At 54.6% G+C, this 139,090-nt stretch overlaps 4 protein-coding genes across 8 annotated transcripts; 2 read left to right on the plus strand and 2 right to left on the minus strand.

Annotated features, from left to right (window-relative positions):
• Positions 1 to 4,418: 4,418 nt before the first annotated feature.
• On the minus strand, positions 4,419 to 43,305 carry Prrx2 (paired related homeobox 2). The gene is made up of 4 exons (XM_074053017.1): positions 43,050 to 43,305; positions 6,568 to 6,755; positions 5,542 to 5,720; positions 4,419 to 4,888 (listed from the first exon to the last, which is right to left on the minus strand). The coding sequence occupies exons 1-4, from the start codon at positions 43,303 to 43,305 to the stop codon at positions 4,753 to 4,755; spliced, it is 759 nt and encodes a 252-aa protein (XP_073909118.1). The 3' UTR covers positions 4,419 to 4,752.
• A 14,712-nt stretch (positions 43,306 to 58,017) lies between these two features.
• Asb6 (ankyrin repeat and SOCS box containing 6) lies at positions 58,018 to 62,686 on the plus strand. 3 transcript variants are annotated; one of them, XM_020179801.2, is made up of 6 exons: positions 58,018 to 58,256; positions 59,500 to 59,681; positions 60,271 to 60,377; positions 60,482 to 60,590; positions 61,021 to 61,107; positions 61,233 to 62,686. In XM_020179801.2, the coding sequence occupies exons 1-6, from the start codon at positions 58,144 to 58,146 to the stop codon at positions 61,898 to 61,900; spliced, it is 1,266 nt and encodes a 421-aa protein (XP_020035390.1). In that variant the 5' UTR covers positions 58,018 to 58,143; the 3' UTR covers positions 61,901 to 62,686. The 3 variants fall into 3 exon arrangements, with proteins under 3 accessions (XP_020035390.1, XP_073909120.1, XP_073909119.1); XM_074053018.1 differs by lacking the exon at positions 58,018 to 58,256 and adding an exon at positions 58,765 to 58,813; XM_074053019.1 differs by lacking the exon at positions 60,482 to 60,590 and having other exon boundaries at positions 61,233 to 61,479.
• A 570-nt stretch (positions 62,687 to 63,256) lies between these two features.
• Positions 63,257 to 71,270, minus strand: Ntmt1 (N-terminal Xaa-Pro-Lys N-methyltransferase 1). Of its 3 annotated transcripts, none has more exons than XM_074053020.1 (4): positions 71,116 to 71,270; positions 65,437 to 65,634; positions 64,486 to 64,738; positions 63,257 to 63,601 (listed from the first exon to the last, which is right to left on the minus strand). In XM_074053020.1, exons 2-4 carry the CDS (start codon positions 65,596 to 65,598, stop codon positions 63,345 to 63,347), a joined length of 672 nt encoding a protein of 223 aa, XP_073909121.1. In that variant the 5' UTR covers positions 65,599 to 65,634; positions 71,116 to 71,270; the 3' UTR covers positions 63,257 to 63,344. The 3 variants fall into 3 exon arrangements, with proteins under 3 accessions (XP_073909121.1, XP_020035391.1, XP_073909122.1); XM_020179802.2 differs by having other exon boundaries at positions 65,437 to 65,651; XM_074053021.1 differs by lacking the exon at positions 65,437 to 65,634.
• A 2,937-nt stretch (positions 71,271 to 74,207) lies between these two features.
• C13H9orf50 (chromosome 13 C9orf50 homolog) lies at positions 74,208 to 80,368 on the plus strand. The gene is made up of 7 exons (XM_074052665.1): positions 74,208 to 74,682; positions 74,915 to 75,002; positions 75,107 to 75,211; positions 77,555 to 77,715; positions 79,492 to 79,657; positions 79,830 to 80,004; positions 80,261 to 80,368. The coding sequence occupies exons 1-7, from the start codon at positions 74,208 to 74,210 to the stop codon at positions 80,366 to 80,368; spliced, it is 1,278 nt and encodes a 425-aa protein (XP_073908766.1).
• The last annotated feature ends 58,722 nt before the right edge of the window (positions 80,369 to 139,090 follow it).

Consider the following 139,090-nt stretch of genomic DNA (forward strand, 5'->3'; position numbering starts at 1 on the left):
GCCAAGCAGTGGTGCAGGGCAGAGGAAGGAGGTCATCACACAGCCCCCTGTCCCGGAAGAGGCACATGGCTCTGGGGACAGGCGTGAGCTTTACGTTTAAACAGTGGAAGACTTAGAGCAGGGAGAGAGGTGCTTAACCAAGCCCTCCTGGGCACAGTGTGGCCTGGCTGGTCCTTGTCTCAGTCCTGTCCAGGAGGGGAGAAGTTGTCACTGCTGTCATCACTTGAGGAATGCAATCTGGTCCCCATGAGATGATTGCTCCTGCTCCAGGGTGCGGCCTCACTGTCATAGGTAATTAGGTGGGGGTGCTCTGTCCTGCCAGGCTCTGCTCCTTTCCTTGGGGGAATTTCCCATCCCTGGTCGTAAAGATGTTATCATCCTTCCTGGAACCCAAGGTGACTGCAGGAGAGAAAAAGACTCAGAGTAAAGGAGACATACAAAATGGAGGCAGGGATGCCAGGCTTTTCTTCTGCGTTGACTTAATGTAACTCTATTTCCTGTTACAGGATGTTTGTTCATCAGTCCTGTCCTTCCTAGATTCCAAGATGGCTGCAAAGTGACTGGAGGGGAAAATGGCTCAGAGCAAAGGACACAGACACAAATTGGAGGCCAGGATACCAAGTTTTTCTCCTGCTTTTAGTTAGTTCCTGGGACAAGTAAGAAGTTGGTGCTTTTCAGCAAAAGCAATTTTCTTTTTTTTTGGTGGGACGGGGGTTTGAACTCAGTTCTTCACACTTGCAAAGCAGGCCTCCTACTGCTTGAGCATTTTGTTCTGGTTATTTTTAGAGATGGGGTCTTGAAAACTGTTTGCCTGGGGCTGGCTTGAACTTCGATCCTTGTGATCCCAGCCTCCAAAGTAGCTTGGATTACAGGTGTGAGACACCAGCGCCTGGCTTGGGCTGTTTTTTTTCTTTCTTTCTTTTTTTCTTTTTTTATAAATTTATTACAAAAATATGGAGAGGCTTGGGTGAGCCACCATGTAACTTATGCTACTTATATTTTGGCTTGTGTCTTCACAGGTTTTTCATGTTGCATGTATAAAACACATGACAGACATCCCTGTGCACGCTGCTTTTCCCCTTTGGGGTTACTTCTGGGTTATTTCTCAAAGCGTCCTTCCAGATAGAATGACTTGGCAAGAGCCTGGTGGACATTTTCATGACTGATGGGACGTTTTCCAAATGCTGTGCGGTGACCCCTGCTGGTAGCTTGGGGTTTGCTTGTTTCTTTGTCTTCTGAGAGGAGGCTGGGTCAGGGGTTTGCTGCCAGCCCCTGAGATCTACAGGGAGAAAGGGACACTGGGTGGTCTGTGGTGTCCCAGGGAACCCATCGCAGGTGCCACGGTGACTCTGCAGCGCCTTCCAGGGGCGGGCAGGGGAAGTGCAGGATCCCGAGGCATCATTTTGGTTTTGGTTTACCCCTAGCTCAGGGACCAAGGGACAGGGGGAGTCACAGAATCACAAACTCTGGTCTTTTGTTTCTCTGGTTTTGGTCTTTCTGTCTCTTTCCTTTGTTTGTTAGGGGAAATAAAAACAGACACTCAGTGCCCTCTCCCAGGCTCCCTTGGCCAAACAGACATAGGCTGGCTGAGAGGCGTTCAGGTTCCCCAGGCCTGGGCTGGGGCCTCGAATACCTTGACCTTACAGAAAAATGACACCCTGGGAAGGGTACCCAGGAAGCTGCCCAGGCAACCTTGCGGCCAGGCCTACTATACCAGCAACGGTGTTTGAACCTTTTCTGTTTTACGGGGAGGGCGGCTCGGCCTCTCTCTCAGTTTCTGGGAGCAGCATGTGTAAACAATTAAGAGGGTTTATTTTCTCTACAGGGCTGGGAGGAAGTGACACTGACATCCTTGCAGTCTGATGGCTGGGCCAGTGCCTCCGTGGGAACAGGGCCCCCGGCATTTTCCAAAGCTGATGTTTCCTAGGACACACCTTCTAGGCCCCTACCCAGTAGGACCCCGTCTCTGCAGCAGGAGAACCCCACCTTCAGTTCTTCATGTCATGTTCTTATTTTCGGTACTGGGGCTTGAACTTAGGGCCTCCACCTTGAGCCACTCGCCAGCTTGTTTTGGTGAAGGGTTTTTTCGAGATAGGGTCTCGAGAACTGTTTGCCTGGGCCGGCTTCGAACTGTGATCCTCCCGATCTCTCTTCCTAAGTAGCTGGGATTACAGGTGTGAGCCACCAGCGCCCAGCACATGGCATCTTCTTTTGGGTTGAGAAGTACAGGGACATGATGGGTCTGGGGTGGGAGCTGTCCCCTCACTCATTCCCAGATTAGGGGCAACAGAGACTGTTGCTCCAGGCTGCCCGTGAGGATGACACTCTGGGCCTGGACCTGTCACTGGTGCCAATCCTCCAAGGGGGCCCTGCTCAGGCCGGGATGGCTCTCAGCTCTTGCCTGGGTAAGGTCTCTTCCTCTTGGGCACTCCTGTATATCCAGGCCTGCCTCTCTCCCTTGGTCCACCTTGTAGTCACTAGCTCCTGCCCTTCCTTCCTCCATCTGGTCCAGAGAGAGGCTGCTGTCTCTCTCTGGACACCTGCTCTGGCCTGGTAGGGACTTCTGTGCCTCCAATTTTTTTTGGCTTTTGAGCCAGGGCCTTACTCTGCTGGTGTTGAACTCATTGTCCTCCTGCCTCAGCCCTCCTTATAGGAGTGGGTCACCATACCTGGCTACTGCCTCCACTCTTCGCCCACAATCCCTTCTCCACAAGTAGGCTAGGGTGCATGTCCTTCCAGCAGCCCGCTCCATTTCTTCCCAAGGATAGGCTTGCTTGAGCCAGCTCCTATTTCTCTCTGCCAGCCTCTGGCACCAGGAGACTCTGTCCAGAAAATGCTCCCAGCAGCCCAGAGATGCTTCTGGCCTGCCCCAGGACCTTTGCACATGCTAAAACTGTCACCCTTCCCTCTTTAACTGATGAGCCCTATCCTTCCAGGCATACCCCCTCCAGAAGCCAGCCCAGGTGCCTTAGTCTAGATCTAGGACCCCTCTGTGCTTCCTGGGCCCCTATGCCACCCCCTCATAGTCTTAGAATTTTGGTTCAATTTCTCATGTAGTAAGAATTTTGCTTCCCACAAGATGGTGTGGCCAAGGACCAGGGACCTATACCTGTTCTCTGCTCTCTCCCCAGGGTTGGGGAGCACATGGCAGGTGTGTCGTATGCACAATTCTTCAAAGAAATAGCAAGTGGAGGCCCAGGAAGCCCCTACCAAGGCAGAGGACAAACAGAGCAAGGCGACACAGCTCTGAGGCCCCATGCCCTGGCCCAGGATATAGGCCTATCTGTGCTCTGGCCTGGTCCTCACGGGCAGGTGGGCCCGAGCCAGCTCAAGACATCAGCCTCACCCCCGTGGTGTCCACATGCTCCTGCTGTCAGATCCCTGGTGGTCACCCTCCCCAGGCACGTGCCCATCTGAGGGGTGAACCCACAAGAATGAAGTCCCCAAGCTGGGACTCCAGGTGAAGTACAGGGGGGACACAGGGACATACTGGGGGGCAGAGGGGCCAGGGCGGTCCTCACCTTACTCCTAGGTGTAGCCCAAATAGCTTCTAAATAAAAATGGGACATTCCTCATGGAAGGCTATCCATGCAGCTGGCACTTCGGGGACACTGTGACACTTTGCAACATGGCAGGCTGTGTGAAAGTCGCCCATCTTGTTGAGTCCCTGGGGATGATGGAGGAGCCACCCACCACTCCACGGGCTGGGGGCCTGAGCTGCGGCTCAGGGCCAGATCATCTCTGGGCCCTTGGAGCTGTCCTGTCTTTCCTGGGCTGGACCGGGCTCCCTTCAGCATAAAGGTCTGCAGCTTCCCTGGTGGGTTCAACCCATCACCAGGTGGCCGTGTGCCCTCTCCTCACCCCGCAGTTCTCCAGACCCTCCCAAGTGGTGGCGCTGTCTGTGGCGCGTGTCCTCTGTCATCCCATTTGTCTGTGAATGGGTCCTGTGGGGGGACTTTGGAGAAGGCCTTCTGGCCGCCTCAGCTGTCGGGAACCACTTGGTTGTGCTGTGAGCCTGACTGCTACCTTGAGGCTGAGCCTCTGTCCCTCCACGGTCAGATGCCCAGGGGATCCCATGCTCTGTGCCCAGCAACCAGGGTTGCGTTCCAGACCCTGCCCCACCTCTCTCTGGCCAGTCCTTGAAGCCATGGTCACCCATCCAGTCCCCACAGGATGGAGGAGACGAAGCCCAGAGCAGGTTCCTATCTCCTGCCTGCTTCCCACCCTGGTCCCTGAGGGGTGACACCTGAAGACCTGTGCAAGTGGGAGGGTGGCAGGCCTTGTCCAGGCTGCTGGTTTAAGCCAGGCCCAGGGCCCAGGAGGCTCCAGAAGGCTGTCCCACCCCATGGGGTCCCGGTTCCATCTTGGCAGTTAGGATGTTTGGCTTGTTTCCCCACCCTCCTGCAACCTGTGGGAATTTAAAAACAATGGTTTTATTTCTTTGAGACAAAAGCTCTTTGGCTTTAATACACAAAGTGAGCAAGGTCCTTGGTGGGCTCCTGAACCACCGCCTGGCCCAGCCCCTCCAGGGGTCACAGGCAGCAGTCTCGATCGCCGAGGACAGAGGTGCTGAGCTGCACACCAGGTGCCCCGTTGGCCTCTCGGGCTCAGGAGTCCGGGCTGGAGAGAGGGGCTGGGAGACCCCGCCCAGCCTGTCTGGGGACAGGGACAGGAGGAGGCCACTTCCTGTACATCTGCCCCCTTTTCTGCTGTTGTCACAGTGGGAGGTGGCCAGTCCCACTGCGCTGGCCGTCAGTTCACTGTGGGCACCTGGCTGTGGTGGAGGCTGAACTCCTTGGCCTTGAGACGCAGGCTGGCGATACTGTTGGCCATGTTGACCCCTGGGGTGGCAGGGCCTGAGCCTCCAGGGCTGTAGGGTGGCACAGAGCTGGAGGCAACAGGAAAAACAAGGACACATTGGTATGGCTGGCGGCCTCTGGCTGTCCTGGCTCCCCTCTGCAGCCTAGGTGAGGCTGAGCGGGGCTGCAGGACATGAAGTCAGAAGTGCTCAGAAGATCCTCTGAGAGCAGGGCCTGGATCCCATGTCCCCAGGATGGAGGAGGGACGAACACACCTGGTTTAAAGTGCACATTTGGCACTTCTCCTGCCCAGGTTGAGGGCAGGGAGGGCAGCCAGGAGAGCTGGGAGGACGGAGGCCACAGAAGCCCACCCACCATCTCTGCCCCCTGCAGCACAGCCATGTACACAGACTGAGGAGGGACAGCCCCTGGAGGAGACGTGTCCCAGCTCGCCGGCCGCCTCCTTTCTGCCTGGCCACCTCAGGCAGAAGTAGCTCTGGGCCCCAGTCTGGACAACGTCCTTCTGGGTTCCAGCTCAGCGTTCCTCTCCACACACCCACGCGTGCAGACCATGCTCGTGCACACACTCACAGGCAGGCACACTCACCCACACGCTGCTTGGTGGGTCCCTGGTCCAAGGACACTTGGACACCATCCAAGCTCTAATTAGCACCCCAGAGGAGTCCAAACACCCAGGGGATCCCAGCTGCCCCTTCCAATCCAAAGGGGTCCCTGCTCTCACCTGTAGGGGGACGACGATGGCCAGGAGAGATAGTCTGGACTCAGGGTGGTAGGCCGGGGAGCCACGGGCTGCTCGATGGCGGCCTCCTGGCTGTAGGACTTGAGCAGCGAGGCAGAGCGGTTGGCCAGCATGGCACGCTCGTTCCTGCGGAACTTGGCACGGCGGTTCTGGAACCAGACCTAGGGCAGCAGGTATGGTCAACAGGGTCCATTGGGCTGCAGGGGAACCCACACTTGGGTGTGTGCCTGCCCTGCACCCACCCGGGGCTGGCAGCCACACTGTTTGACCCTCAGCTCAGCTTCTCCTCTGTGAAATGGTGTGGTGGTGCCTACCTGTAATCCTACCTAGTCAGGAGGTGGAGGTAGAGAGGATGGGGGTGAGGCCAGCCTGGGCAAAAAGTTCGTAAGACTCCATCTCAACCATGCCATGGGGGGCACCTGTCATCCCAGCTATGCAGGCCAGGCATAAACCTGACATGCTGTTCGAAAAATATCTAAGGCAAAAAGGGCTGGTGGAGTGGCTGAAGCGACAGAGCACCTGCTTAGCAAGGGACAGGCCCTGAGTTCAAACCCCAGTACCCAAACTGGTGCCTGCTGCTAGGGAAGCATGGGTTGGAGAAGTGGTGAAGGAAGAAGAGAGGGAAGGAGGGAGGAAGGGAGGAAGGGAGGGAGGGAGGCCTCAGCCAGATGGACGCCAGCCAGGCTGGTGTGAGAGGTGCTGGAAACTCAGCTCAGAGCTGGCATTCAAAGAACAAGTGCTTAAAACGTTAAAATCCTCCACGCCAGGCTCTGTTCTGAGCACTTTGCAAAGTCATTCACCCCCTGCATGGTAATGGGCCCCGGCAACATAGACCCGTGTATTCATTTGGCCGGGAGGAATCTGAGCACAGAAAGGGTAACCTGCTCCATTCAGGTCACACAGCTAGTTTTGTGGCAAGGCTCAGATTTGAACTCCAGCCCTCCTGGCCTGCGATGCCCGTGTCAAGTGCATCAGCCTGGGTGAATGGCGTGGGCCCCACGGGCTGACCTGGACGCGCGCCTCGCTGAGGTTGACGCGCCGGGCCAGCTCCTCGCGCACGAAGGCGTCGGGGTAGTGCGTGCGCTCGAACACGCGCTCCAGCGCCTGCAGCTGGCTGCTGTTGAACGTGGTGCGGTTCCGCCGCTGCTTCTTCTTCCGCTTGGCGGCGCTGCCGCGGCCGGGACTGGGACACTCACCTGCGGAGAGGCAGGGGGTCAGCCCGCAGTGTCCCCGGGGGCAGCAGTGTCCAGGGACAGCTGCAGGATTGCCCTTCACTCAGCGTTTTGCACTGCGGCTGTCCTGTGTCTCCCTCTGCAGACTGAGCGAGAGCCAGGACGGTCATTCATTCGCCCCTCAAGGTGTAGCCACCCATGCTGCAGGCCAGGGGCAGGCCTGTGGGACAGAACTGTGAGCCCATCGTCTGAGAAAAGTGATCTGGGGGCCACAGCTAGAGCCCGGGGCACAGGAGTGGCTCTGTCAAGGACCTAGGGGACACAGGAGTGTTCCCAGCACCTGTTACTGAGTTATGATAAGACTCCATCCTCCGTGTTCTGGTGGCTCACGCCTGTAATCCCAGCTGCTCAGGAGGCAGAGGGGATCAGGAGGATGGAGTGTGAAGCCAGCCTGGGCAAATAGTTCTTGAGACCCCATCTCGAAAAACCCTTCACAGAAACAGTGCTGGAGGAGTGGCTCAAGTGGTGGAGTGCCTGCCTAGCAAGGGTGAGGCCCTGAGTTCAAACCCCAATACTGCCCCCCCCCAAAAAAAAAATCCCCCAGGGCAGCAGGGCAGGGCTGCCAGGCGGTCAGCGCCCAGGCTCCTTAGTGCCCACAGGCCACAGGTGCTCCCAGGACTGTGCCAGGGCCCTGCTGGGGGCCGGGGAGTCAGAGGACTCATCAGTGCTGGGGGTGCCAGCTCTGCTCTGGGAGAAGGAACCGGCCATTCGGCCCCTCTGCGAGCCTAGGCTTGAGCTGTGTTTGAGGGGCACCGTGAGCCGGTCAGTCAGGGAGGGAAGGTGTCCCAGGCAGGCACAGGAGGCCCAGGGACACAGAATGAGCGAAGCCCCAGAGCTGCAGGGAAGGTATGGTACCAGCACTTCCCAGTGGCCATCGCCACCTGGGTGATGTCCCTTGGAGGACGAGGTGAGGTTGTTCAACTAGTTTCCATATTGAGATTTATCCAGGGGAAAAGCCTCAGATGTGTTTGTCCCTCATGACTCAGCTCGTTGCCTCCTCTTCCAGGAAGTCTTCCCTAATTCCTGAGTCCCCATGGGACTCTCCTTCCCTCTGCTTGCTCACCCAGCACTTGGACCCAGTGCCACCCAGGCAGGCACTTCCTCGTGTCTCTGATTTTCTTATTAAAAATGTATGTCTTAATAGCAATGTAATATCACTGCTTCCACAGTGACACATTCAGCAGAGGGCTTCGCCTTCCCCAAATCCACACCCCACCGTGTACAAGATCCCAAGTATAAATTAAAAAAACAACCAGCATGAGGTCATGCTGCACACGCTGGGTATATTTTTTTATTTCATACCATTCTGGTACTTTCCATCTGGGTCCAATAAACCTAACTAACTTCTGTCTCTCTCTTTCTGAAATGCCAATATTGCAAGTATAATAAAATGTGTGTAATATTTTCTCTCCCTTTTCTATCAAAAGAACACATGACATCCCTATTCATTAACCCTCACACACACTTAATAATGCACCCTGGGCACCTTCACACACTGCATAGAAACAGCCGCTCCTTTTCCCAGCTGTATAATGCTCCACGTGTGACTGTGCTGTGAGTCATTCAACCAGGATTGTAGTGATAAGCGCTTGGCATGTTTCCAATCTTTCGAAACTGTGCAAACGGATTTTCTATTTTTGCCGGTGCCTATTTGGGGCAGATTCCTGCAAGTGGTATTTTTGGGCCGATGAATAAATGCTGAATGTGGTTGGATCCTCTTGGGTTTATCCTACTTCATGCTCCCAGCAGTGGTATGTGAGAGGCCTGTTTCCCCACCATTCCACCACAGAGCCTGTCACCCTTCTGGGTTTTAGTCAACACCTTTCATTATTTCCCCAGTCACACATTTCTCTCGGTCCTGACAATCAGAGGTGGCCATCGGGGGCCTGAGAGCGAGGCTCAATGGCAGAGGGCTTGCCTGGCGTGCGCAAAGCCCTGGCTTCTATCCCCAGCAGCACAGGAAAAAAAAAAAATCTTGTGCCCATTTAAAAAGTGCTGGCTAGGGGCTGGGGTCGTGGTTCAAGTGGCAGAGCACAAGGCCCTGAGTTCAAATCCTAGCACTGCCAAAAAAATGTGCTGGTTTTTATCCAGTTACCGCCTGAAGCTTCTGGACCAGGCCAGGCACACAGGGTGAATCCAGGGCTTCGCACGTGCTGGGCACGCACTGTCCCCGAGTCACATATCCAACCTTGGGGACATTTTTAATGACCAGGGCTGGAAAGGGGGTGCTACTGGGATTAATGGTGTGCTAACTGTCCCCCAATACACAGGACAGGTCTCCACATCAAGGAATTACCTGCTCCACGGGAACCCTGGCTAAGCAGGATGGCGAGGAGTTCGTGCAATTCTGTGTGTTCCCCTTTGAGAAATACTTGCAGGCATGGAGACAAATGTGGGGGTGGGGAAGACAGTGGGGAGGGGACTTGAGTGACCCATGCAAGCTGGCCTTGTCACCTGGACCAGCCTCCCTTGTCATTCCTCACTCCGTCCTCCAAGAAGAGGGGCAGATGGATGAGATGTCTGGTGCCTGGAAAACCCCTCCATCCATGGGGGAGAAACCCCAAACCCAGACAACTAGGGCCAGGTGCTGAAAACTAGGCTGGGGGGTGATGGAGAGCCAAAAAGCAGAGAAGGAAGCTTCCAGAACACCGGCCATGCCAGAGCTGACTTCTAACCTCCTTCAGGCAACACTGCTTGGGCACACGCCCAACTCAGGAGGCATTTCAGCCAAAAAAGGAGAGTTTTTTCGGGAAGTTTGTGAGCAATTCGAAACTGGGGGTGTTTAAATGAAAACCATTTTGCAACCTTGGCCTCCCAGAGGAAAGGCAGCACTTGGGGCTAGTTAAACTAGTGACTCAGAACCAAGACCCTCACACAAAGGATGGCATTTGCTCCCTCCACCCCACCCCGGCACCCCGACACCCACTGGTGTCCACAGAGGGACTCCAGTCAGCCCCCTCCCCAGGTCACTATCAGCAGCTGAGGCCCGAAGCACTCCACCTGAAGTGGTCTGGGCCGGAAGTGGTGCCCAACACCCTGTGTGCCTCACATCCACCTCAGCCCTGCACCTGCTCTACAAGTCCCTTATACCTGGGGAAACTGAGGCTCTGACAGTCCAGCTGGGATTGCAATCCACGTCTGCCAGGAGGCTCAGCTGGCCAGGCTGTGCCCATCTCGGAGGGTCTCAGTTTGGTGACACAAGGGCTCTGTCACTCTCTGGCTGTTCTCAGAGCCTCACTGGTTGGTGCAGAACTTCAAGTCCCCATCACACCCGTCACAAGTGCAGCACCCTTCTACATGGGAGCTTCAAAGACAGTGGCTTGCTGAAGGTCACGAGTAGCTGTGAGGGGCCGGGCATGGCTTGGTGCACCAGCATAGCCATCACTTCAGCCAGCCTGCACCCCTGTGGTGTTACTGCTGTGTGTGACAAGGACCTTCTTGCTACTCGGTCCTTCCGTCCACAGTAGAAGGACGGGGTGCGGCAGAGGGTGAAAGGGCTCTGGAGGGCAGCAGCTCCCAGGGGACACAGACCTTGAACCCACAGCCTTGGCCCAGTGGGGCCTCCTGTGTGGCCTTGGCCTCTGAACCATGCCTGTGTGGGCGCTGGTTCCTAACCCGCCTCCTGAGAAACGGGCAAGCGCATTCCTGTGGACGCCAAGCTTGGGCTTCAAGCATTTCAAAAAGAAATCAGACCTCTGGGAGCCCCAGGCCATTGGCACCACCTCTGCCTTTTCCCAGCATCCTCCCCGGTGTCAGCACTGCCCCAGTAGAGCTGTGCCCAGCATTTCCTTTTGTTCAGTAAAGTCTCTGCCTTTCCCAGGATTCAAAACAAAGGCTGAGCCTGCTTCCATCTGAACAGGCTGTTCAGACGCGAGGAGGGCTGGACGGAGGATGCAGGAGGTGTTCAGATGGCAGAGGCCTGCCGCGTGCTCTCTCCCCCTTAAAACCCAAATTACATTACAATGAAAAAAATGACTGGTCCACAGTTTTCTGCCATTAAATTATTTCACACGTACCATTTATTTGGCTGACCGCGGGCCAAAGACATTTAAAAGCTCTGTTCTGGGCCAACTGATCAAGATACCCGTCCCACCACACACACACACACACACACACACACACACACACACACACAGCCCTTGGTTTTTCTTATTCTGTGTAATTTAAGGGCCTAAATAGTCTGGAGGGAATTAACTGCAAATTCTTCCTAAGACAAATAAACTCAGCCTCTTCGATTGTTCCTTTCTCAAGCGGTGGAGAGACTCTCTGTTTGTTTTGCTTCAAATAGTCAGTTTGCACCCGACCCTGGGGCTGTAGCAAGCTCCAAGCCAAATAAATAACTTTTATTAATTAGCATTTATTCTGACCAAATAAGCAGCCCTCCCCCCCTCCTCCATGTGATCCCAGCCAACACGATCACAAAAATAAACAGTGGGTCCCTAGGACCTTGACATGGATTTCACAAATTAACACTGCAGCTTCGTAGGGAGGAGCAAGAGGCTGTAGAAACATTTATGGCCAGGGACATCGAAGGCAGCAAGTGGAGGTGACCTAGGGTGCGGGGGCTGGCAAAGGTTTCGGCTACCCCCAGGAGCCTTGGGAAGGAAGGGCTCAGACTGGAACTCCAAGTCACACCCTTGGTCCTGAGGTCTCCGGCAAGGGACTGCAGGGAGAACACCCCCTCCCCAGCTAAGAATGAGGACAGGGAGGCCCCGTGGGGGGACGGCCTGGTTTGGCTCCTAAGCCAGTCACTAGCAGAGTGGTGTGGCACCCTTTAACCAAGTCCAGCTTCAGAAGTCCTCTGGAAAATGGGAATACCCCCAAAGTCACGCCGTGTGGAGGCTCTTAACTCTGTCTAAACATCTGAGGAAACTGAGGCACGGGAGTTAAGCAAAGGACATAGGCACTGCTAGTGAAGACCAGAGCTGGGGTCTGCACTTAGAGACCAGCACACAGTCTGTGTCCAGGTGTCCTGCTTTGGGGTTCTGCGGGTCTCCCCAAGAGCGTTAGGGTATGAAAAGGAGGGGTACTGGGGACAGCTGGCATCTCAGCCCCAGGCCAGGGCTGTGAGGAGGGAGCTATGTGCAGTCCATTGGCTCTGACCCTGGGAGAGTCCATAGGGCCAGGCCTGGCACGAGTCAGCTCAACACCATCTGAAGGCAGAGGAGGAGGAAGGGGGAGGGAGAAGAAGAAGTGTGGCTCATGGAGCCCTGTGGAGAGGAGGCTGGCCTCCCGGGCCTCACTCCAGCCAGCATCCCACGCTGGGGATGCAGGAACTGGGTTTTATCTCAGGTCAAGCTGACCTCCGCTCTGACAGTCAGGGACAAGGGGTAAGGCCAGAAGGAGGGTCATGGGTCCACTGGTGGGACTTTCCATGAGCACACATAGAATTGGGTTGCTGGCCAAGCCCCCAGGCCATCACAGTGGGTAGAGCATGGCTGGTGGCCTTGGGTGGTCACAGGCTGCCAGTTCCTGACCCAGGTTGGTGGCCTCCTTGCCTCTCACTGGACATGTCATACCCTCTCCCTTGTAAACCCTGCCTGTGTCCTTAAGCTGGCAACCTTTCTTCCCATCCTGACTCACCATCTTCCAGACCATTTCCTCCAGGAAGTCTCCCAGGTTGGAGCTCCCATGGGCCCCTGCATGTCCCCCATTGTAGCTCTGTCTCACTGCAGAGCAAGCAGTGATCTGAACTACTGTTTTCTGTCTACTTGGAGCCCAACACAGGGCCTGGCACAAGTAAACTTAGTATTGAATGGATGGATGGATGGGTGATGGGTGAATGGATGAGGAATGGATGGGTGATGAAGGAATGATGGATGGGAGGATGGATGAATGGGAGGATGGATGGATGGATGGATGAGCAGCACTGAAAGGGCCTGGGAGGACTTCGGAGCCTGCCTCTTGTCCAGGTTCTGGGTTCCTCCTTAGGGAGCTATGAAAGTCTGGCTGTTGCAGAGTCCCATGAGAACACATCAACAGGGCACGAGGAGGGGTAGGCCACCTGTCTGCCACACCCCCAAAGACGTTTCACCTCATTGATGTCGACCAAACCCATTTTTCCAGCCCCCATCCTGCAGAAGGAGATAGACATCCCAGGAAGAAAGATGAGGTGGGAGCCCTGAAGGGCCCTGTCTGCCATCTCAGCCTCAAGCCAGCAGGCAAGAGCCCAGAGTCACAGGCCACCTCTGTCTGGACTGCTGTGCCCCACTTCTCCTACCTACTTGGGAGGCTGAAGTCAGGAGGATCATGGTCTGAGGTCAGCCCAAGCAGAAACAATTCAAGCGACCCCCACCTCCAAATTAACCAGAGCAAAATGAACTGGTGGTTTGATTCATGAAGCCATGAGTTCAAACCCCAGTCCCATCAAAAAAAAAGGGGGGGGGGCAAGAAATTGGACTTGCTCAATATCAAAAATTTTGTGAACACACAGAGAAAATGAAAAGACAACCCACAGAATAGGAAAATACATCTACACATCATATGTTTGGTAAGGGATGCAGATTTAGAAAATACCAAGAACTCTTACAACTCAACAGAAGAACCACAGTAACTGACTTTAAAATGAGCGAAGTTTGGAGGTATTTGGACAAAGAACCATTCTAATGACCCGTGAGCCTGTGAAATGATGCCACCAGCAGACACCGGGGAGGCACAAGGAAACCACATCCATGCCACTCCACACCCCGGGGGACGGCGATGATCAAATGACAGAGAATTTCAAGTGTTGGTGGGAGGCGGAACTTGTGGTGTTGTGTACAATAGCAGCCATCGGGGGAGTCAGGCTAAAACTCCTCCAAGTGCCACACACAGTCACCCTAGGCTCTAGCAATTCCACTCCCAGCCTGTCGTCCCCGAGAAAAATGAAGCTTACATCCACACAAACACATGCATCACTGTTTGCAGTGGCTCTATTGCTCCTAACAGTCGGGCAGTGGAAACAGCTCAAACATCCATAGTAGAATATTAGTCAACTGTAAAAAAGGACAAACATGGACTGACCTTGAAAACCTGTGTTGAATAAAGAAGCCAGTCACAAAAGATCACATACTGACGACTCCATTGCTATGAAATGTCCAGAAAAGTCAGAGACAGAAAGGAGATTGGTGGCTGCCAGTAGCTGTGTAGAGGAGGACAATGGCTGAAGGATACAGGGTTTCTTTTTGAGACGTGAAAATATTTTAAGATTGGTAGATCCCAGCTACTCAGGAGGCAGAGATAGGAGGATAGCCATTTGAGACCAGCCTGAGCAAAAGCTACTAATGAGACCCTATCTTAAAGAACAAGCCAAGTATGGTGGTCACACATGTAATCCCAGCTACTTGAGAGGCAGAAGTTAGAAGACTATGGTTTGAGGCAGGTCTGAGCCAACATGCAAGACCCTACCTGAAAAATAACTAAAACTGGAAGAATCGAGGTTCGAGGCCAGCCAGGGCAAATAGTTCAAGAGACCCAATCTCTAAAATAACCACAGCAAAATGGACTGGAGGTGTGGCTCAAGCGGTAGAGCACCTGCTTTGCAAGTGCAAGCCCTGAGTTCAAACCCCAGTGTCTTCAAAAGAAAAAAATAATAAAAAATAACTAAAGCCAAAGGGCTGAGGTTGTGATGAGCACATGCCTAACAAGCGAGGACCTGAGTTCAAGCCCATCGAGGCGACATGCTGGAAAGTCACTGGACATACCCTTCAAGCAGGTGACTTCCATTTCAGTAAGGTGGTCATCCAAATAGAACAGAAAGGGGGTCAGAAGAGAATCAAGCCAAGGGGATCCCCAAATCACCCTTGCTTGACGTGCAGCCGGGAGTGGGTGACAGAGTCCGGGGAAGTCATCAGAGGCGCAGCTGAGGGCTCGGCATGGCGGGGGAAGCCTGGGGCTGCTCTGGGTGAGAGTTTCTGGGACCCTCGGTAGGTCACAGGAGAAGAAATGTCCCCATGCAATCGGCCCCAGCAGACTCACTTGGGGAAGCCAGGCTGGGGACAGGTGAGGCCAAAACTGCTTCCCAGGCCCAAGAGCCGTGAGAAATGGGACCATTTTGCCCCAAAGGGGAGCAGGGACGAGGCCCCCAGGTGGAGGACTTTTGTGTCCTGTTCTCAGGCACAAGGAAAGGGCCAGGAAGGCAAAGGTCGACACCACTGACCACCTCAGTGCTCGGGCCCCGCAGTATAGCTCTGGTGGGAGCCACCCCTCCTGTGCCCAGGCCTCGGGGTTCCCAGGAGCTTGTGGCCACACTGTGGTCAGCTGTCTCTAGTCCTGAGACCCCCCCAACCCCAAGCTCCATGCTGGTGTTGGGGTGTCATGAGGAAGAAGAGGGGCTACCCTCTCCAAATGCGTCTGAGAGGGGGGTTCCCAACCGTATCATCTGGTGTTAACCTAAGGTTGATGACCAAGTGCTCGTTAATGGGGGGCTGGTACCCGTGGGGCAGCCCCCCATTAACCGCCAAGGTGGGCGTTCTCTCCCGTTTTAGGGCCCCCCCCGGGCCTCCAACAGGCTGCAGCCAGTTGGGAAGTAGGGGTGAGGGCTGGAGCTGGACACAAAAACAGCACCATTTCATTGTTTCCCTTTCTTTTTTTTTCTTGTTTTATTATTCATCTGTGCATACGAGGCTTGGGTCATTTCTCCCCCCTGCCCCCACCCCCTCATGGGTTCCCCTTGAAACAAGCCTGCAAACGGCTTTGGGGGCTCCAGTCTTGGCGTCATCCATCAAAGCCCTGCTTTGAAGACAGGGAAACTGAGGCATGGAGGGTCAGTGACTTGGCCAAGGGTCCCCAGTCAGGCAGTGAGGGCCCAGGTCTGTCCACTGCAGTAGGATGTCAGGGGACACAAGGTTCTCCCACTCTCACCTCAGAGCTGGGCTTCTGGGAAGCTGGGCTCTGACCCAGCACTGGGCCAAGGGGGCAGCCGGCTGTCACCCCAGCTGTCACCCCAGCACCTGGGTGTCCCGAGTCAAGAGACTTCCCCTCTCAGGTCCTGGGTCCCACCTGTCCATGGGACAGGAACAGCGTCACTCCTGCCTCTTGGCCACCAAGAACAGAGTCACCCAGGGCTTCCCCATAAACTCGATGAACACGGGGTGCTCCCCGGCCCCCACCCCTATGAGGTCCAGCTCGTTCCCCTATTACCACCCTGGACCCCTGGAGGACCCCGGGAATCCTCCTCCCAGCCAGGCCTCCATGGAGAGCAGCCTGGACCTGGGCAGAGCCACGACTCCCAAGACCGAGGGTGGGGGGCCAGCCATGAACCCAGCTGTGGACAGTGCTGCCCCCCCTCCACCCCCGAGGCTGAATTTTGAGGCGACGCTGGAGTTTCTGTGACCCAGTTGTAAGTTCTGGGCGAGTTGGAAAATGTGCATTTGAGGCTCAGCTCGGCGAGGCTCCAAGGCTGTCCGTCTGGAGGGCGCAGTCTCTGCGTCCCACCGCCCCCCCCCCAGCATGGGCCTGTGGCCGGGGAGGATTTCTTCCCCACCCTGGCTTTTTGGCTTCCATTTACAAAACTTTCATTATGTGCCTGGCACTTTTAAAAGGCAGGCGGCTCTGCAGTTAAGCTTGGTGCCAACGAGAATCAGAGAGGTAAATTAACTAAGCCAGGTCACACAGCCAGGCAGAGATTGGGCAGATATTTATGTTCAGTCTGTCTGTCCCCAAACTGGGTGATGCTAGAGGAGTTTCCCTTGGAAAAACTCACTGCTGGAACCCACCTAAGGGTTCCCAGGCCTGCAAAGTCCTCAAGACATCAGTCAGTGCTGGTGGCACAAGGACACATCTGATTCTTGTGGCACCATCATCGGTCACCCTCTCTACCTGAGTGAATTTGAGGGCTCTACCTATACCCAGGCTGGGTAGCTTGGGGCTGGCACTGGGTGGACGCCCATCCGTGTCCCAGTCTCCACCAGGCACCCCTAGTTGTTGCTGTCTGCTCAGGACAGCTGACCCACTATGTGGGGTACAGAGTCTGGGCACTGAGTCACCTTGCATATCTCTGACATGGTCCCCATCACAGCCTTGCAGGACGTCCCCCTTACAGTGAGTACTACCCCAACTCCCTGTGGCGCCCCAGTTGTGCTGGGTTTATACTTCGAGGGGGCCCTCCTTCCCAAGACCACTGTGCTAACTCTTGAAGCAGCTTTTCCAGCCCTGACTCTGCCCCTTGCCCTTGGGAGCCCCCAGTGGAGGGGCTGATAACAGATATTCTGGATTTTTCCGAGGGGCCCCAGTAACCATTTGTTTTGGAATTCTGCTTGCTAAAAAGAAGTGTTCTGTCAGGTGCCTGTGGCTCACACCTGTAATCCTAGCTACTCAGGAGGCAGAGATCAGGTGGATCAAGGTTCAAATCGAAAAAAACCCATCACAAAACAAAGGCTGGTGGAGTGGCTCGAGTGGCAGAGCACCTGCTTAGTGAGCAAGCATGAGTCCCTGAGTTCAAACCCCAGGCCACAAAAAAAAAGTGTTCCCAGGTCTGGGTATGGTGGTTCATGTCCGTAATCCCAGCTACTCAGGAGGTAGAGATCAGGAGGATGGAGGTTCAAGACCAGCTTGGGCAAAACAGTGAGACTCCATCTCAACAAATAAGCTGGGCATGGTGGTTCCTGCCTGTCATCTCAATGACAGGTGGGATGACACCTGTCATCCCGGGCAGAAAGTGAGATCCTATCTCCAAAATAACCAGAGCAAAAAGGTCTGGAGGCGTGGTTCAAGCAGTAGAGCACCTGCCTAGCAAAGCCCTGAGTTCAAATTCCAGTACTGATCAAAACAGAAAAGAATCCCGAAAATATGCTATCTAGTATCAGGTGTTTAATTGATTTGGTTAATAAGGGTGGTTTCCATTGGTACTGGTTAAGGACTTAGTGATGCAAACAGAGTAAATCATGTGGGAAGTGGGAAGTGGGCAGGAAGGTGAGTCCACCTGACTTCCCTCACCCACAAGTTCTTCACAGCCACCCAGGACGGACACGGCTCAGAGAGCTGCTGAGCTGCACTCTGGCTCCGTCCTGTCCGTACGGGAGCCACCTGAGATCGGCCTTTCCTTAATTAAAATTGAAGAAAGATGCAAACCCCATTCCACATGAGACGTTCCCTAGAGCCACACATCCCCCACCCGGCAGCACAGACAGGGAATGTGTCCCTGTTACAGAAAAACCCACCAGGGCTGACGAAGTGGCATTTGTCCTGTGTCCGTGTGTGTCCGGCTACCACAGACGTCACTCACAGGAATGGCATTTTCTTTGTTGAAGAGGTTCAGAATTAAGATCAGACACACCTGGGGTCCAGGTGCACGCTGCACAGCTCCAGGAGTGCCACTCCAATGACTGGAGAGCGCCTGGTGCCCCTACAGGTGCCCTGCAGGGACTTCCTCCTCCCCCAGCCCCTTCCTAGCAAGGCTGCGTTCAAGTAATGGCTTCAGGGTGGCCCTGCCAGCTCTGTGCAGAGGGGGCATCACCTTCTGAGCCCCAGATGATTCACTGTGAATGGGGAGGTGGCTCCAGGACGCATTCAGGTAGCACGAGCTGCGCTGTTGCTTGTTGTTACCTTACCATGGTTTGCAGTCGATTCAATGAGCCGAGGCGTCTGACGCTCACTCCATCGCCATCCACCCTCTGCCCTCTTCCTGTCTTGTCACGCTCATGGCGAGCCGCATGCCGACATCGCTTAACCGGCCATTCCCCTCTGGTTCCTTCCAGCTTTTCCCTACCATAAACATCTCTGGATTTGAAACCCCACCTGCTCCAGCGGAAGTCCTTCCCACACTGACCTCTGGCACTTCCTCACACCCGGGTGGTTGGAACAGGGTTGCCCCACAAAAGTCCGGAAGGGGATTCACCCAGAACAGGGGTGGATAGCTGCTGTGCCTCAGTTTCCCCATCTGGCAAGTGGGACAAACAACAATCTTGCCCTCACATGAGTGTAAGTAAAATTCTTAAAACAGCGCCTGTCACTTTGCCATCCCCAGGTTTACTTGGAGGCCAATGGAATGGTTCAAATCCCAAACTTAGACAACTCACCTCTCTAACACGTGTTGCTTCTGTTCTTTCTTTTTTTTGGCACTGGGGTTTGAAGGGCCTCACACTTGCTAGGCAGGCGCTCTACCACTTGAGCCATTCGCCAGCCCTTTCTTGTGATGGGTTTTTTTCAAGATAGGGTCTCGTGAACTATTTGCTTGCTTCAAACTGCAATCCTGACATACGGATCTGTTCGTGCCTGACACATAGAAGTGTCATTCCTAATGGCAGCTCTTAGTGCCTCAGAGACCGAGCTATCCGCCCCCAGGACACGGCCTGTCCAGAGCCAGGACACATACACACGCGCGCACACACAAGAGGCTGCAGGCTCGTCTACACACCTTCCTCTACTTCCTAAAGTTTGGGAAGAACCCTCTGTTCTCTGAAGCTCCACATTCAAAGAGAGTGGATCCCAAGCCCCAAGTCTCCTCTGTGGAGTTCAGCAGCGGAGCCAGACCCCCATCTCTGGCTCTCTGGGCCTCAGTTTTCTGGTGAAATGGGCCCACAAAGTGTCCATGCAGAATGCCCGTCAGCACTGACAAGTGACTGGAGCTCTGGTGGTCCTGTCTCAGCGCCTCAACTTCAGTCCTGGATGGTGCAGGCTTCCCCACACCACAGCACCTAGGGGGGTAAGCCTTGGCCTGTGTGTGTGGGGGTGGTGGCTGATGGCCCTCCCTTGCCAGCATCCCAATCAAAACAAGGCAGGCTGGTACCTACCAGGATTTTGCTCTTCCCCAAGCTCTGGCAGAACTGTAAACTAAGGGGCTCCCTGCCCTCCTCTGTGACCACACTGGGTTGGCCTCAATGTGGCCTCTGCTGAGGTGGGACCCCCCTCCATTCCACCTAATCCCTTCCTAACTTCTGCTGGGAGTGGTCACCCCAGGTCAGGGTAGGGGAGGCCACCAGGTTCCAGTGGGAGCCCTGGGGTCCCAGAGTCTTGAAGGGGCTGCATGGAAAAGCAGTGTGTCCCAAGGCTGGAGGCTCAGGTGGAGGTAGTGACCCACAGCCAGAGCTGGGGACGTCCTGTGATTGATGCAGGTCTGGGTAGTGCGGGGACAGGCCTCAAATGAACCCTGGTTGCCTGCCTGGTGGGAGAAGAGGCTCCTGGAATGCACCTTCTCCCCTCCCTCTACTTTGGCCTTTGTCAGTGTGGCCCCAACGCCTGTCTCAGGGGAAGCTCTGACTCAGAACCTTGAAAAATCTTACGCACAAACTTAAGAAAACAAACTTTGGGGGGGGCCAGGGAGGAGTCCCCAGGCCCGGAGGGGGCAGGGAGAGCCAGCAGGGGGCCGGGCTTTCTCGGCAACCTCCCTCCAGGGGGGACATCGGCGCCGGGGGTCACCTCTCCAGGGGCGGGGGCCGCCCGAGATGCAGGGGTGCGGGGCGAGCGCGCCAGCCGCCCGGCCATGTGCGCGCCAGCCCGTGCGTGCGAGCGCGCCGCGCCGGGGGCGGCCAGAGCGGCGCCGCGGCACATCTGGTTCCAGGCGAGCCCCTGGCGCCTGCCTCGCCGCAGACCCGCGGCCCAGACACACAGACGTTAATAGCCCGGCGCGCCCAGCCCGCGGGAGTCGCCGCGGCCGCCGCCCTCGCCACCCGCTGCCCAGCCCGCCAGGACACCGAGCGAGCGCGCGCGCAGGGGACGCCGACCCCCGGCCGGCAGCGCGCGCCCGCCAAGGCCAAGGCCAAGGCCAAGAGCTGGGCGCCGCAAGGCGCTCCGCACGCAGTACCAATGAGGCAGGAACCGCTCTTACCAGCCGCATCGCGCACGCCGGGAAACTGAGGCTGGGGAGGACGGGTCACAGCCCCAGGTCACATGGCCAGTAGGCAGCTGAGCATTCGCTCAGCTGGCCTCTTGAACCCCACTACCCAGCCGGCCCCCTCGCCTAACTACAAACCTGGGCCCAAGGTCAGCCAAAGCTGGCAACATTGCCGGCCCTCACCTGGGGTGCCCCTCCCCTGCCCCTCTTTCTCTAGGATCCTCTGGTCCCTCATCCCTTAGCAAAGGTTTTCCCGCTCAAGCACCTGGGGAGGGGAGTGAGGCTTCTTGGGGACACTCCAGGAATTGGGGTGACGTCTTTCCCTTGGTAAGTCTGCAAGACTGCTGTTAGTTGAGAATCCCACCGGCAGCAGTGGGGGAGGGGGCAAATTCCAGGGCCACCCTTGCCCTGTGTGTACAAATGCGTGTGTGTGTGTGGTGTTGGGCGTGGAACCGGAGCCTTGCACATGCTAAGCAAGCACTCTGCCACTGAGCCAGAGCTCCAGTTTTTGGCTTTTTGAGACAGGGCCTTGCTGTGTAGCTCGGGCTGGCCTCAAACTCACAATTCTCCTGTCTCAGTCTCCCCAGCACTGGGATTACAGACATGTACCACCACACCTGGCACAAGTGCCTTTCTATTCTTCAGAGGGCAGGACTAGTTTTGTTTTTTGAAAGGGGGCTATGATCTTTAGGAATTGTCCCTCATACTAGAGCAGATGGTAATAGATTTGAGTGAGCTGAAATGGGCTGGTGCCTGGGAGTGCAGCCCCGTCCTTCAGCCCCCAGAACTCAGCATATGTGCTTGCAAATTGCAAGTAATTTGTCGCCTCCAGGTTACACTTTAGCTCTCCCCCTCTGAGGAGGGGACTTTATAAGGAAGCAGGGCTACATCAAAGTGCCACACTGGCCCTTAAACTGGGAGAAGAGCCTTTTTTCTGAGCTGCTTACACGGCAGAGCAGAAGTTCGGTATAGGACTTTCCCATTAATGCCTTCTGAATTCACTTGGGGGCCTTGTTAACCCAGGCTGTAAGAAATTCTGGACTTTAGAACAAAACCACACTTTAAAGAGCTCCTGGTCTGCAGGTAATAAGCCCCATAGCAGGGGGTGGGGTGAATGTGCCCAGGAGTGGAGACCAGTGGGGGAGAAAGGCCTTTTTACATTCCAGCCAAGTCTCACGTTCAAATTCTGAGCGGTGGGGCCCTTGCTCCCTGCCACCACCCAAGGATGGTGGGGGGACTGGAGGGAGAGCGGCCAGAGCCAGGAATGGGGCTCCAGCTACTGGGGGGCTCCAACCAGCTCTCAGCCCTGCGCCATCTGTGGTCAGACTGGCTCTGTCCCAGCCTGCAGGGAGGGGACCAAACAAAGCTCTGTGTGTGTACGAACTCAGCCAAACAGCAGCGTAGTCAAGTGGAGCTTAGAGCAAGTGACAGTGATGGGGGGGGGGGGTGATTCTAGGAGGCACTGGCCACTTCTGCAACCTGTCTCTCCAAAAAGGCAGCTTCCTGTGCTACTAGAGGACTTGTGGCAATTTCTCTTCTTTTAACTCCGTCCCCTTAGCCAGCAATCTCTGGAGGAGGAGCTAAGGTAGATATCCTGTCAACCCTCAGGGGCTGAGGTGCAGGAGGGGTCCTCCTTGAAATTCCAGAATGATCCCTGGATCTTCATGAGCTCTGGCCTTCACCAGGTCCCATCACCTATCTACACGTTGCTGATTTCCTCCCCAGGTAGAATTAGGAGGACCACAGCTCCAGGCCAGCACAGGCCAAAAGCTAGTGAGAGCCCATCTCAAAAACAAGCTGAGTGTGGTGGTGCATGTCTGTAATCCCAGCTATGAGGGAGGTGGAGGTGGGAGGACTGCAGTCTGAGGCCAAAGCATGATACCCTATCCAAAAAACAAACTAAAAACAAAAAAAACAGGGCTGGTGGAGTGGCTCAAGTGGTAGAGCACCTGCCTACTAAACATGAGGCCTTGAGTTCAATTCCCAGTACTGTCAAAACAATATATAAATAAATAAGTAAAAATAGAACAACTGTTTTCTTGGGGTAAATTTTACCAACGTGACCTAGCAACATGGAGTTTCTGTGCAGAGCTGGATGTGGCCCCTATAGTAAGTATGTCGAACGGATAATCTGACTTCCCGGAAACGCAAATGTCTGCCAGTTATTTCCTTTAAAAAGTAAACAGAGCATAGTTCTCCAAATGGACTTCCCAAATGAACGTGCTGGGTGAGATGATGGCATGTGTGACATTGTTGGCTGTGTCCCCTCAGGTGGAAAGAGCCCTGGATGGGGAGTGAAGACCACTCTGGTTTTCTCTGGAATTCCTCCTGAATCCATGGCCGACGGAGCTAACCAGCCAGGGGGCCTCTGAATCCTCAACACAGAGCCCCTTAGGGCTGGAGGCATGGCTTATGTGGTGGAGTGTCTGCCTAGCAAGCCCGAGGCCCTGAGTTCAAACCCCAGGATTGCCAAAAAAGAAAAACACCAAAAGCCAAGCAAACAAACACAAAAACCAAGCAGGACCTCACACAGCCGCTTCCAGCGGTCAGGAGCTCCAGGAGTGACAACCCAAGGCCAAGCCTGCCTGGCGCTCTGCTCGGGCTGTGCCCAGGGCAGGTGGGCGCAGACCAGCCGGGCGCAGACCAGCCTGTGCTCAGCAGGGCTGTGGGGTCTCAGTGGCTGAGAGTGTGGGTGCAGGTGGCTGGTGCCTCAGTGTGCAGGTGAGTCCCAGTTTTCCCACTAACCGGCTGTGTGACTTTAGAGAAGCGAGTAGCCCTCTCTGCCCGGTTTTCTCTTTTGCATGATGGGCTTGATGGTGACACTTGCTTCTGGGGTGGCAGGTAGGAAGACTCCTTGAAGTCATGTTTATTGAGTGCCTGGCAGGGGTGGGTCCATGTAGGACAGCTGGGGACCCTCTGTCAGAGTCACAGCAACCACCGTGACATCTGCAGAGCACTCTGGGGTCCAGCAAAGGCCTCGTTCTGGTTCCAGCAAAGACCTTGGTCCTGGGATCTCAGTGCCCTCCCTCCCTTCCCAGCCTAGCACTCCTGCCTCTGCCTGCCCATAGCTGCCTGGTTAGGCTAGCCCAGAAGAGTCTAGAGGCAGGGCCACAGTATCAGCTGGCTAAGCTTTTGCGGTCACCCTGTTACCTCCCAACAAGTTGGGATTACAGGCATTTGCCCCATGGCCAAGAAAAGTGTTTTTACAAAACTAAATGGAACACAACCTGATGGCAAAAAGTGGGCAAAAGACCACCAAAGATCTTCAGATTGCAGATAAGTAGAAAAGCAGAGGCTCTACATCCGGTGTCACTAGGGCCATGCATGAGGGAACGAGAGGCACCAGCACACACCTGTTAGGATGGCCAAAATGCAGGACACCGCCTGCGCCCTACTGGGAGCAGCAGGGACAGTAGACAGTTACTTGCTTACAAGCTAAGCATCCTCTTCCCGTGGGATTCACTCATCACACTCGCTGTTGACCCAATGAGCTGAAAACTTGCATTCACACAAACACCTGCACACAGACCTTCACAGCAGCCTCAATCGTAATTACAAAGACCGGGAAGCAACCAGCCGTCCTTCAGTGGGAAACCGTGTCCAGCCTGACAGCGGGGTATTATTCAGCACGAAACAGAAGGCAGCCATGAATCCACGAGGAGCCTAATGGGAAGAGGTAGAAGCCAGTCTGAAAAGACCACATGCTGTGGGATGCCAGGCCTATGACATTCTGGAAAAGGCAAAACCACGCAGCAGCAAAACGGTTGCCAGGAGCTGGGGAGGAGAGATGAACAGGTGAGCACGGGGCTGTGACACCATGCTGTGCGATGCTGTAAAGGTGGACACGGGCCACTGTCTAAACACACAGAATGTCCCCCACAAGGGGAGACAGGAGTGAGGGACATTGTGGACTGCAGACTGTGGAATCTGGGTGATGACAATGAGGCCACGTTTGTTCGAGTTTAACAGATGTCGGCCTTGGTGGGCATGTTGACGGGATGCTGGTTGGAGCTGACATCATTTGGATATGAGAGCCGAGCTGCAGCTGTGGGACAGGCATGTCTGTCTGAAGACAGCACTGCTGCCCGTGGTGGATGTCACACAACCCCACAGCTAGGGAACCGGGGTCAGGGTTGGGATCAACCCATCAACCATGGAGTCTGACTGTACCATGTGGTTGGAGCAGTGGGCACCTCTGTAGAACGAGCAGAGCCTGGCCTGGTCCTCACTGGGCCGTTGCAAGAACCCAAGGACACAATGCAGTGGGTGTGGGGGTGTGGTCCCTAGTAAACACCCACGCACGACGCTGCCATTAGAGGTGCTGGCGCAGTTAAGCATCAAATTGGCACCAAAATAAATACAGAAAGCACATTTTCACCTTCAAAAGGGAGTCCCCGAGGGCTGAGAGGGTCACACTGGAGAAAAGACAGGCCTGCAGCTTTTGTGCAAACTCTCAGGACAAGAGTGACACGCTGCCCAGTCAGGCTGGGGAGGGGAGGGCAGGCGGAGTAAGGAGGGGGATGGGGACAGCAGGTGGACCTGAAGGCCTCACTGGGTCGGGGGTTGTGCCCAGACCAAGGGTTGGTTTGGCCATCAGCTCGCACCAAAAGCCTCCAGCCCTGGCACTATCCAGCCTGGGGTGAGGACTGCTTGCTGACAGTCAAGTGCAAGGTCTTTGGGCATCAGACTGGCCTCGAGTTGAGTCCTAGCCCTGTGGCCATGAGCCATTTACCCAAAATCAGCCTATTTCTCCATTTGTAAAATGCAGCTGTACCTACAGCGTTGTTCCAGGCAGTATCTCAAAAGGCCAGGAGGGAGAATGGGGACTAGGACAGGTTCTAGGGACGCAGGTGGAGTGACTCCTGCTGGCAGGAGTCCACACACCCCACACACCATGTCTGGCATTTATTCCCCTCCCACGGAGGAGGAGGTCACGCAGGGGGCCTGTGGCTGGCCAGGGTCTCCAGTTATGTAGGGAGGGGCAGGATTCAAATCAAAGCAGGCGGCCCCATACTGAAGACACCAGCACTCAGGGAGCTGAGGAGAGCAGTAGAGCGGGACAGAAAGGCCTGAAAGGGGAGAGCACACTGCTGTGCTGAGGGCCGCAGGACTCTCCCAGGGCTGGTGGAATGGCTCAGAGGTGGAGCGCCTGCCTTGCAAGCATGAGGCCCTGAGTTCAAACTCTAGTACTGCTCAAAAGAAAAAGAAAAATGCAGCAAGGACTGTCCCCCCGTGCCAGGACACCACCATCCCTATCTGAAGCCAACGTTGGGAACATTCCTGGCCTGGTGAGACGCACTCCAAAAGCACTACATACTGCACAAATCTAACAGCAGGGCAGGTGTGTCCCATTCCACTCCACGAGTGACCAGCCTGTGGTTACAGAGGTGAGGATGCCAGGCCACACAGTGGGAGTGGGCAGCATGAACTGGTGAAAAGAGAAAACAACGGGCTCCTACTCATCCTACAATACCCTACTTGCAAAGCCCTCCCCTGAGGCCTGTAACCTCTTGTGCACATCTGCATCAGCCTCCTCATACTGGTTTCTGGCCTTGGTCTTCTGTCTTGGGCCCTACTTTTCTGTGAGCTCCAGGTTTCAGAAGCCTCTTTGTGCGCCATGCCATCAAGTGTCAGTAGACAAGAGTGGCAGAGTGTGACACAATGAGACCTCCTGGGCTTTGTCCTGCTTTTCTTGATGTTGATGCCCACCCCGTGGAGCCCGGGTACAAGAAGCTCTTCAAACAAGCCTCCGTCCTCACAGGGCTCTGTCCCCATGGCTCTTTCTCATCCTCCCTTGGTAATGGTCATTAACTTGCACGAAAAGGGGGAACTGAGGTTTGGATTGTCCCCAGTTGGGGGCTGAGCCAAGTTGCCATCTGTTGTCTCTCCTGAGCCTCGCTCCCCTTCTTCTCCCCAGATCTCCTATAGGTGTCATCCCAACCAGCTGCAGCTCCCTGGACCCAGGCACAGTGACCAAAGGGACAGTGCCAGGTCCCCTCTTGTGCGCTGCTTCTCTCCTCCATGCCTCAGTTTTCTTGTCTCTACAGCACATCACTCTGAGGCTGTTCTGAGAATCCTGGGAGATGATGTACAGAACCCTCACCTAGCCACAGCCCCAAAGCCACTTCTACCCCTTTCCTTCCATGAGGCCTCACTGAATGTCAAGTGCGGACTCAACCAGGAGGACGTCAGCCTCACCGGAAGCAGATCTGTCCCTGCAGACTGACACTCCCACCCCTCTGCACTTCAGACCAGCAGCACCAGTCAAAGATGGACAGAGCCAGCACAGGTGAAGGCATTTGCATTGTGCATTGCACAACCCTGCCTTTGTGGCCTGCCCCCCATCCGGGCCTCTGATTCCATCCCCTTCACTGGACCCCTAAAACAACCTGTGCATTAGAGTTTTTCCCTGGAGTGGAGGGCAGGGAGGTTACCAAGTGGAGGAGGGCTGCCATCTGAGCAGGGACCTTGGTCTGAGCAGGCCCTGGCCTGGGGTGAGGAGACAGAGATGCTTTTGGGCAAAAGTCACACAGCCTAGCAGTGACCAAGCACCACCTCCCACTTGTGTGCTGATGTCTCCACAGTCTGGAGGACCTGCCCCCCCCAGTCTCACCAGGTGCCCCCGCTCTCACTGGCCCTTCCTGTGTTCCTGGGACACTCGTCTTTGCACATGCTGTTCCCTCTGGCTAGAAGACTTTCCCCAACCCTGTCTTCACCTCTCCCTGTTCAAGTCCTCCCCTCTCTGCCTGGGAATGGCTGGGGACCAGCCTGCCTCACCCAGCCACTTCACTGTCACCCATTAAACTGCATGCACTGCCCAGCCTGTTTCCCTCTGTCCCCCGAGGGTCACCTGTGTCTGTAGCGTTGCCTGACACAGGCAGGGTCCTCAGTAAACCCTGGTAGGTGAGTGGGTGGAAGCTCCTAAGACCACTTAGCCTTTAGGCAAATAATGCTTAATGCCTGGGGAAGGGGGCGTCCTAATCTAAATAGAGGTTTACGTTAGCTCCAGAGTGCAGTGCAGAAGGACATCAGCAACCCTTTTCAAGATACTCACTGCGCACTGTGGCCTGGCACCATCACTCTTAACCAGAGTGGCAGATGCAGCGTGAGGGGTGCTGCCACTGGAGGGGGGCCCTGGACCCAGCTACCCAGGCCTAGGCAACCTTTCCTGGGCCAGACACTGTTGCCTATCTTGGTCCAGGGGGCCAAGATGGAAAGAGTGGCCCCAGGGCCAGCTGTCAGGGCTTCTGGGCACACAGGGGTGGCTTTGAGAGGTCTTGAAGTGAGTTCCCGCTCCTCCACTCACAAGCTGGGGGGCCATGGGTGAGCAGGAGCTGCCTCACGTATAAAGCACGGCCAGGAGCCCCGCCCCCCCCCACGCCCAGCTCCCCCACGCCCCAGCGGCCTCCTTCTCTGCCCAAGGATCCAGAGAAGCCCCACCCCATACCCAGGCTTCAGCCAATCAGCACGCAGCTTCTCTGCGGCCACTGTGATTGGCTCAGAGGTAGGCAGCGACCCAATCTGGGTCAAATAAGACTTTCGCTGGGGCTTCTGGCTTCTTTTGGGCCCGTGTGGTGTGTGTCTGTGTGTGTGTCTGTGTGTCTGTCTGTCCGTGTGCCTCCTCTCTAGGAACAGGTGAAGTCAGTGACAGAGAATCCAGGCTCAGAGCCATTATTGAAGCCTGGATCCAGCCATGCCTGACTGCCCTGCAACCCTCAGTTGTTCCTCAGGGAGTCTTAGTTTTGCCTAAGCCCGTTGGCACTGGTTTTCTATCTGTCACAGGTGCCAGTCCCACTGGGTCCTTGTCTTCACCCTGGCAGAATTAGAACGGTGTGCTCCTTCATTCCAGGAACTCCCTTTCCAAATCTGCAGTGAGGACAGTGTCTGATGGGCCTGTGAGCCTGCCCGGAACGCCTTTCTGCTCTTCTCCTAGCCCCGCCCCTGTCACATGGGGGTCCTGGGTCCCTCTCCCAGCTAGGCTGGGAGTTAGGCATTGGCAGCCTGCTGGGGGGGCTCCCGTGCAAATGGGAGAGCTCTGATCCTGGGTGTGAACTCCACCTCCAGCTGGGCAGCCTTGGGTGACAAAGCCCCATCTCTGATGGCCAGCTGCCTAAGGATGAGTGGAGGGTGTCTGCCCAGTGCCTGCAGAGAGGGGCTAGAGAAACGGGCAGAGCGCAGCAACCTCTGCTTGTCCCTGTGAGATAGGGCCTTCCACAAGACCGAGGGACAGCCTTGTGTGGTGGCTGGGAGTGGGAGCCCCTGAGGGGGACACAATTCACTACTGTCACGAACGTGTCCAGGAGGAGTTCCTGTGGGCAGTAACTTCATTCCCCACACTAAGGGTGGCTCACGGGCTCTGTCACGAGCTCTGTCAGGCAATGTCTTGAGGTCTCCATGGTGGAGCCCCTCCCCTGGGCTGTCCCTGACCCAGCTCTCCACCCAGGCTTTTGTGTGTCTGCTGTGCCAAAGGCTGTGTGGGGCTGGAGACACCCGAGCTCTCCCCAGGGACAGGCAGAGCTTCGCTGAGAGGGGTGGAGACACTGCCCCCTTCATCTTGGCCCCGAACCTGCCAACAGACAGTGGTATAAACACCCCCCCCCACCCCGCCCCAGGGTGAGCTGGGGGCGGCGGGACAGAGTTTTGCCTTAATATGGAGCTAGTTTGGGTGGGGATACTTCCTCATTCCTATATTGGAAAGATGAGGGTCCCTGGGGACCAGCAGCTGCCAGGGGTGTGGCTGTGCCCTCGGCCCATATTCTCTCTCAGGGGCCCAGGCAGGAGCCCCTAACAATAGCAATGGCCGTAATAATAAGAAGAGCCTCGCTTAATAACAAGTCACATGTCCAGAGCTTCCTGTCTCCTGGCATCATGCCTCTGGGGTAGGTGTCGTCTTCACCCCACCTTCCAGAAGAAGAAACCAAGGCTCAGAGAGGGTAGCCCCTTACCCCTGGAGCCAAAGTGGGTCAGCCTGATTTTCTGGTCCTGTTCCAGACTTTCTGGGGGTGGACACCTCGGGTGTATAGAAGGACACTGGACATTTGCTCAACAACTCCCCAGAGCTGCTCTGGGCCAGCAGTCACACCTCGTCTTCAGAGACATGCTCATACCCATGGGAAAGAGGAGAGAGGAAAATCCGAGGTGCCAGGACAGCCCCCCACTGTCCCACCAGTGCTGTCATTCCTGTTTTTGAAGAAGACAGCAAAGGTTCACTAAGTGCTGAAGCTGCCAGCGAGCCCTCCAGGACCCCAGCCTTCTGCAGGGGCTCCTACCTGGCCCTCGAGTGCCCACAGGACACATCCCACCTCTGGCCACTCTGGAATGGGGCTTGCCGTGTGCCTCCCTCCCTGGCCAGGGCTCCCACCCGACCCAGTCTGCCTGGCCCACCCTCAGACCTGCTGTTCACTTCCAGTCCATCTGGTTCTGGTTTAGGGGTGGAGGGAGGGAGGAGGTTTACGGAGAAGCAGAGAGCTGGCACCAATGGAGGTGAACCCGATCCCTTTTCCTGGTGCCCCAGCTTTGTGTGTCCCCCTCCCTCTGCCATCTGCTCCACAAACTCCACAGCTGTTTTCCCACTGGGGAGCCTGCTTCTGACCCCTGCTTGGACATTGGGGTCCTGGGCAGAGAAGGAAGCCAGCACAGAGATCTGCCTTCCCGTGAGCACGAACACGCGTCTACACTAGCTTTGCCGGTGCTCGGCCCAGCCCTGAGGCTGCACATCTGAATCTCAGCCTTCCTTCCAAGTCATCTTATCCACAAATCTAGACATTGCAATTAATCCCTCATTTGAATTTTCAACCTCAAACACCACGTTATAAAAATAGTTGTGTTGTGTCTTAGTGATGGTGTTTGGTATGAAATCAGACTGGATTACATGGGTGCTGTGGAAAATAAAGCAAAATGGCTGTGTGAGCACAGGAACAGTGGCCAGGTTCAATGGCCACCAGGCTGGGCCAGGTGCTGGGACCTGGAGCTCTGTCCTAATCTCAGCTCCTCTTTGTTGGGCCCTGGAAACCCCTCATGCTCAGTTTTCCATCTCCCAAAGAAAATCCTCAACTGTGTGTCTGCCCTTTGTCCCAAGTTCCCGAGAGAGGGATCAAAGCAAGACAGTGTTTACTAAGCACCTGCTGGAACCAGGCAGGCACAGAGTGAGCCCTCACCCATGTGACCTCCACCACTCCTCCAGTGACTGTGGCGATGCCCATTTGCCAAAAAGGAGCTGGTGGCTCAGTGAGCTGAGTGCTGTCCCAGGGCCACTCTGCAAATGAGGCTAAATCCCACAGCACAGCCAGCACCCTGAGGGGACCCACGGGGACTGTCTGGGGTCAGCTCTCTGTCCTATGCCTGCATCACCATTGAGCTTCACGGGGATAACAGGGGGTCCTTTCTGGGGCCAGGATGAGCTTTGATTTTGTTCAGGTGGCCTCTGTACTGTGTGGAAACTTGTCACCTTGCCCTCCCTAAAGAAGCCTGGGGAGGGTGGGGGAAGTCAGAAGGGATGAGGGAGAAGACACTACAGACAAAGGTCCAAGGTCTGGTGACCCCACAGTATCACTGTGTAAGCTATCTCTCTGGGCCTCAGCTTCTCCATCTGGAAATGGGGGCCATAAGACTATCTACCTCCTGAGTTGGGAGGTTGGATCAAAATGGTCCAGGTGCAGGGTGAGGCACATAGCAGGTGCATAACAAATGGTTCTGTCAGACTCATGTCTACCTCTACCATCCTCAATGTCCCCTCTACCCCCCAAACACTCCTAGTCCTTCCTTTTTCTGGGGACATAGGATTTGCAGCTGGATAGCCTGGAATGACTTCCACCACTGGGCCATTGTGTACCTGTGACACACAGTCCTGATGTTGGATCCATGGCGTCATAAATTCATCACCAGCGATAGCTGCCCCAAACCCCTCTGTCCACACCCCTCTCTCGCCGTCCCTGATGGGTGCAGCAGCCTGCAGAGGTGGCTGGGACACAGGAGCCTGCCCTGCCTCTGGCTGAGGACATTCCAGGTTTCTCAGGTGGGCCAGACCTCAAAGCAGTGCAGGGCCAACCAGGGCTAGGTGACCAAGTAAGGGCTTGTGAGCCAAGGGCAACCAGGAAGCAGCTCCCCACATCAGGCACTGGCTTCCCATGTGACAGGGGGTGGGGTAACGGGGGATGGGGGACACAGGACACTAGCTTGTGGCAAGAATCTCTGGGGAGAGCCTGGTGACCCCCCTCTATAGATGCCCACAAATGCAGAAAAAGCATTCCCACTACTCTGAAAACAAAAAGGGAGACTCTTTAAAAATTTTTGTGGTGCTGAGGATGGAACCCAGGGCTTCACTCGCTAAGCAAGCTCTACACTGATCCACACCCACAGTCTCTGAAAATGACACATCTTGAACAAGACCTGGTAGTGCACATCTGCCAGTCCTTCCACCCTTGAACAGCCAACTGCTTCCTACCTCTGGGCCTTTGCATCTGTCATCCAGCCATGCAGAGCACCCTCCCTGACCTCCTCTTCTGGGCTCATTCCATTCGCCTTTTAGGTCCCTTCTGAAATTTTGCTTCCTCCAGGAAGCCTTCCCTAGCTCTCTGGGCAAGCAAGGGGGTCCCATTGCTCTCACAGCAGTCAGAATGGCTCCCTCACACAAGGACCCACCTGTTTGTCTCCTGCCCCCTGCAGGGACCCCAGTGCCCAGCCCAGGCCTGGCATGCAGTAGGCAGGCGCTCAACAAGTATTTGTAGAAGGTGAGAAGAGCCCTCATGATAACTTCCCCCACTTTCCAAGCCTTGACAGAGAAACTAGCCCCTTTGAAAGCAGCTCCCTGTCCCCCCACTCCACCTGGACACAGATTTGCTGGCAGCAATGGTTTCTTTTAAACAACAGGCCTGCTTTCGGCTGCTTTTAGATCTCTGCCTTTTCTTTTTGCCTTCCCAGTGAAACCAAAGTAGTCCGTTTTTACTTCTTGTCTCTGGCAATTTCCCGCTTGGAGCCCTGACACTCTCCTGGCTTGGTCCTGGTGGCTGGGAGCGGGCTCTGCAGGAGAGGCTGGCCTTTCAATTAACACAGTGTTGCTAGGAAGTGAGCTTCCTGAGGTGAGGGGGGCTCCCCGGCCCCCCCCCACCCCTGCCCCTCCAGCACAGCTCCACCTGGAGCCCCCTACCTGACCGAGCTCATGGGGGCCCAGAAAAGGGAAGTCCAGCTTGCAGCAAGAGGACCCTGCAGTTCCCTGGGTATCTGGGACAATCTGGGGTCACTGCATATTCCCTGGGTGACCTTGGGGCAGTCTTTACCTTTCAGAGCCTCTGCTTACTCAGCTGCCAGAGATGGGGATAAGGACGCTGAGAGAATTCAGCCAGAGGCCAGGTTAAGTGCAGAGCTGGGAGCCGGACACACTGCATGGCCATGTAGCTGGGAGCTGCCCTGCGTTCCAGCTTACTCCCTGCTGTGGGGATTGGGTCTGACCTGTCCACTGCTTCTCCCAGTGCTCTGCACATGGCACGACATACATGCACAGTGAATGAATGGGTGAGCGGATGAATTCATCCCACCCCACCTTCTCTGAGCCAGAGCAGAGATCTTGGCAGGGAGGGAAGGCACAGAGGTGAACATCAGTCTCTTGGGGAAGGCTAAGTCTGTATTCTGTGACCTCCTCACAAAGGGAAGGGAACAAAGTGCCACCTTGTCTCTAGCCCAACTTTGAGGTGTTTTCTTTGTTTTTATCCCCTGCTGTCTGGGATGCAGCCCTTCCTTCTCCAGGTTTGAGCTGTGGGTTCTGAGAAGCACCTGATCTCCTGATCCCCCAACCCAGAATGATGTCTGTGGCTAGAGGCGTCTCTAGCTTCCAAGGAACAGGGTTCATGCAAAGGGCTTTGTTTGGCCACCAGGCTTGAGAGAGGGCAGGGAGAGCTGCCTCTTTCTCATACAAGAGGCAGGGACCAAGTCAGAGCTCCCTCCTAGCTTTGTCTCAGGGTCCTGAAAAACGCATCCTAGGCTCTGGCTGCAAGCCTGGCTTCTCCACCTGCTGTGTGACCTTGAACAAGTCACCAAATCTCTCTGTGCAGTCTCTCTTTCTGAGCCCTTCTCACCTGTTTGGCTACCCGCTGAGCACTCTGCTTCTACCACTTCCTACACCTCAAAAACCTGCTTGCCAGGCCCGATCCCTCTCCTATGGCAAATGTGAAGCTCGGAGAGTAGGAGGATCAGGCTGAGGTCAGGCGCTGCTGGTCCAGGACCTCTGGTTCCCGTGCCATCCCTACAGTGGAGGACTGTGGTGACTGTCATCTAGGGGCACTGCCCCCTTGAACATGGACCTTCAGATTGCTCGTCCTCGTCAGCCAGAAGAGAGAGCGAAGAAAGACCCAGGTGGGGGAAGAAAGGGAGTAGGGGGAGGCTCCTGGGGCCCACGGGTGGAGGGGAGAGCAGAGGGGCTGCCCAAACCTGTGCCCTGCGTGCCTGGCTGCCCACTGGCTGGACATCTTGAGAGCATTAGGGCTGCTGTTAACAGATGTTTTCTGTTACGTGTTATTTGTTAGTCTAATGAAAGGAGGTGCGCTGGCTTTCAAGACCTTGCCGTTCCGAGGAGTTTTATATGGGAGGCCCGCGCAGAGCTCTGGCGGCGCGGAGGCCACGAGGCCCCTGCCAGGCGCGCCCGCCCGCCGGCGGCTCCTGCTTTGATTCCGACGTTTGCAGCCATCCGCGTGGTAATTCCAGCTCTGGTTAAATGTCATTTTTAATAACGCCATCTCTGGTGTGTGAACGTCTGTGCCCACAGCAAGAAGGGAGGCTGGAGAAGGGGGCCATGGGTGGGAGGATGGGCAGGGGGGTGGGGTCTTGGGGCCAAGAATAGTCTGGTAAGAGGTGGCCATCCCTTTGGGGGACAGTGAATGTCCACTTCTAGGGGAGCATGAGAAGTGAGACAGGCAAGGGCAGGGAGACAGAAAGGAGGAGCAGGCAGGAAGCCAGGAGGGGTCTCTTCCAGGAACCAGAGTGACAGAGACCCCTGGTGAGCAGTAAAGCTTCTGATTGCCCTGGTGCTACTCTGGCCCCCACAGATGCGGGGAGTCGGGAGGCCAGAGTGGGAGAGCCAGAACCCCCTGTTACAATCATCCCTTCCTCCCAACCCCTCGGGCCACTTACACTGGTGTCCCGTAGGTGCCCAGCGAACTCAGTGAGTGGTTGAGAGCAACTGAGCTCTTCCACACCCCACAACGGTGTTGTGGCCTCGGGATGCTGGGGCTCAGCCCTTTCCTCTCCTGTACATTCAGCCCTCCCGGCTCCTTCCAGCCTTTCATTTCCCATGGTGCCACTGCACAGAGAACTTTTCCCCACTCGGGTAAACTGAGGCAGATGATGGAGTGAGGAGTCGGTTCTAGAAGAAGCTTCAGCAGGGTATAAAAACTGCTGGGGTGGGGGGCTTGTTAAATGCAGACGCCCAGGCCCAGGGCCCATGAGCACCTGCACTGCATCCAGCTCCCTGGTGCTAACCCAGAGATTCCCAGAAGCTCATAAAACATGGCCAGAAATAGATGGTTCAACCTTCTCATTTTGCACAGGATAGGGCACAGAAGCTCCGCCCAGCAACAAGTCACATACCAACTTGGAGCACTGGGCCAGGCAAGGTGGGAGCCCCAATTTTTAACTCTGGTCTGGGGCCCCTCTTACTTGGGCAGCGATGTTACAAATGGACGTGCCCTCGCCTGCCACACCTCCAGCTGCTGAGGCATTGGGTCAGTTCTGGGGTGGCCCTTTGCTCAGCAGTCCCCTGCCCACTGCCCAGCCACTTGGGCCTGGGACCCAGCTTCTTGGCTTCTTCATAACTCATGGTCCCTCTTCTAGTGCCTCCCACTGGCCCCCAAACCGGAAGGTCCCTGCTGCTCATCCCACACGCAGGAAATAGAATCCAAAGAAAAACCAAAAAATAAGATCCCCTGGAGCCTGCTTCGTTTTTAGGACACAATAAGAGATATTACCCATAAAGGGCTCATGTGCTGTGTCCTGTCATCACCTCGGCCCCAAGAGCCAGGCTGGGAACCAACAGTTTCCCCTGTGGAAGGGACTCAGGCGCAGTGCAACCTGACAATCAGTGCTGTCTGATTCTCAGGACAGCTTGAGAATTAAGTGGCCAGGTCGGTGGCCAAAAAGAGCTCTCCTTGCTGTTTCTGGCAAGCCCACACACCGTGGTGGTCCCAGACATGTCCTGGTCAGCAGGGGCCAGCTCTGCCCCTGCAGTTTGAGGAGCGCTGTGCAAATGCCCCCGCTTTGTGTCACTCCCTTACCGCTGGATGCTAATGGCACCCTGACTCTGTGCCTCTGCTCAGCATAGGAGCCTGGCAAGATGGCTCCTAGGAGCTCCCTCTGAACAGGAAACCCCATGACCCTCTCCTACTCACCACCTTGCAAGAGCACTTGACCCTTGGCCCACACTGCTGGGTATGTCTGCTCGGCCACTTCACTGGGCTCCAAGAGCCTGGATGGGGTCTTCAGGGCCGGACTGGAGCCTCACAGTGGGGCGTGAGCACGTGTGTGCGTGTGCATGGTGTGGGGCGCGGGTGGGTCTGCGTGTGACTCTGAGTCCAGACAGTCAGCCCCATGTGGTTCCCAAATGCCAGCCCATAACAATGTTCTCTACCTACCGCAAAAGGGGGAAAGCTGGGACAACTCTGAGTTTGGGTATGATGATTTAAGTCAGCTCTGAGACCCTTCCTTCGTCTGAGATCACAATGCTAACAAGCTCTTTCTTGGATGAAAGGATGGGTCCCCAAGGTGAGAGCTGTTCTAAGTGGCTTTTCCTGGCCAGATTTTCACACCATCCACTCTCCCCCAGCCCCTGTGAGCCCAGGGTCCCCTGGAGCTTGATGTTGGAAGGTCTGGGAGCCTAGGCAGGCGGGGAGCATCAGGCCGGACGCAGCAGGTGTCCAGAAGACGATGTAGACAGATGAATGGGGAGCTGGGGGGGGGGTCTGTCCTGTCCCTGCTCTTATAAGAACCCCCCACAGCTCTCCGGTGTCTGCAGCTGGAGACAAGTCTGGGCAGGGGAGGGGAGGATTCCCTCACACTCACTCTCTCACCTCCAGTACCCCCAAAGCTAGGCAGTCCCCATCCCACCCTGCTAAGGACACTGAGGAGCTGTTCTCCCCTGCAACCCTCTCCAGCCACCTCATGGCCTTTGAGTCCAGCCCCCACCTGCCTGGGGTGGGTGGCCCTGGGTAGAGCCCGGTCCAGGGGTAGCTTCAGATGACAGGACAGAGCAGGGACTTTGGAATGGGAACAGTGTGACTTGGCATGTGGCCTGGCTTCTGAGCCTCAGTTTCCCTCTCTATAAAACAGGGATAATCAAAGGACCCACAGCACATGACCCATGGTGGAATGACGCAATACTCTGCAGGCATCTGCACGCATTCCCGGTCACCTTCCCCAGTCCCTCACGTGCTCCTTCAGTCCCATCTAGGTCATGTCCCCATGTTCCACTCACAGCCTCCCTTCAGGGTGGCTCCCCTTTGTGTCCAGGGTCACTCTAGCTCTCTTTTTGTTTTGTGTTTTTTTTGGTGGTACTGGGGTTTGAACTCAGGGCCTCATGCTTGATAGGTAGGTGGTCTACCACTTGAGCCACTCCACCAGCCTTTTAATTGTGATGGGTGTTTTTCAAGATTGGGCCTCATGAACTATTTGCCCGGTCTGGCTTAGAACCATGATCCTCCTGATTTCTGCTCCTGAGTGGCTAGGATTACAGGTGTGAGCCACCAGCACCCAGCTCTGGCTCCTCTTAAATTACCCTCAAGTCGGCTTCTGCCCTGGGTCAGCCACTGTCCTTTGGGGCCTGGAACACCACAAAATTGGCCAAGTGCTGCCTGTCTACATCCCTGCCCAGGAGAAGCCACCAAAGACCCTTCCTTACTGTCTCTACTACTCAGGAACCCCTGGTAGGCACACAGAGTCTATCCCAACCTTCCTACCTCCCATTTAGCTCCCAAACCCCAGCAGGGTCTCCCCATCATCAGCAAGACAGGGTACCTGCTCCTGCCTCCTCCCACATGAACATGGGGCTACGCAGGAGGGAGAGGCTTAGAGTTGGGATCCAAAAGCAAATCCCAGCCTCCCTTCCCAGCCACGAGGCTTTGGGCAGGTTGCCTTGCCTCTCTGGGCCTCCAAGAAGCAGGAAAGACAATAACTGGCTCAGCCTGGCTCACTGGGTCACTGTGAGCACCTCAAGGAGCTGTTTCAGACACGCTTTTTGGAGCTAGGCATTGTCCTGGTGCCCCAGATCTACTCAGGGCTTGCCACGCCCCTATAAGAGATGTTCCCATTTTACAGATGGTGACACTGAGCCTCAGGGTTCTCTTTAGGCCTCAAGGGTGTGGGCATGCAGGCGCTGTCACTGCTGTCCCAAGGGTTCTGGTCCCAAGTCCTCTGGGAGAGAGCAGGGGTAGCTCCAGCCTGCAGAGTGCCTGCCAGGCCTCCAGGCCACACCTGGAGGATCTGCTGCCCCAAGAGTTACACAGCAGGGACCTCCCAGCTGAGGGACAGGCAGAGACAACCATGACCCTGGGGACCACTGACATCCTGGCCTCTCCCATCTCACTCACTCCTCCTTCTCCCTGGGCCCTGCAGAGAGACGCCTCACCTGTGTGAGGCCCCAGGCTCAGTGACTCCTCATTTCCGGGAGGGCTGTCACCGGCTTTTCTAAGGCATGACTACGGTGAGGAAGGATTGCAGAGACGCCTGTGTGCCATTATCTAGAGTTTAGGGTATGACTTGATGAAGGTCACACACGGAAAGAGCATCAAAAGCCAGGACCTGGACCCAGGTATACTGACCCCTCGTCCAGTGTTCACGGAGTACACACGACTCTGTCCTCCAGAGAACTGGAGGGAGGGAAGGCTGGAAGGGGAGAAGGCAGAGGGAAGAACTTTGAAAGACCAGGTCCTGGAGAATTTCTTTTGTCCCCTCAGCCCTGCTCCTGACGTGAGATTGACTGGCTTTTGCTCGTGCCCCGTTTCTACTTTTTTTCTTTTTTTTGGTGGTACTGGGGTTCAAATTCAGGGCCTCATGCTTGCTAGGCAGGCACTCTACCACTTGAACCACTCCAACAGCCCATCAGTACCCTGTTTCTAAATCAGTTATAAGGAGCTAGAGTCAGGGCAGGGCATGGTGGTATACACCTGTAATCCCAGCTTCTCAGGAGGTGGAGACAGGACAAAGGCAAAGTTACTGCATGACTCTATGTTGTCAGGCCACAATTAGCACAGACCCTATCTGGCAAACAGACTAAAAGCAAAAATGCTGAGAGTATGGCTCAAGTGGTGGAGCAATTGCCTAGCAATTATGAGGCCCTGAGTTCAAGCCTCAGTACCGCTATGTCAAACAGCAGTATGGTTCCTTAATCACAGAATTCATATGACCCAGCAACTGCACTTCTGGAAACACCCCAAAGACAAAGCAGGGACTTGAACCGTTCTTTGCACAGTCATGTTGACAGCAGCACTACTTACAACTGACGGACACAACCCCACTGGTGAATGAACGGATAAAATGGTTTATCCACACAATGGAACATTACGCAGCCTTAAAAAGGAAAGACACTCAGACATATGCGCCACACGCGAACCTCTTAGATATTCTACCGAGTGAAATAAGCCAGAGCCCAAAGGACTGCATGATTCCACTTCCACAAAGGACCTAGTGTGCACAAATTCACGGACACAGAAAGCAGAATGGGACGACAGAGCTGGAGGGAGGGGGGATGGGAAGACAAAAAAACGCTCTGGAGGTGGGTGGTTCTACACGGTGTGAAAGGGCTTAACACCGCTGGCCTGTCCATTTACAAACGGTTACAATGGTGAATCTTATCCTAGGCACTTTTAATCTAATTTAATTTAATATTTTTGAGACAAGGTCTTGCTACGCAGCCCAGTCTTGTCTCAGACTTGCAAGCCTCCTGCCTCAACCTCCCGAGTACCGGGATTATAGGTCTGTACCTCCATGCCCTACTTTGGCATATTTTATCACAGTACAATACATTGAGCAGGCCCTGAGTTCAAATCCCAATCCTGCCAAAAGAAAGAAAGTCTCTCTTGCACTCAGTGGTCCCCCAGGTTCATGGTTGGCAGGGGAGGAGGACAGGCCCCCCATCTCAAACTGGAACTCACCCCGTTAGCTACCTTCTGCCTCTCGGCCCACCCCAGGGGCCCCGCTCACCAGGGCTCTCCCAGAGCCTCAGCCTCCATGTGCCCCATTCCAAAGTGTGTCCTGGGTTTTCCAAAGCAGGTACTGGCTGTGAGCAGTGGCGGCCAGCCTGCCCTGGCTCCAGGGGCTGTGTTTGTTTTCCCAGGGTGCCCCGTTCCGGTCTCCGCCCTGCCCACAGGAGGGAATGCTTTAAAGAGATGTGGTTTCTTTTGTTGAGAGTCGTCGCGAAGGCTGCAATCCAGGGTTTATTTTCCTAACGTGCTTGGCATAGCTCAGCGCCCCGAGCAGCTCTCAGCGTTTGATTTGGGGGGAACCCGAGCCCCTGGTTTGTTCTGAGTCACCAGTAAGCCACAGCGTCCTCAGCCAGTGCTGGGGGTGGGGGTGGGGGGAGGCTTGGAAAATCACTGGCAGAAATAGGCTAGAGGTACTGGTGGCTTTGCAAAAACAAAAGATTTTTAATTTTTAAAAAATTCTGAGACTGCTAAACTGGCGGGTTGAAAAGGCATCGATTTTCAGATTCATTAGTCTCCCCGTGGGCCCTCGTTTCTCTAACAGGAGGGCAGCCCCAGACCCCACACTTCCGAGACCTCAGTGAGGTGCAGGCCTCCTGAAGGCCGAGATCGTGCTGCCCTGGGGTCCTCAGAAATGGCACCCAAGGCCCACACACCCACTTTGTGTGTGTGTGTGTGTGTGTGTGTGTGTGTGTGTGTGTGGTGTGGGGATGGAACCCAGGGCCTCAGGCCTGCTAGGCAAGTACTTTGCTACTGAGCCACTGCCCCAGCCTTGGTTGCCCACTTTCTTTTCATTTTGGGGGGTTTAAACTCAGGGCTTCACATTTGCTAGGCAGGCGCTTTACTGCTTATGCCACACCTCTGGCTCTTTTTGCTTTAGTGATTTTTCAGACAAGGTCTTGTGTTTTTGTTCAGGCTGGCCTTGGACCTCAGTCCTCCAATCTCTGCCTCCCAAGTAGCTGGGATTACAGGCAGGAGCCACTGCACCCAGCTGGTGGTCCACTGTTGAATAGGTCCGGTGGTGTGGACTGGGCTCACCAGGAAGAGGGAAAAAGAGGTCCCTTCTTCCCCAGCTTTTTTGGAATCCCAATACTCAACAGTGGGAAGGGGCACTTGACCAAGGGAGAAAAAGGAAGTCTCTGGCAGCCTCCTCCCTCCACAGATGCAGAGAAGCCCAGAAATCTCACTGCCGGAGCACCATGGTCCCCGGCAGATCTGGGGGCCACTTCCAAGGCAGTGGTTCATTGGGTGAGCACCCAACTTTATTCCACCTGATCTTATGCCCAGTGTGTCATCTGTCCCCAAGTTTGTGGGAATACTTTTTCCCAAGGAAATGGCCTGGAGGCCTCATGAGCTCTCAGGAAGGGTGACTGGGCCCCATGCGGCTGCCAAGGGCACCCACTATCTGCTGAGCCATCTGGGTGCTCACATCCCCAGCCGACACTAGCCGTTCTGGGATTTCTCTGGGGAGACCCATTAATTGGAGACCTTGTAGCTGCATCTGGGAGAAGCCCGTTTTCCCCTGTCTGTCCCCACCAGGGCCAAGACCACCTGACTCCCTCTCGCCACACCTGGGTCCCAGTCCTCTCCTTCCTGTTCTTCTCTCTCCCCTCCTTCCTTCTTCAGTCTTTCTTTCCTTTCCTTTCACCTGCAATTTCTTCCTCCCCTGTCCCCACTCCACAGCCTCATTCACCAGGGGAAAACCAAGGCCTCCCTCCACCTGGAGGGGAGCGGCCCAGAGCCAGCTGAGGTCCTCAAGGAACAACGAGCCAGGGACACCCCCTTTACCCCTGGGTAAAACTGGACCCCTTCCTTCCACCTTGCATCAGGGATCTAAACTCCAGCTCCCAGGACACGTTGGCCTAATTGCTTTTACCCAAGGTAGAGAGAGTGACCAGGCCACTGCAGTGAGCCAGAGGTGGACACCAGGCGAGGGAGCTGAGCACCCAGCATGGCGTGCTCGATGCAGACTGGCAGTGGCGGGTGTTCTCGAAAATGGCTCTGTGGGGTCTCAGGTGTCCCCAGGATACACCTCCTCCAGCCTTGATTTCAGACTGGTCTCAGTCACCTCTGTCTTCCCAGGACCTCCTCTTGTTTGAGAAGCTAAGGCTCGCAGCCAACCTGAGCACCCCTGGGACCCTGAGGCTGGTGCAGTAAGTGGGGTCCCCAGGGATGCCAACCCTTCCTCTCTCACCTCTCCAGACACAGGTTGAGGGATTAAAACAGGTGCCAGAGCCCCCAGCAGGTCAACCTAGTCCCCCAAAGTGAGGGACAGGGCTGATGTCCTCAGATCACCCCACTCCCCTCTCAGGACTGGGCCAGCTGTGGGACATTGATTCTCCCCCTGCTCTGCTCCCCACTGAACCCGTGCAAGCCCTTGCCTTTTGCTTCATCCTCATCTTCTCCCCTCCCCCAGCCTTCTTTCTAAGGATTCAGGACTCTGTGATCCTGTGACTTTTTGAAAACAGCCACTTGGGTGGACTGTTTGTTTTTAAAGCCCCTTCCTGATGACCTTTGACTCCGCAGGGAAGTGAGGCCTCGCTGGCCCTTCAGGGATGGGCCACAGCACCTAGGAGGCTCCCCAGGCAGACTGCGGGGTAGGGGCCAGGCATCCTCACCCCAGGACCCCTCTGGAGACCCAGGCTGGGTGGTATGGGTGGAATGAGGGGCAGAATTTGAAACCCAGCTGTGAGACTCAGTCACTTTGCTCCTTCAAAGCCTCTGGTTCCCCAGCTTGTAACACAGCCACAGTCCGATGGCATCCACTTCCCAGGCGATGCAACGCAGGAGTGAGGAAGCCAGGGTTGCCTCCTGGGCTGGGCAAAAGGGCAGCGCACTTCCCCGAAGTCACAAGTTCCCCCACTCGAGGTAGCTCCGACCAGAAGAAGGTCCCCTCGGCAACCCACCCTGCCACCCGCACAGCCTCGACTCTGCTGTGGGCAAGAGGGTCCCTCCAGTGTCCCCGTGCCCATCGGTGGCCTCCCAGTACCCTAGAAGTGCGGTGGCAGCGTCTCTTCCAGCGGCACATGGGCATGCGGCCTCTGTGCTCCACATGAGATCGCCGGAAGTTCAAGGACCCCGCATCTGGGGGCCCCCCAGCCCAAGGCACCGCATCTGGGGGCCCCACAGCCCAAGGCACCGCATCTGGGGACCCCACAGCCCAAGGCACCGCACCTGGGGGCCCCACAGTCCAAGGCCCCGCATCTGGGGACCCCGCAGCCCGGAGACCCCGCACTCCGACCGCCCAGCGTCTCCGCCGACCCCGCGCGCTCCCCCGGCTGCCCCGGTTCCAGTCCCGCGCCCCCGGGCCGCCGCACTCACCGCACTCACCGTCCTGCGGCGCCGCCTCGCTGCCGCTGCTGCCCCCGGACGGCTCCCGCGCCGCGCCCGCCCGCGCCTCGGCCCTGGCCGCGGGCCGCCCCGCCAGCCGCCCGGCCGCCGCCACCTCCTCCAGGTCCAGGAGGTGGCTCACCGTGAAGTTCTTGCGCGCCTGGGCGCAGTCGCCGGGCCCCAGCGCGGGCGGCGGCGGCCCCGGGCCCAGCACCGGCTTGTCCAGCGCGAAGGCGGCGGCGGCCCCGCTGTCCATGCCCGCGGCGGCCCGGCCGCGGCTCCCGCGGGGTCCCGGCGCGGGCGGAGCGGCCCCCGCAGCCCCGCAGTCCCCGCCGTCCCCGCCGCCCCGCCGCCTCCTCGCTCGCTGCGCGGCCGCCGCCGCTCACGCACGTCGGGGGAAGAAAGTTTCCGCCGCCTCCCCGGCCTCGCTCGCGCCTGATCGCGCGCTCTCCCCGCTCGCTCTCCCCGCTCGCTCGCTCGCTCGCTCGGCCGCACGCCCCTCTTGAGGCGGACCTCGCCCCGGCCTCCCTCCCCGCCGCGGGGAGGGGTCCTCCGCCATCGGGCGGAAGGCGGGGCCGGGAGGGGGCGGGGGTCCTCCCCCTGCCCCCCACTTTAGGGAGTGAACAGGTCCGCGTGGTGGTTCTCCACTAAGTCCCCCAACGAGAGTCCCAGAGGTGAGGCGAGAGGGATTGGCAGACCCCCCCCCCAACTTTTACCAGTTCCTCCACAGGTGGTGGGGGCGCGACTCTGAAACAGTTGACAGGGAAGATGTGCAAAAACTCCTCACTGTCCCCAACGCCACCCCCGCAACCCTGATGGAAAGAATCGAGGACCACCTGGTCCACCTTGTTCCCTCCACCCTGTCCTGGGCTCCCTCCCCCATAAAGTAAGCTCTTGGGGTATATGCAAGGGTCATTTCACTCGCCCTCCCCAGCCATGACACCTCATTGCACACCCCAGTCCGACCCAAGGCCCCCCCCCCAAGGAAAATCAAGCTGGGAAGAGTGGGTTTTCCTCCAAAATTCACAGGGAGAGACAGCCAGACTGACAGATGGATGACAGGGAGAGAGGGACAGTTTTGCCCTTGTTTTGTTTTTCAAGGAAAGCCCAGAAAAAATATACAGGATGAGCAGACCCCAGACTCTGAGCCCTCCTGATGCCCCAGGTCTTAGCCTGTCCTCTGTCCCCCTGCTGTCACCAGAGAGGCATAAAATCATATCAACAAAAACAGCCCCACCAGGAGAAGGCCTTCCGAATGTCCCCCCGGGCATCCACTCCCACACCAGCAGCCTGGCCTCCATAGCAGTCATTTACTTGGGGGTTTTCTGCCAGAAGGAATCAGCCCCAAACAAAGCTGAGTGTCCTCTGAGTGACTTCAGCCACAACAAGCCATCGCACATCTGCAGTTAGGTTGAAGATCTGTAAATGACAGGGCTGTCCTTCCTTGGAAATCTGCTCCAAGCCATGTCCAGTGAGAAAGGCTGCAATGGTGCCTTCCCTCCTCCCAGGGGGCTGGAGAGGGCACAGTGTAGGCACTGAGGGTTCTCAGTGCTGCCCATAGTGTATGTGACTGACCAGTCTTCTGGAGGACAAGAGCCAAGCAGGACTCTGCAAAATGTGTGATGGAGCACCCAGCAAGTCCCTGGAGTAGAGACTGTCTCCGAGGGCTCAGAACAGCCTGAGCACGCCAGCCACTGCTGTGTAACTTCAAACATGGCACCACCCTACCCTGAGTCCAGCTCCTTCCCTCTAGATGGGGGTCAGAGCTAGGAAGTGCCATGTTGGGGTCTCTTGGTGGGCCTGGTGTCAGAATGACTTTCTTTCCCACTCACTCAGTCCACACGCCCTGTGCAAGTGGGAAGGTGATGTCCCTCATCTCTGTGGGATGGCGGTGCTCTGGCTGTGGGCTGCTGGATGGAGTCAAGACCTCACAGTGGCCTTAGGCAATCTACCAGCCTCTTGCCAGTCTTTTGCCTCAACTGTAAAATGAGCGGTTAGGCGGAATACATGAGTTGATATGTAGGATACCTGGTACCTGGTGTATTTAACAGTAAGTGTTAACAATTATTATTTTCTGGGGGGTTTGTTTCTTTGTTTTGTTGTGCTGGGGATGGAGCCCATGCTTAGGCAAGCATGCTTAGGCAAGCGCTCTACCACTGAGCTACATTCCCAGCCCCAAAATTATTAGGCTTTGAACAACTCCCCCAAGAGGTGGTGCAGGGTGGATGCTTAGGTTTGAGTCAGTTCAGCACCGCTGAAGAGCTGTGGCCTCGGGCGAGTCACTTGCTCTCCTTCCAGGCTCAGCGCCACCATCTGTAATAAAGGATTCAGTCTGAACGGTGCTGGCACTGAGTTGTTACCGACCTTGTCGGTCCTGGGAGGAAGGCTGGGCCTTACAAGATGGAAGAGACAGGCAAGGAGAGTTTCAGCCTGAAAATACAGCCGAGAACAAGACTTTACCCCAGGGAGGGCAGAACCCAGGGATTTGTGACCCAGAAGGGATGTAGCTATAAAATAATTTCTCTGTGGCTCAGATGAATCTAAGATTGTGACCCAGAGTAGGGCTTGAAGGGCAAGCAGGACCCTGGTTTGAACCTCAGTTTAACTAGTAGCTACTGACCTATGCATGCCTGTGGCAGAAGGGTGGGAAGGCTAAAGGAAGCAAGCGGGTCCCTGCTGTCCAGGAGCCCATGGAAAACAAGCCAACGGGGAGTTGGTGACTCCGTTGGAGGCTGGGTCCTGGACCTCACCTTATGTGAAAATGCTTATTTTCCCTCACCTCGAGACCTCATGGTATAAGAAAAAAATGTTAACTTTTCTTCTTTTTCTTTCTTTGCAGTACTGGAGTTTGAACTCAGGGCCTTCACCTTGAGCCACTCCACCAGCCCTTTTTTGTGATGGGTTTTTTCAAGTTAGGGTCTCTCAGAACTGTTTGCCCAGGCTGCTTTGAACTGCAATTCTCCTGATCTCTGCCTCCTGAGTAGCTAGGATTACAGGTGTGAGTCACTGGCCATGTATGTTGTTTTAACATAGGTGTGGGCTGGGGGTGTAGCTTGGTGATGGAGCGCTTGCCTTGCCCATGCAAGGCCCTGAGTTTAATCTCAAGCACTAGAAAGAAAAAAAAAAGTGTGTGGGAAGTTGTTATAACAACAAATAGAAAATTCACTCACTGAGTCAAAGATTCTGCAAAAATTAAGACTTTTGATAACATCACCCCCAAGAACTTTGTATCTTCTTACCACTGGCGTTCCCTGATTCATTGCTAGCACGAGCAATTATAATAACTTGCAAATAATAATAATCACATTTCAAAAGGCATTTTTGCTTTAATCTGCATATCTTGAATTGTTGATGAAGGCAAATATCTTTTTTTTTTTTTTGCTGGCACTGGGGTCTGAACTCAGGACCTCAGGCTTGCTAGGCAGGTGCTGTACCATTAGATCCACTCCACCAGTCCTTTTTTGTGTTGGGTTTTTTGAGGTAGGGTCTCACAGAAACTATTTGCCGGGGTTGGCTTTGAAACTTGATCCTCCTGATCTCTGCCTCTTGAGTAGCTAGGATTACAGTGAGCCACTGGCACCCGGTGGCAACTATCATTAGTATTTAATGGCACTTGTGCTTCTCATTGATGACCTGTCTGTTCATAGTCACTGATCTGCAATCAGATTGAGCTACATTTCTGTCAGTCTTTAGCCACCACAACTGCTCTGCAAGAAACTTGATCATCAATCAGTCAAGGACCAGACCCATTTCACAGATGGGAAAACAGAGGACAAGTAATGTCCTGCAGCTCTGTTCATCTGAGAGCCTGGTGGGCAGAAGACACCTGAGCAGGGAGCTCACGGGAGAAGTCCTGGGAGTCATAAACGCTTCAGGCCCATGGGACTCAGGTGTGACCAGGAGTGACTGTGACAGATCACAGTGCTTTGTAAATATTGTGTCAGGCTGCCATCACAGCGGGGTGCCCTTGTCATCCCATACCTGAGGGACCTGGAGCTGAGCCCTAGGGGCAGGGAAGCTGGCTGTCCCTCAGCTCACTGCTCGAACTTTCCAAGCCTTAGTTTCCTTCCTGACCATCTCCTGGATGGGATCCCCTGTGTAGACTGGGTCTCAATTCTCGGCCAGGGCCAAAGCCTGACACAGTCTGCCCTCCAGATGCACGGGTTCCTCATCCCTAGATTAAACCAACCTAGGATCAAAAATAGTTTTTTAAGCTGGCACCAGTGGCTCATGCCTGTAATCCTATTTACTCAGGAGGCAGAGATTAGGAGGATCGCTGTGCTATTCGAAGCCAGCCGGGCAAATAGTTCTTGAGACCCTATCTGGAAAAAAAACTTTCACAAAAAAGAACTGGCAGAGTGGCTCAAGCAGTAGAGCACCTGCCTAGCAAGCGTGAGGCCCTGAGTTTGAACCCCAGTACCACCCTTCCTCCAAAATACTATGCATTTATGCAAGGGACTTGAGCATCTGAGGTTTTGGTCTCCATGGGGTCCTGAAACCATCCCCTGTGATACTAGGGGACAACTGTGCCCTTTGGGAAGATGCTTCTGACCTACCTGCAGCTTCAAAAATGAAGCTGAGCTGCAGCGTGGCAGGGCTCACACTTACTGAACCTTATTAAAGCCAGGCAGCCCTCTCACAACTCTCATGCACAGAAGGTAAACTGAGGCTCAGAGAGCTTTAGTGTGCATCTCCATGAGCACCATGTCATCATGCCACCATGAAAGTTTCAGGCTAAAAAGTTATCTTTTCCTCTTGAAGAATTATTCTCTTAAAAAAAAAAAGGACCAAGTCATGAAGCCCATTGCCTTTTTTGGCTTGGCTACCAGGAAACCCAAAGCCAATGTATGACCTAATCACAGTAATTCTATCTGTCCAGGTGTGACTTGAAGGTTGATAAAGCCATGATAGCAGGGAGAACCTGTCCTGAGTGGGAAGGCCACCTGTAGGCTGACCCTGCTGTGTAGTTGCTGTGTGATCGCAGGTTGTGTTCTTTCCTCTCTTACAGGGAGAAAGGGAGAAGCTGGTATGAGGTCGGCCTCCATACATGGTGATAGAGAGAGATGGCCGGGGGACTGGCAGGCTGGGAGCCAGAATCCGCATCGCCCAATGGCAGGAGATGCCTGGCCAGTTTGGCAGGCCACCACTGCCAGGGTGACAAGGAGGCAGGTCCGGCTCCTGAGGACCCCCGCAGGGCTGAGGAAGGCTTGGACCTGGGTCAAGTCTCTCCTTGGTACAGGGTTCCGGGGGACAGAGCTTGGTGCCCATGCTGGGTTCTAGACCCTGGGTGACAGCCCCTCACCTTCCAATGGGAAAAGACCCTGAATGACCATTGCACAATGATTTATTGAGCACCCACTGCATACTGAGGCATCCAGGTGAGCACCGAGCCATGCCCTGGTGGAATACCCAAGGGCATGCCGAAGTCAGACAGGGGCAGCCTGAGCCCAGGGGCCAAGCTCAGAGGGGCTCAGCAGTTCTGTTCCAGCAAAGACGTCTTCCATGGTGCTCGTGGGACAGACACCACTCCAGGGCACCCGTCCATGGAGAACTCTCTCCAGTCACAGGTGGAGAAACTCAGGCTCAGAAGAGAAAGTACTCCCCAAACCTGGGAACCCCCCCACCTCAGTTCTTGGGCTCTCCTGACAAACTGCCCGCCTGCCCTGCTTCCCCAGGGTCCAGGGAAGGAAGCCTAGAGGAGGCCAGGGCCTTCCCAATGCTTCCAGACCCTTGGGCCCTGCCCTGCTCCCATTCTGGGCCCCAGGACTTCGTGCTGTGATGGCTGGGCAGAGGCCTTTACCTCCACTGCTCACAGACCAGGTGCAGAGGCCAGAAGGATGCGGACCAGACTCAGCTCGCCGGCTTAATTGGGGATGTAATAGTTATTATTTATAACTGACTCTTGAGCCCTCGCCAGGAGGGTGCGTCACAGCCCGCCCGATGCAGCAAGTGCTAAACAGTTAAACCAAGGCTCTAACTGACGGCAAAACTCCCTGTGGGCGCTCACTTCCTCAGTTCGCTGATTGCTGATATTTTGGGGTGAAATATGATCATTTTTGCGATCAAAGAGATCAGAGTTCCAAAGGGGGAAAAAAACGGAAAAAAGGAGGAAGGGGGGGTGGTCTCTTTTCCTCAGACTTACGGGTCTGCTAAAGTTTCTTTAGACGTGCAAAGATTTACACGCCTTTCTGCGGGGAGCCTTGACGGCTGCTGCTGGTCCCACCCTCCCCGGCAGGCGCGGAAGTCATTGAGAAATGAGCTGGCCTCCCGTAAGTAAGCGCTCTGGTGGCCTCTGAGAAGGGGAATGCCTAATGACTTTTTTTTGAAGTCGAGGTCAAGGTTTTTTAAATAAAACAATCTGTATTTATGCAATTTCCTTTTTAGCTGTAGCATTGGGTATTTTTCCCTTTCTTTCTTTTTTTTTTCTGGAAGCAGGAGGTGATGTGGGGGAGGGAGGACATCATTTTTCTCCCAGACAACGCATCCCCTAATGAGATACATTTATTTAAAAATCCGTCCATCATCACCTTGTCAGGCTCTCCGACTGGGACGGGGTCTCCCTCTTCATTTGTTTTGGATTAGCGTTGGCCCCCGCAGTCAGTCGGGCTGGCTCTCGCTGTCACAGGTCTCCCCTGTACCTCCTGGGGACCTCAGTGCAGCTTTGATGACTGCATCTTGTGCCCTCCCCACCCCTGCCTCGGCTGATCACTCACATCTTAGTATGGCTCCCTCCTTCAGGTCCTCACCCTCCCTGCCTACCCCACCTGGCTCCACTGCTCAATCCTGGTTCCCTGGACTCTTCGGGGCCCTCTCCTTGCCCCAGGAGGAGGTTTGGCTTTATGGTTGTGCCCGTGGCTCTGCCCTCTCAGATCTGAGTTCGAGTTCTGCTTTGGACTCCTTGATGCCTGGCAACTATGGGCCAGTTACCCAGATTCTCCAAACCTTCTTCACTTGGTAAATGGGGATTACAGGATTAGGGTGCACAGGGCCCCCGGAGGCCTGCTGTGTACGTCTCTGTCTGCCTGGTCTCTGGCCTGTGGTGCACATCCACTAAACCGGGACCTGGAGCAGAGCACGTGGGCATGACCTTGTCTGTTTCTCCTTTTTCCCCAGGAAGCTGCATCAAATCCAGGACTTAGTGACTCTGTCAACAGGGGTTTGCTGAGTGTACTCACTGCACAGGACCCAGGCTGGGCACTGGGGACAGAATGGGAGCAGATGGCAGTGAAGTCGCTAAGCCGATACTGACAGAATAAGGAGTGAGAAGATTGGAGCCCGTGAATAAGGGAGGACTTCCTTGGAGAAGGGGCAACAAGACCCCATCGAAGGACAAGCCACATTCAGCAGGCAAAACATGGCGGGATCTAGGGAGGCAAGGCAGGAGGCCTCGTGTGGAAGCGCCTGCCTCACCAGCTGCAGCCGCTGGCAGCTTTTTGTTTTTGTTTTTGTCTCACTGTGCCTCACTTTCCCCTCCATACCAGAGTTCAAAATACATTTTTAAACTGCTCTGGGGTTGAAGGCATGGCTCAAGTAGTAGAAAGCCTCAAATCCCAGTACTGCCAAAAAAAAAAAAAAAAAAAAAACCCAACTGCTCTGTATGCACCAAGGTCATGGGACAGCCATTCCTTTCTCTGCCCACTATGGGGTGGGCTGGGGCCACATCGGGAACCAGGTAGAGTGGCAGGGCTGGAGTTCAGCATGCCTGGCAGAGCAGGGGCACAGTAGGGCCCCCAGCTGTCCAGGACAGGTGCCCCTTTGGGAGAAGACCTCTTCAGATGCAAAGCCACTTTGAAGCAGGTCCCACGGGAAGGGACTGGACTGTCGAAGGAGTTGTTAGCTTGGGGGGGGGGGGCGGAGAGAATTGCCTCCCCCAGGACTGGGGCTGCTGGCTTGAGCCTGTGGGTCTGGGACCTGGGAGGGAATCAGGAAGCTTGGAGCCAGGATAAGATCAAGGCAAGGAACTGACAGGAAGAGTTCTAGGCCAACATCTCATGTCTTGACCTTGTGGGTCAAGGCCCGGCAACCATCCATCCATCCCAGAAATGGCCTGCCATGGAGGGTCTCTGCTCCACAGGAGCCAAGAGAGACCCCATCGCCTCTGCCCACCTCCTCTCCCCATCATCTCCTGACTAGTGCAGGACCCACTTCAACTTCCGCCACTGCTGGTGTGGAATCAGCTTGTCCTGGCCCTCCCAGAGCCTAGCACAGTGCCTGGCACCAGTGAGTGTGAATAGCTGTGAAGTCATTCCAGTCAAAGTGACCATGGCAGCTCATCTAGATAGCATCCAAATCCAGACAGGCTTAGACCAGATTCCACTCTGCCACCAGTGCTCTGTGGTCTTGGGCAGGTCCCTCCCTCTTGTGGCTATAAATGGAGGAACAGAATACATACCCAAGGGTGTCGGAAGGGTTCCCCGCATACGGAGCAGTTCAGGTGCTCAGGTCTGCCTTCCTGAGGAGCTGTTGGCCCTAGAATGCTCTGGGTCTCAATCTTTCCATGTGTAAAATGGACCTGTGCCTCTCAGCCACAACCAACCCTGGCCTGGCGGCCCTATCTGTCTCTGCCACTGTGGGTCTCTGTTCCCTGGCCTCTGTCTGTGTCTCCATCACAGTGTCACGCTGGGGTTGGGTTTCAGTCCCTGCCTGCCTTGTCTCTCTCCTTTTCAACTGCCAGGAATCCCATCTCCAGGGAGCCTGTTCTCCCCGGCTCTGCCATATTCCCTGTTGCAGCAGCGAGCTGGGAGAGAGAGAAGGAAAATAGCAAAGCCCGCATATTGGTTCCAGATGTGGCTCCTCTCCCAGCCTCTCCAGCAATTTAATTAAGTTCCCCAGACAGCCAGGAGGGGCTCTTAATGATCAGATTTCCCGCTCCCTCCTCGGGCGGCCACTCAGCCCACTCTGTCTCCCTGACGGATGGCCGGCCGGCAGCTTCTTCCTGCCCTGCCAGCAGTCTTGCCCAGCAGGGACAGAGGGTTTCGAGGAGGCTTCCCAGGAGCACAAAGGATCTGGGTCCCCCGCCTCTGTCCTCCCCCTCCCCACAGGGCTGAGTCCTCCTGACTGGCTCTTGGCAGAAGCTGGCTGGGCTGGGCTGCCATGGCAAAGGCTCCCAGAGGGCCCCTCCCCTGAGCTCTGTCCCCAGAGCTGGCCCGCCAAGGCCTGAGGCCAAGTGGGCGCCAGCATGGGTGTCTGGGATTGGGAATTTCTGAGTCCTGGACTCAGGGCCCACTCACCAGTTAGAAGTTGGGGAAGGCCCGGGCTTTGTGGGCACCTTCCCCCACTTTGCTTGTCAAGATGGCTAAAGCCCAGAGAGGGAAAAGGCCTGGGACAGGGTTAGATCCGCTTGCCGGGTTGGGAGAGGCAGAGGCAGGCTGCCCAGCTTTGGAAAGCAAAGCTCTCCCAGGACAGTGGCACCATGTTTCTTGGGTTTTTTCCCCCATGTGGGGATTGGGGTCCTAGGCAGGATCCTCTCAGAAGGATCCCTGGTCTCTGAGTGGGAGAGAAGCTAGGCCACCCTCAGCCCACCCCATTTTTGTACATATGGCCTGTGAGGCTGACTGAGGGCCTGGGCCCAGACTCCCTCCTGTCTCTCAGGGTGAGTGGCCTGAGGGGCTCCAAAGACTTTCTTCTCCTATTTTCCTGGGCTTTTGGGGACCTGGGGCCTCACCTTGCCTGGGAGTGACATGTACACTAGGGGGTGGCAGAGAATGGGAGGTGCCAGGTGTCACAACATCTTCCCAGGCTCCAAGCTGCTCCCTGGGTAGTGGCTTCCATAGCCCGGTGCCCAACCCAGCACCAAGGACCACAGGCAGGGAGGGCAGCTGGGGCTAGACTAGAGGGCTGCCCTTGGAGGGGGGGCTCTGGCCAGAAGGACTGCTGGAGACAGAAGGCAGGGTGGCTACTGTGAGGACAGAAGCCCCTAGAGGCCTCTCCCTGCCACCCAGCTCCTAATGCCTCAGTTTCCCCCTTGAGCCCACAGAGGGAGATAGAATTGGGGATCTGTCTATTCAGCATGAAGACTCTAAGTAAGCTGGACCTTTTGGTTAGTGAGGTCAGTGGTCAGGGTGTGAGGGGAGGAGGAAGGGAAAGGAAGGGGGGTTGGAGGCCAAAGAAATGCAGACAGGAGGGCAGTAGCTCGTGACCCCACTTCAGATATGTGCCCAGCTGGTCTGCTCTGCACCTCGGCACCCTGGACCCGCCCAGGGGCTGAGCTGGACCTGTCCACAGCAGGGAGAGAGAAGTAGTCCTGTGTGGTGTGGCGCTACATTGTCCAACTATCTCATGTGATAGAAAGGCCACCAAATTGAAAGCAAGAAAAGAGAGAGAGAATCCTGTGTGCTTGCATGTCTGAGCAAGTGGGTCGGTGTGTGCAGTGTGGGGGTGCTCGTGTTTGTGAGGGTGTGAGTGACCAGGGCGGCATCTGAGTGGGAATGCTTGTGTGCAGTGACAGCGCTCGTGTTTAGGAGCAAGGGTGAGAGGGTTTGTGAACCTGGGTTTGTGTGTTCCTGTGTGAGAGACAGACAAGAGGACGGAGGGATGAAGGCAGGCTGGGTGGTGGCGGCCTCCTAGGTTGGCCTCTAGGGAGGTCAGAGACAGACTCCAGGTCTGAATCCTGGCTTGCTGGCCTGCTGACTCTGGCATGGTACCTCTGTCTGAACTTCTGTCTCCTGCGCTGTGACACAGGTCCTGCTGTTCCTTATTTCTGGGTGTCAAGAGGAGTCAATAAGATGTGAGCTGAGCTTCCACTGTAGTTCAGGGCAACAGGACACCTTTAGGCAAAGGCCATGGTGGCTGTGGGTGACCCTCCCCCCGCAGGTGGGGATTGTGGAAGCCCTAGGAGCCCCTGCCTCTGGGGAGGGAAGTGAACTATGACTCAATCCAGCCTGGAGGGCTCCCAGGTGAGGTGAGGTCCCAGGTCCCCAGAAGCCCAGGAAAACAGGAGCAGAAAGTGCTTGCAGCCCCTTGGGCCACTCTCCCTGAGAGACAGGGAAGTAACCTGCAAGGGGACCGGGGACACTAACTGGAGTTCAGGACGGGGAGAAAGGCCATGGGGATACCTCTTGGCCCCCTTCAACAGTGAGTGTGGGTGGAGCGTCAGGGTTGGTTCTCAGCCTTGGGCTTATGTAAGGTTTCTTTCTTTTTGGCGGCTCTGGGGTTTGGCTCAGGGCCTCATGCTCCAGGCTTATGTAGGGTTTCGAGTGTCAGGTTAAGACATACTCATTCAAGAAAAGTTAGAAAAAACAGAAGCACAAAGAAAATCTCCCATGCCGGTGGTGCACTCCTGTAATCCCAGCTACTCAGGAGGCAGAGATCAGAAGGATCACAGTTTGAAGCCAGCCCAGGCAAATAGTTCACGAGACCCTAACTCGAAAAAAACCCATCACAAAAATGGGCTGGCAGAGAGGCTCAAGGTGTAGGCCCTGAGTTCAAACCCCAGTACCACAAAAAGTAAAAAAGCAAAGCAAAGCAAACTTCTCAGAAATAACAACCATTAATAGCTTGGTGTGGGGCCATCAAGAATGATCCCTGGGAGGGTTTGGTGCACACAGACCACGCCTGCACACACACAAACACACACACACACACATTCCCCTAAATGGGATCATACAGTACCCACTATTCTGAAATATGCTTCACCAAATGGCTGTAGACAGGTCTCAGGCATGCTAAGTCCTGTTTGTTAGCTGTTACCATTGTCGGACAGCTACAGAGGCAGGCTGGTCAGCTCTACTTATGTTTGTTGACAGTTTTTCATCTTTTGTGATTCACCTGTGCATGTCCTTTGACCATGTTGCCAATGGTGTTTTTGTCTTTTCTTTTTAATTTTATTTTATCATTTTTACATTTATTTACATGTGAATACATTATTTGGGCCACATTTTTGTCTTCTTGTTATTGGTTTTTGACAGTTCTTTATATATTAAGGTTATCCCTCTCTCTACATTGGCTAGTCAGAGTGACTCCTAAACCCCCCTGTGGAGTAGGACTAAGGCACAAGACCTTACCAGGATCTGAGCTCTGGGCATTTGTCCCCAGGTTCCCTATTCAGCTGGAGAACACTCGGGCTGGCTGGCCAGGCAGTGAGGGGCAGTGGCAAGGAAAGAAAAGGGTCAGAGCCCATTAAGACTCTGAGTGACAGACAGAGCCTTAATGGGAGGCAGATGGAGGAAATAAGGTTGCCCTTGCTGACAGGAGGGAGGTCAAGGGGTGTAGAGCTTTCTAAAGATAGGAGCCTGGACGACAGCCAGCCAGAGGTCCTGGCTCCACAGCGTGGTGCCCAAGGGCTGGGAGAGGGCAGAGGTCAGCCCCTCCCTTCTGCATATGCAGACCCTCTCCAGCCCAGAGCCAGAGGAGCTGGGAGGGTGCCCCAGTCCCCAAGACCAGATGTATAAATAGGTGACATAAACCAGGTTGGAGTCTGAACCCAGCTGTGCAACGTTGGGTGGGTCCCCAAACCTCTCTGAGCTGCAGTTTTCTTGCTTGTGAAATGGGTTATAGTCTCATCTGCTTAAAAGGACACCACAGTAGTCGGTACGTTGATATTTACTGGCACATAGAAAGGACTCCATAAATCAAAGTTAATTCTTGCTATTGTCACTCTAAGTGTCACCCCTCGCCCCTCTCTGCTGGCCACTGGAATGTTCTTCATTGGATCCAATGTCTGAGCTGGGAGGGCCCTCGAGTTATAGCTGAGGAAACTGAGGCCCAGGTAGGCCCAGTAGGATTCGTTGTATCCGTCCTTTAAAGCGTTATGTTCAAGTCCTAACCTGGGGACCTATGACCTTACTTGGAAAAAGGGTTATGATGAGGTCGCGCTGGATTAGGGTGGCCTCCGAATCCAATGACTGGTGTCATTTAGAAAGGGAGGGGCAGGTTGAACCAGGACACAGGCCCAGAGAGGGGCAGTGTGAAGACTGAGAGGTGGGCAGTGACAGGACCCATGCTGCCACCAGCTGACAGTGGCTGTGGCTGGAAAAGGCAGAAATGGGAACTTCTCTGGAGCCTTCTTTAGGGAGTGTGGCTGCCGACACCTTGAATTTGAACTTCTATGCCCCAGAACTGTGAGAGGATAAATTTCTATTGTCATAAAACATCAAGTCTGTCATACGTTTGGCCCTCAATATCCCCGGGTCCATCCACAGATTCAACCAACTGCAGCATGAAATATTTGGGGGAAAATTGTGTCTGTATAGAACTCATAAGGTTTTTTCTTGTCATTTTCCCTGAAACAATACGGTATAACTGCTATTCACGTAGCACTGCCACAGCCTCAGGTACCGTAAATCCCCTAGAGATGAGCTAAAGCCCGCGGAGGATACGCACAGGTTCTTTGCCAAAGCTATATGCTATCCGATGCAAGGGACTTGTGCAACCGTGGGCTCTCCTGTGGGTCCTGGAACCCATTCCCCGTGGAAACTAGGGACAATAGCACTTGGTTGCTATAGCCACAGGAGAAGTGGGTGAAGCAAGGTACAATGCAGGCTTCCCCACCCAGCTCTGCCCCAGACTCCCAGCTAGATGCTGAGTGCCCTTGGGTAGATCAGGCCTCAGTCTTCTTAACCGCCTGATGGAGCCCAATGATAGAGGGAATGTGCCGCCCCTGGGATGCCTGTAAGGGGACTGCACCATCCAGGAACTTGCCATGTTGAGGGGGTGGGGTGTCTGGAAGGGTAAATCAGGAGCAAGTTTTTCCAAACCCCCAAGGTAATACCTGGGGAGACTGAGGCACACCCAGAGCAGGGGCCCCATCCACATGGTCATTGCCACAGGTGGGAACTCAGGCCCTTCTGATTTACAAGACAACCTGGACATTTCCCTTCCTCTGTGGGCAAAATGTCCCAATGTCATTCAGGGCGTTTCTTCCTGGGGCCAGAACCAAGGTGGACCTTGTGGCCTGTAGCTGGTTTTGGGAAGCCCATGCTGAGATCGCCCTGAAGGGGCTTCATCTGGCAGCCCACCTTATCCCTCCTTTCTGCAAAATGAGGCATTTGACTGCCTGATGGCACAGAGTCTGATCTGCACACCTTTGTTTATAGGAATAGTGAGCAATTATCCGGCCCCTACTGCATACTCCGGCCTGTGGGGTTCCCAGAGCCCGACCTTGTCATGCTTTGGGGTTGTTTTCTGTATGTTATTCAGTGTTTAATCATAGACAAATTGGGCCGTTCGGAACGCTCCTTTAAAGCTTGTTTCGGGGTTGGGCAGGCGTTATCCTCTGAAACCCGGGAGACTCCAGGTCCGCAGACCGGAGGTACTGAGGACCACGGCTGGGATGGCAACGCTGGAGCGCCAAGGCCCCTTCACAGCCGGCTTTCCAGGGTCATGAAAACTTCGGGGCTCCGCTGCGGACGCAAGGCTCAGACACTGGTCTGGGGCGATGCCCGGGCCCACACGGGCGCTCCTTCTCCTAACTCAGGAACCCTGGCCCAGGATCTCAGGCGGGCACGGTTATCCCCAATTTACAGACGAAGTGTGGGTTCATTGAGTCCATCAAGGCGAGAAGTGGACGAAGCGGGCTGCCCGCCCAGGAGCCACGGGACAGAGAGTAAGGGACGGTGCCTACCGCCCGTGGGAGTAGGTGGGCCCAGGGTCCTCATCAGCCACTCGGCATGCCGGTGGGGACAGAAATGGCCGCAGCCCGTCCTGGGGAAGAGGCCAGAGCCGGGCTAGGCGGCGAGAGCGGGGCCCACGTCGCCTCCCCTCGGGGAGCTGGGCAGTGGCCGCACCGCGCGCTGTGGCGGAGCTCGGACGGCGCCCAGCGGCCGCGCTCGGGATCGCAGGGCGGGGCGGGGTCGGCGGGCCGCGGCGCGATGCTCGGCTGGGCGGAGCCGCTCCGGGAGGGACACCAGAAGATCCGCCTGGGTGACTCTCCCCGGCGCCCCCGCGGTCCTCCGAGGCGGCAGGGGGCGCTGTGGCCGCACAAGCGCGCCCCAGAGCCGGCGCGGACCGGAAGTGTGAGTGCCAAGGCTACTTCCGGCGCGGAGCAGGGACCTGGGCGGCAGAGCTGGTGGGTTGCGGGGTCTGAGCCAGCAGAGCCGGGCGGGGCCCGCGGCCGCTGAAGCGCGTCTCGGCCCCGGCGGGACGCGCAGCCGTCGCGATGCCGTTCCTGCACGGCTTCCGGAGGATCATCTTCGAGTACCAGCCGCTGGTGGATGCCATCCTGGGCGCCCTGGGGATCCAGGACCCCGAGCGGCAGGAGCCCCTGGACGGGTGAGTCGCTCCCTCCTGTCTGCGCGCTGTGAGTCCCACTTGGTCACTCCGAGCCCGCCAGGGCTGGGCGGGGCGGCTGGTCCCCTCCCCCTCCCGATGCGGAGACTGCGGCGGGAGCCGGAGCAGCGGGGCGGAAGCCGCTGCAGGCCAGTGCCGCTAGGGCCTCGGTTCTGACCACAGAGCAGCGCGGAGAAGAGCCTTTGGCGGCTGAGTGCATTTTCTGTCGCCGGAGCAGGCCTCTGCGTGAATCTGGGGAAGATGCTGGGAAGCGAGCGGTCGCTGTGCACGGTGCATTGTGCTGGGCATCTGGCCTACTCGGTGTGCCTAACCGGGCCCCAGCCTTCCGGGTGCTTGGGCCGCGGAGAGAGGCATGTGTGGGGAAGAGCGAGGAAGGGCGGACGGGGGATCATTTGATTATCAGCCTCGCCGGCGATCTTGGTGGAAAGCACTTTCTTATCACTGCATCCTTTCTGTTTCCTTTGAGGCCTGCTCAGAAAATGTAGTGCAGGGTTTGCTGAACCCCCAGACTCCGAGGGGTGAGGCGCGCGCAGCAAAAGGTGACTGCACTACATATCGGGGAGCCCAGCCACCTGCAGGGACTGTGCTACAGATGTGCGTTTTGTGTCATGGTGCCTGGAGCGCCTCCGGGGCGGGGGTCAGCAGAGGGATGCGACGAAATCTTGGACCAGCCATTGGAAGGAGACTTGTGGGTGAGACTAGTGGAGAGCGAAGGAAGCACCGGTGGAGAGGGGAGCTGGCGGCTTCCGAAGGAGTTTGGGACATTGCTAGGGCTACTTGCAGGCCCTGGAGCTGTCTCCAGGCCTGAGCTTTTAGGGAAAGTATGGCAGCTCTCTAGAGGTGGTGCAGGCCAGGAGGCCGAGGCCTCGCATCTTCAGCTCAGACAGGGCAGCGTGTTTGAGTGCAGACGCCTTCTGAGGAAGGAGCGGCAGGGTCTGCTTCTGCTCCTGGTCTTCACGGTTCTGCCCAGTGTCACCTGCAGGTGAGACTGAGCAGGGGACCAGCTGCTCCCAGCAGCATGGCAGAGAATTGCAGACAGGCCCCGGTCTTTCGCAGTATGCCTGAGGAGTGGCCTTTTCTCCATTTCAGACCTTGTTCCGGGAAGACTCCCCATAGGCCGGGCCGTTTCATGGGTGGTTACGTTAGGGCACTAAAGGCCATTGCACACACAGGGTGCCCAGGCAGGCCGGTTCTGACCCTCAGCCTCTGCCTCTTGCTGCTCCAGGCCTAGTTATGTTGCCAGCGAGGAGAGCCGAATCCTTGTCCTCACCGAGTTGCTGGAGAAGAAGGCGCACTCTCCGTTTTACCAGGAAGGCGTGAGCAATGCTCTCCTGAAGATGGCGGAGCTGGGGCTGACCCGGGCAGCTGATGTTCTCTTGCGGAATGGGGCCAACCTCAACTTTGAAGGTCAGCTAGAGCCCAGAGGGGCTGGAGGTGGCTAGGAGGCAGATTCTGCTTTTACTGTTTTTTAGGGGTCAGTGGCCTCGCACCCCCAGGGGCTTTCAGGTGGCTTTAGCACATCTGTGCCCACAGCGTGTGGCTGCTTCTCCCACATGACTGAGTTAGCAAACTTGCCCAGCTCCCAGGTTAATCCCACTCCCATCAGGGTGAAATGCGGCTGCTGGCACTGTGCCCAGAGCAAAGGGCAGGCGATTTTCTGCCGCTTGGAGCCATACTGCATTTTCACCAAAGCCACAGAGGGGGAAAGAGATAAGCTACCTTGGGTGGCAGCTCACCTTCTAGCTGACAAGTGCCAGGATCCTGAGGGGCCACCTTCCTGTCCTCCACTTGGGAAAGCAGGGGAGGCAGAAGGCAAATAGGGCTGCTAGCAAGTGAGTGGGGGTCAGGGCTGACTGTAGTGTCAGCCTGTCTTCCCTGCCCTTTGGAGGTGTCTGGACACCTCAGATGGGAGTGCTGAAGCTGGGCTCGAAAGGCCAGGTCCTGGGCCTCTGAGAATATGCCATGCAGGACTGACCCAAGCTGCCTGTGCCTTCAGACCCTGTCACCTACTACACTGCCCTACACATTGCTGTCCTGCGAAACCAGCCTGACATGGTAGAACTGCTGGTGCGCCATGGGGCTGACATTAACCGGAGGGACCGGGTAAGAGCCAGCAGCCTGCTGGAGGGGGGTAAGAGGGAGGTACAACAGGGTCCGAGTGGCCTTGCACGCCTCAGGCCAACATGGCTGGTGCTGTCTTGGCTCAGATCCACGAGAGCAGTCCCTTAGATCTGGCCAGCGAGGAGCCTGAGCGCCTGCCCTGCCTGCAGCGCCTCCTGGACCTTGGCGCAGATGTGAACGCTGCTGACAAGCATGGTGAGTGCCTCTGTAGGAATGCAGGACAGCCTGGGAGGACAGCTGGATGAGCAGCTGGATGCTGGCCACAGCTGATGTTGCAGCATGGCTGGGTGCACAGGTAGAGTCTGCTGACTTGACTGCGTCCAGGGGCTTTTGAGAGGCTGCGATCATTGTCCCATGCCACCAGAGTGCTGCCAGTAGGATGAAATGCGTAAGTGCACCCAGCCTCTGAGGAGCGATGGCTTCCTGTTGGGAGACCTAATCTTGGTCTTGGGGAGCATCTCTAGTGCAGGAAAATGCTGGCTCTGTTCATCTTCTGTTCTCACTCTGTCCCCCTCAACCCTGGGAGTTTTCAAGTCTTCTGATCCCGAGTGTCCATTCTGCCTCCACCTTGGAGTGTTCTCCAGCCTTGACATCACAGCCTCCCACCCCTTCCTCTCTCTCCTAGGGAAGACTGCTCTGCTCCACGCTTTGGCCAGCAGTGATGGGGTGCAGGTCCATAACACTGACAACATTCGGCTTTTACTGGAAGGAGGTGAGGATCAGCGTGGTCCCTGGTCCTTTCACCCACAGCAGTTCCTGTGGGCCTCTGCTCCCTTCAACTTAACTTGGCAAATGTTGGAGGCTGCCTGTCACCTTCTGTTCTAATGTCTCTTCCAGGAGCAGATGTCAAGGCCACGACCAAAGATGGAGACACCGTGTTTACCTGCATCATTTTCCTGCTCGGTGAGACCGTGGGCGGAGACAAAGAGGAGGCCCAGATGATCAACCGCTTCTGCTTCCAAGTCACGCAGCTGCTGCTGGCCCATGGGGCTGACCCCAGTGAATGTCCAGCCCATGAGTCCCTCACGCACCTCTGCCTGAAGAGCTTCAAGCTGCATTTCTCCCTCCTGCGCTTCCTGCTGGAGTCTGGGGCTGCCTACAACTGCTCCCTGCATGGCGCGGCCTGCTGGTCGGGCTTTCACCTCATCTTTGAGAGGCTCTGTTCCCACCCAGGCTGTGCAGAGGATGAGAGCCACGGGGAGCTCCTGCGCAAAGCTGAGACTGTGCTGGATCTCATGGTGACCAACTCCCAGAGGCTGCAGCTGCCCGCAAACTTTGATATCCACCCAGTGGGCAACCTGGCAGGAAAGATTCAGGCCCTGCACTCCTCCCTGAAGCAGCTGGAGCGCTACCCGCCACCACTCAAGCACCTGTGCCGTGTGTCCATCCGGCTGTACCTGCAGCCGTGGCCTGTGGATGCAAAGGTCAAAGCTTTGCCCTTGCCTGATAGGCTCAAGTGGTACCTCCTCAGCGCACACAGCAGCAAAGAGGAAGACGACAGTTGACATCTCTTGTGAAGGGACAATCCAGGCAGCTGGAGCCAGCTGTTGGCAGACTTAGAACCTGTGACAGCCTCTGGACTGGTCCTTTGATCTGGGCAAAGACCTGCCCCATACTGAGCACAAAGCCTCAGGTAACACCCCGAAGCTATGACCATTCTGGAGGTCAAGGTTGTGGCTGTCTTCCAAGGAGACTGTCCCCTTCTCTTGAGCAGCATCCCCAAGTTTCAGCGCACATTCTCCAGTGTGAAGGTAGACTAGGGGTGAATGCCCTCTGCATTTGCAGGGGAGGGCAGCACCATCTGGTTTGTCCTGTGGGGAGATGCAGCGGGGCCTTCAAGAGGGAGGCCAGAGAAGTGCACTGTGATGTGTAGCTCAGCTGAGGCCCAACCCACTTTGCCATTCCAGATTGTCACTCACAAAGTGCTTCTGCTGAGCTGGGGGAGAAGGCACTGAGGGCTGACACAGGCTTTTCTACTGGTATGGAAGGCCTTGGGTCACCTGCAGCCCCACACAAGGCACCAGGGCTGGGCTCTGGTGCAACTGTGCTCATGCCAAGCCCATGCCTTGGAGAAAACGCCTTCTGCTAAAAAGTAATCTTGAGTGTGTAGCCAGGGATGGTCCTGTCCCAAGGGTCTGGAGCAAGCCACCAAGACTAGAAGCCAGCTGTACTGCCCAATACAGAGCCCTTGCTACTTCCAAGCTGCTTTGCTCATTATGACTTGTGCAAATGCCTTTGAGAACAGACTGAGGTGGTTAAACGATTTATTTATATTAAAAAATTAAACTGGCTGTCCTGGCCTTAAAGGTGCTTGCAGAACATTTCAGCCCTGCTCCTCCCCACTTCAGGATAAAGGACCCACAATAGCCACTAGGGGGGAGGCCTGAAAGGATGTGGCAGTTGGGGGAATTTTCAAGTCACCTGACACATGTCCCCATAACGCACCACTCCAGATTAGCTAGGGCCTTCAAAGTATAGGGGTTCTCCTTTATTTTTGACTTGAAAACGCCTGCCCAAGAGGAATCCCCAAATATGGTGAAGAGATTGGACACTGCCCATTACTGTAAGTGGCAGCACCTGGCCAACAGTGCAGATGCCCACATCTGCCCCAGCCTGGCCCTTGCTCCCCGCTAGGTAGGTAAAGTTGTTCCTTCCCCTTAAGGCAGTTAGGGCTCCAGGTGGGAAGCTCAGCTTCTGGTGTGATCACCAGATCCCTATGTAGGGAACACGTGGGAGCTGCACAGCCCTGGCCTGTATGGCCCAATTGGCACCTCTGCACGGCAAGGCCAGGTGCCTGCCTTTCTGCCCCCTCCCTGCTGGGTCCCATTTTGCCTTTTTAAGAAGAGCCTGTTAAGTAGGTGGACAGCAGACAGGTGTATTTAGTGGCAGATCTTGCCACTGCCAGCCCCCACCCTAGCTCCAGTCCCTGGCTTTGTCAGCCAGCCTGGCTCATCTCAGGGCAAAGCTGTAGACATGGTAGATTTCATCGGGGAGGTTCTCCTGCCTCTCCTCGGCCAGGAGGCTGAGGCCCGCGCTGCGGACAATCCTGCGCACCACCTCCAGGTCTCGGCACACACTGCTGTCCACATCATCCAGGATCACGCCTTCCTGGGCCATGTTGTCTTTGATAACGATGATGCCGTTGGGGCGCAGGCCCCGCTTGCAGCGCCGCAGGAACTCTGCCAGGTGCTGATCGGTCAGGTGGCCTGGCAGGGGGAGAGGCGTGGTTACTGGGGGTGATGTGAGCAGATGCAGGTCACTGCACGGAATGTCTTTCAGCCACACTTCCCTTATGCCTGTACTTCATGTTTCCCACATGGCCTCACAGGTTCTCAGTAGTTCTAGCCCCTTTCCTGAAGGAGATGGTACCACACAAAAGCACATGCCTGAGTGTCTTCCAGCCCAGTATCCCCCACCCCACTCCTCATCTCCCCAGGCCAGGAGCAGGGAGTGCACCAGGTCTAAATGTTGGGAGTGTCCAAGATAGCCTTCCCTCCATTGCAAGTCCACAGGCTTCCTGGGGACTGCAATATATGTGGCCAGGCCCAGAGTGTCCACAGCAGGGCTCTACTGCCTACCTCATGAGGAGTGGCTAAATGAGGGTACAGAGAGGCCTGTCTGCCATGAGGTCAGTCCCTTAGGGCACAGTATTGGGACTGAGCTGTTAAGCTAGCTGTGTGCAGGATGGGACAGCAAAGCAGGGATCACTCACTGTAAACAAAAGCAGCCACAATTTACACTTTCCATCTTACTTTAAAAACCGTGGCTGGGCATGGTGGAGCATGCTGGTAATTCTAGTGCTCCGGAGGCCGAGCTAGAAGACCACAAGTCTGAGGCCAGAATAAAGAAATAAATGAAATCCTTACAAAACTTCCACTTCTTTGATTCAGTAATTGGTCACTGAAAGTTTCTTGAATAAAAAATTGTCCTGGAAGGGCAGCAAGTGTTGAGGTGAAACAGTCTAAGAGGGGAAGGGGCTGTGGCACAGGAACCCAGGGAGTGGGCATCAGCAAAGCCTGGGCCCCCAAAGCCTGTGGGGAACTGAGCAGGGGGCAGATGGGTAGGGCAGGATGACCAATGCAAGCCTTACCTATCACCCACTGGATCCAGATCACGTCATAGGAATTGGGCTCCGGGCTGAAGTCCTGCAGTCCACAGCAGAAGTAGTTCCTCACCCTCTTGCCCTCCTCTCCCAGGTAGGTCTTGGCTTTGGCCAGAAAGTCCTCTGTCATGTCCACCATGTCCACCACTCTGAACAATGGCAGGAGCAGCCGCTTGGTGATCCTTCCGATGCCAGCACCACAGTCCAGGGCACAGGAAGTTCCTGTCTTGTTTGGGCCTTCCTAAAAGGCAAAGAAGGTACATGACTCACAGCAACCCTGTCACCGCCAAAGGGCCCTTCCTTACACCAGGTGGAGAGGGGCATGTGTGACACTCCTGGGCCACACATTTCTAAGGCAGAAGGCAACTTCAACTTAAAGGAGAGAAAGCTGCAAAGCGTGTGCGAGTCTCCTCCCTTGTGAGGAAGATGACAGTGCTGAGAATAAGAATTCAAACCATGCAGGAGACAGTGAACCAGCTGGGAAGGTGGCAACTGGCACCCTCCAGTGTTGCCAAGAGAGGTGAAGGGGCAGCCACCCCAGGGAGACTCCAGCCTTGGGCACAAAGGAGGCATGTAGGGAACAGCAGGATGGCGAGTAACCAGGGGCTTTGCGAGCACAACAGCCAGCTGAAACCCAGAGCCCCAGCACCCTTGGATGCAGTAGGGGGTCCAGCCCTGGCGACTGAACAGTCAGAAGATTGCTCACTTCTGCCACCTGCCAGTCCCCAGCGTACACCCAGCTCCTGCCTGGTGGCTGAAGCAAATCCAGTCCAGAAGTTGCACCCCCACCCCCACCCAGCTCTTCAGGGCCTTGGTGGCAGCCACCAAGAGATGAGCACAGCCTGCAGTGTTCTGTGTGGATGTGGCGCCCTGCAGAGCCCCACCGGTGCCACCAAAGCTATGGCCTCTCCTCTTGGAGAGGACATCAGACCTGCCTACCCTCAAAAACCTCTGCAGGAACTTCCGGGAGCTGTTCAGGTCGATGTTGGAGATGTGACCATACCCCCCAAGCATGCCGTCCACCGTGGGTGGGATCTGTTTCCAGTAGATCTTGGCCTTTGAGTAGAACTGCTTCTCGTCTTCTATCACCTCACTTGTCATGTTGTCACCAGCCACGTCTCTGTCAAGCACGGTACTCTGCAAGGGCAACTCTCCTAAGGAAAAGTGCAGAGTCAAGCCAGCTCCGGACTCCTCAGGGCCAGACCCAGTGTCTCCCCAGCTTTAAGGGCCACAAAACCATCTCTGGCACTGAGGTAACTCCAGCCTCCTAAACCTGCTGCTACCCCTTGAATGACAGCACCTCCATCCTGCACTCCAGTCATTTTGCAAAAGCCTTCACATTACAGCAAGAGACCCAGTGTCCTGGCATCTAGTTGCTGACCTGTCTACATGCCACCAGGACCCAGAATCCAAAACTACACTGGAGGGAAAGGACCCCGAACAGGAGCCACAGCCTCCAGCAGCAGACATCCTGTGGGCCTCAGGAGGCCTGAGCAGAACCCAGTCCTTCCTCTCCCTTGGCAGCACCAAAGCAGCTCAGGGTAAAGGCTAGCCCTTTCCTCAAGAGAAATAGGCACTGGTGTCAAGCACCAACCTGTGACTGAGGAGATGGGTGGGCAGGAGACAGGAACAAAGAGGAGTCCAACAGTGGAGAAGGCTAGAAAGCAAAGAGCAAGCTGCTGGAAGGGCACACGCCAGCAGCCATTGATGAAAGACTGGCAGGTGGCTGAATTAGCTGAGAGCCCTGGGTCTTCCAGATCCCACTTAGGAAAGCATCCTTCACCATGAGGAGCAGAGACCCAAGACTCAGGAGGGAGTGGCAGAAGACTCGGGCTTCCAAAGATTGCGGGCAGCTGTGGGGACAGCAGGGGTGGAGAAAAACAGACAACAGGGAGCCTCCATGGGCAGAGAGGGAGCCACAGGGCAACAGCACGGCCACCATTCACCACAGGGAAGGAGTGCTGGTCTGGCCACTCCACACCAGCCCAGCTACACTGTGCTGCAGAAGACAGAAGACCACAGTTCTCCTGAGTGCTGGGGCTTGGCTGCTGTACCTGCGATTACAGACCTCAGGCCCTGAGCCCAGGGCTTTCATGGTGCAGTAAGAGAGAGGAAATGGAAGCAGCTAAGACAGCAGAAAAACGAGGATTCCCGTGAGCCATAAGGGCCACACACACAAAGAATGGAAATATCCTTTTGTTTGTGGTACTGCGGACGGAAGCCAGAACACTGCGCCTGGTCAGCAAACATCCCCACTGATCTGCACCCCTAGCCCTGAAGGAATCCTTTCTGAATAGTGAATGGACACTGGCCCAGAGAAGGCAGCCCAATCAGACCTTGATGGACAAGGAATGCGCTGCATATGAACCCAGGCATGGGCAGTGACAACGTGACAACAAGTGCCAGCAGAGAGGAAAGAGAAGTGGGAGAGAACACAGCAAGCCAGTCTGGTAAGGCAGACCAGCCTGGGTTCCAGCAGCCCAGAACACAGAGCTCCCCGCAGCCAAGGAGTGTGTTGGTCTAATCCGAGGGCAGAAGCTTATGCTGACCAATGCAGGACAAGCAGCAGCAGGGACAACTGCAAAGACAGTGCCAGCCTGTGCAATGTCCGCACTCACTAAGCACTTTCCTTTGACTACAGGACCACTGCAGTTCATTCTGTGAGTGGCACCACAGTTACCCACGGTGCAGACCAGGGATCTGATGCAGCTTGTTCTCACCTCATGGGGCTCAGCTTAAGCATGCCTCAGAGGCCTTCCCTGACTAGCCCATCTGAAGTGCCTCCTTCAACACCCTGGGCCAATCCCTGTGGTTTGCTGTATCCAAGGTTTCCTTCCTGTCTTTCAGTCTCTCCTTAAGTGTCACTTCCAGGCAACAGGACCTGTCATTCACAGCTCACCACTGTGGCCCCAGGGCAAGCCCCCAGAGGCCCAGTGGGGTATCTGCTGGAAAGATGGAGCCCAGTGCTGGCTGTCAGCTCCTAGAAGGTGAGGGTGTCTTACCCCAGTGAAAGCCTGCAAGTGAGCTGGAAGCTCGAACCCTCCAAGAAAGTGGCACGCCTCAGCACCTGGGGCTCTCCCTGCACACTGCACGCAACTTCAGCAGGCAGAGGTTAAGACACTGATCCTGGAACTCCAGGTCACCACAGAAACAGTCACACGTGGAACTCTGGGAGGTCCTCAAAAACCAAAGGCAAAACCTTAGGACCATCAAATGCCTTAAGGGCTTCAAGAGAGACAGAAAACAGCAAAGGGCCCACTGACTAGCACAAGGCCTTCGGTACATAATTTCCAAATTGTTAGGATCAAAAGAAGGGTTATGAAACATGAGAAAAAGTGAAGTTCATTGGCAGTGTTTGATAGCAGCTCCCAATACACAATTATGTTCTGAACTTGTCTGAAGGAGGAAACTTCCAGAAGCAGCATGACCACCTCTGGCAAACAGATGAACACTTTATCTCATGCAATTCTGCTTCCATTCTGGGTAGCCTTTTCCAGAGCCCCAACAGCCACGGAGGCAAGGAATGGGCCACCAAGGTTGCTCAGAGCCGCTCCCCCAGCATACTCAGGGACTGTTCACAGACAAGGTCACACACTGCCTAAGGAGCCAGAAAGGAACTGCACACCTCCCAGGGTCCAGTTCCCCCCAAGCCTAGGACCCACAGAACCACCTCCCGTTCCCTGTGCTTAAATCCCACCTCACAGGGGTCCATGTCTGCATTACTGGGGATGGAACCTCTGAATTCTTGAATCAACCACACACTGAGTTGTCTCTTCACTCTTCAGGTACAGAATTCAGGGACACAATGAAAACACACTGTGGTCCTTACACCTTGTGGAGCCCTTGGGTTAATGGGCTGGGCGACCTTGGGTCTAAATACTGCATCCCGACCCTCCCCCCCCCCCACACTACAACGCTCCAACCCCATCATCCTGGCATTGGGAGCTATGGCCCAGGAAAGATAGCACAGCACACTGCTGAGCACAAACTCACTCCCACCGTGAGGTGTGTGGCAAGCAAAAGAATGTGGGACCTGCCTATCCCCAAGACTGACTGAACTGTGGCAGGCAGGACAGTGAATCATCATGTACCCGGTCAGGGTGTAGCAAGGGTGGAGGCTCAGGTCAGGTGGGCTGCCCACCCTCTGCCAAGAGGCACCACAGCAGCCATGTCCCAGCACCTCCAGTGACCACTCAGAGAGGGCTGCGTTCAAACCTCCCCCGGAGACGGCCCTACAGCCTCGGTCAATTGTGGCTTTGTGCTCAGATTTATCTCCCCTTGGGACTGCAGGTCCTCGGAAAGCAATGGCAACAGCCAAGGCTTATCACTGGTTCTCTTGTTTCCCAAGCAGCACGGATAGTCAACAGAGTACACATCGGAGCAAATGAACAGAAAAACTGGGGACCAAACACTCATGGACTGTACTCTGCCCACCTGTCTGGCCCCTACCCCAGGGTGGAAGCTTCCAGGGACACTATCTGCTACATCAGTAGCCCAGGGCTGGATGCAAGGAGGGATGATGGGAAGGAGCTTTATGCAGCTGCAGCTGTTTCTCACTTTTAATAAAACCCTTCGAACAAAAGTCCAGCCATTCAAAACTGGTAACACTGAAGGCTGTTACCGTCAATATAATTCTTTGCTTTACCAAAAGCCTTACAACATATTCCTTTAAATGTCAAGGTTCTCTGAATAATCTAATTTACAAGAATTCCACTTGCAGGCAGATTCTAGGAATGAGTGGGGAGGCACATCTAGGCTGGGAAATGACAAGTCTACCTCTGACATTCGCTCTAACAGTTGATTCATGAAAAACGGGACTCCAGGGGTCCTGCCCACCCTTGGCCCTCTAGTATCTATATCTGAGTGGGCCAGGAGGTTCCTAGGAGTTAATGGGAGCAGCAGAGTCATTCAGGCAGACAGCAGAAGGTCCTCCTGTGTGTGGCTCCAAGGCATAGTGAGGAGATACAGGGCCACAGGACCCAAGAAGGAGCTAGGGACATAGCACGGTTGTGTGCATGCTAGGCTAGCTCAGAAGGAAGAAAGACCCTTTGCTCATTGTTAATGTCTGCTCCTCAGTGGGCAGACGGTGACCTATCCATCCTCAACGTCACCTAGCTACTTTCTCCTCCCCCTTCCTCAGTGTGTAGGGCAACACCTGGGCAGCCGCCCTGGCTACTTGTCTTATCCCAGGACCCAGGGAAGAGAATGGTGCTTGAACTGTCACTAGCAGACCTTGTGGTCACGTGGTCCTCCTCATGTGACATTCCTAAGAAAAGGCCTGAAAGCAACATGAAGTCTGGAGGGAGGGAGGAAAACTGAAAAAATAAGGGAGAACTTTAAGCACAAAGCTGGGTTCAATCCCCAGTAACTTCAGGGGGAAAAAAAGATCCCAAACCTCAGTGTTCAGTTTCTTTCTGCAGTGGGAAGAGTGACATTAACTTTTTGGAAAGACTGTGTGCCAATTAAATGTGCAGATGAGGGCAGGTGGAGTGGCCCCACTAGAGCACCTGCCTAGCAAGTATGAGGTTGAGTTCAAACCCGAGTGTATATGGAAAGCTTGAGGTATTCTGCACTGTGCCAGGCACCTGTTCTCTCTAGAGCTTAGAGATCCAAATGAGATTCTCATCAACTCTGCTGATGGTGAAGCCCAAGTGGGAAAACTGCTCTGACATCCCACAGAAACTGTGTGAGACACAGTGAAGGGACTGACACAGCTACAGGATTACTGTTGTGTGGGATGGTCAATCCAGCACTCAAACAGCTCTTCAAATTCCAGAGAGGGGGTGCGCCTCCCCTCCATGGAAACCCACAACCACTGCCATTTCAGACACTGTCCTCAGATCCTCAGCATTCCACGTGTACCTCCTCCCACTCTCTCAAGGACGCAGTTTACAGACAGAAACACCAGCAGGCTAAACAAAGTGATATGCCTCCAAACGGGAACAAAATTAAGAATTAAAGAGGAAATCCAGGGTTCTTATGGGGCCCTGGTCCCTGCCAGGAGCTCAGCCCACCTCACTGGACAGCCATGGCTGCACTGCTCCACCCCACTGTCTGGGCCTCCCACACCAGCTCTTCCAGTGAGAGCTTACACAGAAGAAAGACCATACAGTGGATGGGCAGCAAAGCTTGGGCTTTTTGAGACGGCAGCTTCTCTGCGACCAGGCTGACCTTGGCCTCTAGGGCTCGTGGCGACAGCTGTCTTTTGAGTTGCACCTGTGTCGCGGGGGCTGGGTTCGGCCCAAGGTTAAATCTGATAGCGACTCCTTTGCAACCCGCATTTAACTGTGCCAGGCTCTAAACCCAGCATTTCACTTATTCCTCACACTCACTCCTCGTCTCTCAAAAGGGGAAACTGAGGCTCACAAAGACGCTCGCTGCGGCCTGCGGTCAGGGATGGGGGAAGGGTCGCGGCTTTCCTGATCTATCCCATCCCGGCCCCGCTGTCCCTGCTCAGGTCTCGCCTGTGGTCCTCCCGCGGACACGCACGTGGGGCCGGGACTGGGCCGCAGCCGGGTCACGTGACGGCTGGGGCCTCGGGGCGCCGAGGCGGTTGGGGGTCGGGACCTCCTCTCTCCCAGCGGCCACCTCCCTTCCACCCCGCCTCGCGCTACTCACCCGGGGCGGGGACTCCCGGGACCCTGGAGTAAAGGACGGGGAAGAGGAAGAGAGGGCGGCGGCGGCGAGGACCCCTACGAGCCCACGGCGGCTCCGCCAGAACACTACCAGACCCGACACCTCGCGGGGCGCGCTGCCTTTGTCCGCCACGTCACTTCCGGGCGTCCAGGGGGCGGATCCACAGATAGCCCCGCCTCTGAGACAGCTAGCCCCGCCCCGCGACCCGAGAGCCTAACTTTTAGCTCAGTGCCTAACTTTTGTCTTTTGCAAAACCTCCTTTCGCAGGACCTCCTGGACATCAGGATTTAAAAGAGCCACGGTATGGGTCTCTTCCTGCTCCAGTGCACTTAGAGGCTGCAGGCTGGGCTTTTTTTTTTTTTTTGAGATGGGGGGCATTTTTTTTTTTTTTAATTCCAGGCTGGCCTCGAACTTGGCGATCCTTTTGCCTTAACCTTCCAGATTCTGGGATTACAGGCGTGAGCCACCACACCCAGCAAGGCTGGACTCCTAAAATCGAGTGTTAAGTGGGTTTCCACTGAGTGAAAAAGAAAGAAAAGACCATTGTTGCTCAGATCTACCCAATCCCATTAGCATCTTAGAATAATATACCAGAAAGAGAAAGAGAAGGGGAAGGGGAGGAAGGGGAAGAGGAAGGAGAGTAAAGGTTGCCAGCCCAAATAAGCAGAGTCCGTGAAGTTTCCATTCCAAAAGGGTTGCCCTTCCCTAGGCTCACAGGAACTGGGATGGTCTTGGAGCAGTCATGATGGACATGCAGCCAGGTAGACCCTGTGGACATCTGAGCTTCAGTCTCCTCTTCCTCCGGATGGATGTAATAATGACTCACTTCTGATGCTGTGGGATAGAGCCCAGCACTTGCAGCGGGCTCTCAGAAAATGAAAGCAATTGTAACAATATCCATTTTAAGGAACCTCCTGTTCTCCGAACTAACATCCTGGTGTTAGATGTACAATACCTTCCTCTGGGCGATGCACACGGAAGGCGCTTAAAGTATGTGGGATTTTTTGAGACAGGGTCTCAGTAAATTGCTTGGGGTGACCTGGAACTCCACAATCCTCCAACCTCAGCCTCCTGAAGGTTGGGATTACAGGCATGTACCACCATGCCCAGAATGTTTGCCTGAATATAATGAAAGCTGTGGGGGCTTGGGGGGGGGTTGCTGAAAAGCCCCATCCAGTGTTAAAGTCCCTCTAGACTATTGTAGGTCACATGTGGTTCCCCTGGTATGGCCCAGGTTCCTCCCCCAAGCTTCATTTTCCATGTTCCCTTTCCATGAAAGGAGCTAGATTCTGGTCAGTTTTAACACCCAGGGTATCTAGAATCCTCTTTTGGAGGGTAGCTCTGATCCAATCTCTCACATGCCTAAAAATCTACCCCTGCCATATTTCCTGTCAGTGGAAGAGAGAGTCCTTTCCCCAGCCCAGGTTCCAAGGCCTGTCCAAGTCTGGCCAGCCCCTGACCTCAGAGCTTCTCGGGTATCTGAATTCCCAAGTTTCAAACACAGTGGTTGCTTTTTTTTTCATTTTTCGAATTATTTTTTTAAAATTATTGTTTTTATTTTCAAGTTATAAAATTATAACCTGCGCTGGGTTCCATTCCCAGCGCAGCCATGCCTGTGAAATTCCTAATTATACCCTTGCCCCTCACCCCAGTTTCACAATACCATGGGCCTCCGCCCTGCCCCTTCCCAGCCAAGAGTCACAGATCAGCCCCACCAGCCAATTTTTTCCACAGAGACCCAAGAAAGGAGAAACTTGTCCAGCATCCTGTACCGAAGAGAAGCAGAGCGTGTACTTGAATGTGTTCTTACCACCCCATCTAGGAGGGAAGTTGTCTTTCCAGAACCACTTGGCCAAACAGGACCCACTTCTGCCCCGGAATCCGAAAAGTTGGCTGAAGCTGGGCCCTTCCTCCCTGGTTTAGGACTGGCTGACCCAACCAGGAGTTCCAAGGCTCCTGTGGCTGCAGCGGAGGCATCCAGATGAGGACAGCCCCGCCTTGCCCCAGGCCTCAGCGCCCACTGCCCCTCAGTGCCATGGGTGACAGGTGGATCACAATGACTCTTAAGAGGCTCTGTGGCAGCTGGGAAGAGGCAGCAGAGGGAGCAAGAAGGAAGATGGGCTCTCTCAAGGACTAGCTTGCCTGTTAGAGGGCTCTAAAGTCACAGGACCTTCAGTGGCCTCACCAGAAGTCCATACACAATGAGTGTGACACGCCCAGGACCCAGATCAGAACTGACAGCAATCTGGGTGTGGGGTGTGGGGGAAGAAGGGAGGCCTAGCGAGCCCGCAGTGGGAGAGCTAAGATGGGCTGGGGCTCTGTCTCCCTAAGGAGGAGTTTGTTAAAAGTGTATGTCTGGGCTGGGGGTGTGGCTCTGTGGTTAGAGCCCTTTCCTGGCAGGCCCTGGCTTGCATGGGCTGGATTCCATGAAGGTGGGGGTGGGGGTCCTGGCTCCACTCAGACCCACTGCATCAGAATCTGGGGTGGGAGGTGGAGAAAGTGGAGGGTATTTCCAGAAAGCTCAGTCAGGGGGCTCCAGGGCAGTTGCGGGATTGGGATCCGAATTCCGGGTGGAGAGCTTTTCACAGTACCAGCCCAGGGGACAGGGACTCAATACTCAGAGACATCCACCACCGTGAGGGTCCTTGCTGTCACACAGCCGCTGCTCGCCTTGCCCCATTCCAGAGCGGTGGGAGCAGGCGGGAACAAGGGAATTGGCTCTCCTAGGTCTCCTAGGACCAGAGCTGAAACACCTAAGTAACAATAATTTTTCAAAGCTAACATTGGCAGCCAGTCTTTGTTGAGCGGGTCCGATGTGCCCGGCACTGTTCTAAGCGACCGGCCGGTACCCGCTCCTGTAAACGTCACAGCAAATTTTCAGGTGAGGAAACAGAGGCTGCTCCGGCTCTAGCCTAAAGCCACTGTCCGCCAGGCGCGGGCGTTACCTCCGATCCACATTGCCCCACACTGGGCGCTATGGCCTGGGAGCCGCTGTCTGCCCTCCCCGCCACCTCACTCACCACCCCGCGCCCACGCTGGCCTGAAGATGTCCTGAGCTGAGCACAGGACCAAACATGTCCCGGCGTCACCCCGGCCCGGTGGCCCAGGAGGTGGCGCCCAAGGGGTGTCCTCGCGCTGGCGATCGATGGAGAACCCCGTTGCTGCCCAAGCTGACCTCGCCCGAGCTGCGGGCGGCGCGAGGTGCGGGGGGCGGCGGCTCGTGGTGGCAGGACCGCGACCCCGATCCCCGGGTGGGCTTCAGGAGCCCCGCTCAGCGCCTGCCCGCCCTGCACACCGTGACCCCGCCGGTGGCGCGGAAGTGCAAGGGGCTGAGGTCCCTGCTGCTGCCGCCCTTGCTCGTGGCCGGCGCGCCTCGGGGATCGCCGTCCCGGTGCCGCCCGCCTGCGGAGGTCCGGGCCCCGCGCAGGGGCGCGGCTGGGGAGGTCCCCGACTCCCTGGGCGCGCTCCTGGGTGAGCTCCTCCCCAGCAGGTTCCGGGAGTTCCTGCTGCAGCTGCGGGCCAAGTGTGCGGAGCTGCCCGAGCCGCAGAGTGAGGCCCCGCGGGGCCCAGGGACCGGGCGGGTCGTTTCCGGCGAGGGTGGCCCCGGGCCCTGGCCTCCCCCACCCTGGGGCTCGGAGGCTGCTGGCTGAAGTTAGCTGAGGATCTCGCCTAGTCCTCAGAACCCTCTCTGAGGGTCTACCATCGCCCCAGGGTCATAGAAGTAGAGGCCTCTGGGAAGCGTTGTCCCCAGCTCATGACTTCCTCCTCCCTTGGCTCTCAGAACCACAATCTGACTACCGGCGGCGTGTGTCAGAGCACTGCCGAGGGTCTCCCCAGTGTCCCAACTGCCCATTCCTCCCAGATCTGTGGTAAGTGCAGGGACCTTCCTGGTGGGGACAGGGTTGCCCTGGGTGCTTCTAGGGTGGGGCACCGTTCATGCCAGGCACGGATGGCCTATTTATTTGTCTTCAAGGGACCAATCACCACACTTGGAGGACAGTCTTAAGAGTTTCCTCTATCAGAAACCTACCCTAAGAGGTGATCGCTCCCAGTTCACCACGGTGAAAAAGACCAACCAGTGAGTCATAGGAGGGACAAGGATGGGGAGGAAGGGCAATTATTTTCCTCCCCTTATGTCGTCTGTCTTCCACCCATAGGTTATCCATTTATCCATCCATCTAGTAATCAGGTCTTCTACCAGCACATTCAGAATCTATTCATACATCCTCACATACATCTCATCCACAAACGAGGTCTTCTACAACTACTCATGAATCTCTCCATCCACCTGTCCACCCGTCCACCCACCCATGCACCCACCCAACCATCCACCCATCCATCACCCATCCATCCATCCATCCATCCATTAGTCATGAACCCACGACTCCATCCATCTATCCATTCAGCCAGTCTTCCACCTATTCACAAACAGCCTTTGTATCTATCTGTCCATGAATCCAATAACCAACCATCTATAAATCCTTCCATTCACTTGTAAATCCAGGACACTATCCATCCCTCATCTAGTGATAGAGCCATCCACAGATCTACATAATCATCCAGCTATCACGATTCAGTTCTATTCAGATTGTGTCATTAATCCATCCATGAGTCCATCCATCCATCTTCCCATCCCACCATCATTCATCCTTTTCTTCTTCCAACTTTTGTTAGGTTACTATGTATCAAATACTGGGGAAATAAAATAAAGGATGAGGTTAGGGGAGTCTGGGCTTTCCAGCTTCCTGGGGCCTAGATGCCAGAGCTCTTAATGGAGGGGATGGGGGGTAACCAGAAAGAATTTCCTGCAGGCTGAAGCAGGGGTGAAGAATACTGCCTGTGAGTTTAAACATAAAAACATAACATACATACCATCCCTTCTCATCCCATACCATGGCAGACAGTACTAATGGATCATAGCACATTTCTTTGCTGAGCCTCAGAACCCTTCCTGACACCCTTTCCTAGGTAGACACCACCTATGGATCAGGAGCAAGGACCAGAGTTGAGCACCTAGCTGTGTGTGAGATTCCCTGCTGGGCCCTGTGGGGACCCTGGGGTGCATTAAAACAGGCTCCAGCAGTCCTCCCTGGTGGAGAAGCCACGCTCTCGCGCTGGCAGGCAGAGCTGGGGAACTCCTTTGCCTGGCTCTGCAGCCAGCACAGAGCTGAGGTTCATAAGTAACGGTTGGCCAACAGGGTCCCAGGGCCTGTAGCCCTGTCACCTTCCAGCGTGACTCTTTGGTGGACCTATGCAAAGCACTCCCTCTGTGTCCGCATGAAGATGTGGTCAGACAAGTGGGCACAGGTGTAGAAACATGTATCTACATAACGTCTGATGTGGCATTTCTGAGTGACAGAGCCATGGGGGACCAAGCAGGCCCTCCTGTAGCCTTGCCCTTGAGGTTGAAATTGAACAACAATAAACGTAACAATTTTATCAGTTAGATAGAAACATAACGGATACTCTTTATTGAGCACAAATCCCACATGGCAGGTCTGTACTAGATGCTCTGTACTAGGCTCCACCCAGCTAATATGAGGGTGTTATTATTGTGCCTATGATATAGAATACATGATCAATAAAGCTTTTGCTGTACTGAGGTTTGAACTCAGGGCCTCACGCTTGTTAAGCAGGCACTCCACCATTTGAGCCACTCCATCAGCCCTTTTTTGTATGTTGGGTGTTTTCGAGACAGAGTCTCTCAAACTATTTGCCCGGGTTGGCTTTGAACCATGATCCTCCTTGATCTCTGCCTTCTGAGTAGCTAGGATTACAGGTGTGAGCCACCAGTGCTTGGAATACAGGATTTGACTTGGAATACAGGATTTGAAGTGGAAACTTGAGGGCAGTCTGCTGAGGGCCACTCTGCTGGGATGGGTGTGACTGAAGTGACCATGACCAGAACAGCTCCAGTTAGAAATGTTTACCCTCTGGAGACCCTAGACAGGCTGCCTTTGCAGTCCTCTTCATCTCACAACCGTGTCTAGTGGGTGCAGTGAGCTCTATTATACAGATAGGGAAACTGAGCCTCACAAGAGTCAACATTGAAACGTGGGACTGCCTGGCTCATGAGTACACATTCTTCTCCTGTCTGCTCCCTTGTTTGCTATGTGATGCTAACTCTGGATCAGGATGCAGAGTTTGGACCCACCCTTAACAAAAGTTTCAGTTTCCTCATCTGTAAAATGGGAATAATAATAGTGTTTTACAGGAGTTGCGTGGGCTTGGTGGGATGATGTGTGTCACAGGCTCGATCCACTGCCTGAAGGCAGGAAGCGTTTGGTGAAGGCCAGCTACTGTGACAGGTTAATCCCTGGGTTGGTCTGACAGATGAGATGAGTCTCACAGACGTGGGTTGTTAGGGTGGAGTAGGGCACTTCAGCCTCGGACCCTGCCCCTGCCTTCTCACCTCTCTTGGCAGGCTCTATAACACCCAGCCCCCCAAGATCAAGGCTGTGCTCATTCATAGCTCTGGGGAAGGCTCAGGGACCCGAAGGCGCTCTTACCCTTTTCGAGTGCGATTTGCTGACGAGACACTCCGGGACACAGCCCTCCGCTACTGGGAGCGCAACTGTGCAAGTAAGGGGACAGGATGGGGAACAGGGACTCCAGAAAATGCCAGCCTGGACTGTGGAGGGTAGAGGCTGAGCCTCTGGGTTTCCAGAGTGAAGGGCTGGCCGCTGACCTTGCCTGGCCAGAGGGTGTCAGGTGGGCTTCAAGGACCAAGTAGAGGGTCTGAGGTCCAGCAAAGGTGTCTGAAGTGTCATCAGGGAGCTGCCATAGCAGAGGCTCAGAAAACTGGCCACTCAGGCCTGTCCTCCACTGAAGTGTCTGCCCACTGTGCAGCTGGAATGCAGGGCCTCCCACCCCCTGGGCCTCCAGGGGCGGGAGAAGCCACCAGAAGCATCTTCCTACCATATTCTCCAAGGCAGAGCTCAGGGGTCAGGAAGAAGAGGCACCCAGAAAGTTCAGGAAGAGGAATCCTGCTCTCTCCTGGGGACGATTGGCACCAGCAAAGAAACTCGGTACCACTAGGTCCCAGTTCCCTGGCAGAATTTGCTCTGAGCTCTCGGGGATGGATGTCGTGGTGTCTTCTAGCAGCTTCCAGCAGGTGTTCTAACTGAGTGGCAGGAGGCAGGCAGGAAGAGACAGGAGTTCTTGCTCTGGTGAAACCGTAACCATGCTCCCTTATCCACATACGCAGCCTCTTCTCATCTCTGGACCCAGGGCCTCCCAGAGGCAACCCCTACAGCTATCTATTATGTACCTACTGTGTGCAGCTTCAGGAAATGGCTGCCCTGAAGCCTCACTGTGGGCAAAGCCCTACAATTCCAGGACCTCACAGACTCAGGAGGTACCCTTTGTACCTCCTTATTGTCACAAGAATTTATATACCAAAGCTGTACGTTTTGTTTTATTTAGGGGGGGCGTGGTATTGGGGATTGAACTCAGGGCCTCACACTTATTAGGCAGACACTATACCACTTGAGACATGCTCACAGTCCTTTTTGCTGTAGTTATTTTTAAAATAGAGTCTCAAGTTTTTGCCTGGCCTGAACCATACTCCTTCAATTTATGCCTTCTGTGTAGCTGGGATGACAGGCAGGTGGCTCCACGCCCAGCAATTGGTTGAGATAGTTTCACTAATTTTTCACCCTCACCTGGCTTTGAACCACGATCCTCCTGATCTCTGCTTCCTGGGTAGCTGGGATTACAGGCGTGAACCACAGTGCCCTGCATGAAGCTGTAACTTTTGCCCAACTTCTGGTTATTTGATCAATGGAAAAACCAAGGCAAAAGGACCTTGTGCATGTGACACAGAAGCCAGGGAGAGGACAGAGTGTCTGGAAATCCAAGGAACAGGCCACACCCAGGAGAAACAACTCATGCAAATGGACACTAGCCACAGGGGACTGTGGCCATTCCCCAGGGCACACAGGGGACATGGTGCCTGCACCTTCTCATCCTGAAAAAGCCAATGGGGAATTTGGGCTCCCTGACCTGCCCAAATGGCAGGAAGGGCTCCTGGCCCTGAGGCATCCCTACCTATATCCCCTCAGGAGTCTCTGTACCATCCCTGGGACTTCATGGTGGGCTGCCTGCAGGAAAGGGGGCCCACGTTGGGCTGAAGCAGGAGTATGGTATTGGGGGCACAGCGCGGGTAATAATGGCACAGACAGTCATGCAAGACAGTTTTAAAACCCAAGCCTTCTCTTGAGGCAGCTGAAAGGCACTGGGGAGCCCGGGGTTGCCATGGAGACAGGGCTCTGCCTGGCCTTGCCAGCCAGAGGGAGGAGGAGAGGGGGTATGCCCCCGCTCCGGGGCAGGGGCTTACTCATGCCCTCTCTCTTCCAGTCCAGCAGAACATCTTTAAGAACAAGCCCACCATCCTGCCAGACGTGCCAGTGACTGAGCGGGTGTTCAGGAACGTCGGGAAATGGCTGGAGAGTCTGCCCAAGGCCCTGTACCCCAGGCTCGAGGAGGCCGTGGCCAACAGCTCATGCTGGGACTACCCTGACCTGTGAGGCTTCTGGGAAGGGGATGGGCTCGTGAATCTTGCCAGGGCTCCTTGCCCTCAGATTACCCAGTCCAGGAGCTGGCTGACTGTGGTGCAAACTCTCAACAGCCCTGTCAACCATGGGGGGACCTGGGCCTGGGGGCCCATGAAGCCCATAGGTTCTTGTGTCCCCCAGGTCCACCCAGGAGCCAGAGGGCCACTTCTCTGAGGATGCCTCTATGAGCAGGAGCCTGCCCTTCATCCCCAGGCCTGCCACCCCCAGGCCACCAGGGAACCTCAAAACCTTCCTGGATACCAAAGATGACCTGGAGCAGGTGGGCACATCGCCTTGCTTCTGGGGCCACAACCTGGTGAGCACCATTAGCACCAGCCCCAGAGCAGGCCCTGCTAGGTGGGGAGGGGGGCCCTCCATCAGGGCTTGGTTACCATGGGGGCCTGCAGTGGGTGAGACTTGTGTCCCTATGTCTCTATCAGAGTGTGGCAGACAAGGGGCTGGGCTCTGGAACTGGCTTCCTCCTCTGGAGAACAGAGCTGCTTACAGAGTCCGCCCCCTCAGGCTGTCACCAGAGGTTGCTGCAGCCCAGTGGATCCTCCTTCTCACTCTAGGAGTCCTTCCTGCCCAGCTTGGTGCTACAGTCTGTCCTGAGGCGAAGTCATCCTAGGGGCTACCAGCTCCTCCTGCCTTCCACAAGCCCGTATCAGGCACAGAGGTGAATGCCAGGTGCACCAGCCCAGGGGACACTCAGAGCAGGCAATGAGGACAGTCTTCCCTCACTCCACGAATAAACCCACATCCCAGGTGGCTGGTATCTGCCACTAGGTCTCACAAAACAAGCCCTCCCACTGCCCAATTTGGGATCTCTAGGGGTTCCTGGCTTGGGGATAAAGGGGGTGGAATCACAGCTGGAATGAAGCTGAGGGTAAGGCAAGGTGTCGTCAGGGTACAGGACAGTGGGCAACCCTTCACTCAAACCTGGGGCCAAGCCTCGCCCATCTACACCAGCCCATACCTGAAGTAGACACCTACCCGGATCCTGGAGGTAGAGGCCCCCACCCAAGCCTCTGTCTTTGGTGCTAAAGGCTGCTCTGCTGACCCTCCCTCTATGGAGCAAGGGCGTCCAGGTCCCAGCCCAGGCAGGGAGTCCTGTGTGTACACAAAGGCTAGCTGTCTGCATTTTCCAGCTGGTTTGATCCATCTGGTCCACAGAGGGCAAGCGTTTGGGTGGAATGGGGTCCACATCAGGAAGTGGCAAAAGACAAGGTGACAGGTAGGCAAAGCTGGGGCTTCTGACCCCCATACACCTGTGTGCCAGTTTTGGACCTGTCACACCTGTGTTCCAACACTGGACAGACCTAGGGCCTCTTCCTCTTCTATCCTTGAAGCTGCCCTTTGCCTCCATCCCCGGATCACTGCCCCAGGACCCAGGGCCTCATCACCTCTCCTGGCTGGTGGGGAAGCAGCGTGGAGTCCCCAGGGCACCTTGTTTCACAGCAGAGGAACGTGTTACTAGAGTGAGATTTGGGGTGGGCGACGTTGGGGTCCCATATGTCGTGGATGGTAGAGGCCTTTTTTTGGAGAGACGCCCTAGCTCCAGAAGAAAGGCGGTGAGTAAGATCTGGATCCGGTTTGGCCAAACCCTGCGGGGAAGTGGGGGACAGCGTGGCAGCGACCCGCCGTGGCGAGCAGGATTTAGTCCCGGGATGGTCTCTACCCGCCGCCCTTTCGGGATTTTCACGCTCAGCCCGTGGATCCAGGCTGTTTGCTTCTCGGACGGGCTGCGGCTCCTCCCGGTGGCCTTGAGCAGCCACCCCGCGCGCTCCGCGCCTCAGTTTCCCCGTCGGGCTGCGGGCTGTAGCGCCGCGCCGCGTCCACGCGGGGGCAGTGTTGGCCTGGCTTTGGCGCCGCGCGGCGTGGCCGAAACTTCTCAGCCTGGCTCTCCGGGTGGGAAACTTTTCCCCTCGCGAGGCGCTGGCGCTCCGGCCGCGTCCCCTCCCGCCATCGCGTCCCCTCCCGCCGCCGCCGCGCTGCGGGCCCGGCGCACCCTGCCCCGCTGCACCTGCCCGGCGGCGGCGCGTGATCCGCCACCTGCTCCCTCCGAGTCTGGAGGACGCGGGAGGCGGGCACGGGGGACACGGCACCGCGCCCCCACGCGGAGAGGCACGGGCGTGCCGCACGCCCGGACACACGCGCACACGCACACGCACACCCCCAGTCCAATCAGGCACACACACAAGTACGTGCACAGACACTGGGACACAGGTACACGCACAAATGCAAATGCAGGTGCAGACACACGGGTGCAGATGCAGGTGCACACACGTCACAGAGAGACCCCCCGCATGGAGCACGCTACGGTCATTACATCAGGGAGGCCCACAACACACACACAGTGGACACAGACGTTCAGAGGCAGGGTACAAAGCGGCCCAGCACTGCTCTCAGATACCCCATCACAAACACCCCATACAGACACACACCACGCACTGAAGCGCATACCTCCAACACAGGGCCTTTCGGGGGCCCCGCCCCCATGTTATGGGATCCCCAGTTAAGAGACCACAGGTGCCTGGCTGCCCCCCAGAGGTGCTGTCTGTCCACAACCACTGTGACCTACTGCAAGCACAGCCTGAACTTAGGGTGACCAAGAAGGACCAAGAGACCTCCCTCTCTCACCTCTCCTGGTGGTGGCTCTGGTCCCCTTCCCAGAGTCCCCTCTGGCCTTTTCACTGGCAGGTGCCTGGCTGCCCTGGGCTCCTGCAGCAGTGTGCCTGGAAAGCCAGAAACCCCTGCCCTCCAACCTCAGATCACCTTAGCTGCTGGAGATCCCCCCACAGAAGAGATCCTCCTCTGCCCCAAGGAGCTCAGCTCTGTGGAGGGAGGGAGGTGGTCTGTCCTTGTCACAGAGAAGCAGTGGGGTGCGAGGAGCTGGGGGACCCTGCTCCTTTCTGGAAAACATTTCCCACAGGGCCTCTGGGCCTTGCACGGTGACTCCTCAGCCCCGGAGGTGAGGGGGTCTCACTGAGCTGGGCTGAGTGTGCGGTGGAACCAGGACCAGTCCCAGGGTGTCCTGTACCGAACCCCCAGACACACAAAGGTTCCTTGGAAGCCACTCAAGAGAACTGTTTGCTAGGGGAACCGAGGTCCAGCTCCGTTTCAAGGTCACAAGGTCCTTAATTGCTGGAGTCAGCATCCAAGCTCAGCTCCTGGCCACTGCAGTCAGTGCCATGGTCCCCTCTGTCCAGGGTGGGTGGGGAGGCTCGGGGACCCTCCAGACGCATCCGGGGTACTTGGCAGGCAGGCAGGGAGTGTGCAAGGCCAAGGAGAAAGGAGGATTTACCTAGAGAAAGTGGAATCTGGGGGGATGTGGAGCCGGCAAGCTGAACGGCGGGAATGGAGGAAGCAGGACTCCAACAGGAAGCCACTGGGCCCTGCTGAGTCCAGTTAGGGGTCTGGGGGAGAGGCAGGAGGAGCACTGGGGAGCCATGGAAGGTATGGCACTCCAGTGAAGCGGCCCCCAGGTGCAGCTCCAGGGACATGAGCTGCCATGGGTCACTGTCTTTCTGCTGGAGGTTCATGGAGCTTGTCATGGGCTGAATGTTTGGGTCCCCCAAACTCCTATGTTGGAGCCCTCATCCCATGTGAAGCCTTTGGGAGCAGATGAGATCATGAAGTGGCCCAAGGGGCAGCCATCCCTCCTTCCACCAAACAAGGGACTCGGCAGGGGCCTCCCTAGAACCTGGCTGTGGGACCCTGACCGTGGACATCAGGCAGCAGATGATAAAACATAAGTTTTGCCGTTTCTAAGCTGCCCAGTCTGTGGGACTTTGTTACAATTAGAAGGAAGGGACAAGGACAAGAACCACTGTGGCCACACACATGGGCACTGGGACAGCCAGCTGCCCTCGGAGTCTGCAGTCCAGTGGGGGACATAGGCTGAAATAGGCAATTCCAGGATGCAGTGACCAGTGCTGTGTGGGAAGCCCAGGACTTTGGGGACACTCCCTGCCTGTGTGGCCTTTGACAGCCGCAGGGTGCATGGTCAGAACTGGGTGGGCAGGGAGGCCAGCCTGGGTCCTGTAGCAAGGCTAGGGGTTATGGTTCTGTGCAGAACCAAGGGAAGCCAGAGCACAGGACAAGGTGGGCTGGGGGAGGAGGCTGGTGTTCCCCTAGCCAAAGAAGACACACTCAACAAGCTCCCCTCCCCTGATCTGCTTCTCATCACCTCCCAGATGTGCCCGAGTGACTGCCAGGGGGTGTGCACCTTCCAGGAACTCCTTCTGGGGTCAAACCCCTCTGTGGAGACTGCTGCGCTGCCTCCTCCAGGCAGCCTCACAGGCCTCAACCTACCCCATAAACAGCTCTGGTGAACAGGGAGACAAGTGGTGGTCACTGTACTATTTGAGCTCATTGAAGCCAGCCATGGGTGCTAGGCAGAGTCCAAGCCAGAAGCAAGGATTAGAAACCACCTCCTGCCCCCACCACCCTGGGCTAGGCCAACCTCTCCAGGGCTCAGGAGCTCTCCTGAACCTTGAGACTTGGGCCCCCAGAGCACTTCTAACCCAGCCCACAGCCAGCCTTTCCCATCTCCATGGTGTTAATTAGGGTGACCAGGAACCTGCCAGGATGGACCTGGGCTTGTCACAGGAAATCACCAACGTAGCCATACCTAACACTCCTGAGCAAGCCCTGTGTGCAGGCATAGAGGGCGGCTTACCCTGAAACAAGGATAGGATTCTGGGAGGCAGGTATTAGCCCTGCACATGAAGAAACCGAACACAGAGAGGTTAAGTGACTGCACCAGGGTTGCACAGCTGGGCTCCAAATGAGAAACTGGTTAAGAACTGTGCCTGGAAAGGCAGCTGCGGAGGGAAACACAGAGCTGCTGACTCCTGAGACTGGGCTTCCTCCTTCATGAAGTCAGCCCAGATATCCTTTAGCCCAGAAGGCAAGGCCCCAGAGGGCAAGGTCGTGACCTGTGCGTCCAGCTGGCTTTGCTGGCAAATCCTGCCCACACCTGGGGGCATTCCTTCATTGCCCATTCCTTCCAGAGACATATATCGAGAGTCCACTGTGTCTGGGCTCCAGGCTGGGCCCTGGGAGCAGCACAGAGAGTGATGGGTTCCTGCTTTGGGGAACACGCATTCTGGTGGGGGATGACAGCAAGCCATGGCCTTTGTCCTGCCTGACCCTGAAGCCTTGTCCTGGGTCCTCAGATGTCACAGGGGCCCTCCCTGGGTGGTGCCCAGCAGGCAGGCAGGCAAGACCATCAAGGTCTTCAACACACTTTACAACCCCCTCTGTCTACTCACTGACACACACATGCACACACACACGCACATGCATGCACACTCACACACATGCACGCACACAGCACTGGGAAGCACAAACAAAATGGGGAGAGCCCCGCCCAGCCTCCTGTGCCCACTGGGTAACCCCGTTTCCCAACGTCTTCCAGGGCTGATTGCTCTCCTATGAGGAAGGCTATTCATGCTGATTTCACAGGAGTCCTGTGTCTTACACACTCACTTCACCATCACCATCTAACCACTGTAAAAGCGCTTTCAAGGTCACCGAATTGTGCCTCCTCCACAGCCTCTCCTGTCTTAATTGCGAGGGCTGCCGTTGAGGAAGTGGCCATTCCACACGAGGCCCAGAGAGGTGGGACCACTGTTCCGGGGCCACACGGCCGAATCCACACTGGAATCACCAAGTAGCATTGCCTCCGAGGAGCAGGCCCCTGTGCCCACCAGGGCGTGCCCCAACATGCTCACCACCCCCTCGATGCCGGGTGGGGAAGCCCACCCCTGTACACTTCAGTGGATGAGATTTGGGCAACGGACCAAACAAGGCTGACAGAGCCACCAGGATAGAGCTGGCCAGGAGGGCAGGGCTGGGCAGGGGTGGGTGTCTAGTCCTGAAGCCCCAGCTGTGCTGGGCTAGAGCTCCTGGAACCAGGGCCTGTCTGATCGCCAGGGAGAGCTGACATCAGCTGGCTGGCTGTGCCTGGGGCTGCAGTTGGTTGGTTGGTTGGTTCTGCCTCTGGGCTCAAGGCATTGGTTTTATTGTGTGTTGTTTATTCAAAGCTCCACTTTGAAATCTCTCCTCTCTCTAGCCCAGAGCAGGGAGAAGGTTTCGATATAACAGGGTGGTGGTGTCTCAGCCTTAAAAAATAGAGACCCCCCAGGGGGCCAGTGGTACAGCTCAGGGGTGGAGTACTTGCCTGGCATGCCAGGGACAGGGTATCCCTGGGCTTGTGTGGCCCCCGTGTGTGGGTAACTGTGGCGGGTCTGCTGAGCAGCCCAGAACCCACCTGCCTTAGTCAGCCTGGGCAGGTGACAGGCAGTCCTCCAATATCTTATGAAGACCAGGCCTTCACAGTGCTGAGGAGGCTGTAACTGGGGATCAGGACTGGTCCAGAAAAGTGCCACCCCATACTTCTCAGTCAATTTCAGGAGTTTTGGGGACCACCTGAGCCCTCTCCACAAAGAGTCTCAGTCTGCCTTTGGGAGTCACAGTCACAGTAGCTAAAATTGAGCACTGCTCTGCTTCAGGCACTTGGCAGTGACATTTCTTGGATTAACTCATGTACTTGCTACAACTGAGGCCCAGAGAGGTCGGACCACTCACCTGAGGTCACACAACCCAGAAGTGGTAAAGCCAGGATCCAAGCCCAGTCAGTCTGGTCCAGCCTGCACTGCTAAACACATACCCACACCCTCCCCCCCCACCCACACTCTGTGCATGGCCCCTGGCCCCCTGGAGAAAACCTGAGGAAGACTTGGGTTAAGCACCTAGGCTGGGAGATGGCGGGGCTGGTGACGGAAGTCCAATCCTTTGTGAGAATCAGGTGAGATCTCCCACTGCAGATCCCTTGACACAGGGCCAGCCAGGGGGGAGGGGCTGATATTGTTGTGAGGGAAGTGACAGACAGTGGGGTCCCTCACCAGGGCTCTAAGCCCCCTCCCTCCCTCCTGTGGCTTCATTCCTCCTTCCTACACCCTTGTCCTCTGCCTCCTCCCCTTCCCTCCCTCCTTTCTCTCCTTCCCTTTTCTTCTCCCTCTCATCCTCCTCTCTCCTCTTCTTCCCTCCCTCTCTTCTCCCTCTTCTTCTTTCTCCCCCTTTCCTCCTCTCTCTGCTCCCTCTTCCTCACAGACAGGGATGATGTGTGTAACCCCATAACCAGTTGTCCCCACTCCCTCTGGGAGGAACAGCCCAACCCTGTCCAAGGTGCCTTCTAGGAGATAAGCATTGGAGAGAGCCGGGTCCTATGGGGGGGGGGTCCACTACAGGACATAGGAACCCTTGGCTGGGCCCACTGGCCAGGCCAAGCTGCCGCCACTGTCCCCTCTTCCCCTGCGCAGGGATTTCCAGCGTTTGTGGAGTTAAGACCCTAATGCAATCTTCCAACAGCCTTCAGTGATTTAACAGGCCTTGAGGAGAACCTAACTTGCAAATTTCCCCTTTGGTCTCCTTCCTTTGGCTGTTAGCTCCATGGAGCTGGGTCTCCAGCAGGACTGGAGGCTGCTCCCCACCCTCAGGCTCCCGGGTCAGGCTGCCAGGATGTGGCTACGATGTGGGGTACCCCGATCGGGGTCGCTGCAGGCTCAACTCCTGGCTGGCAGCTTGCAGCTCTGGCTGGCTGTTCCCCTGGCCCCAGCAGGCACCCTCTGGGCAGGCTCCTTCTAGCCCCAAGGTCCTCTGTGTTCTCCCTCCTCCCCTCTCTGGAGGCTCCCTGGGGCCTCTGCACCAGCTTCCCCTTTACCTGGAAAGCCCTGCCTCAACTCCACTGACTCCTACTTAATATCAGGTCTGACAGGTCACCTCCTTCAGGAAGCCCCTCCAAGTGGAGCCAGGTGCTTCTGGCTGTTGCGTGGCACTTTACCATGCTCAGAACTCAAGGACCACTCTCAGCTGACCTTTGCTGGGCAAGGGGTGGGTCCTGTCTGGCTGGGGGCATCTCCCTGCTGCACCCTGGGCCTCAGTTTCCATGCCTGTAAGGCTGGGGTAGGTCCCACACCGCGCTTGCTGTCTGATGATCCTCCCATGATCCCTCAGGGTCTCTGGCAAGGATCACACTCATTTCACGGTATTTGACTTCCTTGATTATCTGATTTTCCAGGGAGGAATTTGAAATCTCTGGGCTGGGGTGGCATTGCTGGGTACCTGGGCACCCGTCCATCCCACCAGCCTGGGTGCACCTGGTACCTTGAGGGAGGCCCATAGAAACTGCCCTCTGGGGCAGAAATCTGAGAAGACTGTACCCCATTAGGAGAAAGTGCTGCTGTCTTTGACTAAAGCTATAAAATTGAGCAGGTGGGGAGGCTCAGGAGCCAGAGGAACTGGGTTCAAATTCTGACTCAGTCACTTCTGGAGGAAGTACTGGGTTTTGAACTCAGGCACTTGCTCTTGCTAGGCAGGCACTCTACCAGTTGAGCCACACACCCCCCACACACACCAATCTTTTTGCTTTAGTTATTTTTAGATAGAGTCCTACATTTTTGTTTTTAAACCTGGGGTGGGCTTGGACGTTGATTCTCATACCTCTGCTCCTAATTAACTGAGATTATAGATGTATACCACCATGCCTGGCTTGGTTGTTAAGTTGGGGATCTCTGGAACTTTTTTTGCCTGGGCTGGCCTTGACCTTCAATCCTCCCAATCACCACCTCTTGCGTACCTGAGGTTACAGATGCCACCATGCCCCAGCTTTCCTCATTCACTTGTGTGCTGCAATCTGTCACCTGTGTAATGGGCATAATACACCTGGGGTCTGTATGGACTGGGCTGGTTCCCTGGATGGCCCTGGTGTATGGTAAGCACCTTGAGGGTCAGGGGCCCTGCTCCCTCAAAGAGGCCACAGCTAAGCCTGAAGTCTCTGGGGACAAAACCCCCCAGTACTATACTTACCCAGCTGTGTGACTACCCAGTGCCTCAGTTTTCCCATCTGTACACTGGGAATGATGTGTGCACTTGCCTCTTAGGGTGGCCCCAGCACTCAGTGTTTCCAGTGTGTGCTTTTATTATTCCCAGCTCAGTATCACAGCACCATTGTATTGCAAACAACAAGGCCACAGATCAGAGGGAAGCACCCAGGGTATCCTCCTAGGGACCTGGACCATCCCACTTTCCCTCCTGGCTGTGTGACCTGGGGTAGGCTGCTCACTCACCTATGTACAGGGCACAGTGAGGTTGACAGGGACAGTGCTGGGGGACATTTTACACCTCGACAGGGAGAGGTCAGGATCAGTATCCTTGTCCCTAACCTTCTAGGGAGCTGAGGCCCAGGGAGGGAGACAGTGACAAGGATCACCCATGGGTTGGAGGCTGTGTGACCAGGAAGTAGTAAGGTGAGCCCAGATTCCATGCTTGTATCTCAGCAGTCCAAAGACCCCGGGAAGGGCTTGCCAGGAGGGAGGCGGAGACCCAGAGACAGGCAGCAGCTGGCCCGAGGACACACAGCTGCAGCAGCTGTGGCTGCCCCTCCCTGGGTCTGCACAGACTTGCCCTAGCAGGCTGTGCGGGGCTCCTGGGGATCTGGGGTGGAGGGAGGGGATGAAAGGGGAAACGCCAAGCTTCCGCAATCAGATCAGGCTGGGCGGTGGCTTTGAAGTCTGCACCCGCTGCCCTGGCTGGTAGGGCTGCTGGGGACTCCCAGGTGACATGAAAGGGCCAGGCCCAAGAAGGCCCAGGAGAGGAGAAGGGAGGAAGAGAGAAGGGTTGGGCTCTGCACCCTCCCCTGGGACCCAAGGGCACCCCAGGAACAGGAAACTGGTGATCTTGGCCTTCAAGGCTCTGCCACTGCCATCTGTTCCCTTTTTCCTGCTGCCTCTGTGGTCCCAGATACAGTCACATCTTGGCCCTCACATATGCTGTTCCATCTGCCAGAGACTCCTTTCCATCATTCCCTCACAGATCCTGGGTGTGGCTCCTTTGTGGGGGTAGGGGAAACCTCTTCCTGGTATCCTCCTCTCTGGCCTGGCCTCAGCGACCCCCAGGGCTGCCAACACTAGGAATCCTTGCTAGTCCCCAATCCAGAGGTCCTGGAGGGTGTCCTGCAGGCCCAGCATGGCAGCTGGGGGGTGGCGCTCAGGAGAGCACTGAGGGTAGCAGGTCAGAGGGAGCAGCTGAGCAAGTCCAGGACCCTAGTACAGCAGCCAGCACCTTGTGCCTTACCCACAGGTCACATTGTGTCCCCTCACCTCTCCCTGCTCCTCAGATTGTAAAGCAGGGTCACCCTTCCTGTCTCCAGCCTGGTCTTGCCCTCACCGAAGCTACCTGGGCCAGGCTCCACCACTGACATCTCAGAGAGCCCCAGAGTCCCAGGTCCATGATGCCTTGGACACCTTTGGCCACCCTTCACCATCCTGGGCTGTCCCAGGACCCCAGAGCTATAGGCTAGGACAGTTTAGTTTCAAATACAAGAGGAGGATACTGAGGCCCAGAAAAGTCAGGGTGCCATAACTGGTGGACTGAGGTCAGTGCTGGCCCTCTGACCCTGGGATCCAAGAGAAAGGAGCCCCACCAGGCCAGATTCCAACCTAGGACGCTATTCCACCAGGGCCTCCTGAGGGCCCAGCAGCCCAGTGCTATTCATGAATCCCTGAGAGGGACTTCAGTTTGGGTTGTTTTGTTTTTGCATTACTGTGGACTGAACTCATGGCCTCAGCAGGCACTCTATCACTTGAGCCACACTCCCAGTCGTTTTGCTTTAGTTATTTTTCAGATGGGTCTTGAGCTTTTGCCAGGGCCAGATTCAGACAGTGATTCTCCTATCTCTGCCTCTTGAGTAGCTGGGATTACAGACATGTGCCACCATGCCTGGCTCCCTAGGGGGTTCAGTATATTAAACCCAAATGCAAAGTGGCCTTGGGGCCCAGGGGAGGTCTCGGTGTCCCTCCCAGGAACATGTTCCAATGTGCACACACAATCCAGGGCTAGGTCTACAGCCCTCAAAGGGCCCTCTCGTGCCTGCCCTGGAGAGAGAGGGCAGACATGGAGGAAGGGCTGGCAGTGTGGCTAGGTTACCTGCAGGTGGGTCAGACAGACATGAGGTTCAGCCTCCCTCCCTGCCAACTCTGACTTTTCTCCCTGGGATCTGTCTGCAGCTTCTGCCACCTCTCCCCACCTTCCCTACCCCCCACTGCCAGGGTCAGCAGGTGAAGGGAGGGGTGTGGAGGACTCTCAAGGAGACAAGGCTTCCTGGCCCAACTTCTCTGCCTGTTTTCTTCTACTTCCTGGAGGGCTGGACAGACTCTTCTCCTTTTGTCTACTAGCTATGTTTCCTGAGCACTGGATATGAGCCAGGCCTGTGTTAAATGCTGCAGGTCATCTGTCCTTTGTGGTCTGGACAGACCCACATCCGGCAAGGGAAACAGACTCATAAATATGAGCATGCGTACAGGCTACAGCTACCCTATACAGGCTACTCAGAGAAAAGGCCCCACCCAGGCACAGACAGCAGGGAAGGCTTCCTGGAGGAGCTGGCCCTCTGAGTTGAAAAGACTGAAGAGGGCCAGTGAGAGGTGGGCAGTGGCTCAGTGTGTGCTGCTGGTTGGACCCCAGGAGAGGAGAGGGAGGGAGGGCTTGTGAGGGGGGAGCGGACTAGTGTAGAGGCAGCCGGGGCAATGGATCTGGGCAGAGCCCTAGTGAGCAGGGCTTGCCTGAGCAGGAGCCCATGGAATCCAGCCAGGATCCTCCTTGGTGGAGGGAACTCCCAGGTGGGCTCCAGATCCCCTGGGGTGGGTGGGCCAGCCCAGAGTGAGGGAGCAGAAAGGGACATCATAACCCCTACAATCCACTCCTTCCCACTCACTGCCTTGGGTCCCCATGCTGAGAACTTCCCAATCCTCCCGGGCACCGGGCCTTCAGGAATTTCTGCATATTTTATATATGGCTTCTGAAACAGTGGTTGCTCATGAATGTCTACCACTTGCTATGCACCTGGGTTGAGGGCAGTGGCTTTTCTAGGTTCCACAGCGGGAGTGGGCGAGGAGCTCAGGACCTGACTGTAATTCTGTGCTCTGAGGCAGAGCTGGGCACCCCTCGGGGCTCCTGGCTAGACAGGAGTCCTTTGCAGGGCTCTTCTCTGCTCCCCCCACCTGGTAGAGCTCAGTGGGCTGTCTCCTCCTGTAGACTATGGACTGTCCTCCTCTGGAGGTCAGCAATTCTCCCCTCCCCAGCATGTCATTCATTGCATTGTTTCACTGTCTTTCTAGCTCTTTTCACAACTGTAGTTCTTTCCTTTCCTTTCTTTTTTTTTGTCTTTTCTTTTCTTGGGGTTTGAACTCGGGGCTACACACGTCCTAGGCAGGTGCTTTACCACTTGAGCCACTCTTCAGGCCCCAATTATTTCTTTCTTGCCTGGCTTTATTTGCATGGTTTTATTTCTCTCTTCAGTCCATCTGAAGTCCCTGAAGGAAAGGATTGCATCTTGCTCCTGGCTGTGCCCCTGTCACCAACAACTCAGTGTTGCTCCCAATAGCGCAGACCTCAAATAGCAGTGCTCCTTTTTTCTTTTTTGCAGTACTGGGGATCAAACTCAGGGCCTCACACATTCTAAGAAAGCGCTGTACCGCTGACCTGCACCCTCAGGCACGAACAGTGGTTTGAGCAAGGACCGCTCGAGCTGGGGGTGTAGATCAGAGACACAGCACCTGTCTGGCATGCACAAGGCCCTGGGTTCCATCCCCAGTACTGGAAATAACACAAACAGAAACAAACAAGCAGGCAAACACAAACGTGAAAAGCTTTTTTCTTCCTTATGCAAACACAGGCAGTCCAGGGTTAGGTGTGGAGCATCACGGCCCTTGGGGACCTGGGCTCCTACTGTCTTGTTTGTTACCTCTGCCACCCTCAATACGCATGGCTTCAACCTCACAGCACAGAATGGCTGCACCAGCCTCTACGCTTACATCTGGTCAGCAGACAGGAGAAAACAGGGAAAAGGTGTTGCTGTTTTCTTTTAAAGAAAAATCCCAGAAAGCGGTACAAACCACTTCTGTTGATATCCGATTGGCCAGATCTTGGTCACATGGGCATACCAAGCTGCAAGGGAAGCTGGGAAATGTAGTCTCTAAGCCAGGCAGCCATACACCCAGCTGAGGTTTGGGGGATGCGGTTTTTATAGAAGAGAAGCAAGAAGACAGCAGCCTATGTCACAGCTCATAACAGCAGTAACAGCTGATACGTAGTTAAACACCTTACTTTGCAGCCAGTCTTTTGCTGTGGTTTGGTTTGGTTTGGTTTGGGAGCCGCACCCCCAGCCACATTTCCCCCTCCCCCGTACCCTCAAAGCAGAGAAGCTAAGGAACGCCATTGGTCATACCATCTGCCCAAAGCCACCCAGCTGATAAATAAATGACTTGAGGCCACCTGGTTCCAGGACAGGCACTTCTGTGGTTCCCTTTTACACTGTAGAATGAATAACAGTCCTGGCTGTTTACTCTCGTCTCCATGTACCCCAAAACTGGACTGTGTTCCCTGCAGTGTGGTATCCTCCCTGTTCCCCCTTAGGAAGCCCAGGGTCTGGCCTGCCCTAGAGGACTCAAGCCAGCTCCTGGATGGGGTGCAGGCTGCGCTGCAGGGAGGAGGAGGGGCAGTTGTGATGGAGGCTCATGGTGATGCAGAACTGGGTGGCCTCACCAAGACTCCTACAGAGCCCCTGTCTGGTCCTCGAGAAGCTGGCCAGCCAGCGTTTCTCCTCCCAGGGGCAGTGGCTGCTTCTCCCTTAGGTCTCTTCCTCCACAGTCTGGGTTTGGTGCCACAGGGCTGGAAGGACCTGGCCTCCAGCCTGTGACACCAGCCTGCAAGGAGAGAGGCCCGGACAGTGCTCTTTCCACTTGGTTCTGGTGCAAATTCTGGTCGCCCTCCTGCCAGGCCCCAACTGATTCAGAAGCATAGGGTCCTGCTTGTAGTCTGTGTAGCCAATGTCCCTAGCTTTTCTATGAAGCTGGGGACATCACGACCTTTTCTTTGTCATAGACCACTGAGACACCCTTATCCCCTGTCTTGTTTGTAAACGTGTAACAAATGTGATTCGAAATACAGGATATTTTTCTTTTTTTCTTTTTAGTGGGCCTGGAGTTTGAACTCAGGGCTTTACCCTTACAAAGCAAGTGTTCTATCACTTGAGCCACACCTCCAGTCCATTTTGTTCTGGTTATTATTTATTTGTTTGTTGGTGGTGGCACTGGGGTTTGAACTCAGGGCCTCATACTTGCTAAGCAGGCTGTCTTACTACTTAAGCTATTCCACCTAGACTCTTCTCTGGTTATTTTGGAGATGGGGTCTCACAAACTACCTGTCTTGAATGGCCTGGAACTGACATCCTCCTGATTTCAGCATCCCATGTAGCTAGGGTTACAGGTGTGGGCCACCAGTTGTGATATTTTTGAAAAAAACATGTTTGTCAGCTGGGCACAGTGGTACATGCCTGTAATTCCAGCACTCAGGAAGATAAGGCAGGAGGATGAATTTTCAGGCCAGCCTAGACTACGTAGTGAGAACTTGCCTCAAACAAACAAAAGCTAAAAAAAATTCACCTTTGTGATGTAACAACAAAGGCGCCTCTTTATTAAGTGCTAACAAGATCCAGCAGCAGGTCTACAATAAAGGAGTGATAAGTGAGATTTTGAGAGATCGGCACCAACTTTGATGCAGTTCGAAGTTCTCTGTGGTTTCTACTGGGATCAAAGCCACACGGACCACTGGCTCCTGGGCTCGCCCTGTGATCCTCACTGAAGGAAGGCTAAAGCGTAGCTAGATGTTAGTGACAATGGAGAGAGACTCCTCCTTCAAGTTCAAGAATGCACTGAATTCTATCCATGGCCTATCCCAAGTAAGGACACCCGCTCTACTGCAGTAACTGGGGTGCAGACCTTCTGCCCACCAAGCAAGGAGCTCTGGGGAGGCAGGAGAGGGAGGTTGAGGGGAGGAGCCAGTAGCTTAGTGGGAGCAGGAGATGACATGCAGACATCCAACAGAGAGGGAGAAACGACCTCCAAATCTCCATGTCTTGTAACCGCACAGGTAGATCTGCTTCCTTGCATTGGGTGTCTGCGGAGCTAAAAGAGGGCAGCCGCTCTACTTTGGGTCCCTTCTCTGCAGGGCTGTGGAGAGGAAGCCCTGTGTCTGCCTGTGGTACAGGTTTGTCTCAGGCATCCTGAGCTGTTCTTAATCTCAGCACATGCCCAGCAAGTTGCACTTAACCCCCAGGGGTGCAGTGGAGTGTGAGGCTGCCGTGGGTGGCCAGGAAGTTCCAGCTCCCTAGAAGTGCCCTGGTCCCACAGCATGGAGTCCTCGCCCCTTGTCCCCTGGGAGGGTGGTCCAGAGTCTGGGGCCCAAACCATCGGCTCTGGCACCAATTGAGTGTAGGGGCATCCACACAGGACTCAGGGGTTCTAAGTGCCCACTGTCACTGCATCCTTGGGCCAGTCCTTGCTTGTGGCAGGGAGTGGGGGCCCTCAGATCAGGGCCCAGAGAGCCCAAGGCCCCAAGGACCATCTGATGCCTTCCCAGGAAGCCTGAGGTGTGCTCCTCCCTATCCTCTCTGAAGTGACAGGGCAAGTGGCCCTGCTATGATTTGGGGATGGTCTCACTCTGCCCCCAAAAGCTCATGTGCTAGAAATTCAGTTCCCAAGGTAGTGGTTAAGAGGCGGAGCCTAGTGGGAGGCACTTAGGTCATTGTCACCACCATCCTCAGTGAGTTCCAAACAGTTCCAGGCCCCAGTTATTTATTTCCCTTACAAGTAGGCTGTTTTAAAAAAGAAGCAAGGCTGGCCCAGTCTTTCCTGCTTCCTTTCTCACTGTGTGGTCTCTTCCATGAGTGCTCCTGGCCCTCACCAGAGGCCAAACAGGTAGGCTGCCTGATTTTGAACCTTTGGTTCTGAACCTAAACCTCTTTTCTTTAGAAAGTACCCAGCCGCAGGACTTTTGTTACAGCCACAGAAAGCAGACTAATATAGGCCCCATCCCTGTCCTGGGCAGTGTCTGGGGCTGGGAAGGAAGATGTGGGAGATGACTGAGTTGCTCCCAGGAGGTCACAGTCAGGCTGGAGAGGAGGAGGAAGGTCAGAGTCAGCAAAAGCCTGGGAGATGCTACACTGTTGGCTTGGAAGAGGAGGGAGGGTGGGGCCACAAGGCAAGGAATGCAGGCGGCCTCTAGGAGCTAGAAAAGGCAAGGGAACACATTGCACTACCAGAAGCAACACAACCCTGTGGACATCTTGACTTTGGGACTTCTGACCTCCAGGCTGTAAGACTGTAAATTTGTATTAAGTCATAAAATCTGGGGTGATTCATTATAGCAGCCACAGGAAACTAGCCCTTCCCCTAGTTCTTCGCCAGTTCTGATGTTCCAGAAATGAAAGAGGCCAGTGTGTCCCTGCTTTTTAAACTATTTAAGGGTGAGGATGGTGATGGTGCTTCACACAGCCACCAGGCCACATGAGACCTGGCCTGGGACTTTCCATTTGTAACTTCTCCAGGAACCCCAGCTAGCCCAGTGCACAGTGGCGGGGTAAGCAGGAGGAGAGATACTGAAAGAAAGGAAGAGGGAAGGTGTCCTTTCACACAGTTGCTGGACTTCTCTGGGTCAGGCTGCACTCGGGAGACCAGGGACTTTGGGTGCCAATTCTTAGCTCTGCTGAATTGTCATCATGTACCTTAGGATAAATCCCCACCTCACGCCCAGCCTCAGTTTCCCCCTCTGCAAAAGAGAGCAACAGGAAGGACTTGCCTCTACTGATGCGCTCAGTCCAGGGCCAGGCACACAGCTGCACCCTGTGTGCAGGGACACATTTCAGATGTGTGTGTAGATATACATCACAGGAGTGCGTGCTCAGGTGTACGCATAGGTACATGTGTGCAGGAACGCATTACGGCTGTGTGTGCAAGCACGCAAGCGCGGGTGCTAATGTTCAGGTATGCATGTGCCAACCAGAACACGCATGTGGGAAGCATTGCAGATACACGTGCATACACACATGGGGAGTTCTGCAGGTACGTGTGCGTGTGTACACACAGGCAGTGTGTAGCTGTATATGCAGGCTGGATGAGCATTCTGAAGTTCACCTTGAACTTGCTGCTCCCCTGCTTGCTTGTGTCCCCCACTGCCCTGGGGAGAAGCTAAGCTCACATCTTCACCAGGGCCTCAGAACCCTGCTAGCTTTTCAGCCTCGGTCTCCCACCTTAGCAGCGTGCGCCCTGAAATCCAGTCCTGCTTTCCCCAATCCATTCCCTGGGGGCCGCAGTCCATGGAGCCGAGGCCTTTGCCCACCCTCTTCCCTCCATCTGGAGCAATTTTCCCGGCTCCTCCTCACTGACCAGCTCCTACTCACTCTTTGGGTCTTGGAAAGCTACCACCTCCCCCTGCCCCAGCCTTTTCTGTTTGTCACAGCATTGGAGTGTCCCTCCCCTCTGCCCCCTCTCTCCTGCGTGCTGCCCTGATCCCAGCACACACACGATGTCTCTCCTGTCTCTGGGGCCAGGTGTCCTCGGACGACCAGAATCCGTGCCCAGCATGAGGCCTGGCCCAGAGCGCTTTTGTCAAAGGAGCGAGTGAATGAATGAATGAGTGCGTCTGGATGCAAGAGCAAGGCAGGGTGGGTGTGCACCACTGTGTGCAAAGGTGCGTTTAGGGATGAGAGACAAATGCCTTGCTGGGGAAGGAGGGTGGACAGCGTGCACGGGCCACACAGCAGGCCCTCTCCCACGTGCAGAGGTGGATGTACCAGGTTGCCTTGTTGTGGAGGGGCGAGGAGAGAGCTGGGTGGGAGGGAAGGGGAACCACAGCCTCCAGCACACACATCCTCCTTCCTCCTTGACCTCCCAGTGACCTTCACCCGTCCAGCCTGGGCCCCTCCACAGCATGGGAGGAGGGGCAGGGACCCTGGATGCCCCGCCCAGCAGTCCAACAGCCCTAGGTCTCCCCGCCCTGCTCCCCGCCCAGCAACCCCACTCCTGCCTGGTCAGGCCAAGAGGAGGTCAGAGGGAGGCTCTGGGGAGCTTGGTGGGGCCTGGCCTGGCCCTGAGCCCAGACAGCTCCACGCAGGTCACTCCACCTCGCTGACCCTAATCCTGACAGCGGTGAAATGGCGCAACTGCGTGTCTTTGAAGCCTTGTAGAGTAATGGCTGCTGTTAGAGAGGGCTGGGCACAGGTGTGGTGAGGGAAATGCTAACTGCCATTTCCTCCCTCCCTCCTCCTCCTCCTCCTCCTCCTCCTCCTCCTCCTCCTCCTCCCTTCCTCTACCCCCACCTCCCGCGTTAAGGACCTTCATCATGCCCCCATAGGCCGGGGCAGGCCCAGCCCCTAGCACAGTTCCTGACACTCACTGGTGTCCAGCATCACTCAGGCAAAGCACTTCCTTTCCTTGGGCCTCAGTTTCCTCATCTATAAAGCAAGTCCACAAAGCAAGAGCTCCAAGAGCCCCAGCTCTGCCACAGGGGAGGGTGGTAGGGTCTCTGCCATCTGCCATGCTGAGTCACAAGCCTTTCTTCTGTTTTGGGGGGCTTTTTCCCTATTTTTTTATTTTTTATTTTTGGTGGGACTGAGGTTTGAACCAGAGTAAGCAGGTGCTCTACTCTCGAGCCACACTTTGGTCCATTTTGTTCTGGTTATTTTGGAGATGAACTATTTGCAGGGGCCTCAAACTGTGATCTTCCTGATCTCAGCCTCCCAAGCAGTAGGGTTACAAGCATGAGCCACCTGCGGCTGCCTGGCCTTTTCTTCTCTTTCGGATGCCCGGATGCCCGTATCAGCTGCAATACCTGAAGGCTTCTGGCCTGGCCGCTGCACCAAGCCCAGTTTTCTGCCTGCTTCTGCTTCTGCTGTTGTCCAGCACACAGCCGCTGACCTCAGGGGGCTTCAAACATCAGTCTGTGCTGGATAAAGACAGGGGTCCTGTTCTTGTTTTTCTTGTTGTTTCTGTGTTGCTGGAGATTGAACCCAAGGCCTTGCTTGCTAGGCAAGTGCATATACACCACTGAGTCACACCCCCAGCTCAGCCCCCAGGAGACTTTCCAGCTCACCGGGCCTTATTCAGGTCCTATACGCTCAGGGTCCCTCAAGCTGCAGTGCTGTTCCTCCTTCTCATCCCTCACATCTCTGCCTCAGGCCACACCTCTGGGAAGCCTTCCCCAGCCCTGGAAGCCTTGAGGTCCTTACTGACTGCCTGAATCTGACCCTCTCCGGGAGAGTAACTGCTCATCTCCCCTGCTAAGCTGGGCTCTCTGGCCTGGTTTGGCTCCCTGTTCCACTGCCCCCACCATCCCTCCCCGGATGTGTTGGGGAAGGTTGTCCCTAGGGTCTGAAGAGCACTCTGAAGGGTCAGGAGCCACACAGGAATGAGTGTGGGGGTGGAGGGTCAAGTTTGTTCCTTGGGTATGGACAGGTGTGGTGGGGATCAGGCCTTTGTGGGAAGCATGGCCTCTGGTGGCACCCCATCCCAACCTCCTCTCAGGGAAGGGTATTTCGACTATGTCCCATTTTCTGAGTTTGGCTCCTCTCAGAGCCAGGATGGTTCTGAGACCCAGGACCAATCCTAGCTGACCGCTTACTGCTGTGTATCCTTGGGCAGAGTCCCTCCTGTCTCTGGGCCCTTGCTTCTCAAGTATTAAGTTGAGACAGTGCTAATGCCATTGCACAGGTGGGGGGCAGAGGGACAGTGGGGCAGCTCCTAGCACGGGGTTCAGTGAAGGCAGGGGCTGCCCACCCTCCCCACGGCAGTTTTGGGGGCGGCATGAGGTGTGGTTCATCTGGGAGGGGGGTAGGGGCCCAAGGCCTCTCTGCGGCTAGTTTGCAGCAGGCATCAAGGAAAGTGGTAGAGAGGGCCTCAAGGGGCTGCCTGAAAGAGGTGAGAAATTGAGAGAGGGAGGGAGAGAGAGAGAGAGGAGAAGAGCTGGCAGGAGAAGAGCCTTCAAAGGAGGGACTGAAGAGAATGAGCTGGAAAACACCAATGCCGGGCCAGTGGAGGAGCCCGGGCCCAGAGGCAGAGCAGAGGGGGCTGAAGGAGGTGGGGGAGAAGCTTCCAGAATGCAGGAGAGAAGACTACCCAGCTACCTCATGTCAAGAACTGCCTCATGACCCTGTCTCTTTGCTGAGAAATGGGGGTAGAACAGGTAGCAGTAGCTGGATTTCCCTGGGCTTCCAAACACAGGACCACAGTTTGTACGCTTTAAGCCGCAGACATTTATTTGCTCAGTTTTGGAGGCAGGATGTCTGAGGTCAAGGTGTCTGCAGAGTGGCTTTCTTCTGAGGCCTCTCTCCCAGGCTGGCAGATGGCTGTCTCCTCCCTGACCTCCACATCATCCTTTCTCTTTACATGTCTGCATCCTACTCTCCTCTTCTTTTTTTTTTTTTCCTTTGGTGGTACTGGGGTTTGAACTCAGGCTCAGCGCCTTGTGCTTGCTAGGCAGGTGCTCTACTGCTTGAGCCACTCTGCCAGCCCTTCTACTGTCCTCTTCATATAAGGACACCAGTCATACTAGATTAGGGCCACCTAATGGCATTTTAACAGTGATCTCTTTAAAGACCCTGTGTCTTATGCTGGTCAACAAATGCCACAGTCTGGGTGGCTCCAGTTCTGGAGGTGGAGAGCCAAGATCAAGGTACCAGCAGGCTTGGTGTCTGGTGAGGCCATTTCTTGGTTCATTTCCTGGCTGTGTCCTGATGCGGTGGGAGGGGCAAAACAGCCCCCTGAGGTCTCTTTTTAAGGACACCAGTAACCTTCATTTGGGTTCTCCTGAAAGTCCAGCCTGAAAGAAAGGACCCTGTGCCTAGTTTGTTTGGGAGTGTGTTCCCAGGGGCAAGAGTAAGGAGTCAGGGGAGGCAGGGATTTGGACTTGGACTTGCACTGTGGAAGTCACCAGGGTGGAAGTCTGGGTGGCCAACCCTGGTTCATCTGAGCCGTTGGATGAAATGCGTTTCAGGACCATCTGTCCCGGGCAGCAAGGGGATAGCACTGGTTCCCTCCATCGCCCTTGGTGAAGGGCTGGCCACAGAGCGTTGATGCCTCTGTACCTGGAGCTGAACATATGTCACGGCTGAGTTTTTACATGGAGGGGGCACGTGCCACCCGGTCCATGCAGGCAGCAGGCAGAGGGTGAGACATGGCTGGGCCATGGCTGATAGCAGCTTGCCCGAGCTGGCCAGGGTGGCTCCTGCAGCTGGCCTGGGTTAAGAGGCCATGCCAAAGGAGTCAAAGGGATTCCTGTTCAATGTGTCCACCCTCTGCAGCCCTGGCTGGGCCCTGTCCTCCACTGGGCCCGCCCATAAGAGTCCCCCACAAGGGGCTGGCCACCTTCAGTCCCTGCAAAGACAAGAGTGTCAATAGGGCATGGGGGTGGGGGCTGGTGGGTCACTAAGACATTCCTGGACCATGTTTGCAGCTACTGGGGATACTACACAGTCACTGGTGGTGGGCTGTGGGCTCAAGCTGTTGCTCTGTGGTCCTCCCTTGCCATCAAATGTGTCCCTTGGTTCTGGCATGGAGGGTTCCTACCTGATGGCCATCATCCCCTGCGCTCAGGCCATCCACACCTGCGCTCTTCCCCAAGGCTGACCCACACATTCACACCTGACCAGCAGAGCTCAGTCTCTTTAAAAGAGGGGCCTGTTCTTTACTGTGCTGGCCCAGGGCACATCCAGGAGGCCGAAGTCACCCCCATAGCCTTACTGGGCAACTGCTGTCCTGAAACACAGAGGCCCTCTGGAAATGGCAGCAGCCAGTTCTACCCACTGAGGGGTAGGATAAGGTGACTCTGAGCCCCCTCATTCTCACCCCAGGGCCAGCTTCTGGCCAGGATGCTATGGTCCCTCCTACCAGGGGGTGCTGGTAAGGGGCCGGGCTCTGGGGCCACGGACCCACTGGTTGCACAGACCCGGACCCGGGGAGTCTTGGTTTCTCTATGTGGAAGACTGAGGGACTTAGTGACATCCCAGGTGTAAGGGCCTTGGCCCAAACTTGCTGCTAATCCAGGGCAATCCTCTCAGACAGGACACGGAGTCCACTAATGGCCACTGGTCAATCAATGCACAGAGAGGGCAAGGGGCCTGCCTAGGTCACCCAGCAGGCCAGAGTCTAGTCCTGACTCCCAACTCAGTGCTCCCTTGACCAGACCTCAAAAGAAATGAAGGTGGGAATATGGGAATTGTGGAGAAAGAAGGGAGGAAAGGGAGGGCAGCCCACTCCCCACCATGCTGCCTCCTACATAGTAGGTCTTTCCTAAATATTTTAGGTGGATGGATGGAAAGATGGGCAAATGGACCAAAAGCTGAGACTGGCTGGGTATTGTTCCAAATCCCAGCTCCTGGGCCCCAGCCGGCTGGCTCCTCTGCTAACCTCATTTGGTAGCTAACAGTCTCCTGCTGAGTCACTGTGCTGGGCCTCTCCTGGGGCCTGACATGCCAGGAATGTGTAGGGAACTGAGATGGGCAGAACCTCAGGGCCTCACCACCAGCCCTGTGTTTGAGATGAGGAAACTGAGGCAGGGGAGGATCTGAGATTTGCTTGGCCCTAGAATACACCATTTCCCCAGTAGCCACCACCTCTGCCCCTGCCTCACTCACTCACCACCATGGGGGGCATTTTGAGACTCCTCTGTTGGATTTTGGGAAACTGGGACGTGGTTTTGGGGAATCCCAGCAGATCTGATTCCTGGAGGCCCCAACAGCCACGCTGGGTCTTCCTTTAGATGTCACCCCACAACCCACTCAGCTCTCAGCAAGTGCTATCTGGGCCCCCACTGTCCCACCCCTCAGGATTCTCTTTCTTCTTCCTTTCCCCTCTGGCCTCTCTTGCCCTTCTTCAGGATCTGGTAGCAGGATCTAGGAGCCCAGCTCTGTACTGTGGCCTTGGGCTGAGTCCCTTCTTTCCCCAAGCCTCCAAGACTCCTTGGCTTTGGGAGCTCTGTCGTCCCTTCTCCCTGCCTCTCCTGCACTCCTTTCTCCCTGCTGCTCTCCATCCCCAGCATCTCTCCCTGGCTGTCTTATGGACTCTCCCACCCACATCTAAGCTTCTCCCTCCCCTGTCTCCCCTCCTCTGAGAATGCCAAGCCTGCAGGTTTCCAGCGACCTTGAACAGCAGCAGTTTGGGAGCCAGCTGCTCTGAGCTTTCCAGGAGAGCCTGGGGCGGGCCTCCCTGCTGTTGCCCCCATGCTGGTGCTGGGTGGGTTCTGGGGGCTGCATTGTGGTGCCCCCTCCCCATTCTTCCCTGCTCACCTGGCTTTATTTTCCTCCCTGGCTTTGCGGTCTTCTCCCTATTTGTCACCTTCATTGCCCATCACAAGGACAAGGACTCCTTGTGAGCTGTGCTGGGGAGGCCTGCACACAGTAGGTACTCCAGGCAGGTGGATGAAGACGTCTTTCCTGCTCTCTAGTCAGCCACCATCTATGGAGCACTTTTCTGGGCACTGCCTCAGACCAACAGTCCTGCGTGCAGGCGCTATAACGGGAAACCGAGGCACGCGATGGAGAGTGGATTTGAACCTAGGTCCAGACCACAGCGCCTGCACTCTTCGCCCTTCCTCCCCGAGCCGGGGTTGGTGCACCGCTTTGCACGTGGAAAAGCCGGGGGGGGGGGCGGTGGAGACGGCGGGCCAGCCCGGGTCCCCACCCAGGTCCCCGCAGACCCGGCGCCCCGGGAGCCGGGGAGGGAGAGAACAATGAGTCTTCCCGCCGCCCGGTGGCGGTGTCAATTGATCGCGCGGGCGGGCGGGGGCCGCGGGGCTGGGGGCCTCGCTCGCAGCTGCCGGCGCACAATTATCGGGAAAAAACTGGGGCGGCTGCGCGGCGAAATTAGTTATCGATCCCTCGGCGGGGCCGCGGGGCCGCGCTCGGCGCTGACGGCTGCAGACCCCGGCCGGGCCCGGCGGGCGGTGGGGGCAGGAGGGGCGCCCTCCCTCCCCTCCCTCCCCGGCCTCCCCTCTCCTTCCCTCTCCACCTTCCCTCCCCTCCCCTCCCTCCCCTCCCCTCCCTCCCCTCCCCTCCCCCTCCCCTCCCCTCACCCCTCTCCTCCCTCCCCTCCCCTCCCCTCCCCTTCCCTCCCCTCTCCCGGCTTCCCCTCTCCCATTCATCTCGCTGCCCTATTGACCCGCGGTCCTTCCTCCCAGCGCACCCAGGGCCCCCGTACCCAGCCAGCGCCAGTAGTCCCCAGGGAGCCCTCCAGGCAGTCCCACCGCAGGGAGCTGTCCTCACCAGCTGGGTCCCCCACGCCCACCATTGCTTAGGAAAGTTAGAGAGCCCTCAGCCTCAGTTTCCTCATCTGTAAACTGCGAGGGTGCCTTGATGGTGGAGAGGAAATGTGAGAGGGTCCCTGAGGAAGGCCTGCACTTGCTGAGGGTAACCCGGCCCAACCAGAAGCTACTGGGGTTTTATCTGGAGTTTATAGCACCCATTCTTCCCAGTGGCTCTGAGCTTATCTCTGTCTTACAGATGAGGAAACTAAGTTCCCAGAGGGAGATGCCTTGTCATGGACACGCAGCAAGCCAGTGGCCTCAGGACTCAGAACCCAGCTCTCAGTGCGGGTGCTGCCGGATGGAAGTGAGGATGGGTGGAGGGGCAGGAACGGGGGGGGGGGGGGGGGGGGGGGCAGCCCTGCCAGCCTGCTGGGGGAAGAAGGGCTGAAACAGGGGAAGAGAGTCAAGTCAGGGTCCCCCTCACTGTGTCTCCAGGGAGGAAGGAAGAAGGGGGCAGAAGGGGAGGGGAGGAAAGAGGAGGGGGCCTTTGGGCCAGGCAGCCTGCACCCCTTCTGTTCCCAGCATCAGGCTGAGAGAGGGAGGTTCCTGTCTGGAGAGGGTTCTAATCCCGACCCTCTGTTCAACAGTGTCACCAGTGTGTGACCTGCAGCAAGGCCTTGGCAGTCCTCAGACCTTCTACCCCTCCAGGAGGAGTTTGGACTCTACTACCTTCTTTGGCTCTACCACCCACCTGACAACCTGACAGCCCAGCCCTTTTTTCTGTTTTTTTGGCAGTATTGGGGTTTGAACTCATGGCCTTATTCTTGCTAGGTAGGTGCTCTACCACTTAAGCCACTCCTCCAGCCCTTTTGCTTTAGGTATTTTTCAAATCGGGTGTCAAGTTTATGCCCAGGTGGAGCATAGATCCTCCTATTTATGCTTCCTGAATTGCTGGGATGACAGACATGTACCACCACACTCAACTTTTATTGGTTGAGATGGGGTCTCTCCAACTTTTTGCCCCAGTTGGCCTCCAACTAATATCCTCTCAATCTTGACCTTGGAAGAAACTAGGGTTACAGGTGTGAGCCACTGTGCCATACCACTTTGTTTTTGTTTTTTGAGACATGTTCCTACTATGTAGCCCTGGCTGGCCTGGAACTCACCTCCAACTATCTCAGCTTTCCAAGTGCTGGGATTACAGTCATGTACCACTATACCCAGCCACAAAACATCTTCATGAAGCACCTACAGTGTGCCAGGAGCTGTGCTGGGCACAGTGGACACAACTGAGGGCAGGAAGGCCTTTGTCCACAGTCCCTTGGGGACAAGATGGGGACTAAACACATTACTCCATCATTCTACATCCCCATGCTTCTAGTGAGTTCAGGGACTGGCAGGTAGGACTGGACGGAGGGGGGGCGGTTGTTGTCATTATGGCCAGTGATTTTTGAGCTGAAACTGAAGGGAGGAGTCAGTAAGACTCCACACAGAGAGAACAGTGTGGCTGAGACTGAGCCAAAAGGAAACTGGAGAATCAGAGGAGCAGAGAAAGGCAGGGTGCTGGAGGGCAGGGAATGGGTGCATGCTCCTCAGTGGTGGGAGGGGAAGGCTCTGTGACAACAGAGGTCAGGCACACAGGACTGGCTTGAGCAGTGGATGACAGGGTCACGTCAGCCCCGCTGCTCTTCTCCAACAGACTTGGCATGCAGAGATCCTGCATTGGAGGCTTGGCTCTGCACTTGGCCTCTCTGAACCTCAGTTTTCTCTTCTGTAAAATAGAGGTGAAGATTTTCACCATAGTGGTGGCTGTGGGTTTAGGCACAGTGCTGGGTTCAAGTCTTCCCCGCCAAGCCCAGGGGCTGGGTGGCCCTCCACTCACCTCCCATCTTCCCCAGCCTCCCAAATGGGGCTCCAGAAAGATGTGTCCTCCAGGACAGGGGAGATGGCAGCCAGTCTGCTGGCAACAGGAGCCCTGACCTGAGGCTGAGGAGACAGAGCACGTGTGCGCGCGTGCGCATGTGTATGCATGTGTGTGTGTGCCTACATGTGTGTGCATGTGTGTGTGTGTGTCTGTCTGTTCCTACCCCTTCCCCTCTGGGCCCCTGGCTAGTGTGAAGAGAAGATGGGGGTGGCTTGGAGGAAGGGACTGAGATGAGGCTGTCCCCTTGCTGGTTGCCAGGGGAAACTAAAAGCTACAGAGGGACAGGCTGACTTGTGGGGACAGGGGCAGAAACTGCCCCTCACCAGCTTCTACGGAAGGAGCAGAGGAGGTTCTACTGCTCAGTCTAGATGTAAAGACTCTTACAAATGAACACCTAGGACATTGTGTGTGTGCATGTGCGTGTGGGCGCACGCGTGTGTGCATGTGAGAGAGAGAGACCTGTTTATATAAAGTATCCCTGGCTGGCCTCTGAGCTTCCAGTGGCTCACAGGCAGCAGCTTGTCAGGTCGGAGCGAGCATCCATTTGGCAGAAGGCAAGAACAAGGGGACCCCAGGAGGATCCAGCACTCCCCATATCCTGCTAGAGGGTCAAGCTTGTGCGTGCCAGAGAGGAGGTCAGTAGCCTGCCTTGCTGGGCCCTGGGATTCCTGGAACCACAGAATGCTCCTCCTAACAGGGCCACAGAGAGCACACTACTGCACCTAAGTGTCTTCCCACTGGCCAGGTAAGAAAGCTGAGGGACAGAGAAGCCACATCTCCCAGGACTAACAGCCAGGATTGAACAAGACCTGCTTATCTGGCTTAAAGGCCAAGGCTTTTCCTGCCTGTTTCACAGCTCTGCCAATATGTGACATTTCACCTGCCATGAATACACATGGGGGTGAGCAAGGGATCAGAAGAGCATGGGTGGGGTGAGAGAAGGAGGAGGGAGAGGAGGAGGAGGAGGAGGAGGAGGATGAACTTAGAAGAGCATCCCTGCCCTAGAACAAAAGTCAAGGTCTTGGCCAGCACACCCATCCCATCTCCACTCCTGTTTCTCTCTTCCTCGCCTGTGATTATGGAACTCCTGCTCGCTCCCTACACTGTCTCCCTCCTGCCTCTGAGCCATTGCCAGTGCTGTTCCACCTAGCAGATCTCTACACAGAGAATCAAGGATGTCACTGTGAACCAGGGGGCCATGTCTCTGTTCTCAGGAAGCTTTCCATAGTGTGAAAGTCTATGGAAGTGTGTAAGTGCCTTTAACTCGGCTTGTGTAAGCATGCAGGTATACACGAGGACATTTGAATTTGCATGTACACAAATGCAGGTGCATTGGGTATATGGGTATGATGGTGTGTATGTGCTGTTGGCCTGCGTGTACAGCTCTGTACATCCATGGCTGTATGTTTGCTTGCATGTGTGCATTTATGCATACGGGCAGCTTTGTAAATGTTCGTATGCACGTGCCTATGTATAACTGTACTTGGTTTTCAGTGCACATCTGAGGGGCCAGTGCACATTCCTGAGAGTGTCGGTAGCACAAGGGATGAGTTTCTCTGTGGATACACAGAGTTGCACAGATGGGTATGCAATGACAGTGCGTGCATGGGTACAAAATCAGTGCACATCTTCATGGTTTCTTTGCATATGCATGTGTGTGATTCTTTCACACATGTGTGTCAGTGCACACACATTTCCATGCATGTGTGTGCCTGTGTCTGCATTTACCTCCAGGCCTGGGGCCCTGGGATGTGCAACTGTGCACTCATGGGGAGGAAGGCTTCTCCCAGGCTCTGCAGAGGCCAGGGAGGTGGGGAGGAGCTTGGCTGCTAGCTACTTGGTAGAGGAGCTGAAGAGAGTAGCAGAAACCCACCAGCCCAGCCAGATGCCTCTTGCCCAGCTGGGGTTCAGAGAAATGGCCTCCTCCTGCCTGTTCCCTCAGGCTCCAGGGCTGGCAGGGGCTGCAGACAGCAGGTGGTCTGGACTAGCAGGCTGAGTCCTCCCTGGGCGCCTTGCCAAGAGAGGCTCTTGTGAGCCTGGGTGCTTACAGGGACACATGGCCGCCATGGTGGCTACTGTGCGCTCCTCACACCTGTGCCCAGGGCTCTGCTTGGAACATCCAGCTCCCTGGCCAGGCTGTCGCCCTTAGTTCTCTGGACTTTCTCCCTGTCTAGAGCCCTGACTTCAAGGGCCAAGCTGGGGCTGGGCCAGGACCATGGCTTCCTGGGGAGCCTGTGAAGGCCACATGTATAAGTGCCTATCTGAGAGACTGTGGCCACGATATGCCAGCTTGCTTGCATCTCTCTCTCTCTCTCTCTCTCTCTCTCTCTCTCTCTCTCTCTCATAATTCCTCAGCCTAGGTCTGTGAGGCCTTGTCATCTATCAGAGTTTACCTCCTACCCCTAAAGTCTCTCACCTCTGTTCTCACCTCTGTGTGAGGGATTGGCCACCCCAGTTCCTGGTACCAGCCACTAACCTCGGGACACAATTCCTTACCCTCTCCAGACTTTGGGCTCCCCTCTCACAGTGTCCCTCCTGGGCATCACAAGGGTCATTGGCCAACTACTGACTCCTTTCTATTCGGCAATGCTGTCTCCTGGCCTGGTCCCAGCTTACTCCATTGCCTCTGAGGACTGAAGGACAGACCTTCCTGCCTCCCCTCACTTCTTGTCCATCCTGAGAAGGGTGCAAGCTGGCCACTGTCTTCTAGACCTCTCTGTCCCTTGGGTCACCCATCTTTGGGGACCCCTGCTGTCTACCACTTTCTGTCCCATAGCCTTTGATGGTCCCTCCATGGTGCCAACCCCACCTGGAGGAGTCCAGACCAACCTTACCAGACTTTAAAAACTAACTTCTTATCATAGTCACTCTAACCTGGGCACCCTGCTCCCCTGTTGTCCCTGTTCCCTCTCTGCTTGTCCCTTCTCAGACCACCTATGGTGGTCAGTCTTGATTAACTTGATTGGGTAAAGAGATTAGGAGAGCACATCTGGTGGGGGTGTCTGTGCTCTTCGGGGGAGACCCTCCCTGAGTGGGGGCATACCACCCCACAGGCTGGGGGCCCAGTGGAATAAAAGGAGGAAAGGGGCCAGCACCCAGGGCAGGCTCCCTGCTTCTCTGCTTCCTGGCCACCATGATGTGAGCTGCGTGCTCCACTTTGCTGTCCTTGTCTTGAGGAACTGAACTGTGAGCCAAGGTAAGTAATTCTCTCCGATCATCCTTCTCTCAAGTACTTTGGTCACAGCTATGGGAAGCTAACAAACACCACTCTTCTGCCTCTTGATGAACAGATGTCATGTCTGGGGTTCTGCCCCTGGCCTTGACCCTCCAACAGTGCCCACTGTGTCTGTGGCCTTCTGGAGTTCTACCTGCAATCCTGTTGCCTTTTTTTTTGGCAGGACTGGGGTTTGAACTCGGGGATTTGCCCTTGCAAAGCAGGCACTCTATCTCACTTAAGTTACTCCTCCATTTCCATTTTGCTCTGATTATTTTGGCCTTGAACCACAATCCTCCCCATCTCAGCCTCACAAGTAGCTAGGATTACAGGCGTGAGCCACCAGTGCCTGGCTCACTATTACTCTTTTCTCTCTCCTCCTCCTCCTTGGTTATTTTCCCCATGAGTTTTATTTTGGATGAGTTTTATTGCTGTCCCTTTTACTTCACTAATCTCCTCCGCCTTGTCTAATGTGCTAGGAATCCCTTCCAGGTACTGTTCACCTCAACGTCACCTTCAACTCTAAAATTTCAGTTTAGATTTTTTAATGACTCCTGTTTCTGTGCTTAAGTTTTTGAAAATATGGGATACAGTTATAATAACTGCTATGGAGTCCTCTTCGAGTTCTGTCTGTGAGATTTCAATTGATTGGTTATGATGAAGCTGAACAGGGTCTGACCTTGGGCTCTCTCTACCCCTGCATCTTTCTCTCTTTCTCATTTCTTTGAGACATGGCCTTCCTAGGTTGCCTGAATTGCGTTCAAAAATCAAGATCCTCCAGACTCAGCATCCCTGAGTCCCTTAGCTGGAACTAAAGGCGTGTGCTCCCGGCCCAGGTAAATTCTCTTCGTTTTGAGTCATATTTTTCTCCTACTTTGCATAGCTGGTACTTTTTAATTAATTAAGTGTTGGACATTGTGAACTTTGGATGTGTGTGTGTGTGTGTGTGTGTGTGTGTGTGTGTGAGAGACCAAGGATCAAACTCAGGGCTTCATACCTGCTAGACAAGTGCTCTACCCCTTGAACTACACTCTCAGCTCTTTTGCTTTTGTTTTTGCCTGGGCTGGCCTTAAACTCTCGATCCTCTAGCTTCTGCCTCCTGAGTAGCTGGGAGTATAGGCATGTGCCACTACGCCCAGCTGTATCTGGATAACTCTTAAGCTTTGCTCCGGGACGCAGTCATGTGGGAGTCAGTTGCTCTTGCTTTGTAACTCACTAGGTTTATGGAGAGCACACCTTCCCACACGCTCTGACAGATGTCTAATGAGCTCGGGGAAGGGTGCCATGCCCAACCCTGTCTGCGCCCAGCACTGCTTCCTCTAATCCTCTCCACGGTTGTTCCCCAACCTCTTGAAAACCACACGCTCCTTTCTGAAGTTTTGGATTGTTTCAGGTGGGATAGTAAATCTGGTCTATTGTCACTCCAGCCTAGCCAGATGTGACAGTCCAACACCCATGACTCGTCAATCTACCAACCTTTCTCCCATGCAGACCCCATGGTCCCTCACCCAGTGAACCCCAGGGCATGGCTCTGCCCCTCCCCCTTGTTCCCTGCACTGCAGCAGCCACAGCCATATTTCCAGACTGCTGAGCTGACCAGCCCCTCTCTAGCCTCACCCATTCACTCCTCACTGTCCTCTGGTTGACCATAACCTCCTACCTGTGGCTCCTACAAGTGAGCTGAACCTCTGTGGCTCTCCCAGCAGGTCTTTCTCTCTGGGCAAGGCCTGTGCCCATGCAGCCAAGGCCGGGAGCTCCTGCCCACTGTCCTCTTCTGCTTCTCCTCTGGGCCTCAGCATGGCGAGGTTCACTCCAGGAGGGCTCAGCTCTAGGAGGGGAAGGGACCCCTGCCCTCGGCGACCTGTCTGTGGACCTCAACTGCCTGAGCCTCCCCGGGGACAAGAGCCTGCCTGGCTCACCCTGGTCCCTCCTGCTGAGCCCTGCTGGACAGATCTTCAGAATGGATGAGCCCAACAGGGAGAGCTGGCATGAAGGGACAGGAGGCCAGGACTGTGGGTCAGGAGACTCTGCTCTCCTACCAGAGCTGCCTCGGGGCTGCGTGATTCTGGCTGGTCACTGCTCTGAGCCCCTGTTTTACACATGACAGTGGTTTCCAAATTTTACCTGCTTCTGATTGCCACACACTCACCCAGGTCCACAGCATCTTGGAAGGAATCACAGTCATTTTGAACCCATCCTCCTGTGTGACTGCGATGGAAACTCAGACCCAGAGGTGGGGGAGGGAGGTGGGGGATTGCTGGGCCTGGGGTTCACAGCGTCAGTGGCAGGACCCAGCTAGAGGTCAGCGCTGGCTCTCAGTTTTGCTGTTCTGGGATTTGGCAGAGTCTGGAGAAAAAGAAGTCCCCTTTCCACATGTCCTGGAGGGCTGGCCTCCTGGTCTGGCTGGAGTCCTGGGGGATGGGAGTGGGGAGGAGATGGGAGTGGGGAGGAGATGGGAGTGGGGAGGAGATGGAGTGGGGAGGTAGAACTGCCCTGTGTCTGGATTCCCAGGATTCAGAACCCCCCCACAGTCCCCGCCCCAGCAGAGAGGAAAAGGGGAAGGCTCACTCAGAAATGGCCCCATAACCCACTGGGGGAGAATTTTGCAGGGCTGGGGAGGATCTCAAGGTCAGCTCGAGGTCAGACTCTGTCCAGCTTAATTATTCACTAACTGAGGCATCATTATTGGGAAGCAGGAAGCTGGGCAAATCCCTCCTGGGAGGGCAGGCAGGACCTGCAGGAGCAGAGGAACCTGCACAAGGGTGGAGGGCACCAGGTGCTTCACTCGCCCACCTGCCCCTTCTCACGGAGGTCCAGAGAAGGGACTGTCCAGGTCTGTGGGAGCCTGGAGGTGCCTCCAGGCCAGCATGGTGAAGACAGTGAGGCTGCCTGGAGACACTCTTGCCTCTTCTGGGCTCCATGCCCACTTCCATCCCTGTGCCCCAAAGTTACCTCCAAAGGTCCTGAAGCCCCTGTCCCCAGCGCCAGGCCCTCCTGCCATATTTGTGGACTGGTGGCAGGAAGGGGCTGAAGAAGGTGAATCCTGAAGTGTAGGCTGGGCCCTAGGTGTGAGCAGCTGAGGGAAGTGTGGGGTGGGGCTCTGTGGGGTCTGGTCCTGGCACCTGCATTAGGAGAAGACATTCTGGGTCTGGGGGAGTCGTGTCCGCTAGGCCTGGAGTGGGAGGACAAGGAGTGGATGGGAAGAAGATGGGTTCTGGGGGAGCAGGGAAGCAGGGAGGAAAAAACAGACTGAGCTCTGGGACACAGGGCTGAGCAAGGCTGGGATGGGAGTGGAGGTGGGGACAGGGGCTGTCCCCAGAAAGTGGAGCCCACTTGGGGCTGGGTTTTTTTCCAGGTGAAGGGTTGGGTTACTGTGTTGCAGCATGTCACTCTGTCACACGTGAGTCACTGTGGGTGTTCAGTGACATTTCCTCTGGAAACGTCTCCTTGTAAGGGGCTCTGCCTGCCGCTCCCCTTACTCTGGGGAAGTCTGAAGGCAGGAGGGGGCTGGGACCCCATGTCTGCCCCTCCCCTTGTCCTAGCTCTCAGGCTTGGGGCTCCGCCTCCTGTCTGTGCCTCACCCAAGGCAAGCTGTAGGCTGATGTTGGACAAAGATGGCTCTTCCTGTCACCCAAACAACACACACACTGTGGACGGTCCACAGCCCCTTGTCCAGCCTCCGGGTGTGATAAGCCAGTGGCACTGGCCTTGACACCCCAAGCCTCAGTACCTGCCTCCTGGAGGCAGCCTGGGCCACTGGGAGAGACTCCTCTTCCCTCTCTACAGCCGGGTGCACCTGGACCCTGGCTGGTGGGCCCCAGGCAGGTCAGAACCCCTAGAAGGAGAGGGAGAGGGGACCTGGGTGTCCTGGGGCTTCAGGATGCTGGGTCTAGGGGGATGGGGAGGGGGATGGGGAAGGACGATGGGGGAGGGGAGGGAAGGGGGGCTGTGACCCCAGGCTGGCTGGGCTGCTGCAGAGCTGAGCTTCAGAGGCTGCCCTGGGCGGCCCCACTCCCCACAAAGGCGGCTGGGGCTGTTTGTTCAGCGCAGGTGGGGGCCGGAAGCGATTTCAAAGCGGCTTCACCCTTTGTTACCGTTCCCAGCATTCCAGACCCAAGGGGGTCGGCAGGCCAGAAATCCGCTTACCGCAGGCCACAGGCTCGGGTTACAGCCCAGCTGCAAGCCTGCAGCTGTCAGTCCCTTGCCTCCCCTGCCGTCCTCCTGGCCGTTGGGGTCCCCTCCTGGCTCTGGGCCTGGGGGGACAGCCGGAGAGGAGGAGGGGACGATGACCCCACTCTCAGGAGAGCTTTGGGTTACTTTTTTAGTTTTCCCAAGGAAAAGAAAGGGCACAACCGGCTGTTTTCTGGCCCGGGTTTGACCTCAGAGCGAAGCTGGCCAGAGACTCCGGGTTTGGAGAAGGACGCAGCCTCGGGACCAGGTCACATGGTCCTCTTATTTTTAGTCCCTTCTGGGGTACATTTTACATCGGTAAGGTGTGTGATGTCACCGTACTGATGATGATTCCTCACGTTTTGTCACCAGGAGCAAGACACAATAATTTCCCCTCCCTCCAGGAAGTCCACTCCTGCCCCTTCCCAGTCAGAGGGAACCACGAGATAGTGAGAAAGTGGTCCTGACCTCCAACCCCACAGGGAGCTTCACCTGCCCACAGATGGACTCACAGAGCAGCATGTGCTTGGGCCTGGCTTCCTCCACACAGTATTATAGTTCTGCGATGCATCCAGGTAGTCGTCTGTTTTAGGAGCTGTCCTTTTTCATTGCTCGGTAGTATTTCACCCCTTTCCCTGTTAGTGGCCACGCAGGTTGTTTCTAGTTCTGGACGCTGGTGGGAAGGGAGGAACTGGATGTGTCTTTTTGTTTATTGTCTGATTCCCTACTGGAAAGGCACAAGGACCTTTGCACATGCTGTTCCCTTCTCTGGGACACTCTGCTCCCTGACCTTGGTAGTACTGTCACCTTCCCTCCCTTGGGTGTCTCTTTCCACCGGCTCCTGCTGGCTTCCCTCACAGGCCTGCCACCCAGACAGGGCTGCCAAGGAGGGGCAGGATGTGGGGGAGGCCCTGCTTGGATCCCATAGGACACATGGGTCTGCTCATCCAGCCTGGCTCAACTGCTGGGAGCTCTGGGTGCAGGGGAGACTCTGCATTCAAGACCTGTGTAGCAGAGATAGCGTGGTCAGGGTGGTCAGGTTGGGTGCCGGGTGGTCAAGATAGGCTGGGCCTAACCAGTGGCTCACAAGGAAGATGCTACAGCCAGTGCTATGATGGGGGCCAATGGCCATGTGGGAAGATGGAGGACAGGGGCAGGAGGGGAGGGGCCACTGGCTTTTCTTGGCTTGGACCAGCATATGCCAAGGCCACGGGCAGGTGGGAGCAGGAACACAGGTGAATTCCACATAGCTAGGTCCTCAGGGCCCCAAAGAGGCGGCCATGAACCAAAGTTAACCACCGGGCCAATACTTAGCATGTTTCTTTTCTGTTCCAGTGCAGAGCTTCTCACACCTCATACTCAGTCGGGACAATTTGTGGGTGGGACCCAGTCACCTGCCTTTTAACAACCATCCTGTATTCATTTCAAACCCAGCTGTAACAAATGACTAGCAACTTGGTGGCTTAAAGCAGCACAAATGTATTCTGTCATATTCCGGAGGCTGAAGACCAAACACAGTCTCACTGAGCTAAAATCAAGGGGTGACCAGGGCGGGCTTCTCTCTTTGGAGGCTCCTGAGAGATCTGTTCCTTGCCACTCCTGGCTTTTGGTGCTAGTAGCATGTCTGGCCTTGAGGCCACCACCAACATCTCTGCCTCCATCTTCAAGTCACTTCTCCTCTTCGGTGGCAAATTGTCATCTAACTTTCTTTTTAAGGACACCTACGACTATGTGGGGTCCACTGGGCGATCCAGGATCATCTCCTCATCTCGAGGACATGAAATCCTAGCTACTTGTGAGGCTGAGGCAGAAGAATTGCAAGTTTGAAGCCAGCCTAGGCAAAGCAGAGAGCCAGTTGTGGTGACTCATGCCTAGAATCCCAGCTAGTTTGGAGGCAGGGGTTGGGAGTCAGAGATTTGGAGGGTTGTAGTTCAAGGCTAGCCTGAACAAAGAGTTAGTGAGACCCCCATCTCAATGAACAAGCTGGGTGTGGTGATTTCTATTGTAGTACCAGCTTTGCAGGAGTTGTAGCTGGAGAATCTCAGACTGAAGCTGTCCCTGGACAAAAAAATGGAAGACCCTACCTGAAAAATATCCTAAAGAAAAAGAGCTGAGAGTTCTCCTGGTGGAACACCTGCCTGGCAAGGCAAGGCCTTGAATTCAAACCCCAGTACCACAAAAACAAACAAAAAACATAAAAAGGACTGGGGAACCCAATGCCATAAGAAAAGAAAGCAAACAAAAGGCCTCCATGGAGCACCCCTGCATGCCAGACCTTGAGCTAGTCACTCACTGCGGACCCTATGGGGTCCCCTGGGATGGAGGTGGGGGAAGGGTGGGAGGAAGGGGAGGAGGGAACTCCTGCTGGCATCCCCCAGACAAGACTTGTGAGGTCTGCAGAGCCTTCTCTGGTTCCCTCCACCCTAAGCACTTCTTTGGCTCCTTCTCACTTCAGTCTCAACTTTAAAGTCCCCACCACCTGCCATGCTCAGAAAATTCTTGTCCCTTCAAAATTTACCCTCAGAGCAGTGGTTATGAGAGGCGGGGCCTGTAAGAGGTGATCAGGTCCTGAGGGCTCTGCCTCGCCAAGGGGATTAGTGCCCTTAGACCAGGGGACCTTTAGGCCTTTCCTCCAGGTGAGACACAGCAATCCTCTCCTCCTGAAGAGGCGGCAATGTGGCGCCGTCTTGGAAGCAGAGCACAGCCCTCACCAGACACGGAGGCTGCTAACGCCTTTGTGGCAGATACTTAGGACTGCTTTCGGGTATTCCTGATGGGCCTGCAGACGTTCAAGGGGACTTAAAGCAGGATAAGAGCTTGCCACCCCTGCCTCCATTTTCTACCCATGGACTTTGCTCTCAGCAGTCACCTTGGTTTCCAGGAAGGACAGGACTGATTGAAAACTTTTCTTTTCTTTTTCTTTTTCTTTCTTTTTTTTTTTTTTTGTGGTACTGAGCCACTCCACCAGCCCTTTTTTGACTTGGGTATTTTTGAGATAAGGCCTCTTGAACTACTTGCCTGGGCTGGCTTCGAACTGCCATCCTCCTGATCTCTGCCTCCCAAGTAGAGAGTAGCTAGGATTACAGGCATGAGCCACGAGTGCCCAGTAATTGATAACACTTTTATGATAAGGGGCCAAAACTCCCTCCAAGGAAAGGATCAGCAGAACCTGGTAGGACAGACTACCCCCTAATGAGGGTGATTACCTATGCGTACCCTGGAGCAGAAGCAATCATCTCATGGGGACCAGATTGCATTCCTCAAGTGATGACAGCAGTGACAACTTCTCCCCTCCTGGACAGGACTGAGACAAGGACCAGCCAGGCCACACTGTGCCCAGGAGGGCTTGGTTAAGCACCTCTCTGCTCTGTTTAAACGTAAAGCTCACGCCTGTCCCCAGAGATGGCCGAGGTGCTCTTTGCCTCTTCCCCAGCTGCCCTGGCTGCGTGATGGACCTCCTTTCTCTGCCCTGCACTGCCACTCAGCTCTTTATTTGGTGTATTGGGGTGAGTGGCCATACCTGACACGTGAAACCCCTGGAATTGAACCTCCGGCCCAGGACTCCGGTTACAATGTGACGTCAGACTTCCCAGTCTTGGAACTGTGAATACTACATTTCTATCGTTCAGAAGTTACCCAGTCTCCAGTGCTTTGTTATAGCAGCAAAAACAGACTAAGTCACACCCTAAATAGCCACTAGCCTTTAGGTGGCTGTTCTTCCTAGATCTGGCTTACTCCATTCCTAACCCTCACCACATGCTACAATGAGTTAGTAATTCCTTGTCCGTGAGTCCCCAATGTCTGGCGCACAGCTTGGCAAGAGGGGGGACTCAATAAATGCTTGCCAAATCCGAGAATAAATGAGCTACAGTTAATGCATATAAAATGCTTAGCACAGTGCTCGCCACATAGCAAGTGCTCAGTCACTGCCAGCCATTGTTACCCACAAAGAAAGCCCACAAAGCCTGTCCTCTGTAACACCTGGGGTCACTCTGAGCTCTGGGCCTTCGTGACAGCAGACTGTGGGGTGCCCTCCTGGCCCCACAAGCATGTTTGGGGGGCTGTGTACTGTGGTGTGGAAACACTGAGGGAAGCAGAGAGGCTGGGTGCAGGACAAGCAGGTGACACCCCAACCCTGGCTGCCCTCCCCACCTCTCCACAGTTCCCTCCCAGTCCCCCAGCCTCTGTCCATAAGGACGTTTTTGTCTAGCGTTATGACCACCACATCCTTAAGACCTGGCACAAAGTGGGTGTCAACTAATGTTTAACAGATTCATAACAGGCGTGGGAGGTGTCCCCAGGGCTGTCTCAGCCCCCACGGCTTTGCAAGACCTTTGCAACCTTTGAATCCCTCCCTAGATAAATGCACCCTAAATATGACATGGCGCCCCAACCCCAAGTCGTCCTTGGAGCCCAGCTTCGGATCTGCAGAGATGGAGAGGCAGGTGAGCCCCTGAGGAGTGTGTTGGGGGGTGGCCCCCCCACCGGTAATTCTGCTCCCAGGGAGGAGGTCAGGAAGCAAGGAGGGGGCGATCGGCGGGAACCCCGGGGGAGGGGAAGAGGGAGGACCCCAAGAGAGGGCCGGGCGGGGCCGGGCTCTGTCGCCGCGGCTGACGGACGACGGACTGGCGGGCGGCCTTCCAGCTCCAGCCAACGCGTTCCTGGCAGGCGCGCGGTTCCCGGCGGGGGCGGGGCCTGCGGCGATTTTCGCTCCGCGCGGAAGCGGCGGGCGGGGGCGGGGCGGGGCCTGCGGAAAGGTGACGTTAGCACCGCGCGGTAGCCGGCGGGGGGGGGGGGGAGGGGGGAAGGGGGCGGGGCAAGGCGGGTGTTGGAAAAATTCGGCCTCCCCCGACCCAAAGGCATGTGAAATGTCCCCTGTCCCCCAAGAAGCCGGTGGATGGCCGAGCCAGGCCTCCCTTTGCATCGCATCACCATCCTGCTCCTGGACCATCTGTGGCTCCCTATTCACCGCCTGTCTTCTAGTTTACACCTTTGAGTAGAGTCCAGTCTCCCTGGCAGGGGAAGGTGAAGTGTTCAACCCCAGCACTGGGGGGACTGGCCTCCCTGTCCTGTTTGTCTTACCCCCTCCATCTCTGTCTGTCCTTTCTCTCTCTCATTGAACTGGTTCTGTTGATACACACAGCATTCATCCGATGTCACCTGGGTGCTAACCAGGCTCCTGGCTTTGCACTGGACCCTAGGGGGAGCCTGGCCCCTTGGCTTGGGAATCCGGGAAGGGGAAGGCTCCATCGTCCTGCACCTGCCTGGGATAGGGTTTCCTGACATGCTTCTTCTCCCTTTCGGGAGAGCTGGACCTGCAGAGCCCAGGGGAGGGCCAAGCAGGGCGGGAGGAGGCCTGTTATGCTGGGCACCTTCAGAGAGAATCAGGCAGAGCTCTGGTCCCCGTGGGCCCCTGGGCTTCTCAGAAAAAAACCAGCAGGGTGGGCAGAGGACAGGGTGCAGGGAACAGCCTGACTTACTGCTGCCCTGTGGCCTCTAGATCTGGTCTGGAATCAAAGGACATTCTGACCGTCTGAGCCAGCATGGTGGCCTGCCTCTGGAGCCCTGAGCAGACACACAGTGACAGTTGGCACTGAGTATGTGTCATAGGATCTGAGGTACTGTCTCTCCGCCATCCTAGGGAATGGGTGCATGTAATTCCTGCTTACAGATGAGGAGACCGAGGGTCAGAGAGTCATTGCTGCCTGTCACACAGTTGGTCTCTGGTGAAGGTGGGACCCCCAAACCAGTCTCGCCAGACACCAGCGTCTGAACTCTCAACTCTGAGCTGTGAACACCTCCGGGGTGGACAGGCAAGTGTGTGTTGACCTGAGCGTCCTGCTGCTCCAGCTGCTGGGTGGCCTCCCATGATGTACCAATCGAGGTGCGCTTACCAATCAGGAGGCAAAGATGGGGATCATGGTTCAAGAACAAGCCAGGCAAAAAGTTACTGAGACCTCATTTCAACAAACAAGTCCTGTGGTGATGATATATGTCTGTAATCCCAGTCATGCAGTTGGTGTATGTAGAAGGATCACGATCCTGTGGCTGGAGAGAGAGACCCCAAGTATTTTGCTTTGGTGACTTGCAGAGGACCACGCTGCTCCAGTGGAGTCCATAAAAAAAGGCAATCTTAAATCTAGCAGGTCAGAATTGGAAGGGGTCTCAGACAGAGTTCTCTAATCCAGACCTGGAAACCGAGGTGCAAACGCTTTGGGTCCCAACTCTTCCCCGGTGAAGTGTGGACAGAGGAGGGGAGGGTGGGGTGCAGGTGACAGTTACATAGTGCAGGGCTTAGAGAGGCCCAGGAGAGCTCCCTTGGCCCCTTGTTACTCCAGAGGTGGGAAGGAAGAAGACAGCCTAGGTGGGCTGAAGTCAAAACCTGCCCACTTTCACCCAGGTTCTCCAGAGTCACCAGCTCCTTGGCCTTCCTGGGCAGGGGCGGCGGATGGAGACCTGTGGGTGCTTGGGGGTGAGGGGCTTCTGTTGGCATCCCGGCTGGTGTATGTGTATGTTTGGGGTTTGGGGGTCCCTTGATAACCAGGCGAGAAGAGCCTTGTATATTCTGCCTCCCTGAACCCAGCCTGTCCCTAGCCCAAGGGACTGGGAGTCCAACAGGCTGTGACCCTGGTTTGGAGAAACTGGGGCCTGACATTCTAAGTGAGGCTGACATCCTTCACTCATTCATTCCCCCAAGCTGATGGGATGACTAGGTGCCAGGCACCCTACTGTAGGCACTGGGGTGCAGAGGTAAGGACCCAGCCCTGCCTGCCTGCAGCTCTGGTTTCAAGGTCAAGTCCTCAGTCTAAGAGTCAAATGTCATCGGTTTATGAGAGTGGTTCCATCAGACGTATGATGTTTCTGGAAGGAGGAAGAAGGAGAAATGGGGGAAGAAGGGGAGACAGGAGAGGCAAGGTCACTCAAGGACACTCACTTTACTGTTTACTGTCACCAGACTTAATCTGGGATCTATCACACCTATAATTCCAAATGGCTGAAAGTAGCACTGCTAATCGAACAATACCCTGAGTCTCTTTCAGCAGGACACTTCGCTCAAGCATCTCAAGTAGTCTGGAAACATTAATTAATTAAGCCCCAATTAAGCAGTTATCTTTGACCGGAAATATCTTTTCTGTGCGTTCAGCTGGCTACTGGTCTGCTAATGGTGGCTTGGCACCTGCTGTGTTTGCACCTGAAATTCCTGAGGCTCTTGGCTTCAGAAAGCTGGGTTCTCTGGTGACATGCTCAAGGCTGCTGGGGGTCTGTGTCCTGGGGTGGCAGGGGTCTGTCTGCAGGGGACACCAGTTCTAAGGACGAATTGTCTCAGGTCTTGTCCAGGCTCTGTCTGCTGCTTTCTTCCATGCCGGGCCGTGCCCAAACAGACCACGGCTGCTCACTCCCCACAAGTGAGCCCCTTTTCACCCCTACTTTGGAGAAGAAGGGGGGCCCTGGGGCCCTGGGAGCCCTTTAGGCTTTGACCTTCAGTAACCTTGGGGAGTCTGTTGCGCAGTGGTCCAGGATTTCCTCTGCCTCCCACTATGGAAGTGTCTCCTGCAGGAAGCACTGCTGGGCTGAGCCCCGTGGGGGTGAAGAGGGTGCCAGGCACTGAACAGGCCCTGCTGCTGATGTCACCGGGAGCTGGGGACTTTGTCCTAGATGAATAGAGAAATAGCAACGTTCTAGGTGTCTCACAAGGGGAGGCTGCAGGGCTGGGCTTGGTGGCGAGCACTGGGGTCTCATGTCTGTTGGCAACCTCTTCTCAGGACAGCCAAAGGAGCAGAGCTCCTGCCCCACTGGGCCAATGGATGACACACAGAGGAAGCAAGTAGGGTCAGAGGTGACCTGGGCTGTGTTTGAAACTTTGTTTTCAGCAGTGGCCACCTGGAAAACCCCACTGCTGCCTTATTACTTGAAAATGACTGGGACACGTGGTGCCCCAGCTTGTGTGTGGGTTACACAAATGGCGGGAACCCAGCTGAATTTGCCTAAGAGAACAGGGGATCCACGAGCTCATCATGAAGCAAACAGTGGTACAATAGGACTGGGACAGATCTCCAGGTCCCTGAGGATGGGACACAGGGTCACATGCTTCCAGGTGGCTGCTGCTCCAGCCACCACTGTCTGCCTCTCAGGAGGTCTGTGTCTCTTGCTGTCCACCAAGTGTGTGGTTTCTTTGGAGAGTGGAGAGGGGTGTTTTTATTTTTGGGGTTTTTTTTTTTTTTTTTGGTGGCACTGGGGTTTGAACTCAGAGCCTCACACTAGCTAGGCAGGCACTTTTCCACTTGAGCCACTCCATCAGCCCTTTTTGCTTTAGTTATTCTTGAGATAGGGTCTCACTTTATTCCCTGCCTGGCTGGACCACTGTCCCCCTACTCATACTTCCCAAATATTTGGTGTGCACTGCCAGGCTCAGCTTTTACTGGTTGAGATGGGGTCTCTCAAACTTTTTGTTCAGGCTGGCCTCAAACTGCGATCCTCCTGATCTTTGCTCCTCAGTAGCTAGGATTACAGGCGTGAGCCACTGGCCCCTGGCCCCACTATTTTGTATGTAGTCTTATAGTAAATGAGATCAGTCTGCTGCTTCTTTCTTTCTTTCTTTTTTTTTTTTGCAGTACTAGGGTTTGAACTCAGGGCCTACCCCTCGAGCCATTCTACCAGCCCTTTTTTGTGAAAGGTTTTTTGAAATAGGATCTCAGGAACTGTTTACTCTGGGCTGGCTTTGAGCCTCGATCCTCCTGATCTCTGCCTCCTGAGTAGCTCGGATTACAGACGTGAGCCACCAGCACCCGGGCAACTTTTCCTCTTTTTAAGTTGATTTTCTCAGGTATTTTGTCACAGTGATAGAAAAAAATAGCTAAAAAGCAAGTAAGGAAACAGAACAGAATATTTATGAAGACTCAACCCAACAGAAGGCTGTAAAGGAGGGACAAAGAGACACAGAAAAGGTGAGGACAAATAAATCGTAAGTACAAAGGTGGAGCTGACACACTCACGCCCACTGTGCCAGGTGAAAGGAGAGAGTGTCAGATTTGATCACAGTTGACTCAGGTCTGAGTTGCAGTCTGTGAAGGTGCGAGGTGAATGAGTTTGCACATCAAGGCACCCAGCACAAGGCGTGGCCCGCACCAGGTGTCCCCAAAGTGAAAACTCAGGACTTGTTTTAACGTGAGTCCTGTTTTCCCCAAAGCCTGTTAGTGGGCACCGAAGGCCACCTGCACAGCACCCAGACTAGAACCTGGCATTCAGCCTTTGTTGAGAGCGAGCTGCATGCTGTCCCTGGACCAGAAAATGACCTGTCGTCCTTCTTTGCCTGTTCCAAAGCACGGGAGGACAGGAGTGCAGGCAGTCAAAGGCCGATTCTCAAGGCATGCCGGGAGCTGAGGTTTGCTGGGGTTGCTGGGGTTGCTGGGGCCAGCAGCTTGTGGCTGGGTGGGCGCCTTATGTTGCCCACATCACCCCACTCCACCCCCAGGGAGCTGACGCAGTCTTAGGTATTCTGCAATTTTTTTTTTTTTTTGTGGTACTAAGGTTTGAACTCAAGGCCTACACCTTGAACCACTCCACCAGCGATGGTTTTTTTTTGAGATAGGGTCTCAAGAATTATTTTCCCACGCTGGCTTCAAACTACGATCCTCCTGATCTCTGCCTCCCGTGTAGCTGGGATTACAGGCGTGAGCCACGGTGCCGGTTCTCTGTTCCTTAGCATTAGATATTTTTGCCTTTATTTTTCATTCCCTTGATTAATCTCACTAGATGTTTGTGTATTTGTCTTTCCAAAAAACCAGTGTTTGGCTTTTTGATCATTGCTGTGTTAATTTCCTTTTCACTCATATTCTTAACTTTGTTTGCTTCTATTTTCAAAGCTGTGTGGTTGGTGGAAAGCTTTACTCACGCGCACGTGAGTTTTGCTGTAGAGCAATTGCACTTAGCACCACACGCTGCTCTGTGAACCTTGCCTGTGCTGCATTCTACACATCTTATTTCCTACTTATTCATTTCTACATCGCCGAATATTTCATGATGGCTTTTTCTTTTTTCACTTTCTCTCTGTTCCTTTTTTGAAATGGGGTCTCTGTGTAACTCAGGCTGGCTCAAACTTGTGATCCTCCTGCCTCAGCCTCTGAGTCTGGGACTACTCAGATGCCACCCCATGTCTGGCATCTGTTGGTATCGTGGAGGCTTTAGAAATAACTTCTCTTATGAATTCTGAGCTAACTGAGAGATAAGACAAAGAACCAGCAGCAGGGAGACAACAACAACAAAATCATCTTTTTTAAAAAAAAAAAGATAAAAAATAAGGTTGGAATCAGGCATGATGGTTCACACCTATAATCCCAGAACTCAGGGGGCTGAGGCAGGAGGATTACAAGTCTGAGGCCAACCTGGGCTATATAGAGAGACACTATCTCAAACAACAAAACAAATAACAAGGTCGGAGGCTGAGGGTAAGTGTGACAGCCAAAGGCTTCTTAATTCTGAGGATGGGGACTAGGCATCTTTTCTCCTGTCACCTCACTGCTGAGTGGTGGGCGGAATGGCCACGGCCTGTGGGTTTGATTTTTCCCACAGTTACCAAGCAGGTGAGTCAGGCTCCCTCCCTGGGGCAGAGTGCAAAAAGGGCTGAGAGTGTCACACAAATTCAGCTCCTCCACATGGAAGGAAACGTCTGAACGTGGAAAGAAACATTCCTACAACTTCCTCTTGAGTCTGCATGAAACACGAGTGTACTTTCTAATTTTCAAAGATACCAAAAATATGGCTGATTTCATTTCTTTTTCTTTCTTGAGACACGTTTCCCTATGTCACCCAGGCTGGCCTCAAACCCGTAATCCTCCTGCCTCAGTCTCATGAGTGCTGGGATTACAGGCGTACACCACCACTTCTGGCTGATGGAGCTGTTTTAATCTGCCTTTATGTATCTGGGTTTATTTCTGGATTCTCTGTTCTGTTCATTGATCTGTTTGTTCTTAAGCCCACATCACATGTTCTGATTACTGTAGCGTTGTATTAAGTCTGGAAATATGAGTCTTGAAAAATAAGCCTTGTTATTTTTGTCTGGTACTTTAATTTTAACCATCTCCCCCTTTATTTTTTGGGCATACTGGGGTTTGAACTCAGGGCCTCATGCTTGCTAGGCAGGAGCTCTACCACTTGAGCCATCCTGCCAACCCCGTTTTATGTTGGGTATTTTCGAGATAGGGTCTTGCTATTTGCTTGGACTGGCTTTGAACTGAGATCCTCCTGATCTCTGCCTTATGAGTAGCTGGGATTACAGATGTGACCCATGGCGCCCGGCCCCCGCTTTGCTTTCCACAGAGAGCTAATGTTAGGTTTGCGGTATAAATGCTGGTTCTGCCTCTGTGCATCTTAAAGGCATGCTGATGTAATTCCTAACACTGCCCCTTCAGTTGGCTCCATTTGTGGAAGGCTTAGTCTCTCCTCCCTAGGTTCTAGCTGGGAGCTCTTGGTTTTGCAGACACATGGTGCCAACTGTGTGCTTGTCATTTTGCAACCTGCACAGGATTGCTTCCACACCTCTCTCTGTTCCAGGCTTTTGTGCCTAGACACAGTTCCTTCTTGATTTAACCACGCTCTTTAAGAAAGGAGATAGGACTCTGTCACTTTTATAGTCATTGCTGTGGCCCCCAACTCTCTTCTGTCTCTTGCAAAGTCAAAGTGTTTCACTGGCCCATGCTGGCTTGATACGGACTACAATTCCCAGCATCCTTTGTGCTATGGGATGCCCAGAGGGAGTGATGGATGTGCAACTTCAAGATCCTGCTCCAGAGAGGGAGCTGTGTGCTTGTCCCTGTCCCTGTGTCTGCCCTGGGGGAAGATGGGTGCCCTGGGGAGCCATCCTGGAACTGGGGAACAGCATCAGGAACAGAGCTGACACTGCAGCTGCTACAGGAGCTACTTAGACTGCCATTTAGGGAGAAGTAACTTCTTGGACTGTGTAGTTTGGATTTCTGTCAAACCTATATTCTAATGTAATTCTTAGATTTACCAACATTGCTCAGTTACTTGCTTGCTACTGTTTCTTAATGCTCCTTCCTTTCGGTTTGCATTTCTTGGTACAGTACCTCTTTGGGGTTTTGGTAGTAAGAGTTTGAGGATGAAAAATTCTTAGTTTTTGTTCATTTGAAAAGGTTTTCCTGCTCCAGGATTGGTGGCTCACACCTGTAGTTCCAGTTACTTGGGAGGCTGAGATCAGGAGGATGGTGGTTTGAGGCCAGCCTGGGCAAATACTTCAAGAGACCTCATCTCCAAAAGAACCAGAACAAAATGGACTGGAGGTTTGGCTCAAGTGGTAAAGCACCTGCTTTGCAAGAATGAAGACCTGAGTTCAGAACCCAGTGCAGGAAGGAAGGAGAAGAAAAGAAAGAAAGGTTTTCCTTTGCACACGCTCTTTTGTGATAGTTGAGCTAGGTATATTACTCGACAATGAAGATCAATTTTCCTTAACATCTTAAACGTGTCACCCCATTGTTTTCTTTCCTATTTGTGGACAAAAAGAGTTCTTCTATTAGTTTATTTGTCATTTCTTGTTAGTAATTATTTTCTCCCTCTGGGCCACTTTTAAGATTTTTCTCCTGGTCTTCAATTTTTCCGAGTTCCAGCGTACCTAAGTGAATTTTCAACTTTTCTCATTCAGCCTGGCTTCCTTGGGCTTCTGTGTTCTGGGAACTTCCTTAAAACCCCAGCCGCTGTCTCTTTGCGTACTGCTCTCCTGTGGCTTCTGTGAAAATCCTGTCATCTGCATTGTGACCTAAGATTACCTCCTGTGTCCCTTGACCTGCACTTCGCATTTCTCAGCGCTTTTTCATCTGTGTGACTTCTTCAGTGACGTTTTCCTATTGTGCAGGTCTCTCTCCGCCAAGAGTTTATTTCATTTCTTGAATTATGTTCATCATTTAAAAAAAAAGTCTTTAAAATTGTTAAGTCACCCTTGTTCCCTGGAGTAAACCCCACTTGGTGGTGATCTGGCATTGACATTGACAACACTTGACTTGTTTTGTTTTTAAAAAGAATTTAGCCATGCTAACGAGTGTGTGATGAATGCTGCTGTGGTTTTAATATTAATTTCCTTAGTGACTAGAGGATGAGATGAGCATCTTTTTGTCTCCTATTCGCCGTTCCTGTGTCTTCTCTGGTGACTTTTCACATCTTTTGCCCATTTGAACATGGCTCGGTTTGTCCTTTGATTGTGGAGCTGTGAGTAGAGCCCCTGTGGTTTTGATACGAGTCTTTCTTGGACTTCTGATTAGCAGATACCTTGTCCCAACCTGTGGGTTATATTTTCATTCTCTTAAAATTAAGAGAAGCAAAAATTTAAATTTTGAATGAAATCGATTTTATCCCTTTTTCTTTCATGGGTTGTGCACTTGGTGTCATATCTGAGAATGCTTTGCTTATCCTAAGGTCACAAGGATTTCCCCTGTGATGCTTTCTTCTTTGTTTTGTTGTTTTACATTTTATATCTACATCAAGGATCAATTTGGAGTTAATTTTTGTATCACATGTGAGATAGGACTCTTTTTTTTTTCTTGGCCATGGCTACTCAATTTTTCCACCCCATTTATTGAAAAAAAAAAAAAGATGTCCTTTTTCATTTAAATCGCCTTTGCACCTTGAACAAAATTTGCTTGGTCATATTTGTGCAACTTTGGTTATGGACTTGACCCTGCTCTGTGGTCTGCATGTCTGTCCTGTCACCAACTCCATGTTATCTGATCACCAAAGCCTCATAGTGAGACCTAAAAGCAGTCAGTGTGCTATGTGGTGGTTGGTTAGTTCAGTTGGTTAGCCATAAAAATTCTTCTTGTTATTCTAGTTCCTTTGCCTTCCCATATAAATTTTATAATCATCTTATTTATTTCTACAAAAAAAAAAAAAAAAAGAAAGAAAGAAAAGAAAAGCCTGGTAGGATTTCCTTTGGGGTTGGGTTGAATCTATAGATCAGCTCCCCATCCATGAACATGGTATACCTCCCCATTTATTTAGGGATTCTCGGATTTTATTTCATTAGTGTTTTGTAGTCTTCAGCATAGATTATACCTCTGCATTTAATTTTCTGGGATTTTTTGTTTGCTTGTTTTGTTTTGTTGAGACAAGTTCTCACTGCGTGTACAGCCCGGGCTGGCCTTGAACTCGTGATCCTCCTGCCTTCACCTCTCAAGTGCTGGGATTACAGTTGTGTACCCCCATGCCTGGCAGACATTTTTTCAGTGCTATTTCTTAGTTTCAATGTCCAGTTGTTCGTTGTGAATATATAAGAATACTGTGTGTGTGTGTAGTATATTGGTTTGTATTCTGTGACCTGATTAAATTTGTTAGTTCTATGGGATTTTTAAAACTGTAGGCAGTCATTTAAAAATGCAAATAGGAGCAGATTTCTCACTTTCCTTCCCAACTGGATGCATATGCCTTTTTTTCTTTCCTATGCACAGGCTAGGAATTCTTTTATGATGTTGAATCATCTTGCCTTGTTCCTGATCTTAAGGGGAAAACATTGAGTCTTTTCACTTAATCCAGCACTGCCTCCCACACCAAGGGTCTTTTTTCTACGACATTAGAAAGCAGAATGGAGGTCTGCTGAACAAAAGCTCTAGGGATTCATCTCAGGCAAGATGGAGAGAGAGGGAGGGAAGGAGGGAGCCAATACGAGTGGCCATTGTGTGATGCTCACCACAATTGACTTCTTGGTTTTGTGGAACCAGCTTGCACTGGTATGGGCACTGAGTGAACCCCACAGCATGGGGAAGGCCATGGGGTTGGGGGGTGGAAAGGTGTTAATTCTGTGCTGGTTGAGACAGAACAAGTAGCCAAGACCCTCAGAAACTGGTGACCCACGAGATTCAAAATGTCATACAAAAGAACACAGTACATTTGCTATTTGACTCTGTCTTCTCTGGGTTTAACTTTTCAGTGACATGCATGCACCTAGCTTAGAGCATCCATAGGGTTTATTGTGTTTCCTGGTCCTGAGTTCCTCCAGTTTTGGCTCCTGGAGACAGTCTTTAGCTCATTCATACACACATCAGTGTTCCACATCGTCAACTGTCCAGTTACTCTTTCAACTCTGCCCTCTTGAAATATTTTCACCATCCTTCTGGCTTGTTCCAGAGACTTCTGGCTAAGTTCCAGGCCTGTTGGGCTCTTCCTTCACCTCCATCTTGAGGACCCCTTATCTCTGCCACAGTTGTTTCTCACCTTAATCTCTTTCTTCGTTTATTCCCTTGTTTTGGTGGAGCACGTCCTGCAGTAAATTGCCAGGAAAGAATTCATGAGACCTCAATTTATTTAGTCTATTTATTTAGGAAAATGTCTTTCTGTATTGTGTCCTCACTGTTGACTGATAATTTGGCCAGTATAGGATTGTAAGTCTGAAATACTTTTTCTTTGGGATTTTCAATTCCATGCTGGGGAATAGTTCAGGGCTCAATCCCCCGCACCAAAGAAGAAAAAAATGTATCCCCATTGAAGGCCTCTGCTCCATTTTGGTCTCACTTCAATGGTGGCATTAAGAAGTTTGAGGCCATTCTGATTCTTCATGCTTTTTGTTTTTGGTTTTTGGTAATGGGAACAAGATCTCACTATGTATCCCAGACTGTCTTTGTGTTTGAGATTTTCCTGCCTCAACTTCCTGAGTGCTTGGATTACAGGCATGTGCTACTACTCCTTTCTTCATGCTTTTCTAAAACTGATTTATCCTTTCCTTTTATTTATTCATTTTTTGGCAGCATTGGGGTTTGAACTCGTGGCCTCACACTTCCTGGGCAGGCACTCTACTGCTTGAGCCACTCTGGCAGCCTGGTTTGTCCTTTCTAGAAGCCTGTGTGAGCTTTCATTTGCTCACAGTGATCTGAAAAGTCCTGGTTATGGGCCATTGTGTTCATCCATTTTGTTGAGAATTTGGTAATCTGAAAACTCCTATCATTTAATTCAAAGCAATTTACTTGAATAATTTATTTAATGGCCTCCCCCCTCTATTTTCTTTATTTTCTCTGCCTTCTGAAAACATCTTTATTGTGTGCTCACTATTGACTGATATTTCAACTAGGTGTAGAAATCTAAATTTGCTCTGTCTTTTCCCTCATTTTGTTTTATTGTTGTTTGGTGGCCCTGGGGTTTGAACTCAGGGCCTTACCCCTTCGAGGCAGTTTTCTCCCATAGTTGGATCAGATCTTTGAGAATGATCCCCTAACTTCCTTTTTCTTTATTTTTTATACTGGGTTCTGGACCCAGGGCCTCACTCATGCTAAGCACTTGTTCCAGGAGTTTCGCCCCTGGCCCCGACTCTCTAATATTCCTATCTTTTCTCTCTGTGCTCTGTACTTCTGCTCTGTCTTTTGGAATTCCCTCATTGTCAACCTTATTTTCCAGCCTTACCACTAAGTTTTAATAAGTGGTAATGCTGCCAGCAAGATGTTTTTGATTCTCAGAATGTTCCTTTTTCATAACATTCTGTTCTTGTTTAGTGTGGGCTCTGTCTCAGATCTTTAATGACAGTGATGCTAATTTTGTTGGCATTTTCTTCCTGTTTTCATCTGTGTCCTCCAGGTTTCTTCTATCAACTTGTTATTGCTTCTGTCTGTGTCAGAAGCTTCTCTTGGTGCCTGCTGACACTTGACCTCTGCACACAGAGGAAGCTGGGAGCACAGCACTGGCTGCCCACCAGAGACTGCAGCTGGGGTGACCTCATTGGCAGCTCCAAAGTCAATGGCTTTAGGGCTTTCCTCTTGAGCTCCTTAACCACCCCCCCCCCAGGCCTGGAAGATTATCACTGACTTTTCTGCCTACAGTTCCAACCTAGGCCTGGCTGCCGGCCGGGGCACTCAATCTTCAGTGTAGACACCTTTATCTCACTCATTCTGTTTTCAGTGAGAGGCCTCTGCCCTCGGCTGGATCCACTCCTCCCCAGTCCACACGCCCTGGGTCGTGTCTTCTGGTGGTAGACAGTCACCTTGGGGGAAAGGAAGGGATCTTGGTTACTTACTGCTCTTTTGTTTGTTTTGGCAGTACTGGGGTTTGAACTCAGGGCCTTGTGCTTGTCAGGCAGGACCTCTACCTCTTGAGCCACTCCTCGAGCCCCTCACTGATCTCGGGAGCTGGCATGGAACCAGGGCCTCCTGAGTTCTGAGCAAGCTGCTGAACCACACCCTGGCCCACTAACCTTCTTTAACCTCTTTCGGCAAGTCTCACCCAGTGTCCGTCCACCTGTGCTGCCAGGATTTCAGGGTCCTCAGTTCCTGAGCCTTGGAGCTTCCTCTTTTTTTGTTTGGTTTTGGGGTTTTTTTGGTGGAACTGGGTTTTGAATTCAGGTCTTCATACTTGCAAAGCAGGTGCTCTACCCACTTGAGTCACATCTCCAGTCCATTTTGCTCTGGTTTATTTTCGAGATAGGGTCTGAAAACTACTTGCCCAGGCTGGCCTCAAACCTTGATTCTCTGAATCTCAGCCTCCAAGTAGCTAGGCATGAGCCACTGGCGCCGGGCTAGGCTTCCCTTGTTTCTAGGCATCTCATGGCCACTTCCCACCCTACACTTTTCATCCACTAAGTCGCTTCTCCTCCATCTGCTTTCCAATTTCACAATTTTCCTCCTGTTTCCTCGTATCACATTGTCTTTGTCCTTGTGATATTTTGAAAAATTCCCTTTCTTCCCTTTTAAAGAAGCCTTGGGAGGAAGCAGGGAAAATCCTTTAATCTGCCATCCTCAACCAGAAAGTCTTCTTTTGGCTATTTCCCCAACTTCTTTATGCCTTTTATTATCTGTTTAGTATTTATTTATTTATGTATTCGTAGTGCTGGGGATCAAATCCAGGGCCTCCCTCGTGTTCAGCAGAGCCTCTACCACTGACTACACCCCAGTACCCCTCACAGCTATTCTAGGGTCCCTGTCTCCCATCTCTGTCACCTGAGGTTCTTCATGTTGGTTTTGCTGTTGGATCTCAGCTATGACAGCTTTTGTTTTGTAATTTTCCCGTTGTGAGCTCATCTGCAGGGGTGTACGTGGGAACTCTGTGGCTGAGGCCTTGGTCCTCTAATGAGGACAAGTTTGCATTTTTCTGCCCAGTGCCTACGGACCCTTTTTGTGTTAAATTCTTGCTCTAGGAGAGCAGAGTAGTCTAAATTTAAATCCCAACCCCCTAGAGGCTAAGTCTATGGTTATAAGTTCCCAGTGTAGCCCTAGGTCCCCACCCTAAGCCCTGGACAGAAGTGGCAGATGAGGTCATGCAGCTGTCTGGGCACAGAGTGAGTTGTAGCCATTACTGAGAATATAGCTCTGAAGAGCGACTGGGTGGGGTCTCACTTGCAACACCCCACCACCACCTCAGGGAGCCTGAAACCTCATTTCTTGCACCCATAGGGGATGTAAGCTGCAATCCCTACACTGGTGCATCTGACACCCCAGCCTGCCCAGCCTGCCCAGCCCCACAGTGCACCACACCAGCCCTCCTTTCTTGCAAGCTCAGCCGTGCATTTAAAAGGATGTGTGTTGTGTTTTCACTTCCATTTCCAAGTAGGATTTTGTAGCCAAAGGGTTTTCTGTGTGGAATCTACTGTGTTGCTGGGAGTGAAAGCCCTGTGGTTTTTTGTTTTAAAAATACTTTTTAATTTCTCTGCATTCCCCAGAGCAGAGCAATCATAGAGGCCCAGGAATGTTGGGTAAATGGAATCGAATCACCACATTTCTGTCTATTTGGTGATTCTGCCAAGCAGGCTGGTGTCTGGAGCATTTGGCTTTTTCAGGGGTGCTGGGATGGAACCCAGGTCCTCACTTGTGTGCTAAGCATGCACTCTTCCCCTTAGCATTCTAGCCTCTTGTCTCTGCTTTTTTTGTGTGTGTGTGTGGTACTGGGATTTGAACTCAGGGCCTCATGCTTGCTAGACAGACGCTCTACCACTTGAGCCACTCATCCAGCCATTGTCTCTATTCTTAAACGTGGTATTCAAGATTCATCGTGGGCTGGACCCAGCCCATCCTTGGGTTCCCTGCCCTGAAAGCCCAGTATTCGGGCATTCTGCCCTCCAGCCGCAGCCCTGGTCACAGCCTGGTCACACAGTCCCGTCCTGGCCTTCTTCTGTCCCCTTGGCCTGGGCTGAGTGTCCTCCGAGCGCTTGCCTGAGACCTTGGAGCCATTGCTGTCGTGCCTCCTCCACTGCGCTTTGTTCCCGGGGGCCCAGGCTGCCCAGCTGTGCTCTGTATCCCCAGCATCCTTGCCGTAGCCGCATAACCATCTGAGACCCCCCGATAACCGTGTGTCTAACGCGTGAAGGAGGCACGCGCTCCCACCCCACCAGCGCTAGGCATCTGCTTTGAATGTGATGAAATCAAAGGCGCTGTTTCGGCCCTGTCGCTAAACCCAACCTTGACCTTCCTCCTGGCTCCCAGGCTCTGCTGCAGGGGCGGAACTGTCCCCAGGCATACTAGGGAGGTGGCAGGTCATTTGAGTTAAAATGGACTCTAATTAGCCCAGGGGCTCAGCCTGGGAGAGGGCAGGGAGGGAGCTTTTGACCAGGTGACACAGCTTAAAAAGGCGGTGTCCTGACCTGTCCATGTGGGTTCCTCAGGGTGCCCAGGACCACTCTGGCGGGGAGGTTGAAAATGGCAAAGACTCATGCTTGGGGGCAGAGCTGTGGAATTTCTCTGTGCCTTCCTCTCAGTTTTGCTATGAACCTAAAACTGTTGTTTAAAAAACATTAAAGGTCTTGAAAAAGAGCAGAGAGTGACTTGGTCACTGGTCCCAGTCCCTCCTTTCCCCCTTTCCTGGTGGGGGGGGGTGTCCCAGGGCCTAGGCTAGGGAAGAGTCTGTTTTCATAAGGAAACTGGGTACCACGCATCTCCCAAACCCGTGGTCCCTGCAGGTCGCTCAACTGGTAGAGAGCCTGCTTCGCCACATGTCACTACTAGGTACTAGAAGTGTGAATTGAGACGGGCTTTTGTTTGTTTTTTGGTTTGAACTCAGGGCTTCACACTTGCTAGGCAGGGTCTCTACCACTTGAGGCACCCCTCCAGCCCTTTTTTTACTCTGGTTATTTGGGGATAGGGTCTCATTTTTTGCCCAGACTGACCTGGACCACAGTCCTCCTATTTTATCCTTCCTACCATTGCTGGAATGACAAGTGAGCACCACCATGCCCAGTTTCTTTCCTTGAACCCGGGTTGGCCTTGAACCTGTATCCTACAGTGCTTCCTCAACACTGGCTTAATTCACTTAGCTGTGAAGACAAGCCATTTTCGACCTGTTTTCCACCTTTGCACACATAACACATCCATAAGATGCCCAGCTGGGGACATAACCAGACTGAGAGCTGCCTCTGTCCTGACTTGGGGGTCTCTTGAAAAGCAGAGCCCGGGGTGAGGACTTGACGCTGACCCCAGGAGCAGGAGAGAGTGGCGAGGAGGAGAGATGGAGGTGGGCCTTACTGAGGAGGCTGCTGGGGGTGGTGTGAGGCCCTGATGCCCCCAGGTACTCTGGAAGCAGACAGAAATGTCCCCGTACTGACTTCTGGAAGTGGGCCATGGGGGCAGGGCCCTGGTTCCTGCCCTCCATTCCAGAAGTTTGTTCCCGAGGGGTTCTGCTCTCTCTCCCACACTTCTGGGCTGCACTGGCAGCTTCAGGAGGCCTTGGGGAACACCACCCCCTCCATGACAGCACCTGCCTCAGATGGCCTCCCACCCCAGCTGGGACCAGAGATGGCCAGGGGATTCCCATGTGGCACAAAGCGTGTCTGCAACACTTTCTAAAATTCATCGACACCAAACTCAATCATTGCTACAACAATCAGAAGACGGTCAGAGCTGAGCTTCAGGGCGGTGGCAGGGACAGGGTCGCGAATGTCCACTGTTCATTCCTGCAATCATTCATTCAGCTGTCATTCATTCATCTGTCAATCAACAGTTATGGCACACGCCCTCTGCATCAGGCCCCGCCGCCATGGAGAATGGCCAAATAAGACCAGTGAGGATGTCATTCTGTCAACCAAGTGGAACTTTTCCAGAGTTGCTGAGGCCAGTCATGCATTCAGTCCCCATACCTCCATTGGTCACGATACCCATGCCTTTGAATCTTCATTGGTAACAAAGATGCCAAATTGTCAGGTGACAGAACAACCAAAAGGCTCAGCCCCTGCCTGGGTCAAGGGCACTTAGCAGCTAACTCACCCACTGTCCTGCCTCCCACATTCATCTGCCTGCCTCCAGCGCGCCCCCTCCCTGCCAGGCTCTGAGCCACCCCTGGGGTGCAGTGCTGAGCAAGAGGGAGCCCCTGCCGGGAGAGCAGGCCTGGGGCAGGGCAGAAACGCTCTGAGGATAATCTGGAGGCAGCCTGGGCCCCAGGGAGAGGAGGGAGGGAGACTTTAGGGGCGACTGAGCGCTTACTCCAGGCCCCTGGGCCCCAGATGTGAGCCTCTGGCACAGACCAGACCTGCTGAACCTTGTCACTGACTGCTTGGCAAAGCACATTGGCAAACCCCGGTTTACTCGGGTCCATTTGCATATCATTTGCATCTATCTGCATATGTGGTGGCACAGGCTGGTCTCTCCTGCATTTAAATTGCAAGTTATTTGTCTCTCTCTGAAAGCTCTCATTTTTCCCCCAACGGGAGTTGGCTGCTTTTTCCCTGTTGCCCCGTTGAGTTTGCTCAGCACAGCGCAAGGCCATAGATGTCACGGTGCAAAATGTGCTTGCTTCCTGGTTTTCGGAGCACCTTATTTGCAAGACTCTTGATGACCTGACACAGAAGGGAGTGTTGGTCATCTGTACCCTGTGTTATAGGTGGGGAGACTGAGGCAAGAGATTGAGATGCCCAGCCTCACTTTTCACATTGCAGGCAGGACCATGGTCAAGGTCGGTGCTCCCAAATTCTGGTCCTGTGGGAGGAGGGTCCCCAGAGAGGGGCAGGGTCTTGCCCAAGGCCACACAGCTAGTCTAGGGTGAGTACTGGCTCCTGCAGCCCCCTCTGCCATGGCGCTCCTTTGGCTGCTATGTCAGTGACCTCTGTCACTGTGGAGGGAAACTCTTGCCATACGTGCCATGTGTTTGAGTTCTTATCTATGGTGTTGGCACAGGAGCAGGACCTGGCGTGGCCCAGATGTGAGCTGGGGTTAATCCTCTATGCCCTCTAACTGGTGGCCCTCTGCAGCCCAAGGGGCACAGCCCTCCCTGCCCTCTGCAGATGCCCTGTTGATCTGACAGTGAACAGTACACTGGGGAATGTCAGCTTGTATTCTAAAAAGTGTCACCAGAGCAGGGTGGGGACATCCTCAAAGCCAGCCTTGGGTCCAGGAGGCTGTCATGTCACTGAGGGAGAGAGAAGCGTGTCACTCACTGAGTCGTGGCTCCTCCTCTGAGCAGGGTCATGCCGGGTTTTTCCTCAGGTTACTTCTGTTCACCACCCTGCAGGACAGGGTTACGCCTGCTTGTTAAGGTTTAGTTATGAAGCCTCCCCAATCCAGGTTTGCATATGGAAGGCTTGGTCCTCAGTGGCAGAGCTATTTTGGAAGGTTCTGGAAACTTGAGGAGGTGGAGCCTAGCTGGAAGAAGGACGTCATTGGGGCACAGTGTTTGGTGGGGTCTGTGTCTTGTTTCTGGTCTCTCTACTTCCTGTCCACTGCGAGGTGAGCAACCTGCCACCATGATGTTCTGCCTCCCCACAGGCCCAGAATCAATGGAGCCAGGGACCACGGACTGAAAGCTTTGACACTGTGAGCCCAAATAAGTCCACCCTCTCTTAAATTATGCCAGGCATTTTTGTCCCAGTGTGTCAAGCATGCTGCTACACAAATGAGGCCACTGAGGCTTTTCCAGGCACAGAGCTTTACCAGAGGTCATATGCAGAAGCGTCAGGGTGAAGTGTTACCAGGGCTGACTCACTCCAGACCCCAACAAAAAGGCCAGCTTTCCTCACAACCATATCTGTATCACTGTCAAGTGCAGAACGAGACCTGAGCACCAAATTCTAACCATCAGGCAGCATAAGATGGTCATTTGTGAAACACAGACTTGCTGGAAGTGGAATAGTTTATATCAAGTTGACTTTCTGCTGGGAACAATCATATAACCAAAGACAACACGTAAAACAGATTTGTCTGAAAGTACTGAAGAGTGACCCAAAGCACACAGAACCTGGAGGGGCTGTGGCCCTGGAAGAAAGGGGACCTTGCTAGTGCAGGACAGGTGTACCTGGCCATGTGGGACTGAGCAGACAGCAGAAGCCTCGCAGACTCAGGAGGAGGCAGCTGGAGTTTGGAGGCAGGGGGCCCTGGAAATTGAGGGAGAAAAAACCCAGGAAAGAAAGCCACAGAGGGAGAAAATGTCCAAATCTTTGAGTGATTCAGGCATGGGGTGGTATCACTCCAAGGCCCAGGGCTAAGCTTAGCTGGGAGATGGGAAGAGATGAGCAGAGAGTTCTGGAGCTGCTTGATTTGGGGGAGACAGACTTTTCTGGGTCAAATCTCAGCAAGTTAGAGGGACTTGGAAAACACACAGGCTTTTCATGGATATCTTGGGAGACCATGGAGTGTGATTTAGGATAACACCACGCAGTCTCTCTCTCTCTCTCTCTCTCTCTCTCTCTCTCTCTCTCTCGTCTTTGTCTTTCTCTCCCCCTGCCCTTGTTTGGAAGTGCTTGGATTTGAACTCAAGGCTTTACATTTTCCCCCTTTCTTCTGAGATAGGGTCTTTCTAGGTAGTCCAGACGAACCTGGATCTCTCCATGTAAGCTGGTCTGGTCTCAGCCTCCAGCATGCAGGGATTATAGATGTGCCCCTGCATAGAATTGCTTGGACTTAAGGGGGAAGAAATTTACTTATTTAAGATTTTTGCTTGTTTGGTTTTTATGGTTCTGGGGAGCAAACACAGGGCTTCACACATGCTAGGCAAGTGTTCTACCAGTAAACGACACCCCAACCCTCCAGAATCTCCATACTGTATCGTCTACAATGTCCAGCATAAGATTAAAAAATTCCTAGACACTGTAAAGAAGCAGGAAAATAGGACACATCATCAACATTTTTTAAAAAAATAGAAACAGGGTCAGGCACAGTGGCTCACACACTACTAGCTACTCAGGAGGCAGAGATTTCAAGGACTGCAGTTTGAAGCCAGCCTGGGCAAATAGTTCAGAAGACCCTATCTCAAAAAATACTCAACATGAAGAAACAGGCTAGTGGAGGCTCAAGGTGTAGGCCCTGAGTTCAAACCTTAGTGCCGGAAAAAACCAAAAATGTAGAAACAGCTTCAGATGTCAACATTAAGAGGGACTTAACATCATTATGAAAAACTGATTTAAAGCCAGGCTCCTGTGGCACACACCTGTAATCCTAACTACTTGGGAGACTGGACTAAGATCTGGAGGATCCTGGTTCAAGGCCAGCCTGGGCAAATAGTTTAAGAGATCCCATTTCCAAAACAACCAGAGCAAAGTGGACTGGAGGTATGGCTCAAGTAGCAGAGTGCCTGCTTTGCAAGCACAAAGCCCTGAGTTCAAACCCCAGTCCCACCAAAAAAAAAAAAAAAAAGAAAAAAGAAATCAGTTTGAGAATTAGTTTAAGAATTTACTGGTGGCTGGGCGCAATGAGCAGAGGGGAGAGAGCCAGGGATAAATGTTTATGCAGAGGGGTTGAACGGTGACTCATGTCACCCCCTCTCCCACCTCCTATAGGCATAGCCACGGCCTCAATAAGGGCTACAAGGTGACCAAGGACAGGAGTTTTTAAGGCACAGTGGACGCCTGGGCTGAGCCACCGGGTTCATGCAGGACATGGGAAGCGAGCAGTGTGCCAGGGAACTGCTTACATTCCCCAGGGTCACATGGGCCCTTGAGTTAACAAGAACCCGTGGGGACACACATCCTCGCCAAGAGGAAGTGGGAGGAGCCGAGCAGCTCGCTGGCCTCCACGAGGAAGGCAGTGGCCAGGCCTTGGTTTGAGGATACACCTGTGCAGTCACACACACAAAGAGCAATTACAGGTAAAGACAGGACGTTTAAGGTGTGTATTAACTTCCTAGTTAAAGCAGCAGACGCACATTCTCTCACACACCACAGGCTGCAGGTCGGGATCCAGGCACTGGCAGGGCTGCTTCCTTCCCAGGGCTCTGAGGGGGAACTCAGTCCTTAACTCCCTTCTAGCTTCTAGTGACAGTGGCAATGTTGGTAGTCCTTGGCCTATGGATGCGTCACTCCAACCTTTGCCTCCTTCTTCACATGGCGTTTTCCCTGTGTCTGTCCTCTTCTTACAAGGACACCAGTCATTTGTACAAGGGGCCTACCTTACTCCAGATCAGCCTCTTCTTAACTAATTACATCTGTTTCCAAGTAAGGTCACATCACTAAGATAGGGGGTAAGACTTCAGGACATATTTTGGGAGTATCTAATTAAAACTGTAACAAAGAAAGATGGAACCCTTAAAAAATCAAAACAAATTCTAAAATATAATATCTGAAATCAAACAGTCATTGGATGAGAGTAAAAGCATATGAAACTCAATTTTAAAAGGACCAGTGAATTAAGCCAGGTATGGGAAGCAGAGGCAGGAGGATCTTGGTTCAAGGCCAGCCTGGGCAAAGTTAGCACAAACTTTTGAAAAAAACTACAAGCAAAAGGACTGGGGCTGTAGCTCAAGTGATGGAGCACCTGCCAGCAAGCATGAGCCCTGCATCCAACCTCTGGTACCCCCCCCACCTCCCAAAAAAAGTGAGTTTAAAGACAGACTAATAAAAATAATCAATACTGACACACAAAGAAAACAGTGAAAAGTGATAGAAAAAAATAAACAGCCTCAATAACCTGTGGGACAGAATACAGCAGAATGACACAAATATACTTGGAAAGAGAGGAGAGAGAGAATGAAGCAGAAAAAGAGATTAGATGAAATATTGGTTAAGAATGTTCCAAGCTGACTGAAAAAAAAATCAACCTACAGACTGAGGAAGCTCAGTGAATTCTA

The sequence above is a fragment of the Castor canadensis genome, chromosome 13 (genome assembly GCF_047511655.1).
Source record: "Castor canadensis chromosome 13, mCasCan1.hap1v2, whole genome shotgun sequence".
NCBI classification, from domain to species: Eukaryota; Metazoa; Chordata; class Mammalia; order Rodentia; family Castoridae; genus Castor; species Castor canadensis.

Coding starts and splice junctions, on each gene's coding strand:
- Prrx2 (XM_074053017.1), bottom strand. CDS start 43,305: ATGGACAGCGGGGCCGCCGCCGCCTTCGCGCTGGACAAGCCGGTGCTG. Junction 5,721..6,567: donor TCAGCGAGGCGCGCGTCCAG/GTCAGCCCGTGG, acceptor CTGCTGCCCTAG/GTCTGGTTCCAGAACCGCCG. Junction 4,889..5,541: donor CCATCGTCGTCCCCCTACAG/GTGAGAGCAGGG, acceptor TGTTGCCTCCAG/CTCTGTGCCACCCTACAGCC.
- C13H9orf50 (XM_074052665.1), top strand. CDS start 74,208: ATGTCCCGGCGTCACCCCGGCCCGGTGGCCCAGGAGGTGGCGCCCAAG. Junction 74,683..74,914: donor GGAGCTGCCCGAGCCGCAGA/GTGAGGCCCCGC, acceptor CTTGGCTCTCAG/AACCACAATCTGACTACCGG. Junction 75,003..75,106: donor CCATTCCTCCCAGATCTGTG/GTAAGTGCAGGG, acceptor TTTGTCTTCAAG/GGACCAATCACCACACTTGG.
- Asb6 (XM_020179801.2), top strand. CDS start 58,144: ATGCCGTTCCTGCACGGCTTCCGGAGGATCATCTTCGAGTACCAGCCG. Junction 58,257..59,499: donor CGGCAGGAGCCCCTGGACGG/GTGAGTCGCTCC, acceptor TTGCTGCTCCAG/GCCTAGTTATGTTGCCAGCG. Junction 61,108..61,232: donor TCGGCTTTTACTGGAAGGAG/GTGAGGATCAGC, acceptor TGTCTCTTCCAG/GAGCAGATGTCAAGGCCACG.
- Ntmt1 (XM_074053020.1), bottom strand. CDS start 65,598: ATGACAAGTGAGGTGATAGAAGACGAGAAGCAGTTCTACTCAAAGGCC. Junction 64,739..65,436: donor TCCTGCAGAGGTTTTTGAGG/GTAGGCAGGTCT, acceptor TTTGCCTTTTAG/GAAGGCCCAAACAAGACAGG. Junction 63,602..64,485: donor CTGGATCCAGTGGGTGATAG/GTAAGGCTTGCA, acceptor TCCCCCTGCCAG/GCCACCTGACCGATCAGCAC.